The sequence below is a fragment of the Trachinotus anak genome, unplaced genomic scaffold (assembly GCF_046630095.1).
Source record: "Trachinotus anak isolate AG129_WGS33_773 ecotype Australia unplaced genomic scaffold, CSIRO_AGI_Tana_v1 ptg000014l, whole genome shotgun sequence".
Lineage (NCBI taxonomy): Eukaryota > Metazoa > Chordata > Actinopteri > Carangiformes > Carangidae > Trachinotus > Trachinotus anak.
In genome coordinates, this window is record NW_027273865.1 from 17,714,883 (window position 1) to 17,842,299 (window position 127,417).

Genomic DNA, 127,417 nt, shown 5'->3' on the forward strand with positions numbered 1-127,417 from the left:
ATGCACACACACACACACACACATACACACACACAGAATTCAGAGAAAACCAACACATCTCTTAACACCCACACACATAACTTTCTGCCAGCAGCACTGAAGAAAATGGCTGTCAGTCGTTGTTGGGTCTTATTGTTTTTGTTAGGATCCTGCCAGGATGCTTATGGTTTATGATTTCTCTGATAATTTGACATAGGATCATTTGTATTCCTTTGGCCAAATAGAGGTAAGATTTTTTTTTACAGTACTAAATGCAGCATATATGGCTTGTCTGAATTCAGAAGCTGCGAAATGCAAGAATGTACAGGTTGGACATTCTGTATATATATATATATATATATATATATATATAGTTGTTTGTTTGGGTTTTTTTGTTTTTTTATATTGAATCTTAGTATGCATATTAGGCCATATGTATCTTGGTGAGGACACAAACAACGTTTTAACAAAACATATATAAATATATATTTTTTATTGTATGGCAGGGATATTGTATGTTATATTCCTTGCTTACAAAATCTGTATGCTAATAACAATGTGTTGTTTGTACTAAGATATATCTGTCCATAAAGGGAATTTTGTCTCTGAAGTGGTGGTAGAATAAATAAATAAATAAATAAATGAATAAATGAATAGTCAACTGCAATAAGAATTTAATTCCTGTGCCCTATTAAAAGCTAGATTACAAAGAAAAATAAAAAGTAATCATATAGGCCTATCATAGTAATGATTGCATGCATCTCTGTGGGGTTTAAGAACCACCACTCTGTTTTTTTTTTCGTCTTCAACAGTGTAGAATAATGTCTTTCTGAGTTTACAAAACTAAAAAAATAAATATTTGAACAGGTTAACCTGATGACAGCCTTGTTTTGCTCACTGTCCATTGGACCAACACAGTCAAATGGACAGTGAGCCTCAGGCCCAATTGCTCACATGCAGTATACAGGCTACAGCTTGTCAGACAGGCACACACCCCAAGAGGTTTTACACTCACTCAGGTATCTGAGTTAGGCATTCAGCCATGAACAGCACCCAATACACACTGTATCTACTTGACTCATAAGAATGAGGATATATTACGACAGTCAACTAAAAACAGTCTTTGAAAGGCAGTAGCACTCATACAGGGTAAGTAATTTTGATTTCTAGGGGTTTTGTCTTTGTGGATGGGGGCTTTTAGTGTATTTCTTGAGACATGTGAATATTTGTTGAACAAGAAGTAACACCAATTGCATTAATGCTGAAAAGTAAGTAGTGCTCAGTGCGGAATGGTATGCACACAGCAAGTCCAGAGTATTTAGGGGCACTACAAAAGGGGCCACTCTGTCTGAGGTCTGTTATCTGTTAAATTCAACCTGCGGCTGTTTGGAGGGGGAAATAAGGAGAATGCAAAGGGTACAGAGCAAGCAAGAGGCAATGTTTTTGATAGAGATAAAATAACGACAGAGAGGAAAGAAAAAAAGAGAGCGCCGTAGGTTAACTCGTCTGTAAACTGACAAACAAGTAAGTCTGGCATCTACTGTCTTATTTGCATGTGAAGTTGTAAAGGAGCCATTTGTCTGATGTTACATGACAGGTTTGAACATGAGTTTGCAGGTTAACAGATTTAGGAGTGGGATAATGGACTGAGGTTAAGGTAGGGTGTAATGTAGCATGCATGCCAGTGAGTAAAACAGAGAGAAAGGTTTGCACAGGGTCTCAAAACAGAGTCTGGTTTGAGTTAAAAAGTTACTCCTCTGTCTCTCCCTCTTACTGCTGTGAGGTTTTGGAAACTTTGACACGCAGTGCCAGAATGAGTGCTGTTTTTCTGTGTGAGAACACAGCTGCACTAAAAGCTTTGTAAAAGAAAAAAAAATGTTGCCACACAAGTTTGCACAAATCTCTCTGTGACTATTCTGCAGCTCAGATGTGTTAAAGGACTTAGAGAAGAAAAAGATAATAAGGGTAGGCAATATGTATGTCAGAGGTGTCAAGAAGCTGTCATGAGTCGAAAAGTAAACCTGCTGGGCAAGGTGGTGGAACAGTACAACCCGTCATACAACACACAAGTCTGCATAACACCAACATAGAACCCACACCTTGCTTTATTTGCATTTTTACTTACACACTGATTTATGTATTTGGCTGGAAAAGTGATTTAGGATAGCCTATTAAAATCAGATATGATTTAATATGGGCAATATCATTCAAGTATCCTCTTCTCTCAGTCTCTCAATATTATTCTCTCATTTACTCAACCACCCACTCAGAAAGAAAAAGGCGATTAAAGGAAGTCAGCATTAAAAAGATTTGCTCCCCATGAAATGCAAAAGGCTTTAAAATGGGATGACTCAAGCAATAAGTGGGATTGTGTAAATTTGATTGCCAAATCACAATGGGCTTGTCGATTACGCTAGAGCACAGCATGACTTATACAGGATTGTGCTGCTGAGGCATGCCAAAGTGGGCATCCTCAAATGTAATCTAAGTTGATCTCACTTTCTAACCATTTCCTCAGTCTCCACACTCTATTTCTGAATATATGGTAACTTCTTGATAGCTGTGGCCTTTAAATGCATACAGGTTAAAATATTGCATATTAAAACATATGAGGTGATATAGCATTGCATTTAATTTCATAATCTAGTCCTAACCTTTGTTCTTATATTTTCACCAGGTGTTCCCACAATCAAGATGGTTACCTTTGCCAGTGACAAGACCAACCAAACCAATCGCAGTGCCTTCTACTGTGAATTTAATGAAGATTTTAAATATATTCTCCTTCCTGTCAGCTATGCCCTGGTCTTTGTGATCGGCCTGGCACTGAACGCCATAGCTTTGTATGTGATTGTGTTCCGCACAAAGCGCTGGAAGCCATCCACTATCTACATGTTCAACCTGACGATGTGTGACACACTCTACATCTTCACACTGCCCTTCCTCATCTATTACTATGCTGACCAGAACGACTGGCCTTTCAGTGAGCCGTTCTGCAAGCTTATACGGTTCCTGTTTTATGCCAACTTATACGGTACAGTTTTGACATGGTACAGACCCATACAACAACATCTCACAGTTATGGCAGTATGAGATATCCAATATGGTATACAACTCAATACAAAATTATATAATGCATACAGAAATAGTAGGGTTTGATATGATATGACATGCTATGTATATGTCATGTACATGATATGACCTAATGATGATAATATCTAATGATACAATATGATACAATACAAGAAGATACTATGATACAATATGATATGAAGTGATTTGAAGTGACACAATGCAACAGAAGCTGACATGATATGACATAGTAACTAATACAATACGATGCCATACAATGCAATACTAGGCTACAATATGTTACAGTACAGTAAAATGCAGCATGAAGCAGTACAATACAATACAATGCAATACAATACAAATTATATAAAACTGTAAAAGAGTAGTACAACATTATGAAATCCAATATAATACAATAAAAAGGCATTATGATGCAATATAATAGCAATACTATGCAAACTGATACTAAACTACATGATACAATACTATGCAAATTGATACAATATTTACAATATATTATCACTGTATTATAGTGTGACATGATATATAATATGCCATACATTCAATTAGGTGTACATTTATTTGACCTGACAGCACAATGAGACACAAGGTGACACTCCACAACACATTATGTTATAAAACAATAAGATATGATAAAGAGGTGGTAAAATATAACTAATTCAACACAATTTATAATGATAGTTTATCATTACTCTCACTCTGGTAGGTTCAATACTGTTCCTGTGCTGTATCAGTCTGCATCGGTTCGTTGGCATCTGCTATCCAGTCCGCTCCCTCTACTGGGTCAGCGCTCGTCGGGCCAGGCTTGTGTCTCTGGCAGTGTGGGCCATTGTTTTATTCTGCCAGGCACCTGTTCTTTACTTCTCAAGAACTAGGTGATTCAAATTTGTATTATTATTTTTTTCTCTCTCTCTTATTCTCTTCATCTCCCCCTTACTCACTTATTTCCCCGTTCACTCGATTGGAAGTGTCTGTGTTAAACTGTGGACTATTGATTTTTGTGGCACACCAGTTTTGCCAAGTACCTTATCTTAGGGTGCCTTAATGGCACACTTGAACGATCAATCACCCTACTAGCTAATATGTCTACATTTTATCTCCTTTCTTTCAACACTCCTATCTTTTTCTGTGGTTCAGTGCCAAACAAGTTAGCAATTGCATTTAATTATCCTAAACTACTGTAATACATTATCTCCTTTGCCAGGGATGTGGACACTGAGCGGATCTGCTACGACACCACCAGCCCGGAGCTGTTTGATGACTTCCTGGTGTACAGCTCAGTCGTGTCAGTACTCATGTTTGCTCTGCCCTTCATGGTGGTGATGGTGTGCTATGGCCTCATGGTGCGGAAGCTTCTAGAGCCTAGCTTTGGGACTGAAGGGGGAGTTGAAGGTGAGAGGGGAGGCCTGGCAGCCCGACGATCCAAGCAGAAGTCAGTGAAGATGATTATCATCGTGCTGGCAACGTTCATGCTCTGCTTCCTCCCTTTCCACCTCACCAGGAGTCTATACTACTCTTTCAGATACCTGAGGCAGGTCAATCCAGCACAGGTGAGGACAAATGCAATTTTTTTATAATAAAGGTGTTATAATAGCTTTAAAAGTTTAGCATGTCACATTTTTATATGTTCATCAGATCAGCTGTAATTTACTGGAGGCCTCCAGTATTGCCTACAAGGTCACTCGACCTTTTGCCAGTGCCAACAGCTGTGTGGACCCCATCCTTTACTTCCTGGCTGGGCAGGACGTCCGCAGTAACCTCACCAAGAAGAAAAAGTCATCTACATCAAAACCCACAAGTGCAAGCCAGTGCCTGACAACACAACTCTGATCCAATACCTGAAACTATCTTGGTAAAAATAGAAAAAGTTGTGGAGGCTGTACCCGATAACTGCCTCAAGAGGGCACTTTATGAAGGACGGGACTTCTGAGGGTCAGGTCTCTCTATGAAGAAGTGTGTTTCCAAGACATAATTAATCCTTACATATTGTTCTTTAAGGACATACAAGTGGGTTTTTTTCAACAGTTGAATCTATATAGACATAAACAAAACTTTACATGCATAGTATTTATTTATACATTTCACTCCAAGTAATAAAAACAAAACTAGTTTTTTTTTTCTTTTAAATCTTACTTGACTGCTAAAACTAGCACAAGGTACAGTGGAGTGCACTGCATTCAGAGTTCGATTATCAAGCAGTAGAAGTGCATCTGCTTGACAAGATGTAAAACATGGACAACACAGTTATGATGACGAAAGGTTATGAATAAACATCTGAACCCTGCACTGCATTCCTGATTTAAAGCATTCAAAAGATTGAAAGATAGGAGAAGAGTTTCTTTTGTTTTTGTTTTTTTTTTTTTGGTAATGTTTAAAGAGCCATAATGTATTGAGAGAACTAAAGACATGATGCTTCAGAGCTGGGGGTTTGTTAATTATCGGACCGGACAGCTGCTGCACGGGATGTTTGTGTAAGAACAAGTTTTCCTCAGCTCACCTTCCTCTGAGTCACATTTCAGACAAAGTGGGCCGACGTGTCCGTGTTACCCTCTCTGTTTGGTCACTCTAGGCCTTTTAAGACCTGTTTTAAATGTGCTGGAGTTGTGTGTGTGTGTGTGTGAGTGTGTGTATGTGTGTGTGTGTGTGTGTGTGACTTTGTGTCACAAAATGTGAAGGAAGTAAAAATCATGTTATAATAAACGTACAAATTTTGACAATATGTTTGTGGTGATAGTTTTCTCTTATTTGTATTTATAAGCATTTGTGTTAATCTAATTTGTGTGAAGCCAGATAGCCATATGATAGCAATATAGCTATAGCTGAATGTCACTTTCATTCTACAAGACATTTTTAAGGAAGCAGGTGGCTTTTGCTTTCGTTTAATGTCACTTTTTTTATTCTGTCTCTGATGCTTACAACAGCGCAGCTTTTGAAACCAGAGCGGTTAGCTTTCACGTCAGCCTATCGGAAATGAGTGAGAAAAGCAGTAACTATAATTATGGGAGAAGTAACTTTAGGTTCTGTGCAAGTGAACCACTTGCAGATCTCATTGGTACAACACATGATTTCAATTATCAGCATTCACACGACACACGAGACCACCACTAGGGGGAGATACTGCCTAACAATCGAGACAGGTTATTGCTTTTTATGCTTTAGGAGTTTCAACTAAATTTTGAACCAGAACACACACCAGTTATACACACCAATAACTCACACACTCACAACAAAGCTGTGACTCTGTGTCAACAGCAAGAACAACAAACAAGACTGTGTTTAAAATACATCCCTTCTTTATTTCAAGAGTAAAAACATCATACAGAAAAATGTAATATTATAGAAATGCAATCTACAAAGTTGATGAAATTAATGTTTTTCTTTTTATCCTTCCTACCTACCAGCAACACTTCAGCTTGAAAACATCTAATAATAATCCTAATAGTAGCGAGAATAGTAATTAAAAAAAAGCTCAAATAAAAACACGTAACTGTAACTTCAGCCAATAAATATCTAGCCCTCCAGACATGTTGTTATATTGCTCATAACAACATAATGAGAAAATATGAAAATGAGCAGCTAAAAAACCTCTATGATTATAGTACACTCTTAAAAACCCATGAGGATGTAAACTAAAGCCAAGTGAGCTGCATGACTTTGAGGCATCTGAACCACTAAACCTCTGCAGCCACTGGTTGGCTTATTTAATGAAACTATAAAGTGTGTGTATGTGTGTATTTATGTGGGAGTAGGTTCCTGCAGTTAGGAAGACTGCACGACTGAAGTCTGACTAGGTATTTCGCTTGCTTGCGTGTGTGTGTGTGTGTGTGTGCATGTGCTTGTGTGTATGACTTCAGGTTTCAAAAGTTCATGGTTCGAGCAGAAAACTGTGACATTCTCACTAAAATGTTGCTCCCAAATGGCGAAAAATCAAATACGTCATGTTGCTCTCATCCAGCAATTCAGCAAATATGCATGATGGTGCGTGAGGGGTTTGCCCGTGTTTGATTGACGGATTACAAATGTCACTCACTGGTGCAGTGCGGCTGTCTTTACCATTACAGGATATCTAATATATCACCTCATACATACTTGTAATCTAAAATTATAAAATCCAGATATGGTTCGTTTTTCTATGCCCACCCATATTTACATATGTACATTAATTTACATGTTCTATTCTACAAAACTGAGATTTACCTACATGTCTACTTTTTCGCCCCAGGACCCAAACGACAGTTGCCACCTTTAACTGGGTAACTGGGCTGAAGTGTCAGTGAAAATGCAACAATTATATGGAATTTTAGAACATTTTTTTCTTCATAATACTTTCTGTAGTGCTACTGTAGTCTTTAATCAAGTGTCATATGATCCAAAATCATATAGGTCTTAATTTCAAACCAGCCAGATTTGGCTGGTTTGAAATTGTTGGTAATGAAAACCTTCATACTCTTAGTTCATACGGCACTTGGCTGCAGACAGCTTGGCTTGATGTTTCCTTCTTTTTTTCATGACACACATACTGTATGAATGAGAGTTTGCTTTAGTCTCACGGCTGTTTCAGTTTCATGTCTTCTGTCAGGGACGTAATCCACAGTCAGAGTGAGCTCATGTAGACGTGTCTGTCTGCATGTCACATGTGTTTCACCCCGTGTCTATGTTTTTGGGTTTTTTTTTACATGGAAGCGGAAATACAGGGGTTGAGAGTGCATTTGTTTTTCATCCAAACTTCCTCTCTCATCCTTCCTTCTAGTGTCGGTTATTGATAATTGTTCATTTCATAGCTACACAAGAAATGTTTCCACTCTGTCCCTGTGTGTAACACCAACACTGTTTCTCTCCGGATCGGGACAGTGAAGCAGCTCAAGTTGAACCCATATGATGGTACACCTGTTACATCTGTAAAGTACGAAATTTCTTTACATAATAATAAATACAGTTATGTTCCTCTTATTGCATAACTAGACGTGACTTTGTTCAGCAGAAGGTGGTTCTTGTGGTTTCCTGGTGTCAGCTGCGTAAAGACACCCTTTCTGCTCTGAAGTCATCAGCAGATGATGAGGTCATCTTCAGTGAGGTAGCGTTATCGTACAGCGTCTCTGTCTCTTCACCTGAAAGAGAGAGCGAAAATGTCAAGGAGGAGGCACATGGAGGACATGAGGGACAGAACGAGAGGAGGAGTGAAACAGATACACCAGATTTCCAAGTTATCATGATCACTGTAACATTTAAGCCGTTTGTTATCACACTGATCCTGTTAGTCCTAATTTTGGCTGATTTGGAAGCATAATTTCCAACTCAAGAATAGAGCACGGTAAAATGGACAGATAATTTTCACAACAGGCAGGGTTACATTATTAATGTAATAATGCTGACTCAGCTCTGACTAAGCAATGAGAGCGTTGGCACACACTCATGACCAGTCAGCTAGAAACAGAAGCAGCTCATTTCCTAAATCATTTTAGAGACACCCCACAGCCAACGTGATCATACTGCCATCCTAATTTCCTACATAATTCAGTGTTGGCCGGAAAAATGGGAACTGACCTCCAACCACTTCACGGTACTTAAACTGTTATAAAAAAATCAGCAGTGTATAGCAATATAGTGAGAAAGAGAGAGAGTGAGGGGAGAGGTATTCTGTTTATGTTTTTGGAGACTGTACCTCCTGATGCCAGATGATGAGGAGGAGAAGTGTTTCCCACCAAACAGGGAGTTCCTCTGCTCCTGGGATGATGTCTTGGTTTCCATGGAGATGGGCTTCTGCTCAGGAATCTGAGCAACTTGAAATCTGTGAATTGAGCGAAAGCTATAATCATCGTTACGCTCGGATAAAATGGCAATCATGGTCGTGTGGCTGCCAGAGTAACACATGTTGTCACAGAAGTGTGCCGCTGTCTGAGAGAGTGCTTCAGTTTTATTACTCCACTTTCTGTTACTTTTGGAGGGTTATTTGAAATCAGGTAAGTTTTCTGCAGAGCTTTACTCTCTACTCTACAAAAACTGCACAGTTTACATATTGTTGTAGCCTAACTGGACTGTGGTGACAGAGTGGAGACGGTGTTTGGTTTGAAATTGATAGGATTTCATGGAAAATATCAGATCTTAAGATATTTATTTTCTCAGCAACAACTCGGTGTATCAGTGGTGAAAGAAGTATTCAGAAAAGCAAAAGTAGGAATACCACAGTATATAAAATTACAAGTAAATTACATGCAGAAGACCTACATTCAAAAATTTATATTATTATATTTGATCTGATTAATAGAGCAGATGCATATCCTTCTAACCAGCGCTGTATTGTAATTGTTTTGTAATTTTTATAGTGCTGGGTTCTTCAATCTGGAACAATCATCATCAGCATCATATTCATCATATATTTTGTATATAAAATGCAAAACTGCAAAGTTTCAATATTTTGATTGAGCAACTCTTTCCTATGTAAGAGTAGTTTTTGTACCAGTTATTTTACTTTATCTTAAATTAAATTGCGAACAATATATTTTCCATGCATGTGTCATGTCAGTTGTGTGGTGGGTATGAAACTATATGACCGTGTCTCACCTCCCCACAGACAACACTGTCAGCTCTCCCTCCTTCTTCTCCTTCACTTCATTCCCTTCCACTTTTTCCTGAACAGTATTTGGCACAACAGCTTGAGTGCAGTGGGTGTTGACACACACTCCCCCCAGCAAAGGGCTCTTCTGCTGGTCGGTTGATGTGTCCAGGGAGGTGAGGATGAGGGTCTGCGGGGGCTTCAGGGGATCCTTGAGGGAATCCAGAGGGGGTATGAGAACGGGAGGCCATTTTTTCTGGGCGCAACGGGAGCAGCGATAGCCGTGTTTGGGGGCCAGGCCAGAGAGGCCAGAGATGGTGTGGAGGTGGGACTGATGGGGGCAGAGCCTGGGGAGGGAGCGGAACGGCGACAGGGGAGACAGCATTGGGAACCTGGGAGGAGGAGGAGTAGAGGAAGAGGAGGGAGTGAACAAACGATTAGTTATTTATTTATTATTTTAGTTATACATTTTCAGGCATTTTTATATTCACTTCAGCCAAGACAAGTTTCCCCATAAATTCAAACACTGAAAAACCTCAACATAAAAGAAAAAATATGGATTTGTTCAGTGAAATTTAAACCTTGAATTGGTAAAGTTTTTTAATCTACACATAATGTACAGTATAGTATAAATTCAAACTCATCTAAACCTCTCATTTCATCATTTCTGAACACACATATACACCCTGACACACACAATATCCCTCAGTCCAGGACATTTATGCAGATCATTAAAATTGGTGCTGCCCCATTTCCCCCAAATGATGGGCAAATGAAAATTAAACTGAAAACTGAGATGTAAAGTTTTCTCTCTTAGTGTTGCGCTCTGTGCGTGTTCACCGCGGGCTCTTTAGTTTCTATCTTTCCATTGTTCTTTTGTGCAGAGAAAGACAGGGTGAAAGAGATGAATACATCTGTGCATCCCTGTGTTGTTCTAGTGAGTGGGTGACCTTTAGTGACCCCAGAGAACCTCTGTAAAACCTACCATCTCTCTCACACTCTCACTCACACACACACACACACACACACATATATATATATATATATATATGCAAATGATAAGCACACAGTTCTGGAAAGCTTTCAAATCCTGTGTGTGTGTGTGTGTGAGAGAGAGAGAGAGAGAGAATGTTCTCGAATCTAAAGCTCACATGTTTCAGCAGCCCATTGAGCAGCGGCACACTGCCAGAGGCCCCTGAGACCTCTCACTATTGTAGATGTGGCTCACATGCTGCAGTGCATCGGCTCCAGTTACCATCATATAATATTGAGAGATAATGAATCTGTGGGGGAAGCTGGGTCAGCGCGGCAGCACAGAACGGTACCAGTGACTCGTCTACGTCTTCTGTCACAGACAGTCCTCAGCAGAGAACAGTGGTGAAGACTGTGGTATGAAGCAGTATGTTACTGGTCTTGTCAGATTAACTACTGACTACTTGAGCAAATTTAATGACAGCAACTTACAACCAAAGTTCCAGCCGCAACTACACTTGTTCATGCAAACTGTGTGACTGCAAACTATGCGACAGCCAATGAGCTTAGTGACTGATATGACTCAATACACCACTGTGTGACATATGTTGTTCAGACATGAGTCAGGTCCATGGCCTGAAGTGTGCTACCTGGAGCTGACTTTTGAATACATTATTTAACTTAACGTTGATACAAGAGGTGAAAAAAAGATTTTTATATAGTTGAAATGTATGAAGGTGGACAGACATACTGTAGTACAGAATTATAATCCAGTCAGATCTAATCTTGTCATACTACAACAATTACTTGCTATTTTAAGTTACATTTTTTGTATAAAAATGACTTTTCTGCACAATAAATAAAAAAAAACAAAACAACTACTGCTAATTTCACATTATTATTGCGTCTGCAACAACCATATCCCTCATTGTAATGTCTCACAGGTCTAATGTTAACGAACCAGATGTGAGCTTTCTGCTTTCATCTCCGAGCAGCAAACCCTCTGGGCAACAGCCTCCCTCAAAATCTTACACTGCCTTCCTCTCCAGCAAACTTTCCTTGCCTTCTGCTCAAAAGTATATGATGATTTGTGTGTGTGTGTGTGTGTGTGTGTGTGTGTGTTGTCATACTTGATTGAGGAGCTTTTGCTCATGGCCATCTGTTTGCTCTCGTACTCCAGCAGCAGTTCCTCCAGTGCAGCAGCATTTTCTGAAACAGACACACACAAATACACATCAACACTTAATCGGTGATTGATGATTGTTTTTGTTCTAGTCAATACTGTAAATTCCTCTCTGGATGTGAATTCATGTCATGTTAGAAGTCATGTCATCTTTGCGCTTATTGGTAATTGATTGGGTGAAGTTAATTTCTCTGGGAAAAGTTGCGGATACAATGAGACCACTAAAGGATTCACAGTTTGTGCTGCGCTGTCATTTTTCTTATAACTGATGTGGGGAACCTACAGTAAAACCCATCAGGTATATTCCTTACTCTGCGATATAGAAACACAAGTTGGAAACATCTGTCACTAAAACTTGTACTTGCCAATTATTATATCTCCAGTCCAAGAAAAGGAGCTGCTGAGTATGCAGCAAGAGACACGTCTTTGGTTGTGTGTGACGTGCTGTGACAACACTGTGGGCTTGAGCTTCCCTCTAAAGCCACAAAGATGAAATGACTGCGACCACAAGCTTATCAGTAACATCACTGTTGGTATTCACTTGACACATACCTTTCTTTTCAGTGATGAGGCGAACCAGCACACTGATGGTGTCTTCATTCAGGTCGTCAGATATATAGGGACAACTGTTACCTAGAACGAGCAAATGAGACGGAGACAGAGAAAATGACCCTTTTTCAATTACACAGCATGTTGGCATTTTCGGTTCTGGGTTTCTGATCTAGTGTATTACCATTTTTCTCCAGTTAATTACATATAAAATACCAAACCATATCATAGGCACATATATACAAGTTTTGTCACCTTAAACATATATACATTAAAAAAACTTATATAAAAAGAATTAGTTTTTTACAAATAACATGGTGTATCTGAGTGGTAGAAAATGTTATGCTAAGTTATGTACAGGAGGTTTTTAAAGAAATACAACAATATACTGGTAATGTGTCCTCCACCCATGCATTAAAATATTCATTTTACAATACATTTCAATGTAACCAGTTTATTAGGTACACCTAAGTAACACAAATACAGTCTAATACAATAGTAACACAACAGAGAGGTGTTTCTGTCATGTAGCCTTCTGTACCTGATAAAGTGACAACTGAGTGTATATTCATCCTGTTTGGAGAATTTACTGTTTATACTGATAGAATCTTTACATAGAGGTGGATTTGCTTTAAATCACCATTATCATCACCATCAGCTTCACTCCCAGTTGTCAGAAAGAGACTTAATAAGGAAATACAAAGTGCAACTTGCAGAGCCAGCACAGTTCACACTGTGCATTATCACTGCAGGGATACTGTGCCTCGGTACACGATGGGACTGATAGGGATGGATGTGGATGACTGAACAGCAAAGAATAGATGTGCCACCATGGTAACACCCCCCCCCCCCAACTATCCCATAATAGCGCAACACAGAGAGGCAGCTGAGAGGAGAGCGATGAGGACGTGGGGGGTCCAGAATAGCTCAGTCAGCAATCACGCTCCATTCAGCACTGTTGAAGCACACAGAGCTCTATGTGTGTGTGTGTGTGTGTGTGTGTGTGTGTGTGTGTGTGTGTGTGTGTGTGTGTGTGTGTGTGTGTGTGTGGTGTGATGTACCAGACCTCCAATGCCAGGTGACTTTGTGTATCTGTGAATTAAAGAACAAAATGAGACTGTATAGATTGCATTTGTGCCTATGTGTGTGATTGTGTGCGTGTATTTTTGTCTTTTCTTCAGTGTTAGTCTGTTGTTAAGCCAACACAATAGCTCTGTCTCCACAGTGGCTGTTGCTATGTGAGGATAGCGGCATCAGTTTCACAGTGTGGCTGACATTCTATTTATTCCTTCAACAAAGTCAGACCCATGTGTTCAGTGTTACAGTGTCAGCCACATTAAAGCAGCAGTCACTCAATTTGTTTTTCAGATGAGTTTGTTCAGTTTAACAATTGACTTCATAATTAAAAACAAAAAAATCAGTTTATGGTGACCTCCAAGTTTACTGTAAATGCAGCAGCTCCGTGGCTGAATCTGAACACTGCACCATATAAACTCTACATTTCACTCCATTGTTTCCATCGTGTTTTCGCAGACTAAGCTTCATGCACTGTGAACACAAAGTTGCAGATTCAACTCCAGCTCATGATTTTTTTTTTTTTTTTTTTTTTTAACTCAATCCCACGCCTGCCTTCTGTTTCCCCCACCTTCAGTTCCCCCCGAGCCAAACTTTTCTCAGCTCTGCATAGTCAGAGTTATCTCTGCAGAATCTGATTTCAGCCCTGCAGAGCTAAGCCTGGCCTTGCTGTAATTCATCCCTGAGGGTTTTCTCCCTGACTGGAGATGATGAGAAAAGTGCTGGAGTAAGAAGTTTACCTCTAACCTCCACTCCGTTAGGACATCAGACAGGCAGGCAGGCAGACAGACAGACAGGCCATGTTATCATTATATAACAATGTGAGGGGAAAAAGGTGAGAGTAAAGTTTTCTAATGGGACACCTACTGCCCTCTAATAATTTGATGCTTACTTTTTTATTTTCTACCTGCAATCTTCTAACCTCGTCTGACACACTGCGTATGTCTCTGTCTCTTGCCCTTAATCTGTCTTAGTCACACAAACACACTCACATACTTATCTCTGCACCACTGCATCATCTGTCCTCAAAGCTGTGCAGGAGGAAAGAAAGAGGGGAGCTGTGAAGGAGGCGATAAGGTGTTCTAAAATCATCCACTTAAGATCGCCAATGTACAACACTATATTTGTAACATGTTAACATAGATATTATCTTTCTTTTAACTTTACACTGAGGTTGAATTTGTGCCTCAAGATTATAAGTGATCAAAATACACTGTGGTTATTGTACAATATTGTAAAATTGTGGAATACAAATATTCCACTACCAAACTTACACTGAGACCTGCCATGTAACTTTTCATGTCAACTTAAGGGGTTTCATATACAAGACATGTTGTACAGTCAAGGCATTTCTGCCACTTTAAGAATGGGGCAGAGGAAGAAATCAGGAGGGGACAGAGAATAATCTAGAGAGGAATAAAGGAGAGGAGCGTGGAGAAAGACACAGCAAACATAAAACATGAGGTGAGGACCTGATTGAATTATTGATCTGGCTGGGAAAGGAGAGATGGATGGATAGTGTCATGTTTAGATGAGAAACGGTATGGGGTGTTGGAGAGCCAAGAAATCGAATGAATGGAGAGCAGAGGGACAGATAAAGAGAGCAGCAGGGGGATGGGAGTTCAGGGAGTTTCCCTTTAGGTGCAGGGACATCTTAAGTTTCACAACAAAGTTCTCGGAGAGGAGGAGACCAAGGCAACGCTGAAAACAAAAGGCAGAGATCATTGACCTCTGGCTGCCTTTGCAAATGCCTGAAATCCTACATCACATCTTCATACGGGCAGCCTTATTTTGTGCAGATGTGGCTATTTTTGTGCAAGGAGAACTGATGCTTTTGGATGTCACCTGCAAGTTTTTTTTTTTTAAGTAACTGTTGTTTTTAACCACTAAACACAAAGTTTTAATCCTGACAGCTAAAATAGGTTGTCCAGTGCCACAGGTGCTGTGCAAACGTCAACAGTTTCTTGACGTGGGACGCCGCTGTCAGAGGTTCTGATCTGTAGAGGCGGCAGCTGTGCTCCGATGCTCACGATGCCTCGCAGCACGTGTGGCTTTGCGGCTGTCGCACAGTTTTCCTCTGAGCCTCGCACCATCAGGTGAGTGAAAGAAAAGCCAGCTTAGGCCTTAAATCTGCTTATGTACATGCACCAAATGACTAACTGGCAGTCATGTTTGCTGTCTGTCTGCTGCATTGGAGTGAAACTGATACACACACACACAGACAACTTAGATAAACCATGGAGTGGAGGGTAATATCTGGTGAGAACAGTATGTAAGTGGGGGAGAAAAAAGTGGACCGTAGACCAGACAGTATATACACATAGTAATAAGTTATGAAAGGAGTAGTAAAATGGTAGGTAAAATAATAATTTGCAGTAAGTGTGATGTATTAGTTAATTTGATTGTTAGTAACCTATGAAAGTCCTTGAGTGGTTTTTAACGTTTCCCAAAATGTAAAACTATTGATTTAAACTGTCCACTTTTTTGCATGAGGCAGCCAAGTGAACACAATAGCAAGTTTGCAATGTTTGCTAAACTGAATCAACTCTCTCTGACTCACATTTTCATAGTCCAAACACCTCATGGCAGGTATAGTTTATCAAAATGTCATATGTTTTTTACATGGAAATGTACCAGGAAGTCCACACGTCATTCTGGGTCCTGGTCCACAGTTTTAAAAAAGCTGCACTGAGCAATGCTACAGTAGATAATATCACCCCTTTGACTTGAGGGTTTTACCTGATATACAAGCCTGAGAACAAGAAAGGTACACTACATTGAGTACAATAGATGCATAAAGGACATATGGGTGTACTTCTTACATTGTGTGCACAGCAGTGTACTGCACAGAAAGAGAGACATGATCTGTTCAGATCAAACCAGGTGGTAGCACTGCCACAAATGAGTTGACACCTTCTGAGAAAGATCTCTAGCCTCAGAGGGAAAAACTGATTTCTATTTGGGTCAAAGGCTGAAAAAATTGTTTCCAGGTCAATGAAGAGGCGTCCTGGACAATATGACTATGCACTGTTACAAAAGACAGGAATAAAGAGCACTCATATTACTTCCAGACAGTACAAACCACAGGGAACGGGTGTGGTAACTGAACACTTGTTTTACTGCCTGATCCCTCTGTTTCTGTCTTTTTTCTCTCTCTAAACTCTAGTTTTCCATTTACTGATATCTACCTCTATTTTGCTCAATCCCACCCACATCCTTCTGTCTCTCTTTCTTCTTCGGCCCTCCCCACTCTCTTTTCATACTGCTCTCTGTGTTTTTTCAAGTCAGTTTCTCTCTGACGTCAGCCGGACAAGTGAGTCGATGGGAATGCTTTTTTCCCCTTTCCAAATAGGAAAATGACAAGAATAACAGAGCATGCTTGGAACAACACAGCATGTGTGACATGCAATGACCCCTGCAAGGTCAAAGTTCAAAAAGATAAAAAGCCTCGCATGTAGGATTGCGTGCAGTCACATCACAGGCATACATGGACTGTGGCAGCACACAAAGACACTACCCTTGGGGCTTGGCTTTGGCTTTGTCCTGACTCCTGACTACACTTGACCACATCGTGTGCATGCTTGTGTGCTAATTTGGCATTTTAATGCACGAGTGTGTCAATGACCGGAACATGAAATGCTACTTCCAATAATCACTCTTTTTGCTACTTTTTATCTTTTCTCTCTCTTCAACTTTTTCTTCTCTCCTTTCAATGTCTTTCTTTACCCGCTTTCTGCCAACCGATCTCTCTCACCTTCTTTCTGGGGCGTGGCGGTTTCTTCATCCCCTCCCTCCTTCTCAGCCGTGCAGCGGTATCCCTTCTTCTTGAGGATGTTGCAGATGAGGATACCCAACAGGCCCATCACACAGAAGATTGGCACCAAAGCAAAAACGGCATACTCTGCTGTCTTCTCCTCAGCGCTGCGCACCACTGTGCCGTTAACTGGTCCTCCGGCACCGGCGGACGGACCTTTACCCACCGTGCGAACTGTTCTGAAATGCACGGCTGAGAGAAAGAAGAAAAAAGAGATAAGAGAGAGGTAGGCAGTAAGAGCACATATCTCCACAAAGAGCTGATTACAAGACTGTAAAATGAACGATGGATTTGCAGGATGTAAATGTGAAAACATTTTCAAGAAAGACAGATACACACTGCAGGAGCATGCTTACTTTTCACGCAGGGACTCTGAGTGGAAACTTCCCCTGTGGCAGTGGAGTGAAACCTGAAAATGGAAAAATAAAGAGGAGAAAACAGCATAATTACAGAGTTGGATGAGGACGGAAAAAAAGGAGGGATTTTTTTTTTTTTTTTTAACAGAAGAATTAGAATGAATCAGCGGTTTTAGCCTGTGGCATGTTATGTTCAATGGTGCTTGATGTTGCCTGCCCACTGTGTGGAATGACGTACTGTGTGTGTGTGTGTGTGTGTGTGTGTGTGTGTGTGTGTGTGTGTGTGTGTGTGTGTGTGTGTTTGTGTGTGGATGTTTTCTTGTTTTCTCGACCCAGGGAAAATGACAGGACTTAATTTAGAACAAATAAAAGTTTATGAGGTATATGTTGGAGCAAATCCCTTTGAATGTCAGACCTACAGTGGGATTGAACCATTGGTGGATTAGCAATCAAACAGGTGGGCCGCGAAAGAGACAGACGGCCAGTCCTTACCCAGGCAGACAGTCCCCACAGATGGCATCTGAGGTCGCAGTGCCAGGGGTTACAAACTTTCGGCTGAGGATCTTGCAGGAGGCGTGAGGACGGCAAAGTTCAGAGTTGAATGCATCTGAAAAGGTTCCAGTTGGGCACATTCGGCATTGCACTTCCTCTTGTGGACTTTTGATCTGTCCACAATCCTGGAAAGACAGAAACACTTCTAAACTCAAGCAAAAGAAGCTGCAAAAGTACAAAATGAAGCATCTCTCTGGAGTTATAGAAGGGTTTGGGCGATAAACTTAAAGGCAGCTTTTAATTATAAGTCGGCACAACACAGAGACAGTGTTGACTGGAATTAAAACGATAAAATTCTCTTTATACTTTCACATACACAGAGTGCTCAACAAAGGTAACAACAAACACTAAGACATGAATTGCACTTGCATGTAAGTGCATGTTATCTATTACAACTAAAAATAAATACAACCTGCAACAAAAGAGAAACATGACACACCTTGACAAAAATCCCCCTTAGGTTATAAAGCGGTGCCATAAATGTTTGATATAATTAAACAGTGATTTATGGAAGCAAATAACTTGATTCATGTTGGCTGTTAAGTTAAATTATGACGTAAGAGGGAAAATACATTCAATGTGCGATTTATAAATAAACTCTGGATCTATGGCAGGTAGTTGGTTGGAGGATAATTAAGGAACATGGGGTGAAAGTCTGTAGTGTCTGAAGGGACAAAAAAAACAATAATAATAATAATAATAGAAAGAACACAAAAGCACAGATATTGTAATAGCAGAGATATAATGGACTAAAAATGTCCCTAAAAGTGGTTAAACTGTTATTAATCAATTTTATTTCAGTTTATAGACTCACCTTGGAAGGCTCCTCGCCTGCAGGGCACTGCAGACACACACACCCTTCCCCCCACCGACACTGCACTGCTGCAGTCCCACCACAGCCAAACACCTGGAAGACACACACACACACACACACACACACACACACACACACACACACACACACACACACACACAAGCTCATGAGTCAGTGGTTTGCAGTAAAATTGAGTACACACACATTGTAAATCATGATGTTCTGGTCTATGAGGAACCAAACTGAATCTTAAAGTAACACAGTAACCACTCACACACACCAAAATACACAACACACACATTCACAAATTTACCGTGAGAAGGACAAGAGCTGAGCAGCAAAGGTGGTTCCTCATCTTCTTCAATGTATTCTTCTATGTTCATATGATCTGCAGCAGACAGGAGACACAAACACCAGACAAGAGTTTAGTCACATGTATATATATTTATATATAGTCCACATATACAACACAGTATATGGGTATGCTATAGACATAAATATTCAAGGCTGTCACTTCAACCATAGCAATTCCTGTCTGAACATGATCTGTTGACCAAGTGCCATGAAATAGACGGCCGTGACATATCACAGCATATCATAACTGAATATAACTGGTAACATCACAACTCTGTCACACACACAAACACACACATACAGTCCATAAGCATGCACACTCACACAAAAATGCTCACATGGCAAAAAAACACCTGAGTCATTTTTGTGACTTATCCTGAGCGCAGTGGCTCTCGTGACAGGGAGGTAAGGAGCAGTTGTAAATGCCGTAAATAACATTTAGCGTCAGTCAGGACCTTTTTATAGACAGGAGTGAATGGGCCAGGGCTTGTCTGTGGCTATTTCTGGCCTGTAGGTACTTGCATGCACATTTAAAGAAATTATTATGCTGCAACATATTCATTTTGCAAACATGTGCTGACTTTCTCAACACTTGACATTAGCTGCCTCTGGGAGTATTTTCTTAACTTTAGGTGAGTCACAAAAATAAAGTCTTTTTACGGACTGATATAAAGCTCAACCAGGACAGTCTTTGAGTCCACACTCATGGGTCAGATTTGTATACCACAGGCTAGGATACTGTGTTACAGCAAAACAATGCTGTCCTGTCTAAAGTTAGGTATTAGCAGTTGGAAAATATTTGACAGCTTATTTAAAATAACCCTGAACATATAAGTATGAGCACACTTATATATTCACATGCACATAGGGGTGGCTGGCAAGGTATTTATTACTGCTACGACTGATGCTTCTATTTCATTTCATTGACTGAGATAAAATCAAACCTGAGGTCGCTTATCAATTTAAAAAAATCTTGTTTTCCTCATCATCTTTATTTATAGCATCCTGACACTCTCACCAGCTCACCTTCAGATTTGAGCTTTCACTGCTTAGTGTGACATGCCAAAACTGTGTTGTATAAACATGATGCCTGTGATATTTTGTCATATCAAAAAGGCAGCCAAATGAGCGGAGCACAGCAGTCAGCATGGTGGCCACTGAAACATGGATTAAGGGGCAAATTCCTTAAGAAATAACACAAAATTTAGGTCGTCAAACTCGAGAACTCCAGACTAACTAACTCCAATGAACACGTGATAACCGGTCTAGAGTGTGACACAACAACTAAAAGAGAAATAAACGCATTTTCAAGACCGTGCCCCTGTGCACACTACAACACTCTATTAACTGACAACATTAAACTAGAAAGTGTGTTGCTCCCAATTGTGGCCACAATTACAGGGCCGGACAATTTGTGGTGGAGATTTTACTTTCAAAGTATAGACATGACAGATTCACACAACACAAAAATCATTAGCACTTATCACACCACGTCCAGCACAACTTCAGCTTTTATATATATATAGAGAGAATATGAATATTTGAATTTGCAAAAGATTGAGAGCACAATGTTAAGAATGTTTTTCTTCTACTTTTCTCCCATGAGGAGACAATTTAACTGACAGACTGGTTGGTCCTAAATAGGTTTGTAAAACAGCCACTGACTAAAGCAAAAACACAAGCGGTATTTGGCACATGTCAAACAAAAAACGAAGAGAATGAACAGAGTGACAGATTAGGGGTGACAAGAAGGACAGAAGAAAAGATGAGAAACTGAGGGAATGCACTGGAGTATTCAGTCAGAGCAGACCAAAAGCAGAAAGCAGAGAAGTCAGAAAAAAGCAAGAGATGAGGAGAAGGATGGAGAAAGACAAAGAGAGAATATGCGACAGAATAAGAAAATGGGAGAGAGTGGAGAAATAGAGCAGCATACTTACCCCAGACTTGCAGCTGAATGACACCGTTGCCGTGGCAACTCAGCGAGGATGCTGTGTGTATCGCTACAAATGCTGAGTCAGGACCAAAGTCAAACTATATACTCTAACTTTCTTCGAGCTGCTCAAAAACAACACAAACACCTGATCAAAGTTGTACTTGGCCCAACTGTGACAAGCAACCGATGGCTACAGGACTTTACAACGAGAGAATTAAGACTGAAAATCTCTGCAAAGATTGGAGTTAAGACTAAAATGCAACTAGAAAAGTTACACAAAAGTGACACAAAAGTCAGACACACACAAATCTGTGTAGCTGAATGGAGAATTCGGTGTACCTGCCTGTGTCTTATACTGTCACTCTGACCACAGACACACCCCTGACGTCCTTAGGACATGCCCCTTCTATCACAGCTAAAACACAGAGTGTGTGTGTGTGTGCATGCGTGTTGTGCATGTGCGTGAGGGGTGAGGCTGCTTTAATGCAGCACTTCACCTTTGACCACACAGCAAAACATAATGTTTTAAACATTAGTTAGCAAGCAAATCTGCCCCTCTCCCCTCAAACCCATTCATTCTGTCACTATGTGTGGTCAGCACACACACACACACACACACACACACAAACACAAACCCATAGCACATCTAAACAGTGTATCCCTTAATGTATGTGTGATATTAGTGTGTGGTGATGGTCTCGCGCACATTATCTGTGCATTAATTTATAAAGGTACTTGTTTGTGCTGAAGACACACACACACACACACACACACACACACGAACATGTACACACACATCTGGAATACCATTACAACCAGCCAACACTAAGCTGTGCCTTATACAAACAAGAAAATAAAAAATGTAACGAGTTTATGATTTTGGTCCGGCAAGGCCCTCATGCCAATGACAGGCTTCTGAAGCATAATTTCAGGGAGGAAGTGAAAGATACAGCAAGGATAGAAAAACCACCAGTTTGAAAAAACAACACAAGGCTGAAGGGCAAAGGCTGATCAAGCTCTAGAAGAAAAGAAGAGAGAACGAGGGGGAGAGATGGAAAGAGGAGAAAGTGGCAGAGAGATTGCTAGAACTTCAGCCTGATAGCATGATATATATAGAAGCATTTGTTAAAATACCATACAGACCAGAGCAAGAGGCTAATTACAAGTCACACATGCGCACATAGATATACACTTATACACACATGCAAACATGCACCCGCACACACACACAACACACAGTCACATAGCTGGAAAAAAAAAGGAAAAAAAAAAACAAAAAAAAAACACCCGATCAATAAAACGACAATGATAGAGAGAGCAAGACAAAAATGGGACCTACAATTAAGTACCTCTTTTTTTGGAAAGTGTCAAGTAACAAATTGGATCGGGTTAGAGGAGTTGAAGAATGTTTGCTTTCCACAGAAAACCTCGCTTGACCTCCAGAAGTGCAGTCACTGAAACAAATGCACTCAAACTCCAGCAGAGCCACAGCAAGGTGAAAGTGACTTATGGTGCGATGACCGCATATAATCCAACATCATCGTCATACAGCAACACAATGTTATTTCAAAGGCTAGTTTAAGAATCTTTTATGAGTTAAAGGAGCTGTTTGTAAGTTTTGCTAATGCTATATAGCCAAGGTTAGCATTAACAGCTGTTTATGTACCAGTCTTGCCACGTTCTTCAGGGCAGACTGGATGCTACGGTGAGTTGGTATCGGAAAGTGACGAGACGGCCCAGGTGTGCCAGAGCCAGCTGGTTCGCATGCTGACTTCAGTAGAAGAAAGGAAGTGATAGAAATACAAGCAAAAGAAGATGGCTGCTTCCCACCTCTGGAGACAGCTCTTGATGAGTAAAGGAATGAAGTCTGAAGCTGCTCGCAACGCTTCTTCTAAACTGGTAAGCAGACAGCTGTTGATGCCAATGTTCGCTATGTAGCAATAGCAAAACTTAGAAAAAGCTGGATTGCATTGCGACACCAAAACTACTGTTGATGCAAAGGTATTTGGTCAAAGCAAATTCATTCTGGAAATGTAGAACAGCAGACCGTCAGCTATTTCACCTGCTGGCTATCTTCAGGTGAAGAACAGTAAATGTATGCTACAGCAACACATGGAGTGAAAATGTGCCTCAAGTACAAAGTGCCTGAGAGCATGTCCAAAAAGGATGTTCAAAATGCGCCCACTGCCAAACCACTGCTCTCGGAAGTCAGCCATTCACAGCCAGGCAGTCCAAGCCAGCACTGTCTGCATGTGATGCATTTGCATTTAAATCCAGTTAGTCTGAGGTTTTCCCCACAAACCCACTACAGAGGTGACCACCACACGTGGGACTTCCACTGGACCAACAGGCACATGACCGCCCTTGTGTCCATGCTAGGGCCTCGTCCGCCTCAAATACCCATCCTTCTCTTGTTTTCCTGTATCCATCGCAAAATGTTACTCACAGCAATGCAGAATCCGTCATGATCCTTCGTCATGAACATTACATTTCCCCAAGGTCATTGGCGTTTGTGGTAGATAACTGCATTGTGTCCAACACTGCCCACATACTGACAGTTGTTGTATTAAGTGTAAATAAAGGGGGAAAAGTTGAACTGGCCAAATATGTGAGCTCTATTGAGGGACGATTAAGTAGACGTTGTTACATTGTAAGAGGTCACAAATGAGAAAATGAGGGAACAACTGCCTTAAAACATATTTCAATACAGTCTTTACATAATCCCAGTCAAGGAAATTAAAGTTCTTTTCTCTGTTTGATGGAACTTTTATCTCTCTGTTCCTTGAACTCTCGTACTTTTCTTCCATGTGCCCTTTCTATCCTCGCTCGCCTGTCTGAGCTGTCACATTTTATTGCATTTGATTGGTTGCATGTTTCCTTTTTCATAACCCAGCTTGCTTCATGCCTGCTGCACTTTGGCTTGGAAGCTGCAGTCAGATAGATGTGTGGGCTGAAGGAGCAAAGACAGAAAGAAAGAAAGAAAGAAAGAAAGAAAAAGAGGGAGGGAAGATGAGAGTGGAGGATATAGCAGGACATTAACACCTCTCAGAATACCCCTGTGTACACAACCATTTTATGTGAATGGAGGAAAACAACAAAACATGTTAAAAATTCAAAAACACCTCAAAGGAAAGGAAGAGGAGCGTGACGACTTTTCCTAAACTCTGTAAAACAGTAATTACCCAAAACCCTCACTGCTGTTGTTTGACACATTCAAATAACAAGTCGTGACAACGTCAGATGACCAGTCACATTTTCTGTGTTGTTCAGGGGACCTAAAAATAGCAATAATAAAGAAGTAATGGTGAAGCCATGACAAAAACATGGACATTATTCTATTCTGTGGTGGTTTTTGGGGCGAGGACCGGAGTCACAGCTCATGTGTGTGAGAGCTTTTTTCTGGCTCCTTTATGTCATGCAGCAGCTTGAGCTGAGAAGTCCTGCTGGACGAAGCTTTGAAGGAACCACAAAAGAGGAAACACAAGGCTGAGTGGAACTCCTCGCCTTTCAGTTTGAGGTGACTGAGCAGCAGGAGAGATCAAGGGCAAAGCAGGGTCAAGCCGCCACCTTGTTGGCTTCCAAATGATGAGTTGTGTTTGTCAAGCACAAAGTTTCTGGTTAGACATGAGACTCCATTTTATTTTAAGGCCACAGTGTATTTTAGTGTCAAAATGCATTTTAGTCATGCTTACATATCTTCCTTATTTAAGTTGGAGGACTTATAGCTAAACCTCGGCAAACAATTTCTAACAATGAGCCATGTACTGACTCAATGGCTGTATTGATGGGCTGTGACTTGAAACAGGATTCTTGCATGAACCTGTGTAATTGAGACGTCTGGTTTGTTTTTCTGTCTGCGAAGAACGAAATGCTAAAATGAAAGGTAAACTCCTTGGCTTAGTTAATCGAGCCACATAAAAAATTCACAGAGGTTTGCACAGTGTTAATGCCTTTCTTTCCAGTTCTCTGGCAACTCAAATAAGCCTATAGCCTATGGTCTTTATTTATCATTCAAATAAAGGCTTTAAAAAGTGGTCAAAAAAAAAAAAATGCGGTATTTTTTCTTTATCAAGCATTTGATAGCAGACAGCCAGAGGAAACCTGGGAAAGAAAATAGGAGATAAAATGCAACAAAAAAATTTAAGTCACCAGGAAGCCCAACACTAGACTAGATTTGATGAAGTAATAGTTATAATAAGTATTGGTTCCCACCTGGTGGATTACAGTCCAATAGTATTTTTCCACTGGCACTAACTCAACTCACTTTTGTCTGATGGAGACTGGAGTGAAGTTGAGCTGGTATTATGCAGTAGAAAAGGTTTTGGTAGTCTAAATAAACCTGAATTAGCTCTAACAGCAGTTAGAATTCATTTTATCCTGTCAATCCTGTGATTGGATTTTAAGCAAATGTCCTTTCTTATTGCAGTTCCACCCTTCTTCTTAATTTCCTTGGGTTTTCAGGCATTTTACCTTACGAGGGAAAAAACAGTGAGTCGGTGTTAAGTTAGCCTACGAATTGACAGTGACTTAATGACTACACAGAAACATGGATCCTGAGGTAAGACGAATTCGACACAACAGCTTTAAAGCTTCTCTATTCAAAGACTCCACTGAACAACAGGGAAGTTCAGTCATGTAAATACATATATGTAGCAACTAGCTTTTCATCCCGTCAGTAACTGCAAGTTTACACTGAGCGGGGAGTGACAAGAATAAACCTGGAATCTGAGGATACAGGTGAATGCTGGAGCTGCTACAATGCTACCTGTAGCAGCAGCAGCAGCAGTATTTGCAAACGTAAGAGTGAAGCAGCAACACAGGCCATATGCAGTGCTTTGACAGCTTCAGTGTGCTGCAATGGTCTGCTGCGAAGGGAAGAAACACCCAGACGAACTCATCAAAGCACATGACCTTTCCTGAAGCCTGAGTAGTTTTATTAACCCTAACCAAAATGCATGTGAGGAAGTATTTGGCCATGTGGTTCAATGAGATTTGTGGTGATAGAAATCTATTCGCTACTTCATAACATATTATTGTACTTAGTGGAGTACAGTAAGCAGATTAGGAGCAGTTGTGTACCTGATTGTATAATTACCAAAGCTTTACTTAAACTTTATGAAGACTAATAATAATCTATTATAGTTTCATTTAAACAGGTTTTGGCCTGACAGTAGACCAGGTCAGGTTTACAGTTTTTTGCTTCTTTGTTGTTTAAAAGGCCACACAGAACTAAACAATATTGTCTTGCTGTGTCCTGAAAATATTTTATTACACGAATAATGACGACAGCAAACAGAGTCATCACCCTTTTCTAAACCTCTACTTCATTTAAATATCTTCAGAGTTCTGTTCTTCACTCTGTAGGTGTAGTGGTGCATCATCAGTGAAAGACAGGTAAGTTCAAAGGATTACTTGCTGCTCTTCAGGTTGAGAAATCCTCCTTAGTCTTCAGCTCCTAAAACCCTTTAAACATCCATTAGATTATCTCAGAAATGCAATGTCACCAAGTTTGAAACAGGTTGTTTTTCTCAATTTATGAAGTGTTGTGAGATACTGTCCATGGTCTTCAATGAGCAGTGACATTATTCTCAACTGAACGAATATGTTTTGTCCATAGTGCTGAGATTGAACCTTCCTCTAGCCTTGATTCAGGTTAAAACTAAGGGTTGCTCTGTAATAAATGGTAGGAAACTAAAGGACATTGAATTGTTGAATGCTCCTTTGCTGATGAAACTCCTGAGCTTTTTGAAAAAAAAAAAAAAAAAAAAAAGTAAACCGCCAAGTTCCCGTGCCGATAATGGATACCTATTAAGCAAACTAGGTCACATAGGGTGTCCAGCCTTGGGAAAGACCTCTTTGTGATGCACATGAGAATTATCTTCCGGCCGGAGGAGTCAAGTGAAATACAATAGAAAAGAACTGAGCCGGCGAAAAAAAAGGTTTAAGGTAATTATACTCCATTATCCATCAGACATTTCGTGGACCAAGAGATAATGTGCACATGTATGACAACGACGTGATCGGGACAACCATACCCTCTGTTTGAGTTAATGGAGGTGCCCATTATCGGCGAATGAAAGGCTGATTTACGCCAACACTTTCTACGTTAGCGCTCAGACAATGTCTCATTATGGGGAGCACTTCTGATAATTGTGCAGGTGTTGCCTCTACACACACGTCTGCGGATGCGTGTCTCTCACTGCTTCTCTGTGTCTGTCATTCCTCCTCTATGTCCTTGGGTTGACGTGATGCTGGCTGTCGTGTTTTTTTCCAGTGGAACTGCACACCGGCAGAAACTTCATGGGCCTCTCCTGTGTCTCTGCTGCACACTGTCTGTCAGACACCACGGTGTTGGAACAAGAGAGGTTGGGAGCGCAGAGAGAGGGTGAGAGGAAGAACATGCAGTAAGGTGCTCAGTTTGTTTACAGCTCTGTGACACCGCCAGAGTGATAGCACTGCTGCAACCGGAGATCCCACAATACAACAGGGCGACTCTTTACTGTCCTGATTTCCCACAGCCACCACAAATACATACGGATACAAAGAAAACTCAAGAAAAATGTTTCCTTTCCCTTTGTTCATGAGAAACAGAAGCCACATCTTAGGGGAAGTCATAAATTCAAATGCTTTAGGCACAATCCCCACCACAGTTGTTTCCTAACCATTTGCTCAGTTGCTTAAGTGGTGGCGTGAGAGTTTTGTAGATGTCATTTTGGACTGATTTTTAAAGTTATGTTGAAAATTTGAGGACCATTTTGTTTTCCGTTAATTTAAATTTTAATGTCTGCCTCAATACAAACAAGCCTAATTAAAAAAAAAAAAAAAAAAAAAAAGAAAAGAACCCAGCAGCAGCCACCCACAAACCAATTCTGGCTTCTAGACAGTCCTAAAAGAATCAAAGGTCTGCTTTAATTCTTTACTTTCAGGGTTTTAAGTTGACAAAAGCAGAACATGGGAGAATCAGAGTTGCGAAAATATGTGTAAGGCTAGGTGTTTTTCATTTTCTCTTACATCACCACCATCATGAACAGTGGATGTAAATCAACTCCTTATGTTCCAACACCTTCAATTATGATTCACAACCCATACACACACAGCAGGTCTATATTAAAGTCAGCAGCATGCATGCACACTATAATTAAACAATTTCCATTTTCACACACGCAAAACACGTGTACACAGTGTTAAAAACAACACTTTCAACATGTCATCCCTATTTGTTGAACAAATACAGAGGATTTAGTTAATGACTGTTTTAGTCACTGGAAAAATCTACTCTACCGTGTCTCAGAAGTTCAGCTCAGATGAAGAAAACATAATTTTCAACCCGGGTCTGAGCAGATTGCATGTATTTATATAAACTTTCTCCAGTTTTTCTTATTTCTCACATTAATGGCCGTCTGCTGTAGGTCAGTGAGTCCAAAGACAGACATTCCCTCTTTGGCTCTTTGGAGAAGTGGATGCCAGAAAGACAAACACTGCGAATTTTAACCAGGCCTCTGGGAATGTTAAATATGTTAAACAACTCCTTATGTGTACCGAATGTGCTGTAATCATCTGTATATATGCGAAAGCAGTTCCTCATAAATTGCTATGGATGAAGGTGGAAAAAAATATCAGCAGATAAGCAAGAAACCATGATTTTGCAACCCTGCAGTTTGCCCCCAACATGCAAACCCAACCACAGACACGCACAATCACATCCACATATATTTATGGAACTAAATATGCTGTGTTTTGAGTTGTATTCAATATCGCTATAAAAGTGCTGCTACAGACGAGAGGTTCAATTTCCTGCTTTGTTGGCTACATTGTCATTACTCAGCGGTTGTTTTGAAACGGGGCATGTCTGTAGCACTCCTCACATGAGGGATTGTGTGGATCCTCTCCAAAACATGACACACACACACACACACACACACTCAACCCACACGCACAGTCACTCACTTGTGCCTCGTCACAAAGAGATCGAGCCGGACATGCTGGTGTGTGATTTGCTCTGGCAACTGAAAGCCAGCGATTGGTTACTGGCGCGTTCAGATAGCAGATTGTGGTCGCTTTCACATTTCCCTGTGGGGGTGGCGAACGTCTGCAGTCTCTTTCCTCTTTTCTTAAAACTTATTTTTAATACCGTGTCATTAAGCAGCATACAGTAGGGAGTGACAGACCAGATGGAGGAGACGAAGGGGAAAGGTCATGAACTTAGGCCAGGCAGGGCGAGATTACAGCCGTCTGCTTTTGTTCTGACTAAACCAAAAATCATGAAATGTGGCCAAGCAACCATTCAAGGTGCAAACGAAACGAACATTACAAACACAGCGTGTCAATATAGCGTATGAAGCAGTGGTGGAAGAATTCACTTAAACTTGCTCATTATTTTAACTGCTTCATATACTGTGGTGTAGTTTAATCAATAGAAGATTACACTGATCATATATGTATATGTAAAATCTTGATCTTCAAAGTGACTAATAACTACATCAAACGGAGTAAAAAGTATAATATTTCCATCTGTGTTGTCAAGTAGAAGCATAATGAGGCATAAAATGGAAACACTCGAGTAGGGATGCAACAATGAATCAATAAACCATCAAAAGGTCAAAAGGAAAATCAACAACTATTTTGATAATGGATTAATCATTTTAGTCATTAAAACAAAACTGCTTCCAACTTTTCAAATGTGAGGATTTTCTGTTTTTATTTGTTTTATATGAAAATAAATTGAGCAGCTTTGGATTGTGGACTATGGTTGGACGAAACAAGAAAATTGAAGGCATCGCTGTGGGCATTTATCTATTGTTTACGGCATTTTTTCACTATTTTAATAGAGTGAACTGACAAATAATTGACTTCATCAACAATGAAAATAACTGTTAGTTGCAGCCCACTCTGGTAAAGTACAAGAACCTCAAAACGGCATTTGTGTAAATCTACATTCCACCGCTGTGTAACTGCCTAATTTCTTAATCCATAATTTCTTTTAATGGAATTTGGTCCCAGGCCGAAAACACAAATTCACAGAAAAAAAAATAGGGAGGGATAAAATATGGCACCACAGCATGCACATCTGTGTAAACTTCAAATACAAAAGAACTGAGACATCCGGGAAGTGACGCCCTGGGTTTGAAAAAGAATTAGCTTCACTGGCGGAAACCCTCTGCAGCATGACTTGCAGTTTGCTGACTTACTGTACAATGATAGTGCAGCAGGAGCATAAGCAGACAAATACAGAAACAACACAGTGATCTCCCGAGGAAAGCATACAGAAACAGAGAAAATGGTGAACAGGATTCTGCTGTCCACCAAATTCTGCCTTCCCATTAAGAAATAACTTATAATTAAACTTGGGTGTTTATGTGCATGTATACTATAAGTGTATGTCAGTATCAGGGGAGCGTGTGTTTGCGTGCTCGTGCCAGCAAGCAGGTTTTTGTGTCTAGGTCCCCCTGTAATTATCCCATCCTCCACCAATCTGCGTGTGCGTCTGCTGAGCCAGCTTGGACCAGGATCTGCGGTCAGTGCAGTGGGAATTTCTTTGGCACAAACTTTCCTGGCTGACATTGGGCACGGGGACGGAAGAGCGTTGGGCGGCATTCCCAACTACTCTGGTTTAACGGATGGACAGACAGACGACAGGACTGATGGGCTAATTAAAGCTTAGCCGAGTCTTTGACTTCCACATACACACGTGCTCCAACAGAGCTGAGGCAGTGCATCAGTCTTTGTCAAGTTCCCCTGATAATCTTGTTTTCAGCTCCAAACCACAACATACACACTTCAGTCTTTCTTCCTCACTCCGTCTTCCTCGTGGTTTTGTCTTTTCTTCCTCTTTCTCTCCCCCTTCTCATCCTATCAGCATTCTTCTTCCCAAAACCTTAAATACATACAGTAAATGCTGGGTGGGGTGGAGCATAAAATGGGGGTTATATTTGGCTCAGGATAAGTCCAAATACACACTCTTGTTGCTGTTGCTGTGTGTGTGTGTGTGTGTAATTACAGGTGTTAGTCTTGCTGCAGGTAATTGTAACATCAGTTATATGTGATAGGTAAAACAAAATATGACTTTCTGCCAAAAAGTTGCACAAAAGTTGCACATCTAGCACACTAGACACTAGACTTGTATGTCCCTCTAAATGATAAGTCTTCTGTGTTTCTTTTAGGAACTAGAACACAAAATCCTGTTGGGAAATATCTCAACCATCAAACACATAAAACCATCAAAAACTCAAAACTGTACGATAGTCAGAATCTATTTAATTCTTGAAAAGGCTTCTAGCACATTATTGCCTTTCACAAATCTGTGGAATCATGCAAACTGACCTATGCAGTTATTTTCAACTAAGACCAATATACTTTTGTGACTATAATGATACCATTGTGCTGTTTTACTGATGTCTGGAGAAAAATAAACTATAATCTTTGGAAAACATATTTTCTGGCTGAAACTTGGTCCAACAGATGGCCGCCATAAACAGCTCTGTGCTTTTCAGACAAGTTAAAGAATAGTTGTTCACTGGCTGGTTTTATGTGAGTTTCTGAACTTTGGCATCAAGCCCTCTCCTCTCTGTTCCCCTTAACAGCAAATTCATTAAAAACATGCCAAAACAAAAGAGGCCCTGGGATATCTTACAGCATCTCCCCACCCACACCAAACACATATACAGACACACATACACTGAGCATTTCCCACAAGAAAGAGTGAAAGTATTTCACAGGAAACAGGAAGTTTGTCTGATATTGCCTATTTTAGTCTGTCTGAATAGGTCATATAATCATATATTTCAAACTCTTTGTATGTTGTACATTGAACTCCCTGTTCACTTGTGCTGTGACAGGACAGTAGTGGTGAATAAACTATGCAAATCCTGTTAAATCCTTCCTTAAAATGACAGTATCATAACTGTAAAGGGACGCGCCAGTGAAGCAGTACACGGCCCTCTTCTGGTGGAAGCGTGTGTGCATGTGTGTGTGTGTAAAGTTGTGTGTGAGAGAAGTCCAAAGCCTCTTATTGTTACAAGCATGCAGGAATTTGGACTCAGACAATGAGAGCCCTCTGCCAAAAATGACAGTCTCATCTTGGTGCTTGTGTAAGTGCTTGTGCTCATTATGCAGCAGCACATCCTGCCAAAACCTCAGCAGTATGGTGTAGTATGTGATGGGCAATGATATAAATGGAGCTGACTGTAACGAAAAGTGTGTGAGGGACACATGTCCATATATATATATATATATATATATATATATATATATATATATATATATATATATATATATATATATATATATATATATATATATATATACACACACACGCACACACATTTTCCACATTTTCTTCATCTCCATGCAACATGCGGTTACGACGAGTGTGGCTTTTGTTGAGCATAATATAAGTTGTTTTGAACTGAACTGGTTTTGATGTGTATCGCGTAATAAAATATACAGTACGAAAATAAAGCAGAGCCAGTCCTCACCTCATTAAAAAGAGAGGAGGAGGATCATACTACCAGTGAGGTCATCACGTACCCTTGACAGTGCGTCAAGCATGCGCTCACTCTGTCATTAGACACACACACACACACACAGTGGTTCCCATGGTTATTATTATGTCTATTAAATGAATAGAATTGCAGATGTTCGGTTGGTTATGGCAGAAAAAGCCGGAACAAATCATTATATTACCAAAACCAGAGGCCGGTAAATCATCCACAGGCTAAATGCTATCGTAAACTTTTAGTCACTGTACCAACATCACAGCGCAGTGCTGCGTGTGCTCTTTGAAAGCCACAGCAGACACATGAAATCAACAGCCACATCGCTCGCACATGACACAGACAACCAACTCACTTTGGTCATCTAAAATCTTGAGCCACAAAGATCCGTTGAAACAAACAGCTGGAACTCCGTCCAAAAGTAACTATAGGTAAGCTATCAGTAAGCTATGTGCCATACCCGACCCCATAGACCACACCGACTCACGGGAACACATCACCGCGGCGCGTAAAAGTGGTCACGACGGTGGGACAGTCAGAAAAGCTCCATGCGCGTCTGCGGTGACAGACATGACTTAACTACCGGCTTCAGCAGCCATTCAGACCGTTACTACAAGGTGGGGGAAAGAAACAGAAAAGTTATGTTATGAGACTTACCGGTTTGGTGAATAGATTCGGTTGAAATCAGTGTTCAGAAGCGAGCATCATCCGCTGTAGTGGACTATTGATAAGGAGAATTAAAAAACGCGTGAGGATGGATGAAAACCACAAAGCCGGTTCACGATGTTCCCCCTCCCTCTCTCTCCCTCCCTCTCCCTCTCCCTCTCTCTCTCTCTCTCTCTCTCTCTCTCTCTCTCTCTCTCTCTCTCTCTCTCTCTCTCTCTCTCCGGCTCCTCTCGGTGTCTGTATGTCTGTATGTCTGTATGTGTGTGTGTGTGTGTGTGTGTGTGTGTGTGGAAAAAGAAAAAAAGAAGACATAAACACTGAAGTGGCCCTGTGAGCTCACAGTGCGTCACCGCTGCAAGCTGAAACCCCCGTCAGTGTGTGTTTTGCGTGTGTGTGTGTGTGTGTGTGTGTAAACCCCCTCTATCGGTCACTATCTTTCCCCAGCAGGTGACTTCAGTTCAGAGGCTAGGGCTCAGAGCTCATAAGCCAGGTGCTCTTGCACAGAGAGCCAATATACAGGGGCCCAGAGAGTCAAATAAATAACTTATAGCTGATCTTGTGAAAAAAAAATAGTCAATATAATATAAAATAGTTGGCTGTTTCTTTGGTCTGGATGAGCTGACAGTCAATCACACACTGTATTTGCTTCTTTTTGGATTCATGAAGGAAAAGCACAGGTGTTACTTCCATGTAAGTCTCACAGTAAGACATGACAGGGTGACAGTGAGCCTGCATGCACAACACCAGGACCCTGAGAGTGAAGCAGCTGAAAGGGACTTCGGCCATCATTCATTTTAGTATTTAGGCCTGTAATTTTCCTACTGCGACATGTCAGAATGTCGTCAGTGAAAAAAGGCCCGTTGTGATGTAAAGCTGATGACCTACATACAGTTCATCAGTTGTACACAATAACAGGCTTTCGCAGGTTGCCTCTTCATGACTCGCAAGCCTCACAGGTGAGTCATTAAACTCTGAGATACTGAGACTCCCCTCTCGTTACCTGAACAGAAGAAACCTCTTTGGTTTAGCGATACAACTCCAGTCAAATGGATATTTCATTTAGTCTGTTGATACATACATTTCACCAGTATTATAAAATTCATTTGCTGAAATTTAACTCTCAACTATTCCTAGAATAATACACTCCTATACAAGGGAATGAGCCAAGTATGTGTTTGAATCTTAGATAATCCGAACAGTCACAGTGTTACTACACTGGGAGGTTTGTTGTAACTTTTTTCATATTCCAATCATTGTTCTGTCATGGCTCTGTGATAAAATAAAACAAAAAAGCCCCTCACAATATTCACTGTATATACAGTTTCTGAGGAACACTTGAATTCTTATTATCGGGGACCTTTAAAGGTCACTTGACACTTACAGTACTACGCAAGATTTAAAAAAAGATGTGGCTTCTCCAAATACAAATAACGTTGTAAAATCTGATACCAGTGAATGAAAGAGATTTCCATTGGCCCATGCTCTTCCTGTGGGATGAACCAGTGAGTCAGTGTCAGTCAGTGACTCACAAAATCAACCAGTCACTCTGCTGAGACACAGATGAATCTCTGTGCTGCTGTCTTTACGGACTCTCTCATTCATCACAGATCCTCACTGTTTGGTACATGTCAATACTGTGCGTGGATGTCAGTGGGTTGTGACTGTTGTGTGTGTTCAGGAGAAGGGAGGGGATAGCGTTTGTGTGTGTGTGTGTGTCTTGAATAGCCTGCATTCATACAGTTTTCCTCTATACACTGCAGGCCTATTATATCATAGTACACTTCACTGTGGGTCAGTGGGTTAAAGTAAAATGAATAGCGTAACGACACTGAAGCGTGCTGGTAAAACCCAGAGTAGGCAAAGATGGCTTCATAAGACAGAGTCAATTTTTAAAGGACAGAGAGGGGGACCATCAGTCAGAAATTAACAGGCAACAAAGCCGATTCAAGCTACAAATCTTCAGATGTCTTACTACTTGAAAGAAAAATGATCTTATTAGCTGGGCTGCAAAACAAATTAACGACAATCCTGGGCTTTAGCAGAATGCCTTGGCCTTCTTTTAGGATCTTTGACTTCTGTGATCCATCTTTTGTAGCACTGCATAATAGAGCCAAGGTTTTTAGGAATGTGTAAATGACTGACTACATAAGGCTGTGTCTCACTTTGAGTTCTCGCTATCAGCAGCGACACCAGTTTAATTAAAGCGCTGGCAAAGGTAGGACTGCAACAAATGATTACCTCTATTATCTGAAGATTCATTTTTTTACACTTTGTCTTTTCAGAAAAAAGTGGAAAAATATGCATCATAATTTCACAGAGCCAAGGCGAAGTCCTGAAGAGGGAGAAAGCAGTACATTTCTGACACTTCTCTGCTCAAGAATATTTTTTTAAATTGATAAATAAAAAACAATGAAATAGCAAAAATGGTTCCAGGCCATTTCTTTTGGAGTTGAAGGATAAACACAGTTTAAGCTCTAGGTAAAGATGAGCATTAAAGGTACATGAGGTAATTCTTTACTTTTGATTATAAACATGTTCTTGGGTATCCCGGTTATACATTAATTTGTGCATGTGAATCATACCCCTGGTTTCAGACCCTGGCTCCATGAAAGTACCAGTCAGAACCATTATGGATTTTATTATTAGCCGATTCATGTAACAAAATGACACCGTAAATCACGAGATGTATTGTGACACCAAACTTACAAACGTTTAATAGACCCACACCTCACCAGCTGAAGAAAGAAGGACAGGCACAAAATGGCACCAGTGAACTGATTTAATTACAAAGAGGAACCCACAGTGACATAACAAGAACAGCTACTTACAGGGGGAAACGTTGATAGACTGTGACCATGGCAACTGCAAGACGTCAACCAGAGCCAGAGATAAACAGCTATGACCAGGTGGTCGTTTTCTTTCGTGAGACGCCTGCAACAAGGCAAGCATCAACATCACCACGCTCTTATCTTTCAGTCGGCCTGGTCACAACAGAGGCCATCTTGTCTTCTTCTGGAAAGATCTACGACAGTTATAATTTAAACATGACCGACAGCGCATGCCAGGGGCAAGGGGAAAAAATACAAACAAAAACAAACCTTACACAAATATATAAAAATATGCCATTAGATTCATATGAACAATTGAGGACCGTGGGTGCACTATTTACAGAAAAAAAGGCAATATATACCAATATTTACAACAATAAAGACTTTGTTCACATATGGGCACCAGGAGGTTGCTGGAAGTGATGATAGGATGAGTTTGCTGCGATGGCGAAAATTAAGAGTGAATCTTCTGTTTCCTGGCGAACAACATGCTTCATTCTCTCAATCCTGTTCAAATTAGCATTGAGTTTTACTTCATATCGTATACGCAGTGTGTTTGCAGTGTGCGCGCCAGCTCGTGGGAAGAGAGTTGAAGTTGACACATTGGAGTCAAAACCCTACAGTGCAGCTGCTGAAAATATGATTACTCAGTCATTTTTACTTAAGCGGCTGCTGAGGAAATATAAACGTATCTTCTTAAGGCAGATTTTTAAGAAAATCTTTCTGAAACAGCTGAATGCCAAGTTACTGATTCCAACTATAGCAGCGCTCACATCAGAAATCAGAAATACAGCCATGAAACTAAACGGTTTTCAGCCTGGGTCCAGGACTGTGCAAGTAGCTACGACCCTTTTCTGCTGCTCAACTCCATTTCAGAAGCGCGCTTGTACCAGCAGAAATAACTCACAGATGTTTCACTCTTCACAGAAAATATTCTATCTCCATTCTGCGGAGAGCTCTCCATTGCTCTACGGCCAGCATAGATATACAGCATTTTCATAGGTAACTTGGCAGCTCTTGGCACTGAGAACACAAACATGAACTTTGCTGTGAATCACACAGCACATTAAAAACACTTGCATTTGCTACCTTAACATTACAGAACATAGTTTGACATTTTGGGTCATAATCTTATTCGCCTTCTTGCCAAGAGTAAGGTAAGATGCTGCTTTCATGTCTGTAGGGTAAATAAAAACCTACCACCGGGAGACTGTTAGCTTAGCTTAGCATAAAGATTGGAAAAAGGGGGGGCAGCTAGCATTGCTCTGGCCAAAGGTTAAACACACTCCAGGAAGTCATTGGAGTCTGTCAGGAAACAGGAACAGCACAACCTCCCGGAAAGCTACAATGTTTACACTTTGGGTTTTGTACACTTTAAAGAAACTATATATATAACGTGATGATTAGTTAGAAGTGTTGGTAGGTGGTTTTCACCTTGCTAGCATTCTCTCTGTTTTCAGTAGTTATATTGAGCTAAGCTAACCAAATCCTGGCTGTAGCTTAATGTTTATCAAACAGACATGAGAGTGGTATCAATCTTCTCAACTAACTCTTGACAAGAAACCAAATGTGTATTTCCCAAGCTCTTCCTTAAAGTTTGCTAAAATTTCCTCTGCTGTATTCTTCATATGCTACCGCAGGCTAACTGGAATTTTGCCTCCGTTGTGGGCAGAAAATCACTAACAAGCTCCTTTATTTATTTTTTTTTTTACACTTTTCAACTCAACAACAGAGCACTTGTGGAGCATCCACAGATACAGGTTGTTCCACTTTTACACTTACAGAGGCACAGACAGAGCTCGCTAGATAGTTAGCAGCTATCACAATGGCCAGCTAATCCTCTTAACTTTTAGCCCTGCTCACAGTGGGAGAGTTAATCCTATGTGGATGTGTTTGGAAGTGGGAAAGCTGAGGTGAAGTGCCCAGATGGCTGGTTAAGGTGCAATGAGGTTTTCTAGGCTTGGAGGGATCAAAGACAATCACTGCTTAGCCCCACAGCCTGAGGCTAACATGTGTGTGTGTGTGTGTGTGCAAGGACAAGTCAGAGTCATCCTTCACTTCCACAGACATCTGCTGTAAATCGAAGGAGAGCTGACTTTTCTGTGTGTGCGTGTGTTAGTGTGTAAAATGGCTTAACTTTTGGCCTTCTGAAGGCACGTGCTGGTGCTCAGCATTTGTCCTTCTGACCTACTCTATCTTACAAGCACTCTCAACAATCAATACTGAAATCTGTGTTCGTGTGGGTCTATGCATTAGGGGTGTAACAAAAATGACACTATATGCATCACCGAGCTGAAAAACTACTGAAATATTAAACAGATCTTGGCATTTGGCACCCAAACAGGCAACAGAGTGACTGCATTGCATGTTGTCCAGTGCAACAGCTCAGTTCAGAAAATATGTTTAGTGAATTTCGGAATTGATCTGACGGCTGGATTGATTTGCAGTCTGGTATGTTTTGTCGTGATGAAAATATTTCCTCCAGACCCTCACTTTTCTGGTCCCATCGCTCTACACTTATGGCATCATACCACTACAAAACAAGTATTGTGTACCGTACCAAACCATGAGTGGACTGTATCATTACACCCCTTGTTGTGTGCATTTCTTTCTGCCAAGGCCAAACTATCCTGGTTTATTTCTGGTAATATATCGGGTAATAATTATATTCGGTAATCAAGCCAGGACCTCCTTGTTCTTCAACACCAACAAGAAAAAGTGAAAGCTGCATCTTCTATAAATTAAGTGCTGTAAAAGAGGGCGCTAAAATCAAAACCATAAATACTGTACATAACTATCTTTATCTGCTACCACAGCCTAGCGTCATTTCCGCTATAGAAATCAGCAACGGTCCCGATTTCCCTCCGGACAGAAAGCTTAATAAATTGAAATTTCACGGCAAAAGAAATCTTTTCAGATCTCTTGATGTCAAAACTTTAACACATACAAGGCCTCACATAGTCATCTTAAGGAGGAATGTGTCCAATGCCCCTTTTTCTACCAGTAGTGGGACACTGCTTCATTTATGTTCATATCATCTTAAACTGGCAGCAAATATTAAATAATAAAAATAGATAGAAAGTGATTATCTGTGGAAAACACACATTTATGTTTTTCACAATGTCTTCTGATTCAGCGAGTGAAGGCTGTGCATTAATGTATGTGACTGGGTGCATGTGATTATAGTCTTGTTAGATACCCTTGCCATATATTGCACTTAAATGATGCTCTTGTTCACTCTCCCTTCTACAGGAGAAAAGATGATTTAGGCAGTCTCATATCTATAAGCAATGATCATGGAGTAGATATTATTACATCCCTACTGCGGCCAGAAAGATCTCATCTCAGATCTGCCATCAGGGGTTGTTGTTCAGCCCTGGCCAGTCAGGTTTAAAGAGCAAAATATATCGACCTTTACTCCTTTAGAAGCTCACAGACGTCATCTGAACCTCTCTGCTTAGCTTGAACTAACCCATCAAACTACAGTCTGTGTTGGTATGTTTCATTCATAGATATTCATAAACTTAATCATGACATTTTTGTATCATCAGGAGGCTTTTTGTCTGAAGATGAAGTGATGATGGAGTGAAGGGCAGATGTCCAGGTTCAAAAACATCAGAGAAAATGTCAAAGGACAATTACATGCTTCACTCATGTTTAAGTTCACTTAAATGTCCTCCTGTGCAATGGCATCCTGGAGAGTCCAAGTCCTCGTCTGTCTCTTTCCTTCACTTGTTCCCAGTCTAATCATGCAACCATCTGTGAAAGCTTTGAAATCTCATTGTCTTCTCTTCTGTCTTCTGTTTCTAGATGATATTCGCAGATGCCGAAAAACGAAATACACACGTACAGACGCCACTCAGTGAGGAACAACGCACACCATCAGAAACATTAACACAAGAAAACTGGGTTTGAAGTGATCATATTCATTTGTAAGTTCAGGAGGGAGTTGACAGCCATATTATGCACATAGAGACTGGCGGACTGAGCAGAAGACCAAAACAACAACACCAAAAAGTGAGAAGTCCGATGAGGGAAAAGGACAGGAGCTTGTGAACCGTGCTCAGCTAGAGGGAGGTTGGGGAGGGTTGTAAAAAACCGGGCTCAATTGTCTTAGACCCTCCAAAGCAAAAGATGGTTGGTACTGTCGTCCCGTCCGACTGTTTCACTGCTATTGGTCAGTCTGAAATCCTCATAGCCGTCGCCGCCGGAAATAACTAGATGGTTTGTTTTTGGAGGGATGTGGGCAGAGGCCCTGCGACGTGTGGAGTCACGCCTTTGGAGGTTCCCATCAACTGTGCTGCCACTCTGGTTGCCTAAGACAGAGAGGAAGGGTTAAAGGTCGAGAAAGGTATGTTTCAGTTCAGCTTTCGACAGCAAATGCAGAAAAGGGTGCAAATTAATAAAGTTTTTAAACACCAAGAGACACAGAAAATGTTTAGGTCAGTGATCTACCTCAAAACAAATTGCTAATTGCTAACAGAATGTCTAAAAAAGCAGTAAAAACCTGTGGAGTCAGTTGTTGGAGGAGGGAAGTTCATGTCAAATCCTTCCGGTAGTTCGATTGATGTTAGGAACCGAACATGGCCTGTGTGTCCGTGAGCCGAGCCCATTGGCACCAGGGGAGATTTCAGTGTCCCAGCTCCAGTTCCTGAGCTCACCGCTGGGATCACCAATGTAAGAACCACCCCTGTGGAGGAACACCATCTTGAATTATGCTTTGTTTTTGAATCCAAGGAGTAATTTAAAACATATTCTTGTAACCACTTGATACTGACATCACGGGCAAAATGCACTTTTGCTACTATTAAGACAATATTTAATATTATTTTTTGTTTTTAATCAATTTAAACAAGAACATCAACAACATCAATGCACACAAAATTACTATTCATCCATTCAACATTTTCCTGAGCATAAAGTAACACTAAATATTTTTGAATGTGTATAGCATATGACTTTTGTAATACTGCTTGTATGTGTACTTCTGGATTATTTCCAGACTTTCAAATTTCTGCCCACATCTGCTTTAATAATGAAATAAAACAAAATGGCAATTTTGGATTTATTAGACTAAAAAGTGTTTTACCTGCACTTGTGCCAATCCACAGCAGATCCTTACAGGCCAGCAATGCTGTGATTCTCAGACAGGCGGCTTTGTGCTGTCTGATGATCGCATCTGCACCTGAATATAGAAGCAGGAGGAAAAAGGTGAAGTTTAAAATGTAAGGAGCGCTAGGAGGAAATGGACATACAGTTAATGAGTTATTGAGAAATCTAAAGAAGTGTTGAGGTAAAAGCTCTTGCATATGAGCTGCTGCCGACATCTGGAATGTAAATAATATCCAGGGTTTTTCTTTAACAATTCATGGTCATATAGCATGTACGCTCATATACATTACATATACTCATGTGCATTTACCTGCAAGCATCTTGTGCACAGCAGGCGCCACATCCACCTCTGTCAGGCTCTCCCAGGTCTGAGCGTGGTACAGTTTGACCTGTGCACTGCCCTGCAACGCCAGCCACACACCCTGACCGTACGCCACCATGCAGGTCACACACCGACTGCTGTCAGCACCCACCTGGAAACAGTGCTGGGAGGACGGAAGAGAGAGAGAGAGATGGAGGGAAGAAGCGTTACATATACACACTCATTGGTCTGTGAGTGTGTAAATCTTATTCCACCATACCTTTAACTTCAAACTGTGAGATCCACATCTTCATACCACTTATCTACCCGTTCTTACCTCTTGTACCAGTGTAGCTGTGTTGATGATAAGGACTCTGTTCTGTGAGCCACACCAAAGCTTCCCTCCAACAGGAACCATTTTGGTGACAGGACTACTGGGTGTGCCCAAAACTAATGTCTGAGAAGACTGAGGGTCCCAGAAACTACCTGTAGATTGAGATGGACATAAATGGGAATTAAAAAGAGAAAAAGTATAGAGAAAATACAAACATTAATATTGCTTTTCAAGTTATGAACTATAATTCACATTAAAAATGTACAGTTTCTGACTCTTAACACAGCATGCTGCATTCTTATTAATTTTTTAATTATTTTATTTTCACTAAAAGCACCAGCAGTACTAAAACAAGTTATGATAATGTCATTATTTTTGAACTCCTCGACTCTAGTGTACAGACTAGAGAGGAAAATTTAACAAAATGTTGTGAAAAAAGAAAACTAGACGCACTAGTATGTCAAACACAACTTTAGCTGAGTGTTTTTCCAACCCTTCCTAATCCCAATCATGTCCAAACTGCAGTTTACCTGCTTCTCTCTGATAGACAATCACCTCTCCATTGGCCAAGGACACAAACACTTTGTTGTCCAAATACCTGTAGGAGGAAAAAAGAAGGAATGAAGGAGGACAGTAAAAATATAATTTGAAATAGAACACATTTGAACCCAGCTGCATCAAATGCCTTCTCATCCATGTTTCCTCTCAACTTACCTCATTCTGAATTTTTATCTCTAATACAACTTAAATTCCAGCGGCATTTATGTGTTTTAAGCAACAATAGTGGCAAAAAAGGCAGACTCACAGTATACAGAGGATGGAAGCTGAGTGTTGCATCTTCATGCTGTTTTTACGGTTGCGGATGTTGTCCGAGGACTGGTACACATGGATGCTAAGAGAAACAGAACCACGAGGGGATTAGTTTTAACTCCGGTGATGAACCTGCAACAACCAAGGAAGCTATTTCCACACAGAGACATGTTAATTTGTGAGAGCATATCTGTCGGTTTGATGATATGTTTCCACTAGAAACATTTGGTGATTTGGGCTGAGGGTTTACAAGACTTTTGACTGAGCAAACTTTCAAAATCAAATGACTTGTGTGTGCATGCATTGCTGCACCACACACCATCCATCCTCTGTGCCCAGCCACACTGAGCTCTGATAGGCCTCGGGGTCGATGCTGAGCAGATCCTCTAGACTCGCCCTGGTGAAAGAGCCCCGGGAGGAACGGCGCATGGCCCGGCCATCCATGGGGCTCTCTGTCTGGGCTCGACTTCCTCCGCCAACCCCCAACATCCCCGGAGCTCCATAAGAGCTTGCTACTGGGAACTCCTGCTCCTCCTCACTGCTGGTAGTCTCTGTAGCCATGTCCTTGGAGCCTGGACCCTCATCATCTTCAAGAGAGATAAAAACAGAGTGTGAGGGCCTCAGAGAGGCAGTGAGGGTGGTGTGTGTGTGTGTGTGTATAATGTGTTTTTACTCACTGCCATAGCTGGATGAGATGGTGGAGTGACTGGCCTGACTCTGTAGAGTAGAAGAGGGACTGGGCGAATCCTCATCATCTGTGTCATCGCTGTCAAACGGAACAAGCTCTGCCCCTGGTCCTGGAAACAATCAATCAGCTGATCAGTTGACATATGAACTCTTGCTGTCTCTCATGTTGTAAAAACCTTTATGGACGAACCTGTAGGTTGCTCTGTCAGCTCAAGAGATGAATGAGAGATAGATATATGGAGCTGCTGACCAGGTGCTCTGGAAGTAGGGGCGGGGGCGGGCTCCGATCCGCGCTCCCTGAGCGTGAAGAGTGATTGGTTAATGGAACAATTCATACTGTAGATGAAGTTATGAAGAATAGTCATTATTTTCTGTATCTGACACTGAGCATAGAGTTAAAGTACAGATCTTTCACTCCAACTCCTGTTTTAAATAACCACGCACTATCTGCTCATCTCTTAGTGATTCAAATAATAAAAAATACAGATCAATGCTAAAAAACAACTGATAGAAGTGGGCATTTGTTATGCTTACAGTAATAACTGAATTGAATTATTGGCAAAATAATTAACCTTACAATTTTGCAGATAAATGGTCACGAGTGAAAATAGTTTTTAACCTGTTGTGTACTGCCTTGGATATTTTTTCCCTCAGATGAAGCTAATGCGATAGCCACTTGTAGTCTTGAGAATCATTAACATAACTGTGATCACCAGCCGTTTGACATCATATAACCTTTCTGAGACTTTGAGACAGACTTTTGAAACATTGTGCAGCACATGGGAGGAAATATGAGAAACAGGGGTCTAACTTAGATCCGCATTCGAGGCTTCACAAATAACTCAGACCTTTGCTAATTAAAAGTCTGTGAATCTGTGTTGTTACAAGTGGGTGTGTCAACTGACCTTCCCTTGAGTCCTGGTACGGCAGCAATGCAGATGATCCTCGCCGAGCAGACAGCGATACAGGCCTCCACTGTGGGCTCATCTTTGATGTTCAGCAGACACACCTGCAGAGGAAGCATCATCATCATCACATCAGTAAAACTGTTTCCAAAATTCACATTATGTGCTCTCTCAACCAGAAAACTTGTGGAATGATCAGCCTTACAAACTGTGGCCCCTGCTGCTATTTTTGGTCAATTGTCACCAAATGTCCTGAATAATTAGTTAATTCTGGCACATTGACAGTGTTTTCCTCACCTGTCCCACGTATCCATCACTGTTACACACCCACACTTCACAGCCACTGTCGGGACAGCTGTGGCTGGGAGAGGCACATGAAAACTGAGAAAAAGAGAGAAGAGACAAAGAGACAAAATATGAGTGTATGTAATATGAATATGTAAGGGTGGCTTTGTCTACATTAGTGAATTTACATGATTTAAATGACAGACATAAATCATGACTTTCACCTTCACATATAGACAGATTGTACAATAGATGTTCCCTTTTGCTCTCACCTGCATTCCACTGCGTGTCTTCATTATAGGAATTGCCTTCAGAAACTCTGGGTCCCACTGGTCTTTATTCATAGCTAAATAAAACCCCCAAAACAAGATATGTGGCTTAAATAAAGTAGCTTGTCAGAATCATTAACAGTAAAATAATAATTATAGCATCAAAAATGTAATTAATGCAACACATTTTTGTCTAAGGAAATTACTACTCTCTCCTTCTGGTGTCTTATTTGCAGGCTACAGAATAGTCTGTAATATTTTGTCTTATAATGAAGCTTTTTCACTGACCTAGTTTCTTCTTGGCTTCCTCAAACGCCTGTTCGAAGTTGGAGCGAGTGTCGGGCGAGGTAAACTCAAAGACAAAGCTGCTCTCAGCGGAAGCTGTGGTGAACTCCAGCTTTGTGGGCAGGAAGGTCATACTGAAGGCCAAAGACTGTTTCTCTGAGAGCTCCCTGTGCACTGATGCCATCAGATCCTTTATCACCTCATCTAGGGACTGAGGGAGATGGAAATGAATAAGAACAGACAACAAAATCATTCAAAAATCAGTTTGTCCTTGCACTTCTGCTGTGAATGTCCAGCACTGCACATTTAGATGTACTGATGTTCACAAGGAAGGAGGAGCGGTTAAAAAATTACAATAAACACAGAAAAGAAGATGAGAGGTTGATACAGTGCTGGATGTCTTCATGGTGGCCAGGAACACTGTTTGATAGAACAGAAAAAACCAAGAAAGAGCTAACTCAACTATTTCTTCTTGTGCACTAACTAGGTGACAGGTGGTTTGCACCAGAGAAAGATTTAAGACAAAAACAGTGATGCTAAAACATGTAGCTGCTGTTTGCATGAATGTGGTGGTCCACAGTACCTGGTGCGGGAAGCTGAGGGTCTCAGACAGTTTGCTGATCTGACCCAGCGTGCTCAGATCCTCATCTAATCGACTTATCATCTTCTGGATGCTCTCCTTGTTTGTTGCCTGAGTGGAGCCTGGTGCAGGGAAGAACAAACAGAAAAACATACAACAGTTACCTGAAATCCTTTTTTTCAGATTTTAGCAGTTAAAAATCTTATGGTGAGACTGAGCCTTTATACATTTTATTTTTGTACTGATAAATGAACGGACAGTGAGGTCAAACTGATAAACCAAATTTGATTAGATAAATTCCTACTTGTCCTAATGATTCATAGATTAATCAAATTTTGACAGAAATTTGAAAGAGGAGACCTAGAAAAAATATATCCGTAGCTAATAAGTGAGTCTGCAACAAGAGCACATCTAACAAATATTGTGTTAAATGCTACTTGAAATCAACGCTGTTATTTAACACATGCAGTAAAGGGCCACGTCCAGAAAACTATTACTTCACTTAAGGAAATATAAATGACAATATTGCAATTTCCTGAGTTTTCCACGCCATCAGCAGCATGTGATCTCAACACAGACTCTTACTTTTCACCACCTCCACGTCTTCTAGAGGGAGTTTCCACAGGAACTTGTATTTACTGGAAGTATCAATCACACTTGCAGCAGAATATCTGAGAGGGAGAGAGAGAGCAGCAGAGGAAGAGACAGAAAGAAAGAGGCAAAACAAAAGAATGATGGAGAAAAACAATGGTAAACATTATAGCAAATTTTGTCAAACATTGGAAGAAAATATTGTCTGTGTGTCTGTTGAACACCAGGGGGCACAGCGGGGTTTGAAAACTGTATTACAGCAGTCTGTGTGTGTGTATGTGTGTGTGTGTGTTTATGTGTTTGTCGTCAGTGTGTTTAAGGCTGTGTCTGAAACCACTCACTACTCCCTATGTAATTTAGTGAGTTCACCATTTTGTGTTCAAAAGTATAGAGAGAATTATTATACTCTATATTGTGGTCTCATAGTATCTCACAATGCATCGTGAAAAGTAGTGAACCGATGGTCACTAACCGAGCAATGACAACCCAGCAAAAGTGAATGAGTGAGTGATGTCGGACACAATCTGTGTGTGTGTGTGTGTGTGTGTGTGTGTGTGTGTGTATGTGTGTGTGTGTTACATACAGGCTCATGGAGCTGCGCCTTAATGAGCCAGACTTCCTCTTGAGAGTGGTGCAGATGATCAGATCACTGAAGAGGAAGAGGGAACGGTCCTTCTTCCCACCCACTGTCTTCTACAGAGAGAAAGGAAAGAGGAGGAGCTCAGACTATCTTAACACATTATCCATTAAAAATAAAAATAAGATAAAATTACATAATTACATTTACTACTAAATTTGTAGTAAATATGTAAAAGGACAGTTTATAATGCTGTTTGCTCAAATCATTTGTATTATTTTGACCTACTTAAATTGATGTCATCACTTCAGGTTACTTAACTACAAACATTTGCCAGATCAGAAAGTATTTCTTACCGCTTCCATGACCATTTCCTGTCTCAAGAACTTCCTCTGGGGGTTCAGAATCTGATGCAAACACACAGAAAGAAAGATAATCATCACTTTCATACATTCATAAAAAAATACAAACTGTTGCTGCCTAATTCTTTTAAGATGTAGTCAAACGGTTGTGTAAAACCTGTGACCACAGGCAAACACTGAAAAAACTGATTCTTTGTTCTTGATTGTTTCTCTTGGGACACATGTCTTCAATGAGACCCACAGAACAAAACAGAGGTTAGAGCTGAAACAAAGAGTGGGCCAGTTAGCAATCCTCTGGTTGCAGCTTACTATTTCTAGATTTAAAGTGGACAAAACATGCTATTTCATCATAATCTATGATGTCTGGAAGTTGTGATGGGCAATTTCATTTAATCAAAATGAAAGTGACTGTTGCAGCCTTACAGTTAACAGTTAAAAAGGCAAATATCGGCTACAAACAGAGGTTAATCTTCCTAATATACACTATACGATAAAAATCTCACATGTTCGACTCCCTCTATGTGCGCCTCGATCTCCTGAATGACCCTGGCCTCCCTCTCTGCCTCCTCAGCGGAGCGACGTCCCTTATTTATCTTCTCGGCCAAGCGCTTGATGTCCCTCTGGGCATCCAGTAGGAGCGGGTGGTCTGGGTGATCCTCCGGGGTGTGCTTGAGCAGGTCCTGCATGAAAAACTGTGTATTAATCTAACTCCTAAACACAACATAAAGTTACTTATAGTATATAGAAAGTAGGTAGTTATACTTTGTGATATGTTACCTTAACCAGCAGCTCATATCGAGGAATCCTCTGCACTGGCTTTATCATCAGATCACCCAGAGCCTGTTTCTCCTTGTTCTCACGCATGTTTTGCTGTTGGAGTGGAGGAAAGAAGAAGGACGGTGGAGACAGAGCGTGGATATGAGAGAGTGTGAGAAAATATCTGAGATTCATCGAACAAGACGATTGACTGTACAATCAGATCAGTGTTGCACTTCACGTCTCCACCACCAGATGGAGAAGTGGTTCCACAGTGAAAACCCTACTGGGCATGAAGCTCTGTGGTTGTAAACTGACAACAGGATGGGGACATGACAGGTTTTTGTGGTGCCTGATTGCATTTCTGTATCTGAGCTCGTGTCAGTGCGGCCACATTTATGTCTAATGGCACACCTCAGTATCAAACTACAGTACTACAGTGGTCCACCAAATCTAACTGGACATACTGCTAAAATATCCACAGGTTTCAAATTAAATTATCTGGTTCAGTTGGTCTAAAGAGATGGTTTGTAGAATGTTTCATGGACAATTATTTGTCCAGAATTATTTGTTCAGAAAATGGAGTGACCCCTAAAGATAAACAAAAAAGAAACAACTATAGACTAGGACACATGTTTCTCAGATTAAATTTGCTGCACACACAAACCTAAGATCAACAAATATAGAGACACCAAAGCACTTTTAAATAAAGCAATGATGAAAAACAACAAATAGTGGCAAACTCTTCTATGGAAATTTCACTTTTATTTGTTTTGGTGGAGAATTTGAGGTTCTAAAACGGTCTTCCCACTAGACAAGAAAACATTTCTACGCTCGTCTCTAGTTTTCCAAACAAACATATAAGAGCAGGAGCTCAGACAACACCAGACGACCTGTGTTTCAGTCCAACACTCACCTCCAGAAACTTGTGAAACGCTGGCTTGGCCTCCTTGGCAATCCTCACAGCATCTTTGGCATTGAGAAAGTTGTCTATGTACGCTGAATACATATTAGCTAGAGTCTCTTTGGAAAACTGGAGAGAGGGGAGAGAAAGGGACATTTCAGTTGAGTTGTGTTTAATTTTATGTGATGACAGTAATGTCAAAATGAGTCTAACAGTAGATAATCCTGGAGTAGGTATGTGCTATCTGTTGCTGATATCTTAACCTTAATTGTAAAACCATTGTGTGATGATTACTTTTCTATGCTAGAAATGCCAAGTAAAAAATATCGTTCTTTATTAGTGATGCGTAAAAGCGATTATTACAATTATATGGCTACTGGTGGAAGTGGAAACATTTAGTTGACTGACAGAAAACGATTTGCAAGCATGACAAACCTTCTCCCTCATTTAATATCTTTTTAAATTGAATTCTGGTTTTGGACTATTAGTTGGGAAAAACAGAAATGAACACATCACCCTTTTCATAAACAAACCAATGAATCAATTAATCAAACAAATCTAATATTCAATTTTCTAATAGCTGTGTGGCAGTACATTTATTTACATTCTACTGCCACTTTTTGTTTTCTTTCCAAATTATTTTTGTCTGGCTTTTATTTACAGGTACAGTGAGAGAGAGACAGGAAAGTTGGGGAGAGAGGGGGGGGGGGTAACATGCAAAGGGCCGCGGGTCAGATTCGAACCCCAGGCCGCTGCGGTTAGGACTAAGCCTTAATGGTTCGTGCTCTACCAGGTGAGCCACCGATCCCTACTTTTTGTATACTTTCCATTCCACACATTTCCACTTAATATTTTTACTCTTCTTTAAGAGTAAGTCAACACTAAATCCACTTTGTGAGTTAGTAAATTATAGGTGCAATCACTTTATTACACTATCTATTGATCCCATTATTGGTTGTGTGTTATTTTGCTTTTTCCAGAAAAAAATTCAGTAATTCTGTCCACTTGACCCCCAAAAAAATGCGTGTCACATCTATACCTTAACCTGTAACTCCCTACCCCCCAAAATATCTTCACATTGACAATGCTAACATGCTTTAGGTTGGCAGATAAAATACTTACCAATGCTTACTGCCTTAGTTTAGCATGTTAGCATGCTCACCTTTGCTAATTAGCAGTAAACACAAATGACAGTGATTAATTATAATAGCTGTAAGCTATTCCAAACTTGGTGTAAATAATATTCTCATTTCAAAAGATGTCACAAGCTAATTTACTTTCTACCAGCACAGCAAAATAACCTGCTTCAGGATGAAGATTTCCCAAGTAGATTGTTGCTTTTGCTTTAACAACCAAGTAAAGCAAAAACAAACTAACTGTCGTCTCACAGATAAGATAAAGGTATCGCTATGTTGCTATTTTGATATATTTTAAGCCAACTTTATGTGCTCAACAGTTGACATGTAGCAGCCTTCATACTGCACTTGTTACTGTATAATCATAATAACAACAAATGTGAGCTGTGACTGGAGAGATTACCAAAGAAACCTTGGTGTAAGTGCTTTTCAATGTGTTTTGGTTGGCATTAGAAAAGAGGTCTTTCAGCCCATCTGTCTTTTTTCTGTTGCTCTCTAAAACACACATATCAACAGAAACACACACATAAACACACATGGATGAATCACCCTGACCTGGTTTCTTTTCACAAATAGAGGGCAGAGGGGGATACTGACAGAGACGGAAAAAAGACGGTAGAGACACGGATAGAGAGAGAGAGAGAGAGAGTGTTAACAAACATATGGCACAGTGTGGCGCCTTACTTGACGTCACAGAGTAACTGGCTTTCTACCCTTTCATGAAATAACATGACCCTCCTCTGTTCCTCATTGCCTTTCTCTTTCACCTATCTCCCCGTCCCCTCTCCTCTCTCCAGCCTTCTCACTCTTTGAGGAAGAGAAAAGAGGATGGAGAAATAAGATCTGTGGAGAATGTGAGGATTAGTCACAGCAGAGGACAGAAATGGCAGAAATGTACCCCCGTTATAAAAGCTGACCTTTAATGTTCTGCTCTGTTTAAGATTTTTTGCTAAATATATTACTCACTGGCGTACTCTTCAATTAACAAGGTGTCAAACCCTCTAACCTTAAAGGCGAAGATTATAAAAAGGCTGCTCAAAAGTAATCCCAAAATAATGTACATAACTTAATGCATTGTTTTATGTTTCACTTCTGAACCCACTGATGTGGGTTCAACTCTTAAGAATGTCTCATAAATATTGTCTCTCATGATGCAATACAGTTGGCCTAAGTTACCCTCTACTTAATCTGCTTCTTAAAAAAATGTCTACTGATGTTCTGCTTTTATATTAAGCAGTCACACGTGATAAATGCTTCACTGCCTTGGGGAACATTTCCAACTCTATTCAAACTGGCTCAGGTAACTCCTCTGCTCAAAAAACCCTCACTTGATCCTGCTCAAGTGGCCTGTCTCACTACTTCTATTCTTTTCTAAGTGCAAAAAAAGGGCAGAGGTTTTTAAGCAGGCCTCAGAATTGTCATCACAGAACAATCTCCTTGATCCAAATCAGACAGGCTTTAAGAGTGCCACTCCACAGAAACTGCCTTTTTTTCTGTAACAGAAGCCCTAAGGGCAGCCAGAGCTGCAGGTAAGTCCTCAGTCCTTATTTTGCTAGACCACCGCATCCTGTTATGTGTACTCTCTGACATGGGCACCCCTCCTCTTTGCAACATACACCGCCTCCTTGGCTCCACCTCGCACCTTCTCATATCACTGCTATGCTGACGACACCCAACTTTACCTGTCGATCCCCCCAGATGACCTCACTGTCTTTGCGAGGATCTCGGCCTGTCTCTCTGACATATCTGCATGGATTAAAGAACGCCACCTTCAACTAAGCCTCCCTATGACCGAACCCCTAGTCATCCCAGCCAATCAGTGTCTTCATCATGACAACGGTATCAAAACCTCATCCCTTATCCAAACCAAGGTTGCAAGAAAACTGGGTGTCATGTTTGGTGACCAATTATCCTTCTCTAACCATGTTGTATGTGTCTCCCTGTTGTGCTGCTTTGCTCTATACAATGTCAGAAAAATCAGGCCTTACTTGACTCAGTATGTCACCCAGCTCTTGGTCCAGGCCATGGTTATCTCTCACCTCAAATACTGCAATGCTCTTCTGGCAGGCCTTCCTTCTTGCACAGTGAAACCCTTGCAGATGGTCCAGAATGCAGCAGCCAATTTGGTCTTCGATCAGCCCAAAAAGGGTATGTCACTCTGCTACTCATCAACCTACACTGGCTATTCATGGCCGCCCAAATTATATTCAAGTGACTAATGCTTGCCTTCAGAGTGACTTCTGGGTCTGCACCATTATACTTGAACTCAATCAAACAGCCTTATGCTGCTTCTCAGCCACTGCGTTCCTCCAAGGAATGTCGTATGGCATTGCAACCCCTGCACAAATCAATTGTAGTCCGGGCTGTTCTCATCTGTGGTACCCCATGGTGGAACAAGCTAAACAATTCTATCAGAGCAGGAACATGCCTCTCTATCTTCAAGTGGAAAGCTCATCTCTTCTGAGAGCAGCTCCTCTTGTAAACACCCTGAGTAAGTAGACTATGCTTAAGTAGCACTTACTATGTACTTTTGGTGCACTTCTTTATTGATATCTTTGCACTTATTAAATAGATGTAGTACTTACTAATACTTATGCAAAGGTTTCCCACTGCACTGAAGCTTTACTAATGTCCCTCACTTGTAAGTCACATTACATAAAAGCATCCGTTTAATGAGTAAATGTAATGTAATGTCGTTAAATTTTACGGTTCTTGAAACAGCTCTTACTTTAATGCGATTTGATTTTGATTTAGTTTTTATTAAATTGTTTGAATGATTGTTTGGTTCTTTTACTCCTACCCCACCCGTTTTTTAAAGTTTTGGTTATAAGATACAATTTACTTGTTCATGATGTTTTCATCCACAATTTTTTGGTTTTATTTATTTTCTATGTTCTGTAAGCATTGGTTCATCAGGACTTGAGCACTGTACAGTAAGTTTAGTATTTCATGGATAACTAAAATGAACCTTGAACCTTCAGTTCCTTTCTTTATCATGATAAATGTTGTAAATGTTGCTGGACTGTGCTTCACACAACACCACACACAATACTGCAAATGAGTTTAGTTTCTAAGTCTGAATTTATAAATATATTATTAAATAAGAAATATATGTATTATATGTTAATACATATAATCAAGAAACCAAATCAAATCAATTATTTCAATTATTACTAATTATTATTTTAATTATTTACATAAAGTATTTTTTAATTACTGGAACAATTTACAGTGTACATCTGAGTATCAAAATCACTGAAATATTTTTTTCATAGTCTGGGAAAGAGACGTAGTGAATCATATCAGTTGAGTCTAATAAAAAATGAAATATGTTAAAACAGCCCTGCTACATGTTTTAAATTTTATGTAATATGTAAAAATAAAATACAGTCGGTTTATTCCAGAATACTTAAGGCGCTGATAGTAGATTATATATGTTTTAGGTAGGGAGGGAGGTCATGAAACAATTTATCATAACATAGCACTGACTGGGTAGAAAGATAGCATAGCATTATGATTTTCTATGCCTAAGTCTAAATCACTAGCACAGAGCCACAGAGACAGGGTTATGAAATATATATATTATAAAATTTTCCACAAATGTAGAGAGATTTATTGCTTCTTCAGACAAATCTGCTACAAATGCCAGCACAGAGACATTTCCCACAAACCATAACAGCAAATGTGCAAAACCATGTGCCACTATAAACAGTGAAGACCTGAACAAAACACTGCCCCGTGTGAGGCTCGAACTCACGACCTTCAGATTATGAGACTGACGCGCTGCCTACTGCGCCAACGAGGCCTGAAATACACATCCCCTACTGCAGCTTTAAGAGCTGCTGCAGCAGAAAGAGAGGGGGGGGGGGGGGGGGGGGGGGGGGGGGGGGGGCTGAGAGGGAGAGGAGTGGGGGAGGGAGGCTTAAGCTGAGCTGTGCAAAGGATCTTCAGCTGCCTCAACTGAACAAGAAAAAACCCACTGTTCTCACTTTTCTACTTGCACCTATCTGCCATTATATTCTTCTGTATACTATTTTTCTTATTTTCTTCTCTTTAAAGCAAACCCTCTCACAGAAACATATATCATACAAGAGTTAATTTAATATGAATCTATGAATAGCCTATATCTCAGGACGTATGAAGTTAAAAAATTTGGTTGTTTAAATTTGTAATTCTTTACCTCAGCCTGCTTCATCTACTTCTAATTCAGTTTCTTTAATTTTCCACACTGTCTTTGTGAGGGTTTGTGAAACTGTTTCATTCAAGCTCAGAGTTTCTGAGAGTGATAACAATAGCATTAGCATAGCAAGAGAGTGAAGTCTTTCCCGGTCAAAAAAAAGAAAAACCTGTGGGCACGCTGCATTTTGGTCAACTGAGGAAACTGAAGAATATTGGCATCTGAGGTTTTTTATAATAACCTCCTGCCTGTGTGTATGTTCAAAGTCTGTCAGCTTGGACAGAAACTCTTCTCTCGTTCATTCTCAAGGACCGAAATCTGACATTTAGCTTGACGCTGATGCTTTAGAGCAATGTTTTTCAAAGTCTACGTAGAGAGCCAACCTTAGGTCATGGGAAATTTTAAATGGGTCGCAGAGAGGTCAGTGGGAAAACAAAATATTAAACTAGTGTTGCCAACTATAGACCATCTCTTAATAAAACAGCTTCCCTTCAGTCTGCCCTGCTGTTGGTAATGCTTTTAAAGACTGTTTATTCATTCAAGCTCTAGTCTACAGTAAAATAGATTTTATGTCCTGTCGGGAGTACTTTGCCACAGCACCACAATAGTTCATAAAAGTTCAAGACAAATTTATAGGAAAGGTTTTGGAATTAAACATCAAAATAAGCATATGAACATGTTTTTTTTCTTTTACAATATAATTGCCACTACATTAGAATAAGAATAACCCCTTTAACTTCACTTTCCAAGAATAAAGCAGTTTGAAAACCACAGTTTTAGATGGCTGGCTGAACAAGTGTCTGCTATGAAATCGTTATATCCCATAGTTGCAGGAAAAATAAAAACAAATACACCATGAAAAAATGTTTTAATTGTCCCAGTGAAGCAAAGTACACTGCGTCTTTTGAACAGTGTTCCAGGTTTTTATGGTTTGCTGCTGTTTGAAGAAGAGGTGTACTTTTCGGTGGACTGAATATGTCTGATTATGAGTTACTGGTTTTTTGCTGACTGATTCTTGCTAGTACTAATTCATACTCTCACATTGTAACATAAATTTTAGGATTTCCCAGGTCTCTCTCAAACATTGTTCTCAAGACAGAGGCTGTTCAGAGAAGTTCAGGGGATCACTGCTCGCTGGCAGAGGTTAACTATCTCACACTGTCAGTCTACATTCTGCGTATAGGAGCTAACAATGCGAACATGCTGTATACACTCCCACAGCATAAAGAGGATATCACTGCTAGAGCCTGACAGGTACTGGATTTTTGAGGCTGATATTTGAGATGACACAATATATACTGAAGATTTCTTTTTTTCATATACATTATTTTTTCAGCCTTTTGCCTTAATTAACTAGCAGCAGTGTTAACAAGAATCCCAGAGTGGAATTAAACCTTGAATACTGCAGCTTTAGGGCACGCATCCCAACAACCAGGGATATATACCAATATTAATTTTTTCACATAAACAAATAACAAACTGTTATTTTTTTAATACAGTCCTTTAATTTGGTTATGGAGGATTTAAAAGCAAGATATGTACTAAGTGGAACATTTTACAGTGGACAAACTGTGTGATGGAAACCATGTTTATTAATTACTTTGGGATTTCTCTTATCTCTGATAACCAACAATAAAGTGATACAGGTTCAGCTGTAACTATTGTATTGGTCTGGCGCTAATCAGCAAGTTAACTTTTAGGTCATAGTGTGACTTACTTAAGAGTCTCATCTACAGTACTCAGTGACTTCTGAGCAATCATGAAGAAGCAGAGTGATGCCACTCCAATTTATTGTAATGTCTACTCACTGATTGGATGAGGAGGTGTCCAACGGTCTGTCTGTCATGCCATTGGCCGACACAGCCGGCGACCTGCTCCAGGAAGTGCTCGTGATGCTCCAGGATCTCTGGGATCTGGTAAAACATCTCGTCCACCAGCAGAGGGTCCACTATGGAGCCACTGTCTGGCTGTTTGAGAGGACGCATGTAGCCCTGAGGGGACAGAAGCACAAGTTAATGAATGACCATTTCAAAACATTTAAATTTGCATGAGATTAGCTGAAAAATGTTGTCCAGCTGCGATGACCCAGAATCTTGTATGACTGTAAGAGGCAATTTGAATGACAAATTCTGATCATTTATGGAATCAGGCGAAATAGCACTAATATAAACTGAACAAAATACTATACTGGTGATGTATGCATTTTATTCATGTAAAGTGACCAAAAACTTGTCATTTCAAAGTCAAATATGCAACATGGAACAAACATACTGAACATACAGGATAAAATGCAGAAAAACTGTGGTTTTTTTTGTTTGTTTGTTTGTTTTTTAACTACATCATCTTTATATATTCAAGTAGTCAGGTCTTCAAACAGCTTCTGTTCATTTTATTTGTATCATTTAACAGATTAGCACAATAACTGGAAACAGTAGGACTGGCTTTGTTCAAAGTTCAAGAATTCACCTACTTTTACCTTGTTCACTAAATCCGTACACAAACATCGCACAAATCTAATGTAAGTCTTAGATATTTGCATAATTCTCAAAATATTGAACTATTCCTTTAGGATTTTTTTTTTGTGGTCAAACTACTGTTTCCAAGGTTGAAAATGAACTTTCAAGCTGAAATCTGTCCCCTTTATTGAATATTTTCTGGAAACTCTGTTTATATAGTCTCTCATTGATAGAAACTCAAAACACTGTATATTATTTCCAAACTGTAACACTGTACTTAGGAGAGCAGAATTAGCATAAGTTTTTCACTTCATGTTGACATTATTCCACAAATAATCAGATTTTGGTTTATGATCTTAGGGTTGAGCGATATGATGATATAAACTGTGAAATAATATACCTTCTGTGCTGGGTCATCAAAACAAAGGTCAGAATCAAATAAAACACCCAAATGTCTTGCAGCTGGCTTATTATGTTATTGGATAGGCCTCTCAGATTGCAGACTATCTGACTAAAGGAGTTGGGTGAGGCAAACAAGAGAACTGCCGTTTTGTCATCACTAAGTTTGGGGAAGTTTTGAGATGTCCAGCAGTATAAATCAGAAAGGCAGTTGGTATGTTGGGTACATTTGGCAAGTTTTAAGTTTTCAGGGCTAGTATTGGGGTGGTGGGAGCCAGATAGGCAAGCACTGCCTTCCCTGCTTGCCCTGATGGCATGGCACTGCTGCTCACAACAGAGTCAATAACCTTAAATATTTTGAGTAGTGGGCAGCTTGCAACAGGCTTACCTCTGAAATTGCAGTCTGATAGCGGACCACGTGAGTTTTCAGGACGTCAAGGGAGACCTGTAACCTAGCCTTTCATTTATATTCAGCTTTTCTGTAATCTCTCTTGACAGCAAGAGTTTTGTCATTGAGCCATGGAAAAGGCAAGTTTTTCTTTCGTAGTTTAAGAAGAGCCCAGATAAAGAATTAACCAAGGAATCAGGGCACTGTCGCTGCAAAAAAGAGCTTGAGGTTAAGGAGTTGGAGAAAGCATGACAGAATTTACTGGCAGAATAAGCAGTAAAGACACGTGACAGGACAGTTGCACAAGGCTTATCAGTGAGTGGAGATAAAGGAACATTAAAAACAATATGATTCACATGTATGGGGAGGACCAGGTCTGAAGTATGGCATCTAGAACACCCGGCACCTTTAACAATCTGATTTGAACTGAAAGGCTTTATAAGATCCAGGAAATCAAAGGAGAACTCTTTTTTATTTGGGTATAACAAGAGAGGAGCTCAGAAATTCATGAATAAAACCATTTAGCTTAGGAGGTCTGTGTAAAAGTATTCAAAGCAGTGGAACTGGCAGTTACCGTGACGGGATTGTTTGGAGCGAGCCAAGTATCAGTAGCCATAAAAACGTCAAGGCAATTAGAAGTTATAAAATCATAGCAAATGAGGGTCTGATTGGAAAGGTATCACACATCTAACAGACCAAATTTAGAGAAGAACAAGGAGTTGGGGAGGGGGGAAACAGTTAATATAGTGCAGTGAGCTCTCATTGTGACCATCCTTGGCCTGGAGAATTGAAGCATAATGCCTGAATCTTAACTAGCCAGATAACAGGGATATGATAACCTGGAAGCTGGAATATGGGAGCTATCATATGAGACAGTGGGTGAAACAACCTGGATTCTAGCATGAGTATGAACTGTATTTACTGTGGAAGTGGACTGATGGGGGGAGCTAAAGTATGGAACAGGTCCAGTGAGGTGAAGAATATTGGCAGACAACATGCGAGAACTCAGACGATTTGGATGTAAACCGTCACTATCAAAAAGTGAGTCTAGCTCCCAGGGAACAGATTAAAAATGTGAATAAAGCCGGTGTTCTGTCCCCTGTAGTGCAGCTGGAGCCAGACATGGAGCTGATGGAGTCTGGTGAAACCCCCCCACTCCCACGTCTTTCCCACTAAGTTCAGGGAGCTAAGAAAGTCAGACGAAATCTTGCTTGATCACTTCAGATTGCTGCCGTGGAATGTCATTAGTGCTGATGTATGTGTATGACAATCCTTTTTAACATCTGAGTGTTGGCAGGAGGTTCAACAATAAATCCGAGGCTGTAGCACCCACAAAAGAAAAAATCTTTGCCGACTTGATTTTGATGTCTCTGATAATGGAGTCCGCGTCTTACATGGAGAGTGTTGTGCTCCCCAATTCTGTGATGGAACAGTCAGGGAGCAACATTATAATCTATTTGGATTCATGTTTCTGTCCATCTGATGAACATAGGTCTTAAATTCACTCTCTTTTTACCTCTATTTGGATCCACATAAATATCAGATTTTTTAGCTGCTATATCTTACATTATGTTCAGCAGCTAAGTGCCAACTTGGTTGTGGGCTGGACAGTTGAACAATGAGCTACAAGATGCTAAAACGTAGTTCCGAGGGGAACTGCTGAGCCAGGTGTTAATTCTGTGTGGGTTGACCACTATGAGTGAGCACTATCACATTACACTTTGTTATATGATCCATTAAAAATATTGATTAAAACAGGTCATTTTAATTCTTTATGTCCACACCAGGTATCTGGTTCCTCAGCTGACCAAAAAAATTATTTCGTTTTTTTTTTTTTTTTTTAATGTAGGTATTAATAATTAATTATATAGAAACCTTCCATCTGACACTCTCCTTCAGGGATCTGCACTTTCATTGCAGTCACCGTGGTAACACTTATTTTTCCCGTGTCGCCATGGGAACACAGCCCAGGATTATTCACTTTGTGGCCACACACACATACAGAGAAACACATGCATAGGCAGACACTCAGCAAAGTCAGTGTGCATGTGGGATGTGCACGCGCAAACGCACACAAATGTGCACACACACAGACACACAGACACAGACACACACACACACACCCACAATTGTCAGCATTTAAATTAAGCTTTCTTACACGCTCACATATTTTATACTGTGGTTCATTATATATCTTAAACCCTCACACAAATAAAGTCCACCCACACATAGCAATTTGTAACAGGTTCTACAACAATGAAGGGTGATCACAGGTAGGGAAGGTGTGTGTGTATGAGTGTGTGTCCGTGTGTGTGTCAGAATGAGAGAGAAAGAAATGTGGCTAAGATTTGGGCTAAAGGTTATTTAGCTGTTGGAACAGAGATGGGTGAAGGATATAGAAGAGAGAGAGAGTGTGTGTGTGTGTGTGGGTGTGTGTGTGTGTGTGTGTGTGGGCAGATAATGCTGATGACAGTGAGATGCGGTGGGGTTAGCAGATTAGCTTGACAGGATGAATGATAATAAGTGGATTACATAACACCTTTGTTACCTACATTTGTTATTCATGTCCTCAGCAATCTGTGAATCCAAAATGTTGTGTTTGTTTTTGTGTGTGTTTACTTTTGACTGTACATGTGTGTATTTGTGTTGGGCTCACGACTCAATGAGAAAGACTCTGTCTGCCAGTGAACACTACTCATTAAGACCAGAGATCTAAGAAGCAGAAGTATTTGTAATGCGTCTGCTTACCTGTATGAGTGTGTGTAATTGTGTCTGTGTGTATGTTACCTGAATGAGAGTGCGGAGTGACTCCACGTATGACTGCTCTGTGTCCAGGAGGGTCATCATCACATGTTTCCTCATGTCCTGTGAAGACAGAGGAGGAAGGAGGTCAGTCATCAGCATTTAGACTGATCCTTCTCACACACTCACATATTAGTTAAACTTCATGGAATGCATTGCAGATACCAATGAAAAATTATAATGAGTCTCACTATGGACCCATAATCAGGATTTATTTCTTTTTTAGTGGTGAATTATATTAATGCCTTTTGTAAAAAGATGCACAGGATTAAGACCCAGTGGTTAAGATGTGTATCACAACGGCAATGTTTTCTGGCCAGAGACCTTTGTTACATGTTATCACACCCATCTCTCACACTTTCTATGATTCCTGTCTGTAGCTTCACTATAATGAGGATCCAATAAAGGTGAAAAAAAAGACAAGTGCAAGACCATATTTATTTAGTGCTCCCATATGTATCTCATTGCAAAAAACCTTCCCCACTGAAAAAGTGTAGAAACTCTTCAGATGCAAACACAGAAATGGTACAAAAACTTCATCTGAGGAAAGAGCTTCAAATCTGCACCCGCACCCTTCAGAAAACACATCTGTTTATCAAGCATACATATTTACACACCTGTGTGCACAATGAGAAAGAAAGATATACCGTAATAATTAATAATCAATAGTCACAACGCTGACTTTAGTTTTGTTTAGTTTAGTAACTTTAGTTTTTGGAGGTTTAATATTAAACTAGCTGCGGCCTGGATTCTCTTAATAACTCTGCTGTGTCTCAACAATGCTGTAGAGTGTTTCCGATATCAGGCTGTATGACAGTAAAATGTAAAATATCTAAAATAGAGTAGATAAAAAGCATCATCAACATACAGAAACATTTACAGCCTTCTTCAGCTGCAGGAACTTTTCTAGGAACTCTGGTCGCAGTTTTAGTCCCCGTTCCCAAGCCAGTGCTCTCCGATGGCCTATGAACTATCAGGGCCGTGTGGTGCTCTGGACATTTGTGACTCATCAAACAAACTCCTCAAAACTGCAACAACATGCATACAAATTCATTCAGACTGCAAGCGTGCAATGGTTGGTCACAGTTTTCCCAGTCTATATAGGTGAAATCATGAGACAGTGGGAAGACGTATGAGCAAGTAGGAGAAACATTACTAAAACTTAACATATGTAAATTGTTTTCATTTTTGATGTGAACTTAAGTGAAAAATAACTCAGTACTTTCTTTGTACTATGGAGATGGACCTCTTGCCTTTCTAACAATTTAAATCCTCTCTGTCTACCTCTGCATGTCTGCTTTCCAACATCAGTCACGCAACACTGAAACATTAAGAACATCTTGATCACTGCTGTTGTGTTGTATGTGAGACTTGCTTACTTCTCAAACCACATGGTTGTTTTCTCATCAGTTATTGGTCTAATTTGCCTAATCATGGTCCTGGAGAAACAAAAGACAACACTGACTTTTTAGTTCCTACGGCTTTAGGTTCCTGGAACTGTTTGATTGAAATATTAGATCTTAAAGGTCAGTGTGCTACGTCATGAATATTATTATAGGGCAGGCAAACACAGATAAGACTGCAAAGATGTCACAGTGGTCACAGATCACACACTCAAACACACAGGGACCGGATTAGAGGTCACTGAGGCCAGGAAGTCCACAGAAGCAAAGCATGACTCAGCAGTTCACCCTAACAATGACTCAGGACCCGTGGATGCAAGTGAATGAGCTGCCCCAGCACAGAGTGGAAACAAATCCAACACATCAAGGCCAAGACGGAAACTGACACGATGAAAGAGAAAGAGACAAAGGCATACAGATGAAGGGAAGAAAAGCAGAACGAAGGAAATCACACATAAAAGAGTAAGTTGATTTTTTTCTAAATCTGCACATAAAGACTTATTAATTTATGTTATATTTTACGACATAAAACCTAAAATACAGTTTTCCAAAAGCTTTCTCTTACAAGATTTAGTGGCAACTATGTTTGTGCTACAAAGGTGCAATCAATCACTCCTTCTCCTGGTTATAAAGTGAAGAAGAAGAAGTCTATTACTTGTGACAGACAAAGAAAGGTGGGAGAATAACAAGGAAAGTATAAGCATCATGGAGCAAGTCAGACATATTATCTCCTAAAATATTCTGGTGCCAAACATGACTTATAAATATCAGACGGAGCCACAGGCAAAACCCTTTGGTGCACATATAACCACAATGTCTCTCCCTCTCCCTCTCTCTCTCTCTCTGTCTCACACACACACACACACACACACACACACACACACACACACACACACACACACACACACACACACAGAAAGGCCACACAGAGGAGAGTTTTTTTCCCTTTTCCCTTGCTCCCCTCTGCCAGCACCACTGTGCCCTATAAATAACTGTAACAATAACTTCCCAGAAAGGCCATGTTTAGCGTGTGGCATCTGAAGGGATCCCAGGGGCTCTGCGGGCTACCACCGCAGGGTGAGAGGTGGTGTGCGGATGGAGGAGTATGTGTGTGCATGACAGCCATTGAAAGAGGAACAATGGGAAACAGTGTGTGCATATTATTTTTAGGTGGTGGTTGTTTTTTTAATAGTTATTCTTATATCAATTTTTTACATGCCATCTGCTTTGTCAAATATTTTCATCTTAAAATCATCATCATCAGTTGTTCCTTCAATGAGTGAGGGATTTAGTCCAAGTATATTCTGTCCTGACATACAAACACAAACACAATGGAGTGGATGGTATAAACACAGGGCTAAAGAGGGAAACACAATAACAGAGTAATCATCCATTTATACCTAATTACCCTTCAAGTAGGAATCCAATCAAAATAGTTTGTGGTTCAGTCCCCTGTTGTCTTGCTCAGTGGCACTTCAGTGCGGTTACTGAAGCGCCACTGAGCAAGACAATGAATCGCAATCACAGTTACCTTAGTTACAGTGTCTTTGGATTAATCACTTATCTCTTTGTTGACTCATGCACAACTGACACATACGAAAATGAGATTATATTAAAAAAAAAAAAAAAAGTTGCATACCTGCACAAGGACCTTCTTCAGGCATCACATTCACAATATGAAACAATAACATCCCTTTACTGGAGCCACCGGCTGCAAAAACCAATCAAAAGGGAAGTAAAATCAAATTGCTTTCGTATTTCTTCATTTAAGGATATGCTTTAAGCAATTATTGTCTCAGACGTTTGAAATTCAATTCCCCTTTTGATTGGTTGTTGCTGTTTCATATTGTGATTTTGCTGCTTGATTAACTGGTTATAAAGTGTTACAAAACAATGAACCGCGCCCATCACAGTTTATCAGAGCGCAGTGGTGACATCTTCCAACTGCTAGTTTTGTCTGAACAACAGTCCAAAACACAAACATATTTTATTTTTACAATGTATTGTTCAAGAAAAGCAGCAAATGGTGACATTTGAGAAGCTGGAATCAGAAAAAAAACCCATTTTTGCTTACTAAATCACTTAAATTGATTATTATAATTGTCGTCAGTTAATTTTCAGTCAGTCAGATACTTGATCAGGCTAATCATTTTAGCACTCACAATTAATTAAACTGCCACTGGAGACAGAAAATACAGAAAACAGACCATATGACTCTATCAAGGTCAAATGAAGAGTTATACTGCTGCTTACTACTTACCAACCAACACTAAAAGTAAGAGCTGAGGCCTGCATCTCAAATGAGAACTGGCAGATTATTCTTGTGCTCTCTGATGGTTCAGAACCACTGTGTCTTTTGGTCCAGCTGCAGAAATTATGTAGTACACAGTACATTTAGTAAAAGCTGGGTTCCCCCGGCAGCTACTGCTGCAGTGATAGATGCTGTTTCTGTCAACACAGCACAGCACAACACACACACACACACACACTACACTCAACACAAGAACACCACAATTGCCTCTGCACCCATGTCTTATACAAATTAAACCTCATTTACGATGATCGAATCAACAAATGCTGATCCACTTTTTTTTTCACGTGTCTGCTTAATTGGAGTCACTGTTTGATGTCAACTTGACAAAAACAAACGTCTGAAATCAACACGGGTAAATAAAAGTGCACACACATGTGCATACACAGTGCACAGCTCAGGAATGATTGTAGTCTCACAAGAGGTATTCAGCTGATAACGATGCCGACCATGTGACCTGACAACGAGAGGACAGAGAGTAGTGTGTGTTTGTGTGTGACAATGATGTAAAACTAGAGGGGAACTTCTCTGAAGACAGGAATGTCCTCAGTTCTGTACTGGTTGTTTTTATTAGATCAGACACACACACACACACAAACACACGCATACACATCAGAACATGGTGAAATAATGCGAGGAATGCTAGTTTCATTTTGCAAGTGGAGTTACCATAGTAACCCCAGCTGAGAAGATGAATGGTCACAGGACAGGCTGGTCTCACACAGCAAGGCCTACAGTACTGAGACCAGAGAGCAGACACTCTCAGTCCAGTCTGAGCCAACCATCAGAGCAGGAAGTTCAGCTGAACCCACTGTATTAAAACAGCAGTCATACACTGTAACTATGGGACCATGACAACACTGTTTGCCGTTTAATTTTTCTCCCCTCATCCTCATCAGGACTGGGGTGGGGAGTGCAAAATTGTTAAGTTTATCTTAACGCAGACAGGATGTGTTTAGTATGACTGCAACAGGAATACACCCTCAAACATTTCCATGTCCTCCCAAGACAACTCTGATTTATTACAACTTAAGGTTACATCACTAAAATTCAGCCAATTAGGGCTAGAAATAAGATGTCAGATGAGCAGAAGAGGTTGTAGTCTGGTTTGAGTGTTGGATGTTATAAAAATAACAGTTATCGAAACCACTTCATTCAGAGGTAAAATTTTAGATGCAAAACTGAGCACACTCAAAATGTCATTGATAATCCCTCACTGCACAGCAAAACTGGGTGCGAGAACAACTACAGTAAGTACATTACATCTGAGTTACACCAGGGAACTGGTCAGTTAACTGTGATGGATGATTACAATGTGCAGCTGAGTAATAATTTTACCTTTTCAGATTAGCTGGACTAACCTGGAGCTTTGTTAACAACTTCTATGATCATTTGCTGCTTGTGTTTTTCCGCCTGTCAGGCAGAAAACTGAGGAAAACAAACCACTAACAAACTGGAATTATCTTGAAAATGTTACGAGAGGTGGTTGTCAAGCTGCCAATGAGACAACGAGAGCTATGCTTGTGTCCCAGTTAGCCATGAAACTTAAAAAGTTAGATGAAATGCAGCAATCCTCGCTGTCAGAAATGACACCTTTTCTCTAAGTTTATCATCCTGATTTCCCATCTTGTGATTTTGCTATTTTGGTCTACTCTTCAGACACAACATCTATTGCACGTCTGTCCATCTGGAAGAGGGATCCCTCCTCTGTTTCTAGGTTTCATCCATTTTTTTTTTTTTTTTTGTCATTGTCAACATGAATTTCCAATAGAAAAAAAGAGTGCCAGCCCAGACACCTGACTCTGAAACACCTGAAAATTCATCAAATATAAGGACAACAAATACCGGCTGCATAAATATGGCCTTGGCAGGAAGAGGGCTTTCAACAGAAGCTTGTTGTTTAAACATCTTTGTAATCAAGTTTGATTAAACAATATTTTTAAGTTTAAGGGGGAAAAAAGATACTTATCTCCTAAACTAAATATCCTTCATAAACCGAAGGCGTCGCCTTGAGATCTGAGTTTTGAATTATTTGTAACCAGATAACTTTGATCTTTTTAATGACCTGCGTCTTAGGAATGATGTGGCCTCAACAGCGAGTCTGTGTTTGTGTAATTCAATCAGCCCAAAACAGCCGAGCTAAGATCTGTTTAGAGAGACAAGTCCGTACATCACAGTCACTTCATTTGAGATGGAATTCACACAGGGCATGAAAGTGCGCCATAGTATGTTAAGTGCCTGTTTAAATGCATTGGTATTCTTTTCTCTCAGTCACCTGGTGGTCAGGGTCGTAGCCTGTGTTGCAGAGATAAATCTGACACCATGGATGGCTCATAGGATTCAGCCATTCATTTATTAACACTGGAGGGGACCTGAGAGGGAACCTTCAAGTGTGTGTGAGTGAGAAATGTCTGAACAAGTGTGTAAATATGAGCGTGTGACTAGTACAGCGTGTTCTCATGTGTCCCTCTGCGAGCTCTGGTGTCTTAATAATGTTGTGGACACAGGGGGTCCATAAAGTAAGTTATTCCTCACAACTGCAGCCAAACATTGCGGCATAACCGTAAAGACAACACACCCCAGAGTCAGAGCGCAGGCGGCTTCATCTCGTGCCGTTCTGCTTGACCTGACATTATTTCGCTTGTGGTTTCATGTAGCAAGGGTCACAATGTTTATCGACTATGTATGCGCTGTGTCTTTGTTGGCACTGTTATGAGGGTATGTTGTCCTGTTCACTGTCACATTGCACTGCTGCTGTTACCACAACATTCAACAGCTAGTCTAGACCTCACAAAAGCTGAAGAGATCAGTGTTGTTTTTCTTTCCTTTTTTTCTGTATTATTCATTCCCCAGAGATTTAGTGTTGTTGCTAACATTTTATTTGTACTAAACAGTGCAAAACTGTTCCTGTAATTTTGTTCTGGGTCATCTGAATGGTACATTTTGGTGTTTGAGTGCCAACAGAAACTTAATGCTATACAGGATGTTCAATTGTAGGGTTTTGTGTATTCCCTTTTGGATAGAAAATAACTTCCTTTTTCCATCCAGTCCCTCTTTTATTCAGACAATTTAGTAACTAAAGGTGGTATTTTGCCAATTGATGGAGTGAAGTCCCACAGCTGACTTCAATTTTGAGCTATCAAATATTTTGTAAGGTCAATGTCTTTCTTTTTGTGACCTTAACCACCAACAAAAAGACTTGTTCTAATCGGACACAGCTGTAAACACTGCAGCTGCATCACTTGGAGTTTGGAAGAATACAATTTCTCACAAATCAAAAATGCTATGTTTCTACACTTTTTCCTGATATTAAAATGATGAATACCAAGGAATGTGTAGTTGGTATGTACTTAATAACCCTTTCTATATTGTTGCATAGAATTATGTTTGGAAACTTAACTGATACTGGCAGGTTCTTTAAAAGAATAGTGAGACATTTTGGGAAACCATGCTTATTTGCTTATTTAGATGTGAAGATCTCATGTCTGTATGGTAAATAATAAGCTGAACAGGGGGACACAATGAGCCTGGTTCCGTCTAAAGGCAACAAAATCTGCCAACACACCCTATTAACAACAAGTGACAGCTCATTTGCTTGATTCCTGGAGACACCAATGTGTAAAAACAACAATTTGACCTTTTATATGCTGAACTACATATTGGCTGGGACCAGTAACTACCTGGAGTCTCCACTGGCAGAAAGCAAATATATTTCCAACAATTCAAGCCATAAAACCTGGAAGTTTTTGTTTTATTTTTCCTCAAGGAGTTTATGAACACACACACGAAAAAATAAAAAATAAAATAAAAAATGCCAAGAAAGAAAACTAAGGATGAAATACAAAATCTGTGTGGCCAAATTACTGATGTACATGCATCGTGTATGTGTGTAACGTGTATCTCAACATCAGCACAGCATACGGGCATTTATCTTGTTTGAGGTCTGAGCAGAAGTTTTTTCAATCAACGCATCAGCCACACAAACACAGCTCTTTCCTTTCCTCTCATTGCTGTCGTCATACTTCTCCGCCCCTGCCGCCTTCACCTCCCCCTCCCCTCCCCACCCCGACGACTGTATCCCCTGGCAACAGCCTGGCGAAAGCAGCAACAGGCAACCTCTTAGCCCAAAGAGAAAGCATCCTCAGCACCTATCTCTTCCTCTATTCATGCACACATCTCTGTAAAACCCTCAGATTGACTTGGTTGCAGCTCTGAAAGTGACGGAGTCTCTTCCCTCACTGCTTCTTCTTCAGCTCCTGCCTGTCAGCAGCCAAACATAATTCTGGCATGCAGAATAAGCAAGAGCATAGGTGTGCGTGTCTCTAGGCACTCCCTAATTGTCATTTACAGGCCACAGACTGCTCTGACCTACTCTATCGTGATCAATAGTCTCTTTCAGACATGCACGCACACACTATTGATCCACCTCCCAACTCCTCTGTCATCATCACCTCGTCCATTCCTTTCCTCTCCGAACCCTCATCATCCTCTTTCCTCTCTGCAGCTCCTTACGCTCACACATCAGTTCATAAAATAATCACTGATAAAGTGTATACTCATCTTCTGGTATCAAAAACACAGACAGTATTTTGGACTTGCTATAGGACACTTGGTTGATTAATTGTTTATTTGATTGGCATAGATTGAATTGGCAATTATGAGTTAATCTTTTAAGTAATTTGTTTACGCAAAAAATAAAGTTTGCCAAAAAAAAAAAGTGAAAATTTGCTGGTTTTCTAAATGTGTTGGTTGACTGTTGGTTGCACAAAACTAGATATATGTCATCTTGGGCTGAGGAAAATTGTGACTGTAATTTCTTACTATTTTCTGACATTTTATGGACCAAAAGATTATTCGACTTATCAGGAAGCTATTCATGTTTGCTCTCCAGCAAGCAATTACTTTGATGATTTTTACAAAAACTTATTGACAGACTTTAAAAAGCCTCATATTGTAAGACTTACAGTCAGAAAGATTTGTGTTTTTTACTGTGGTTTTAACTGAAATTAAGTGAAATTACACTGATTTGTGTTTATTTTATCCACTTCTTTAATTTTCAAAAGTTGTTTGTTGCAGGAGAACTGATCCTTAAACCAATACTTTATCATAAAAAAAAGAGTTTAACGGACTTTAATATAGTTACAAGCAGGTATAGGTCTTTTTAAGTGTTTATTGACAAATATGTCAACTAGGCTTAGGCTGTCAATGATAACTGTGATATTCAAATAAATAAATTTAAAAAAATGTGTTAATAATACATTTATGATAATTTGGTGATGGCAGATGTTAGGCCCTGTGGATCTTTTTTTTTCATTCATCTGGTTGCCTTTTCACTATCCAGTAAGTGTCGCTTTTGCATATTTATGGTTACACACTCTCTCTCCACCTCCATCACTCATATCTGAGTCTAATTCATTTGACAAAAGAGAGAAAAAACACACAAAAATGGTTGATTGATAGCATTTTTTTTCTATAGATATCACCATAATATTGGCATCGCGAATTCTTTTGGCCACGATAATTGTACAATGACAATCTGAAAATCTGTAAAAGCTAATGTCAACAACTTTACCTCTTCCTGTGAAGCATTCGTAACTGAATGCTGATGTATAAAGTGTATAAACATCACTATAATGTGTTATAAGTAATCTATTTTATGTTTGTATGTAGCTAAATAAATAATGTAGATAAATAGTGATTTCAGTAAAGTGTCACCAAAAAATGAACAGAAATGTTTTGTTGTACAGAAAAGTAAATGTAGCCCTGCTCTTACTTAGATTTACTACATAAGAAATCCTCTCCAATTTGTGGATTATTAGGCTGGGTGTTAAGATTAGCAGAACTACGGTGGTCGTGTTACATCAACTTTATGTGCGAGTTTGTGTGTGACTGCAAACATGTGTGGATGTAGTCCAAATCGTGTTTGTTGGTTCCGCTCCCACTCAAGCACAAAGAAACTGGAGCAGGAGGTACACAACTCACACGCAAGGTGGAAGTGCAACAACAGGCACCTTAGAACTAAACTTACCAAGATACTGACCATCAAAACACACTGATTGTGCAGATTCATGAAGGAGTGCAGATGGACAGAGCTCAGAGAGAACTGTGTTTGTTTGTGACAGTAGGTGTTGGAGCTAATCGTGTGATTCACTCAGCTCTAATTCTATTAGAGACAGGCATGAGAGACAGAGACAGAAAGGAGGATCTGAAGACAGAGACACTGTTTAAGAGGGACAGACATTAAAACAAGGAATGAGACACAATAATGGAAGAAATAAACAGAAACGAGTAAAAGAGAAAAAAGAGAAAAAGGAGAAGTAGGATTTCAAGTCAAAAGCGAGAGAAGAAGAGTGAGAAGGAGAGAAGACGAAAAGTGGATTTAATCAGAGAAAGAGGGCTGATGGGGTGACATCTTAACCGACTTGGACAGGCAGTCCTGGGCACGCATCAAAGGTGTAAGACAGGGGTGACACACACGCACACACACGCACCTTAACTGAAAACAATAAACACATAAAAACTTGAGTCTACCTCTCCGTTGGGGCTTCCAGCACAAAGCCCATTCCCATTCAAATTCCCATTGTTCCCATTCCCGTTGTTGTTTCTGAACTTATCCACAGCATCTCTGACCACTTCTTCTCCTCCTCCTCCTCCTCCTCCACCCCCTACGCCACCATCACCACCACCACCTCCTCCTTCATCTCCTGTATTCTCCCCACTCTCGTTCATTTCCTCCAGAGCGATGCTGAACTGGGCTAGGGTTCGAACCATCTGCAGCATACGGTGCGGTCCTTGTGCCCGGACGCACGCTCAGTTTGGCACATAGACACACAACCCGTGACGGTTTTTATCGGCTCGATTACTCACACAAACTCGGTCTTCATATCAGCAGAACAGCGTCACATAAAAAGAAAAACAGACACACCTGAAGTTGGAAGGAATCACCACCTTTTCCTCTTATTCACAACATTAAATAAACATGTTTCCTTCCAGCTGTTTTTTTTTCTCTCTCTCTTCTCCTCTTCTGGCAACAAATGCTTTTAAATAATTCAGTCCCTTAGAAAGCAACCTCTCTGCAAATTGTCTTCTCTTTTCAAATTCAGCCTTCAGTGCGTGTCAGAGTGTGTGTCAGTTCTGTAGCAGGTATACGGCTCGGTTGCGTGCGTGTCATGCAGCACACACACCCCGCATGTGAAAGGCAGAGGAGCGCTCTTCAGCATGTATGCACGAGTGTCTGATCTGTTTCTACTGCAAGGATGATGTAAGCAAGATCCCAGCGCATGTCGAGGTGTGTGTGGACCAGGGGAGAGAGAGAAAGTGTGTGTGTGTGTGTGTGTGTGTGTGGGTGGGTGTGAGTGTGTCATGGCCCTCCCCCTGGGTGTGTATAATGAGAGACAGCAGGCAGGGCAGACGCTCACAGTGCTCAGCTCCGCTCTGCTCAGCCAGACCCGACCAATCCCCCCATAAATAATCGATGGAGGCATGTGAGGGATGAGAACGGGGGAGGATGACAGAACTTCAAAGAGAGGTCCATCCATCCAACTCCTTATAGCTATGCATCTATCAAACAATCTGCCACAATAACATCTTCATAATGCCACGCACAGTGCCAAACATTTGATGACAACACTGTCTAAAGTTCCCTTCCCTTCCTCCCACTACTGAGAAATGCACATTTGAATAGGAAAGCCCTTTCTGTCCACAAAGCAGAGCACTCAGTGGCAGCAGTCCACAGATAACCATGACAACAGTGAGCAAGGATGTCATTTTAAAGGACCATACCTGTGTTTTGCATGTTTTATCCCATCAACTACAAATTATGTAAATTTGTGGCAGCCTGGACTTCTAATCTTGTCAATGCCAGTGCTGAAAACGGAGTGAGAATGCCCATTACATTTTCTCATGGTTATGTCTTGAAATTGCTAGTTTGGTCCAGAAAACAGTTCAAAGCCCAAAACAAAAACCAATAAATCCCTTTTCTTGATAAATAATTAAAGTGATTAATCAATTATCAAAACTGTTGTCAAGTAGCCTATCAGCTGTCAGGTTTAAGCACTATTTCAGTTATTTTCAAACACTATCACTCGCAGAGATGGCAATTTAACTAGAGACACGTAATCCATTCAAAATCGAAGACCATAAATTCTGAAATAGTTACCAGGACCTTTATTTGAGACAAGATGTTTACTAAACACATCATTATTTCAAATTTATAAATGGGTTATAATTTCAATTTAGAACAAAGCATTCTTTTTTTCTGTTGCCATAATCTCAAAACCTTCACAATAAAACTCTTTTTGAGTCATTGGAAGGTTTTTATTTTAGAGAACACAAAGCATCAGTTTACCACTGAGAAAGCAGAGAGAGCAGGTAAAATCAATCAGAACCTGGTGATTGAAAACATTAGTAAAAAAAGAGAAATGCAAAGCAACAGAATGATGAATGGTTATAACGTTGAACTAATGGACTTAAGACTTTGGAAATATTCTCATTTCATTACTGGCCAAGATTTGACTGCTGGCTTGTTTTTTTGTGACAATTCATGGTTTTGTGCTTTCATTTATTTTTGATCTCCATTTTCCATTTTATATTTTCCATCTGAAGGGCAGCTGTCCAGAGAGTTCCTGTTCACAGCTGCATTACTCCATAAAGTTAATGGTCTAAAACACAGTCCTTTAATAATTCATAAAACATGTGCAACAACATTAACACACAGCAAGCAAGAATGCACACCTTTGTGACACACACACACACTAAAAAAATAAAACAAGAAAAACTAAAATCAAAACATCTGACCAGAGAATAATGACAGGAAAACTTTAACTTTGAAAGAGAAAAGAAAGGGATCGTGTGCATGCACGTGTGCACATCAGCCTAATGGCAAGCACTGCCTGTGGATTTCTGTGAGCGCAGAAACCTAAAATGCAAATGCAAATAATGAAAAAGTTGCAGAAGTAAGAGCATGTCGGCCTGAACTGCTCGCCAGCAAACTGAGAGAAGCAACAGAAGCTTTGAAAGTACCCTGCACCACGCAATATTAACACATATAACAGGCCTCAAGTGATTTGATGTCAGCCAGCTCAATACAGTGCACTTTTGATTCACCGCAGTCACTAAAAAATGTTGAGCTTCACATTCAAGTTCAGCATATGGTGCGAGGCAGCTTTTGTCTTCTTTTCCAGCCAGCAAGCAATAAACCCAAACAGACTTTAGGCTCTTTCTCTCCAACAGAGATCAGATGGTCACAACAGAGAAAGGTCACAAAAGGACATTTAAAGGTCAAGCTCGTGGCAGGAAATTGGCCTTTAATCCCTGTTGCCATAGAAACAATAAGATGGTTTTGAAGGTCTGGTGACAGAGATCAGAGATGACAATCTCTCAGGCATGTTTGGAGTTGGAGCGCAGACATTTTTAATACATATGCTAGGGTCTCTGGGCCACACATCTGTTTTCTTTAGCAACAAACCAACTTTAACACCAAATAAAGGCAATTTAGAGCTATGATAAGCACCATCACCATCATGTCTGCATTGAAGGCTTGAATTATTCAGATTTCTTCTTGCTGTCAAGAAAAATCTATAAAAAGACCACCTCTCAATAGTTTCTACTGAAGGCTCAAATCTGTTAAAATGACTCAAAAACTAATTTTCTAAACAGCCGTAGTTCTTAGGAAACCTTAGTCAAACAGGAGTAAACTGTGTATTTGTTGTGGACTATGGACAAGTGAGTGTTTACAGCAGCAGGATGGTGCATGTGGGATCAACTAAAACCAACTACACTGCAACAGTGTGACTCACTGATGTGTTTTTATCAGTTTTTAAACAACCATAGAGCTCAAAGGCACAGAGGAATAAGCTATGGCTTTGTCTACACAGACAGTTCTTGTGAATCATTCACTTCATTATTGGCTCCATTCCTTTCATGGGATTTTTTGACAATAAGAACGATATAACATATCACCAGACTTGTCCTTTGAGCTACATGAGACTCTCATGATGAGAGCACACAAGTCACAATTATCACCCGACTAGTTACATCAGCATCCATAGCATCTTGTTTCCATAGCAACTCCAAAGCGCTCATATCCTCAGCATTTCCTGTTTAGTTTTGGACTAACACAGTTGCTAGGTAGTGAAGAAAAAAAAACAGCCATAAAGCGTGTGTGTGTTTCTTCATCTGTGTACATGCGCACATGCAGAAAAAGGGGGTGGCCTGGGGATTTGCTTCACACAAGCTCTAACTACATGGTCAGCTGAAAATCCCTTCCTCCTTTTCTAGGAATTATTACAGCATTTTGATTATTTTCAGATTGCAGATTGGCAGAAATGATGAATTATGACGAAACAGGGAGTGAATCGAACACAACAGTGATCATGAGCCAGGCTCTATTTCACAACCTCACTTTTCAGTCTACACATTCACCAGAAAAATAAAACCTGTGACCTGATAAACACCCTCAGTGTTCTGAGTCAACTGGTTCTTTATTCATGCATCAACACAGTCATAAAAATAAAAACACGAGAACACCACGCCACGCATACGTTGCTGATCGTGAGTGGGCTGAATTTGCAGCCATGGTTCAACTTCCTATTTCCTCCCCAGCCTGCAAAGAAATGTGTGCGTGGTTTAAATCTTGTTCGTCTGTGTCACTGAGGGTTACCAAAGTGCTGCTAAATGCGATATCTGTATCACTGCCCCCGAGTCAATATTGCCCCCACAAAAAATGAATCGGTTTGGAGTCAGTCTACAGATAAACATGTATGAGGACTGATGACACCTGTCAACATACCCACTGGGCCACAGGTGTGTGTGCGTGTGTGTGTGTGTGTGTGAGGGAGAGAGAGAAAAGGCGAGTAACCCTAGGAGAGGTGGACGCATGACTGCCCAAATAGATCAAAACAGATTTCACATCACACACCTGCACATGCATACAGCTTGTACAATCTGAGCCCCTGTGTGTGTGTGTGTGTGTGTGTGTGTGTGTGTGTGTGTGTGTGTGTGTGTGTGTGTGTGTGTGTGTGTGTGTGTGTGTGTGTGTGTGTGTGTGTGTGTGTGTGTGTGTATTTGCCCAGTTGTCCATCTGGCATTTCTCACAACAACCCTCATACAGTTACAGATACACTCACACACACGGCACTAAAAGACAGAATAAATGAGGTACAACAAAATAGAAATTGTTTTATGCACTAAAATCACAAGTCATTCAGGTGTGTAGGTGTGTGTGTGTGTGTGTGTGTGTGTACACATCAGGTGTGTGGAGCTCTGTTTGCTCCACATGTCAGTGCTGGGTAACAGGATAATGACAGACGATTCCAGGAAGAAGATGATTCCCACTGCTAGCAACAACATGGGAGGTCAGGATAAAAGCTCTGTCTGTCCATATTCACTCCATTTTATCGATTTATCTCCACCATCCACTTCTCTTTGTATCTCTGTCTCTGGGTAAATCCTAACCTGACTCACCCTCTCTCCATCTGTCTGGCTCTTCTTTGCAATCTAGTATGAATAGACATGAACTTGACGTAGAGGCACACATTAGTGCATGTTATGCTGTACACAGATATATAAACAGTACCCACAAGGGGGCAGTAGTCATGATGAAAAAAATCATTAGGGTGTGTGTTTTTTTTCTTCTTCCTGCCTCAGGGGTCAAGGTAAAATCTTTAAGTTAAGATTTCTAGAAAGGGAATTCCCAAAATCAGCCGGAAACCACGCACACCATGTCAAATATAAACCACCTGTTTACTGGGATGAGTTCAGAAGATATCCCAATTGGCAATAAAATGATATATTATTACAGAAACATAATAAAAATAATGGTTTCCTTAGTTTCAGGTCAGAAATTAGAGCAAACTGAACAACAGCTTGTATCAAACTGAGCTGTGTTGAAACTGTAGCATGTGTGTTTGTGTGAGAAAGTGAGAGAGAGCAATGGTAACCAGATCTAGGCTCTCCAAATACGCCCTTATGGGATGATGTGTGAGAGAGAGAGAGAGAGAGAGAGAGAGAGAGAGAGAGAGAGAGAGAGAGAGAGAGAGAGAGAGAGAGAGAGAGAGAGAGAGAGAGAGAGAGAGAGAGAGAGAGATACACATGTGATGTGAAAAGACCCTTTGTCCCCAAGAGGTGAGGCTGAGGCAAGGACACGATTGGCGCTTGGGCTAATATACTGTACACGTGCACCACAAACACACACATAATGGAGGTACCCAAGAAGAATATTCCTCCACTCTCTGACTCATACAAGGATACACACACACACGAGAAAGAAGAAACCTGAGATGATCTGATGTATCGACACTATGTTTTAAGAGGCAACAAACGAAACTGATGGGAAGACACCTGAGACAAACACTGGATGATTCCAGCTCCCAAATATGATAATTTTTTTCTTTTCTTGTCTTTCATTAAATTGTTTCTTGTCTTTCATTAAATTGAATATATTTGGGTTTTAGACTGTAGACAGTTGTGGTGGGTATTTTTTTGTGCTTTCTGATGTTGTGTTCACCAAAAGATTAGTCGATAAATAATCTGCAGATTAATCAATAATGAAAATAATTGTTTCAGTCCTAGATATGAGCTCTAAAAACAAACCTGCAATGTTTAAATGAATGCAAGTTTGATTTCCAGTGTAGAACTTTAAATGCACTGGAGAGTTCCTGCATATACATGGCACTTTGGCGATCTCTCATCTCATCTCCCATTTAGGAGGGAGGGTTCAATTATTTTCATCAATTCAACACAACAAGTATGAAACGTGAAACAAAGAGAAGTCCAGAAAGCTAAAGTATACTGAAGACTAGAAGCTACAAGATAACGCTATCGTGGCTGTTCTGTACTCGTCACTTTCACAGGAACTTGAGCAGCATCTTTGAGCAGACACCAAAACCAGACAGCATCACGGTGACACACCAGGAGGAGCCTTTGATTCACCCCACATCCATGTCCAGTCCATTTCCAGTCCTACCGCAGTCTGTAATCTGACATCCCATCCACTTCCTGTCCAGCAACCTATCCCACAACACACTGGACTCCAGAGATAGCCATCAGCCACAGAGACTAGTCTTAACCCCAACACCACTCCGGAAATACCTCTGTGTCTCTGCCTCTCCCACCCAGTTTGTCCTTTCTGCCGCCCTTTGCCATCTCTTTTTCCTCTCTCAGTTAATTTCGAGCAATCCTCTAAGGTCTCTCACTCCACTGCCCTCACAAAATCTGAACAATAAAATCCACATTCAAGCTGTTATTTTCAGTAATATACCATGTACCAGTAATACAGGGAACTTGTCAACTGGATTTCCCAGGAAGACTGCGCCTCACAAAAGATGCACACAGTGCTAATGTTGGCTCATCTTCAGCTCTCGGACATGCTCTCATGCACTCGCCCCCAAGTGCAGCGATAGCAGTTTGAGACAGAGTGGGAAAAGGGGAGGAAGGGTCAACAGAGAAGCAGGGATGGAGAAAAAGCAATGGGAAAAAAACAGAGGGGGGGAGAGAGCGAGAGAGAGAGAGAGAGATCCAGACTGAGAGGTTTGTGAAGTTTCAAAGTCAGTCACCATTGCTTCCAGCAGACTGTACTGTTATAATACTTCAGTTTAGCCGAGACTAAACACTCTACTGCAGATTAAGCCAATCTCTCTCTTTTCTACCTCATGCTTCACTTTTAGCTTTCGTACTCCCCCTCTCTAGTCCCTCTTCCTCCCCCTTATCCCTCTTTCTCTCCATTTCCCCTCTTTATCCTTCTTTCTTCGACATTCCTGACCCCTCATGGCCTAAAATCCTCATATGCGTATGTTTTTTTGTGTGTGTGTGTGTGTGTGTGTGTGTGTGTGTGTGTGTGGGTGTGTTTGGGTTTGTTGGCTAGTAAAGCTACAATAAATGAAGTGTCTTATTACAGCTTTGGGCAATCAAAACATGTGGCGGGCTCTTGAAAGGGTTGAGTGGAGCTAAAACCTTTCCAGGAAAATGGTGTCAGAGAATATAGAGCAGCTTTGAGTAGCTTTACAATAATTAAAATGCTCAAATGCCTCAAACACTGGGACAAAGAAGAATTTCTGTACCATATTTGTGCACCACGGGCAGCCAAAGAGCTAATCTGAAGTCAAACGATGAGGTCAGAGATGAAAATGCACACACACACACACACAAACAGGGGAGTGACATAACAAAGCACCATGACAAAGGCAGATCTCAGAAGAGGGTGGAAAAAGGTGGATATAGGGTATTGGAACACAGATGTGGAAAAAAAAAAGGAGTGTCATTTAATCCAGAAAGGTTTTGCTGAACATTTAGTCCCTGTTCACAGAGCGTCATGTCACTCTCAGAAGATTAAATCCTTTTGAACACCATGTGCTTCGATGAGAGAATGAAACTGCACGGGGCAAACTACGCCAGAAGCATCTCTTGAGCAGATCATCAGAACATCATCAGAACAGATACACGTCGATTTTGATCAAATGTAACAATCCGCACAGTGAGACACATATTTGACAATCATGTTTGACAATCAAGTCTTGTTTTTTTTTTTTGTTTTTTTTTAATGGAAGGTGCATAGGCAGCCAAATCCTCTGGAGGAGCTGATCCATCGTGATAGATGTAGTTAACTGCCGCCACTTTCACTGACAAGCTTTCTATTTTCTGTGCGCGCGTATAAAGCTGTGCTTGGAGGGATAACAACCTCAGGAGCTGTGCCGAGGTCAGTGACGCCACCACAGGGTCGGAGCTAGTGCAGATTAAATGCATGAACGCCTGTAAAGTCTTAGTGAGCATTGGAGCCGAGAGGGAGGCTTGAAGTTGAAATAAGTGTAGTGAAAAACAAATGAATAATTGCATTTTTGCTTAAAAAATGATTTGAACTATTATTCAATCATCAAAATAGTTTCTGGTTAGTTTTAATTTATTAATCAACTAATAACTGCAGCTCTGCTCAAGAGTCTCACCTCCTATTTCTTTTCACAGCTAACCTCTGTCTCACCCTCTCTCGCTCCTCGTGTTATCAGTGGGTCTTATTCTCTGTCTGAACGGAGCCTCGTGCAGCAAATCTCTGATGCACACTCACACAGTTGCACACTTGCACACCTGGAAACGGTGCAGTCCCGCTGCTGCCTGCTGAGCAGATTCACTCGCTCTGTGTGAAAGTGAATGTCGAGTGCAGCGATTGAAGGAGCTCACGCACATTTTCTAGGATAGTCCAGGGAGTCAGTCCTTTCATAAAACTGCTCCTCTTAAGTGCCAGCAGAAGAAATGCTCAGCGATGAACGGTTTGACTTCAGTAGCAGTACACGAAAAGGCCTGTGCAGATCAGAAAGATGCCAGTTGATGCCTCTATTCAGTTCAGTCAAAGCCTTTACCACACAACCCGCAGGCAGTGGCAACAGTGAGGGGCGCCGTCACTGCCCGCCCACATCAATGAGCAGATTTGAACTCATCTGTCGATGCTGAAGTTTGACCGTGTGAAACGTTTGCTGCTTGTTGCTGCTGTGCAGTATCAGCAGCTGTAGTTGTCACTTTCCCCTGGAGAAGGGCTTTAAGGATCAGTGTCAGCTGACAGTCTAATGACAGGGCTGCAGTGCAACACTTGTGAGACTTTTTCAGTTTGGACAGGAGGGCAGGTGAGCTGGGGAGAGAAAAAGATGGAGCAAGATCAAGTAAGGCAGTGAGATCAAGCTCCGTTATTGGCCGGTTAGTTGCTATGTAACGCTGGTTGCCACAGAAACATCTGAATGGAGGAGAAAGCATGAATGAGAAAGAAAAACCAAGCTGGACAGAGAACCTCATGATTAGCACCTACACACACAAACATTTAGCCCACAGTGTTACATTACAGAGGCTTTACAGTTGCGTCACAAGTCTCCTAGCAACAACATCTGGCACCATCGTGGAGGTCCAACTGGAACAGGCAGGCCAGAAATAGATTTGTTTTTTTTTTTTCCAAATGGTGAGGATGTAGGTCAACTAAATTTTGCAGCAGGAAAAGGTGCCAAGTAAGGTAGAAAGGTTTCCAAATTTGGGTCAGTTTGATACAGGCACCTGCCTCGTCTTAGTCACAGTCTGTTCTCAGAGAAATCTGAGATGTGGCTTATAAAGAACCAGCAAAGACTGAGAGTCTACAGCAATGCTAATTCAACAGCGACAATGCTCACATGCTGATGTCTAACAGGCATAATGTTTAGCATGTTCTCTGTCTTAAGCTTATCATGTTGATAATTAGCACAAAGTGCAGCTGAGTCTTGCTGGGAATGCTTGCAGCAATTTGGTGATAAACCAAAGAGCGGGACAAATTAAACCATCCCGTGGGGAACATGAATACCTGTGCCAAATCTGATGGCAATCCATTCAAAAGCTGTCAAGATATTTCACTGAAAACAACAAATGTCATCCTCAAGGTGGCGCTTGACGAGAAGTCATAATGATTCATCCTCTGGGGACCACGAACGTTTGTATGAAATTTCACGGCAATCTATCCAATAGTTGTTGAGATATTCTGGACCAAAGACAAGAGAAGCTGCTAAATGTCATTCAGACAATTTTAGTATCTACACCTGTGCTTTTCCTCCTGTGACATATGTCAAATATGTTCTGTGACAAAAAACCTGCTACTGGTGCATGAATCGCATGCATGTGTCACTCAGCGAGAGGGTAACAGTTAGCTGACCAAACACAACGGTCCGTTAGTTGATGAGTCGATTTTAGGTAAACAGAAGTAGCCAAGAAATAAATGTCAAAATAATCTGTTTTCTTCTTGCTAGTTTTTTTCACTGCAACAATGACAACATGTCACATGTTAAACCAACATGAGCTTAAATAAACCTGAAATGTGCTGAAAGAGGGATGTCAAACACAAGAGCTCCTTTGTGCTCATCATCCATGTGAACAGAAGAGGACCTGATTGAGGACTACCCTTCCATGAGTCGTGCTCCCAGTGGGACAGAACTAAAAAAGGGAAAAATTTTCTTTCTCTCTATCACACACACACACACACACACACACACACACACACGCCGGATACTCCCAGGAAACTGGATCCGTTTATAACTGCTCACATGAAACAGTCGCATTCCACTAGAGTACATAATCACACACACACACACACACACAAACACACACACACACACACACACACACAGACAAGACAGAAGCCACAGGGGGTGCTCTCTGTCATCTTTACTGTACACATTAACCAATACTCTGTCCAAATATTCACCTACAGTGTCAAAATGAACTTTCTGACTCCTCGTAAACACACTCTACGTCCAAGAGGCTCGACTTGACTTCAGGGAACTAGTAATGATCTGGGATAAAGACCAAGGTTAGACCAACAAACCATCCAAGGATCAAAACTGCAAACAAAAACAGGCTTTTTGGAGGTAATTTTTACAGTAAAAGACGACACTTATTCAACTATTCAGCCCAAGTGCTGTTGGTTTCCCACAAGAACCTCATATTACCAAATATTGATATCAGCTGCTAAAATGCACAAAGTGGTTTACAACTCTCTGGTCAAGCCAAACCACCGAAAAACACATCATGAAATCAGCTGCAGGGTTGCCTGCAGGGCTCAGTCTCTGAAAAACATTTTGCCTACAGAAAACAGTCAATAACAATGAAGCGCGAACAAATAGCCACTCAGTGAATAACTGCCGTGGTGGCATTGTATCAGTGGTAGTGGAAGTGTTCCCTTGTTTGCTTATACTCTAGATTAAAACTGACTTATTTCCTAATGGCCTTACACTCCTTTGCACCATGTGTTTGGACTGGGTTAAAATCAATGGTGTGTTTGAACAGGGCCTGGTGAGCAGTGGGACATTTAGTTAATGTGTACTCATGAGCAAAGTCAGGGAGGAAAGGAAAGGTTTAAATGGCATAGAGCTTTAGCTTTCCTAAAACTGGGTGTGTGCCGTCTTCTGAGAGAAGGAGAGAGAGAGACGGGGGGGCAAAGTATAAAAGTGCAAGGAGCAGGATGAGAGAGCAAAATAAAACAGAAGATGATAGCATGAGTAAAGAAAGAGAGCGGGAGCTGCCAGTGAACTTCAGGATAGCGAGAGAAAATGGAAAAAAAAGGGAGAGAAGAAAAGAGACCCCCTGTTTCAACCCTGCCCAATTCCCTCTCGCTCTCTCCTTATATGGCAGTCTTGTGTGTGTGTGTCTGTATGTGTGTGTGTGTGTGTGTGTGTGTGAGATACGGGCTCAATCCCAGAGTTGCTCTCAGTGGGAGCGATTAGATCAGCAAACGCACGCTGACTAAACTCAAACTAAAAGATTCCTTTTGCCATTTTACTGCTTTCCAAAAGTCTTCACCCCATCATCCGCTGTAAGGCACTGTCACGGTGGCTATGTTTTTCAGTGCACACTTACTTCATGTAAACATTACTGCAACCTGCCAGGAACAAATTAATGTGGTATATATTCAAGGGAATTTTTCAACAAAAGCTCTAAAGAAATCTGAAATCGTTTTTCAATGTGGTAGAAACATTTTGTTTTTATTCTCTGTTTTTATTAAAACAAGTCATAATTTAAGAAGATTTAAGAAAAATGAAATTGTAATACTTGAGTGGCAGTGACAAGGGAGGGAAGAAGGAAGAGAGGGGAGAAAAAAAGAGGACTAGAGATTACATCACAATTTATGGCTACGGCTCCTCAGAAGGGACAAAAATAACCCCTGGGATCTGTGCCTCAGAATGGAATGAAACATAAGAAGCCAGAATCCTCTCATTCTTTCTTTTCATCTGTTTTTTTTGGGGTTTTTTTTATTATTTCATCTTTCCCTCCCCCCTTGTTGCACCAGTCTGCTCCCTAGAATGTTCTGGCCCAAGCCCAAATCACTGGAATGCATGAATCCAGGTAGCATGTCTGCATGAACACACACACACACACACACACACACACACACACACACACACACACACACACACACACACACACACCCCCACACACACACACAATGCATCCATCCACACATACTGCAGAAGGAGGAATGAACTGTAGGCAACATGTAAATATATACATCAGTGCAGACATAAACCTTCAGTGAAATGTGACCTGTTTGACTTTTAGGTCATGTAAAGCCGGGGAGACACTGTACTTATAGTAATCTTGTTCGTTGTCCTTTCAGCACAACTAAAAATGTATGGCTCCTGAATTAACATGGCTTCAAAGCTTCCACCACTGGACATTACATGTAAACGAAATCCAATATTAGCATGAATAAAATTAATTCCCTGAGCCCCAGGGACCCTAAAAAGCAAGCTTCACTACATAAAATTTGGATATACATGATCTGGACAGGTCTTTAGACTGCAGCCCATGGGATCATCACATCTGGAACGCATCTCATCCTCTGACAGGCAGATTGTCGGCCATTTGCAAAATGTATCAGGTATTGCAATCCCCATAAAAACATCATATCAAACAACTGAAATTCAGACTCATTCTCAAATTACTCTAGGGCACCTGATTCAGGGGTTAAAATCTTACTTAGTGTGTAAAGTCTGTGTATCTATTACAAAGTCCTCTTTCTGTAATGCCTAACACTCCAAGCAAAGGAAAGGACAATATGATTTCTGATGCTGTCATCAAGTAAACCACTAAATCATTTAAAAAATGCAGCTATGTGTATTTTTAGAACATTTTTTGCAAAGTGTCCTGTTATGAAGACTGCCCTTGCATGGATGAGGTATTTACACCATAACATGGCAAAAACTTTAAGACTGAACATACGAGGGGAGAGTAGGGGCAAAAAAGAAAGAAGAATCAAGGTAGGCAACAAAAATGGTGGCAGCAGAGTTCAGAAACGAAAATTCCCTTTTTCTGCTTGAAGGCAAAGACCAAACTCCTCCCTTCCCTCATCTCCTCTCATGCCATCTTCCTCCCTCTCTCCCTTATCTTGTCATTTTTCTTTCCCGCCCCGTCATGTCATTCCCATCTCACATGGAGAGGCAGAGAAAGAGAAAGGGGGGAGAGGGAGGTAGAGGGAGGAGGAAGAAAAGTTTGTTTTTCCGGAGAGGACAACATTCCCAGGCCTGTACCATTCCTCTCCCTATTAATAGAGCACACACACACACACAAACACACACACATCCAACCCAAACATGAGCTCCTTAGTCACTATAGTTACTGTGAATAACACAAGGCAAGTCCCGTATCATGTTGTAGACATGTAAATACAACTCAATCTTATAAACCACAACCGGCACAGTGCTGAAACGGAGACAAAGAGTTGAACATGATTCACACTGAGCCTCGTCCGTGCTCTTGTCATTCATTTCCCATCATCACCATCACTCATTATCAGCGTTAACTTCTGCATCAAGCCTGATTTGTTTCCGGCAGTTTTCTTCCCCCTGTCGGGCCTTTCAAGCTCACCAGTGCACTGTTGAAGAATCAGTGTGACACCCAGCAGTCAGTTGTTTGTCTTTTTTTGGTACTGGGACTGCAGCCTGTCATTAGGAAGATAACAGGCTGTTACCTTTCAGTCGGGTTAATGCATGTAGTGTTTAGCTGCCACAGAGGTGAGACAGAGGTGAGAGCAGAGTTTTTCAGACCTCAGCACCTGAGGCAGTCGTCAGATTTATGGTGTACTCCGAGTCTCTACATGACAGGAGTCATGTTTAATGAGCCAAAGTCCGAAAGTAGAACTCGTTTCACAGACTACTGACAAAAAAAAGTTGAGCAATCTATAATAAGTACAGAACTTTGTGAATGAAATCTACAGGTGGCTTCCTAAATGACATGTAGCTTGAATTTATTGTTATCTGGCATAAACACTTGAGATTGACTAGGCAGATGTAAATACAATCAATGGCATTGTCTCTACACAGTAAGTCTGCAGGACTGTGACTGTGACTTTCAGTGCACAACTCACTCAACAGTGGCTCTAGATAAAAAAAACTAATTATATACTTGTTACAGTGCAGCATCCTCAGCGTCATTCCCCCACGATACACAAGATCATTATTCAGAAGTAACCTGACTTATCTTCTTATCTTTATGTGTAACTACTGTTATCCAACTCACACTGAATAGTTTATGTTAGGAGCACAAATACAAATATAAATACAGGTCTGCTCCAAGCATCAAACACAAAGCCTGTGTATTCATTCATCAGTATGAGCACTCCTTAAGAAGTGTTTGCAAGTTTGAGAGAAATCTATTTATTACAACAACAAACCGAGGAGAATCCCTTTCATAGAAATACAATCCGCCCTAAAATGTAATGTTGAGACACACTGTAGCAACAGCTGGAAAGTTTAGCTTTTCAACATGCCCCTCTTAAATGACTGGAAACTTCCAGATGATGGAAGAAAAATCCCATGATTTCTCTATATTGCAGCATTACATTACAATGGGTGAAACTTGTAGCTGTTGACAATATTAATCAATTACATTGATTGATAACTATTTGATTACATTTTCAACCCGTTCAGAGGACATTTTACTACAAGCTGAAAATCTAAATTTAGTTTGTTAGTCACAGCTTCCTGGTGAAAGCCTTTGAATTCCTGTAAAATAAAAAACAATCTGCAGACATTTCTCAACGAATCACAGCAGTGTTGTGGTTGCTGTGGAACACTCATACACTATGTGTGAATGCATGTGTGTTTTGGTGAAATGTCCTGTTAATCAAGACGTGTTTATATCTAGATCTGCCATGCTTTGCCAGGCACACACCAGCACACTCAGTACACACACGCCCACACTCCAAAAGTCCAGAGAGTCTTTTATGGCTGAAGGGGCTGTTCGCTCTGTCAATAAGATCCAGATGTGAGCTCAGTGGGAGAGGGGGATAAAAATAGAGCAAGAGAGGTGAAGGAGACAGAAAGAGAAAGACGGAGACAGGGTCAGAAGGAAAGCAAGAGAGACAGGCGTAGAAACAATGATCTCAGTGGGGAAAAGGTGGGAGATAAACATATGAGCGGGGAATAGATTGATGGGTTGAGCAGAAAGAGATCTGAGTTTGTTTTATGGTCCCAAACTTCTTACTTCCCTCCTCCTCCTCCTTCTTTTTCTTCTTCTCTTCTCTCAAACAGAAACACTCGGCCCTCTGATGTCACCACATTCCTACAGTAACATACACACACACACCCGTCCAACACACACGGTTGCCATGGACAACAATGAGTACACATAGGGGTGATCATCATCTTTCTCAAGCCCAAAAAAAGGTCCATCACTGTCTATCCTAAATACAATTGCTTAAAAAGTACTCCCACTTTTTGCTCCGACAAACACATTAAGACAGCTGCAGGACGGTAGTGTGAGCATGAGTGTGAGAGAGAGAGTGTGTGTGTGTGTGTGTGTGTGTGTGTGTGTGTGTGTGTGTGTGTGTGTGTGATGGTCAAAAAATGCCTCCCCCAAACCCACTTCCTGCCCTGCCCTCTGAATGAAGACAATTATGGTTCCTGCGAGAAGGATAACACAGAAGAAATAGCTCCTTAAAAGGCAGGATCCATACTGTTTTCACCTCTGCACACATTTACCGAGTTAAAAGCCAAAACCACATTTTCAAATATAAAGAATATGTTTTTCAAGTCTATGTGAAAGAGTGCAGATATAAAGCCATTTATTATCTTTATGGCAGTTTTGCATTATTAGAAAGTGGACAGTGACAGGCTGCCACATAGATCGCAGGCTGGATTTCAAAGGCTATTAGTAGAGTATTCTGCTACAATAGCCTTTACGTTCACATTAACCTGAATGGTATGCCTGAAGATGTCAAGTCACATCTTTGCTTGTGTGAGTGTGTAATGAAAAATGTTAAGTTCAGTGTTCCATTTGTATTTCTGCTTCTTTTATACTTGTACAGTGTAATTATGTTTTTTTGTCTTCTTTGTTTCGAACCTTACTTCTAACAGGAGTTGGATGAACCAATCAGCATGTTGTTGAGCTTTGGGACTATGAGACCTATGGTCACCCATAAAAAAATTCTTTGGGTAAGTTTGCAGAAATGCTCACATCTGCCTTTATGGACGCTTAATTCAAGCTTGACACGAGCACAGTGTCAGACAGAGAAATGAAGTGAAACCAAATGACCAAATCAGCCTTATTATCAAGCTAAAAAGAGGCCTGTTCGAAAAAGTAAACAACGGTTTTAAATAATGATCTAATGATAAGAAAATAATGAAAAAAAGAAAAAGTTGGAGAAAGATGATGTCAGAACAAAGGGAAGTGCAAATAAATGGTTTGCTTCAAAAAAAAAACAACTGATGGCTACAAGATGCACAACTCCCTTCAAACCTCAACAGATGGTTCCTCACTTCAAGGTCAGATTGGGAGCTAATTTTAGGAATTGGCATCTTCTAATCATGCGTGTTTTGTCTGCTCAGCCTTCATTCACAACCTTGTAACTTTTCACTGATAGTTGTCGCTGCACTGAAATGACGAAAACACACTAGATAACAAGATGACACAATGGACATGTGACCAAGATGACCTGAGAATAGTGCAATATAATGGCAACAGATGGTATAATGAGTGTGTAAAATGTGTCAGACCCACTGGTTTTTCTTCCCATTTCACCTGTAATTGCTCAACAATTGGTTTTTGTACCCTGAAATGTTACCACAGGAATGTTTTTAGGGCCCTAAATGGCCAAAACCCTGCAGTTTTCATTACACTGAAGACCAGTAACCATGATTTAGTCCCAGCCTGACATTTTTCAGGAAAATATGCGCTCCAGTTATGTGAATGGCATCTCTTTGTGAACCTTAAATAATTTCTGTCTTCCTTTCACAATAACATTTCAGAACCACACAATTGAAATGCCAACTGGTGAATAAAATGTTTGAAGGGGGAAAAGTCAAGGCCTGGTTGGAAATAAGAAGCCTATTGAGGAGTGAAGAAGGACTACATTGTTTCGGGAAAAACTGACCCGATTACCCACAACCCCCTGGCTGTCAATGGGTGATGGGACCTTTGTGTGAGCCCTTCAAACATACCTTTGGATGCGCGCACACACACACACACACACACACACACACACACACACACACACACACACACACACACACACACACACACACACACACACACACACTTCCAGTCTGCAGATAAATGGCAATCATCATTAACCATCATCATTGCCATAGTGATTACTGCTGTTATATTTGGCAAAATGTCCACTCTGCTGAACACATGAGAGAACAACCAAGGGACATAAGGTCAGCACTTGCATACACTAAAACTTCATAATTCAATGAGCTTGCTAGCAGGGCATGGCAAGACGAAGTCCTGGAAAGATCTGCTAGTTTCAGTTTGAAACGTTAATTCTCTGACCTGGATGAGTGACTGGTATCACTGGAAATGTTTTTTTAAGGTTGGTTCTGGTTCAAGTATTTCAAATCAACATCAGTATTCAAGCCAAAATTAGGTCCTGATTCACATTGGTATCTACAACTCTATTTCTGCCAAGGTGACTCTGACTGTTAAACCTGAAGATTAATTTTGTATCTAACGCCAGATAGGGTACTAGTGCATCCAAAATCTCTTGCAATTAGCCGGGGCGATCACTTCATATCGCAGCTGTCGCCTGACTCCCTGTCGGCTCATTACAGATTGCATATGTCTACAGGTTGTGAAAAGTTCAAGCAAAATACTAATATTAATATACTACTATATTTTAGAGGCATGAGGAGGTGAAACTATCCAAGTAAAGATTGGCACATTGCTTTCACCATTTTGGGAGACACACATATTTGCTTTCTTGTGGAGAGTTAGATAAGAAGATCGATACCACTCTCATGTCTGTGTGGTAAGTCTGAAGCAACATAGCTCAGCATAAAGACTAGAAATAAGGGGTGGTCTCTAGAATGGCTCTGTCCGAAGTTAACAAAATCCCCTGCCAGCACAGCTAAAGCTCACTGATTAACATGCATTTTCTCCCCATTCTGACGCTTGATGTGAACATTGACTGAAACCTATATGTGCAGGATTTTATGCATTGCACCACTGCCACACAATTGGCTGATTAGATGAATGCATCACTGTGACACTTTTTTACTCTTTGCCACATGCAAACAGACAATATACAACAGCAGCAGAGAAACACGGGGAACTGATATGTGTGACATTGTGTTTTAAGTCAAATTGAATTGCTTCTTATCACTTAAAACAAATTTTCTCACAGTCACTGAAACCCACAGTTGAGTTCACACACATACTGATTAAACACTGCAACATATTTCTATTACACGAATGTTTGTTGCCTGACTTTTCTCTAATTGTTGCTTTTAAAAAGGTAAAATACAGAAACATATGAAATAATCCAAGGAGGAAAATTCACAGATTCAAAGGCTCAAAAGCCAAACTGGTTGGGAACCACTGACTTTGATTTTGATAGTTTTGTGTTTGAATGAGCTTGTTAAAAAACCTGCCACAGACTCAGATCCCTGCTGTTTAGCAGCCACAACAAGGGAGACAGAAAAAGACAGACAGAGGGAAGGACGGGACAGGAGCATCTTTTTAAAAATATTATTTGGCATTAAAGTTGTTGAAACACAGTTGCACGCACACACGCACTCACACGCACTCTCCCCTATGCCTGTCTCCTTCACTCTCTGTCTCATTCAAACTCTGACTGACACACACACACACACACACACACACACGTCCAAGTGTTCTCGGTTGAGGTAAGGTCAACATATTTTAAGGCTGACTCAGAGTTTTGTGAAAACTCATCTTGGGACAAAACGTTTTACTTAAGTACAAAGGTTGGCAACGGCCAGAAAGATCAAGCCTCTGAACGCTCACCTGTGAGGGGGCAGGGGAGAGGAATGAATCGCTCTTTTGGGCTTTTTGGAATTTAAAAACACAAATCAATTGGATTAGAAATGATTTATAGTCTGAGCCTTCATTGGTGATTGGTATAATACATAATCTTAACAACTAAGGAAACTACGGACTTGCAACTTAACTATTATATTCTCTGAGTTAATTACAAATATTAAATATTTCAATCCATTAAAGCATCTTCGTTAAGTCACTGATATGTATATTGGTAAATATACTTGTCCCATGAGCAAAAGAGTAAAGTTAATGATTATCAATGATGAATTTTATGGACTATTAAAAGCTCTAACATTCACACACAGACACTGTCAATGCCAATATAGGAGAATATGGAGACATTGCACACATGAGTGTCATACAGTTTACAATTACATTTTCTAAATTTGAACTGTTGTTGAACTCGGCACTGCAAGCAATGTGAGGTCTGCTTGGTTAATGAAACGCCACCCCCCCAGTGTCCCCTTACCCTGGATCTAGTAAACCATGGAGGTGATCTCAGCTTGTGCAGACAATTAAGAAAACACAACATTATTCAGTTAGTCCAGACTCAAACAGAAAAGAAAAGCACTTGTTAACAAAGGAGTAAAGCAGAAAGCCACAGCAAGAAGAACACACACACTGACTAAACTGCAGGTAATGGTGCACTCAAAATATTCTGACAAGGCTGGCCAAATCTATTCTGCCTGCATTAACAAACCTGTTTTGATTTTCCCATAAATATTCTGCATTTCTTTTATACCAATGTCTCCAAATTTACTGTTGATGGAAATATACAATGTACCACTTTCTGTTGACAGACAATGTCAACAGCAACCGACCAAACACACGATGTTTACAAGAGCAAGAGACTAGATAGGTAGAGACTTGATGAAATTGATGAATGGATATGTGTCTATGTCAATAACCATTACACAAACTGACAAAACAGAGAATAAAATCAATTTGTGGATTATATTAAGTCCACACTGCACACACAAATGGTTCAAGTCACGAAAATGTTGAAGTCATGTATGAATATTCTACTTTTGACAAATTTGTTGTAGCCCATAACAATTTTTCCCCTGCTCATCCTGTGAATAGTTTGAAGAACTGGAAACTTCAGTAAAACACGGGTCTGAACCATGAGTGGTACATAAACAGCCAGTGATCTACAGTGATGTCATCCACGTGCTGTGGATGATGTAATGACATGATGGGGGTGCGCGATGATGAAATCCACATGATAGGGCTGATGTCACTGACAAGCTATTATGATGACAGCAGTGAAGAGCTAAACATTAAAAGACTTCTCTAACCTCTGATTCAGCAGCCAACTATGCACACACACAGGCACACACACACACACACACATACTCATAACAAAGCATATTTTACCTAATAATTCCCATCTTTGGTTAAATTTAAAAGACATAATTAAAAATAAGACAACCCACCCTTTGATGAATTAAATTATTTGCCACATAATACTGCACTACTTTACTGAATCCAACCTAGCCTCAGGAAAAGTATCAAGAAAAGATCAATGTGGCTCCTCAGCGAACATGTAGTCTTAAACTGCACACAAACACACAGAGGACTAACTCCACCTGCCTGCGAGGCTGCTTTGGCCTCCGCTGCTCCTGTCTCTCTTTTCCGGTCATCTTCCTCCTCTCCCTGTGCCTTAATCCGAGATCCCAGCAGCCACTCAGGAACAGCACTCCGACACTTCCAGCGTCTCCCATTCCCATTTTGGCGCGAGTTTCTCAACTGGCAGCTAGAGCATGATCCAAACCGGCGGACTGATGCCATAAGATGGACGACGGAGCGGGTGAGAGGAAGACGAGGACAGAAACAGAGAAGGGAGGAAGAAGCAGAGTATTTCTACTGTCATGTTTCTCTGGATGACAAAAGACAAGTAAGAGAAGACGACTGACAACCCACAGTTAGACCAAGGCCTAGACCCTGTATAAGAGTGTGAATGCGTGTGTGTGTGTGTGTGTCCGACCACGCTGTAAACTATGCTAAGCTACACAGTGCACAGATGACACAGTTGTACCATTGTGTGAGCGACTGTGGTAGGCGAGGGCAACACGTTCATGACAATCAGTCTAAGTTCACGAAGTAGGGAGATTATGTGCCCAGCATGTGCATGCATAATACTATAACTTGACTCTTCATTTTCTCTGCTTTTTGAGCACATGTCCGCCAGTGTTACAGCCTTCAATTGATACTATTTGACAAACTATTCTTCTTTTGTTCGCAAAAACCCTGTGCTACAGTAGGCCCTGTGAGTTGTCATCCCTTGATTTCTTCTGTGTATCTGAGATGGATTTTAGTATTTGGTGTCATTTTCACAGTAGATTTTTTTTTTTTTTCCATTTTCTTTTTTTTTTTTTCAATTAGCACCAACCGTAATGGTAAACTTCACAATTCCACGTAGGACAGCAGAGCAGCCCTGCATGAAGCGAATCATCAAAAAACTAAAAAACTGAAATTTTCACATCAGACATCTTTGTGGCCACATGGACTGCAGATGTGTGACTCTGACAGAAAACGACAGGGGAGGCCAACATGACTGGGAGAAACCCTGCCAAAGCTAGACCTCACTGTATATCCGTGCGCACACACACACACACAAACAATCCTTAACAGATGACCCTGTTTTCAAAGTAGCGTAAGATCCAGGTGAAACTGCAACCTATTATTTCTGTCACACACACAAAACAGGTTCACTTGTACACACACACTGTAGTATGTAGAAATCTGCCTGTGCACACAAAAGAGCTGAAATAGCGGCTCTGCTAGAAAGTGCTGTTTCAGAGGAGGCTTTCCTTACATAAGCAAACTGCTCTGTAATTACACTGGGTGGATCCACACCGACTGAAAGAGGAGAGAGCTAGAAAGGGACAGTCGGGAGGAGAGCAACTGGGACAAGAAATGAGGATAACAAAGAGGAAAAGAAGACAGAAGAAGAACCTATACAACCACTGTTCACAGGTTTAAACTGTCTGGACTTTCCACTGCCCGGCTACAGTGAATTATAAAAATAAAAAAAAATACAGGGTTTATCCTTAAAAGGAAAAGTTAAAGATTTCAAAGCATATTGCAACTGTCACCAACCGAGGGCAAGAACATCCAGAGCTGTTTTCCCACAGAGGTTTTTTTCCACTGTGAGAAACCAGATTGAGCCTCATGTTACATGTCAGAAATTTACATGTATGTTTTTTTTTTTTGTCAATGTTCAAAAGCCTCTTCAAAAAAACCTGGATTATTCACACGCTTGCTAGGCCTAGGGTCTTAGCCTAGCATTAAAACCTTCATGAGTATTGGAGGCACAAGCTAAATATTACTTTATCAGGATTAAAGTCAAGTGTAGGCTCTTTAAAACAGGACTGAGGAAAGTTAAAGGAATAGTTTGCCATTTTGGGAAAACACTTATTTGTTTTCTTGAGACTAAGAGGACCGCAGTCAGCAGTTAGCTTATTAGCACAAAGAGTGGAAACAGCAGCAAACAGCTAACCTCGCTCTGGCCAAATCCGTCTACCAGCATCTCTAAATCTCAAGAATTCACACATTGGATCTCCTTTGTTTAAGATTTACCATAACCAATGTGGAAAAATGTCAATTTTATGTTAAACAGGGAGTTTGTAGTTGCTCGGGAGTTGCTAGACTATTTCTTTGTCTGGAGTTGGAAGTTACTGCACATAACCCCCTGTAAAACCGCAACATGCTGTTTTTACACGGTTTTTTTATGGATTACACAAACTAGAGCAAAAAACACAGAGCAAGGCCAGCTGTGTCGTCCTGTTTCCAGTCTTTATGCTAAGCTAAGATAACTGGCTGCTGCCTCCAGCTATGTACAGTACAGACACTGCTTGAGAGTAGTAACTCGACAAGAGGTAAAATTGTGGGTGGGTGGATGGATGGATGGATGGACTCTTCTTCAGCAAGGGGCTTTATATTTTCACAATTTTGACAAATACACACAGTTATCTATCGTTATCTATCAAAATTACTTCGGCATCTCTATCGGCCACTCTGTCAAACAGAATAGGTCCATCATTAAACCACCCCGTCCCCCACATCCACACACACAAACACACACTCTTACTCAGAGGAACACAAAACATTTTTGTTGTGCCTGTCCCAAAAGCAATACACCATGCAGTGTGTGTGTGTGTGTCTGTGTATGAGAGAGAGAGAGAGAGAGGGGCAGGCAAAATATATTGAGTGTGTGAATGTGAGAGGAAGACAAGATGGCTGGAGGCCGGGGATGTTTTCTCTACATACGAGCAGAAACCATAGCGAAAGACACACAGCACCAGGCTGAATCCCTCTTCGGTACAGTTTCCTACCTCCACCAACACACGGTAAAGTCAACATGTCTATCATCAGAGGCTGTCTATGTGCCACAAACACCACAGATGTGTCTGCAACACAGCTTTTTTTATCTTCTGATTCATCCCACCTTTTCCTTCTCGACTGCTGAGTCATGGAGACATCCAACCAAAACAAAACACATCCTCGTCCTTTTATCTCTCCTTTACATTTGACCTCTCTCAGCATCCCTCCCTTTCTGGACTTCACTTAATCTCTGTTGACCTTTGCATGTTAAAAAAAAAAAAAAACCTTTGCCCCCACACACATCCTGTGTGTGGTGTGTCCTTTCACTTTACTTTTAAGTCTGCTTTCAAAGGGGGAAGTTGCTTCCTCTCCACTGATTTGATGACTTTTTTTTTTTTTTTTTTAAACAGAATGGAGGTCTATTAGCAGGAACTCCGATAGTTCTTTCAGACCCTCACAATTTCTGGGGCATTTTTCCTAATTTATTTAGAATAATTGCCCAATCAGGCGGTAAATGCCTCATGCAAATACCATGATCAAGGTAAAATGGCCTATTTTTTCAGCACATGCCCACCCTGGTACCCATTACCCAAGTGTTTTACCATCAGTGATATTTAATCATGTAAGAAAATAACCAATTCATGCAATCACTGTTACTTATGAGATTTGGACAGACTATGATTGATCATTTTAATTCACAAAGAGCAGTAGAGCAGCAGTTTTGGCTACTTCAGTGCATTTGTGATTCTGTGCTGACTGACCACTGAAAACATGTATTCACAAATGCCACATCATTTGTGTTAGCATGGAGGTACCAATCCCTTCTTTCCCTATCATGTGTTTCAGACATACCTTTAGACAACAGTCAAAACTAAAAGTTGCCTTTGTTGTGGTTTTCTTTGTTATAAAGGCCAAAGAATACCACAGTCTGCTTCTCAACATCCCTTAAAGGGAAACCTATAACCAAACAGCAATCCAGCTCACTGCTGCAATATCTACACATCTCTACCTTTACTTTTCCTCCACAGCATGACCACATCTGGGGAGGAGTGGGGCTTGCTACAAGGGAGTGAAAGAAAAAGACAGAGGCAAAGGGAAAGAATTTGATTCCATGTGGGTGGCCTGATAAAACAATGTCAGTCATAAATCTGAAGCTATAAACACTGTGCTTTTAGACCTAATCCATTTAGAGCGGAACACAAACCAACCTTTTTGTCTCTTTCCTTCTCTCTGGCTTTCTCCCTTCCTCTCTCTGTCTCCCGTTAGCAGTCCTACTTGCATCCTCACGAAACCTGTTCTCGCCTCATCAATAGGATCAAAGCCAATATATGGACAATGGACTTGATTGAGAAATGATTTCATGTGACTCTGAATTACTTTGTAAGTCAGAAGAAAGAGTGTGGCACATAGACACCTGTCCTTTGTTCATGTCTACGGTGTGCAAGAAGTACATAAAGCCACAATAATATAGCTGGGTATTCTTTTGAGTGCAGACTCAAATGTCTCTGCAGCACTGTTTGCAAGTACCAGAAACTGGTAGTAAATGTCTGAACAAACAGTCTTGCTTAATTTTAATCATATATATCCTGATTTAAATAGAAACATCGTTCATTTTGACTGTTTCATTTAATCAAAGTTCTCGTGCTGCTTGTATTAAGACAAGACATTAAGACTTTAACACTGGTGTATTTGAGAAGTTTGTCTTATTTTGTTGAATCAAAGAGTGGGGTTTTATATTACTACAAGTAAAATGCCTATAAAGTATTGCTTTAGTACGAGTACAGAAACTCAAATGATGCTATATCAAAGTATGGCCCCTAATGCATGACACACAGGAGAGTCTTCAGCTCTTTTGGGGAGTTGAAGACTGTTATGCAACAAGAGGAGAAGGAAAGACGGGCCGCATTCCTGCTGCCTGCTAAAGTGAAAACGATTCAAACAGCGGGGGCAGCTCATGCACACACAGACACACACACACACACAGACACTCATTCAGAAAGGATTATAAACCATCAAATAGAGGAAAAAACAATGCGTGTATCTTATCTGCCTTTTTCAACAAACAACAGACACTGCTGTTCAGTAATACATTACAGCACTATTTGTTTGAACCTGTCTGTTCTGCTGCTGGGAAGGAAAAGCTGTTCTGTACCTCAAGGGTGTTTGCTCTGACTGCACAAACTGGGCTAGTTAACACATTTAGTACTCCTTTTATCATCATGTTAGGGTGACAACACTGTATTATCAATAACTGTCACTCCATATAATAGAGGATTCTCATAATTCTCACATAAAGATGTTTTACATCATACGAGAAGCGCTGTTCCCAATCTGTTGCAGTTTGTGAACTTTTAGAGTTACAGGATTTTGATTTGGTTAACCCAAAAAAGTAAACATGAGTCAAAATTTAAGTCAGGGCATACAAATCTAACCATTTTCTAGCATCTTCTCCCATTATGTCTCACTCCCTCGCTCCCCCATCACTGTTTCATTCTTCAGTTCTCTCTTGGTTCTATTTTGATCCTCTAACTTTTTTTTTAGCCAGCAAGTGTTTCCTTCCAACTCCCTCCAACTTTTTTTTGTCCCTGTCTTTCTTTCTCTCTCTACCTGACATTTGGCTCGGCAGTCTGCCTTACACCAAGACAAATGTTATGACCTCACTTCGCTGCAATGTTCCAGAGACAAGGAGAGAGACAGTAAAAAGAAGAATAAGATAACATGAAGAGGAATGCTGGAGAATTTGTATTAAAAAAAAGATAATTGGAAATGGGGTGAAAGTATGTAGTGAAATGCAACATACTGACAGTGTTCAGACTTGCAAACTAGAGACTATGACTGACAAAACATCTGGACAAGGATGGGAGACAAGTAAGAAAAATAAGTCTGAACAAAGTAGACGGTGAAACTAATAAGAAGTTTTGATGTCAAAAAGCAGGAACTGCAATGTGGGTAAGATGAGCCAAACTCTTGTCTCCAGAAAAGGAAAAAGTTCCTTCCTCCTCTCACCTTCTTTCTTCATTTCTTTCTCCCTTTCTCACTTTCTCAGAGCTGTTCCGTGCTCTATTTTAGCTTGGCACAGTTGCTATTACATTCAGTCCAAATCACACACGCAGTCACAGTGCACCAGAGCTGCAAGGCTGCTGCTCCAAATACAGTGTGTTGGCAAAACTCTGGGCTCCAAACGTTTCAACAGGGCACTGATATATTCCAGACAAACAATATGCACATGCACACACACGCACACACACACACATTCAGAGAGAAAAAAGAAAGAGGAAACCAGTTTATAATACAGACACATGCAGGCAAGACACAAATTTGAACACACCCAACACAATGCAGTGCACGGACACACACGCCAGCCGGTAGTGCTGGACATCATCAAACACTTCAGTAACCACAACAACTTCCCATTTCCCTAAACTCATTTCCTGCCTGGTGAGGTCAATCACCAGCTGCCACTACAGTCACTACGGCAACAAGTAAGGACAACGGGCAAGGGAGTGAAAAAGAAAAATCATGTGCTAATGAAGATTAATAGACCTAAATAATAGATGTAAAGATATCAATCAGTGCAGCTTAGTGAGACAATGTCAAAGTCAAGGAGTGACAGGCAAAAAAAGGAAAAACACATGCACCATTTGGCCTCCATACCAGACCTGAATGATTCCAGGGCAGCAAAATGGTCACTGCCATACAAAGGAAAACAGTCATGATGTACTGAAGCCCTGGATGTTGTGTCTGCTATCTTCTGTCCTGAGGAGGGTAATCCCTGTGTTGATTTTACTTTCTCCACACCCATTCAGAATCACATCCACTGTATAACAACGTTGATTTCAGACAAAGACCTCCAGGGGAGGGAGTGTGTGTATGTGTGCTGGGGGGTGTCTTGTTATTAAGGTTAGGTGCAATAAATGGCATAGTCTTTAGAGAGAAACTTTTGAGTATACATAAAAACATGCATGGTTTACGGGCCTAACAGGCACAGGCCCACGGGTTAAAGGGGTCATTGGACCCTGGTCATCAACTGCAAAATATCTCAGAAGAGACACAATACGACCAAAATGAGACACAACACAGCCACAGTGTCATGCACGACCACAAGAGATGCAACATTTTGTATCTTTCAGTCTGAGTGTCTTGGGGAAGGGGGTTTCATGTCTGTGCTCAGGTGCCCATTATGTCATAACTCATCCACTCATAGAAACACACATGGCCAGAGACATTTAATTCCCACTGCTCTGCAATATATTACACAAGTCAAACTTCATGACTGCTGTTAACAAATATTTCAAAATAGAGTGCGTATTTCTCTGTATGAAGTTTTTCACTTAGGTTTAACTGTATCATACAATGCTAAGTTAACTTTCCAATATACTGTAAGTTATAAGTTGTAAGTTTATTCTAACTGTTTTGTATAAGTATCATGATATTGATTGTTGCTTACTGCCCTATGAGTTAACTGTTACTATATAACAAGCCAGAAAAAGCGCCCCAATGTTTAGATATTACTGAGTAAGTGCAGCATCACACACACACACACACACACACACACACACACACACACACACACACACACACACACACACACACACACACATCTGGCACAAAGACAATTGATATTGAATGAAACAAATAAATGAAAAGACACACATGCACAGCAGGTCTTGGTCCACTCCTTAATGCTCTTTGTCTGAGATTTGTTTAATCAAACTAATAACATCCTCTGATGTTTGTTTAACACTGCTCAGCCTATAATGGCTTCTGTATTGTAGTACTGCTCCCAAATGCACTCTGAAAGTAACCATACGAGTCCTGATTCACTGCACTTAATAAAAGCACAGACATGCATTGTAAAACCGTAAGAGAAAGAAAGCCAGATGTATAGGACAACACTATTTTAAGACAACTAGTATTGCCTCATCTTTCCATCATGACACTAAAAATCCAGTTTCACCATAATTGATACATCTAAAAAAAAAAAGCAAGCCAAATTACAAGTTACTCACCCCCGTTTCTTTTGCATTCAAATAAAAACCTATATTATGTACAATTACATAAATGTATATGCAATTCACTTTCTGTATCTTCCACTAAGAAAAGGGGAACCTTTGACAGCTGCATTAGTTCTCTGACTTCAACAACATCCAAATTTAAAATGTGTGTACTACTGTAGTAGGTTTCAATGACATAGTAACATATAAGAGTTTAGAGAAGCAGATTATCATTTGATGCTGAATCATCAGAACTCAAATGACGCCATCCAACAAGAGAGCACTGAACATTCCAACTTTGCACTAAAAGGACAAAAAAAAAAAATTGAACTCACCACTCTGGGCTTGGTCCTCTGTGGGGTAGGTGCGGATGCAGTGTCCTCTGTGCCCTTCTTCTGTGCTCCTGTTTCTGTAATTCCACTGGTGCTGGTCTCGCCGGGCCCCTCTGAAGCCGACCCTGAACCTCCAGCTCCATCCCTGGGTGCTGGAGGAGGCCCTGGGCCCTCAGTGTCTCTCTCAGCGGTACTCAGTTCAAGAATATATTTCTGGGTCACATCCTCCAGAGACGGGGCCTCGTCTCCTGGAGGCTTACTTAAGGTTTGAGGCTTTGCAGTGGCTCCGACAGCAAGGCAGTCTACTTCCTTCAGTGGCTGGAGTTGTGGAGGCGGGGAAATGGGGATAAAGGTGGCAGGTTCGCTGGCATGGCGGACATGCTTGGTTCTGGTTTTGGGTTTGGATTGCAGTGTGGGAGGGGGAAGAGGAGGGGTGAGGTCACTGTCATCCTCCTGAGCCTCTAAACCCCGTTCTGGAGGCTCAAATGGGTCCTCATGAGGGAAAAAGTGAGCCAGCCTGTTTGGACGCTTTCTGGAGGGCCGACGAATCATTCTAGGGGACAGAACCCCAGCAAGCTTGAGGTCAAAGTTAAACTTTCTCAACTCTTCATCTTTATCCTCTCCACCTTGTTCTATAACATCGTTATCTTCATCATCATGGTTATCAGAGTGGGGGTTGCACTCCGAATGGGATCGAACCTTCTTGACTTTATTACTGCTGTTTGCATGGTGATTCGGCTCTGTTGGCAATGCGTGTATAGGCTTAGCTACGGGGTCCCACAGTTCCTCTCTCTGCTCACTCAGGATTGGCTCACTGCTGGAAGGCGGGATGTAGCCAGGCTGATCCAGCTCACTGATTGGCTGAGTGCTGCTGGGCTGACCTTTAAACTGGGGGTCAATCTGGGAAACTAAAGGGGTATCACTACGGCGACTCGGGTCGCTGAATGACTTCTTCTTGGGAGCTTTGCCATTGCCATGATCATCTGTCATCAGTCTGTCCATTGCACCTGGCTCAGCTACAATGCTCCTGATCACCCCACTGTAGTCACGAACAGCATCATCCCGGAGCCCGCCATCACTGTAAACTGACAAGTCACTGGCCACACTGCCCTTGTACTCTGACAAAGTGGCCACAGCAGAGGCATCTGAAGCCCCTCCTCCTTTGACAGATAGGGATCCTAACAGGTTGCTGTCTACAGAAGAAAATTTGTTATTCCCTTCCTCTGCCACAGAACAGCATCGCTGGGGCATGGGGTCACTGAGAGAGCGGTAAACTGTGGACTCCCCGTTTCCAACAGTTGCTATTGCTGATTCTGCATTACTGCTATTACTGGAATCAGAGCCTGTGGTGTTATTACCAGAAGGGGAGAACTTGCGCCTTCGACGAATAGCACTTGGTGTTGCAGGAGCTTCAAGTCCGGCTCCTCCGCCTCCTATGGTGGCTGCTGACCCCTGCGACACTGCGCTGCTGGTGTTGATCTCGTCACTGGTAGAGCTGACATTGTTGATACCAGCAGTAATGCCCATGTCCATGATAATGCTGTCACTCTCAGCCATACGGGCAGGAAGAGGCAAGGAGGGAGGTATGCTGACTTCATTCAGACGATTTGTACAACTCAAGCTGTTGCCTGTCATCTCTTCTCTCTCCTGCTTAAACCCTTCCACCTCATGGAGAGCAGATTGTTTCCATACGGTGACGGGCTGCCCAAGCACATCCCTGGGTATTCGAGACCCCAAATTAACCCCTGCTGACCCCATGAATGACCTCTCGGAGGGGTCACCGGGGCCTGTCTCTGGCTCTGTCACAATCCCTTCGTCTGTTAAACTAGACTCATGGCCTGAAAGTTCATCCACAGAGCGGTCGTAGAACATGCTTTCCTCTGAGTCACCCTTCAGTAAGGCTCTCTCCGTCTCTCTGCTCTGTCTCTTTGCTTTCTCCCTGTACTCTGTGCCCCTGCTGTTTAGCTTCTCCAACTGCATACTTTGTCCATCCCTCTCACTCCTCTCCCTCTCCCTGTTCTCTCTCTCCCTCTCATGTTTATCCCTGTCTTTTGTGTTCTTAAACTCAGCCTCTTGATCTGTCCTTGCCTCATCCTTAACACTGACTCCTGCTTTATCCATCACCTCATTTGTTTTCTTGACCTGGAAACATCCATTCTCTACATCATCATCATCTTCTTCTCTTGTACTCATCTGGCAGATATCACGGATAACCTGCCTGGCTTCTTGCACATACCTCTCCTGCAGTGGAGTTGGCATCACTTCCTCATCATCATCATCAAATCCATAATCCCCCATTCTTTGTCCCCTCCCAACCCTAAAATCCCCCCCATCACTTTCTACTTCCCTGTCTGACACCGACACCCTCCCTCCATCCCTCTCTCCATCCAAGTCAAGCTGCTGTTCAGATGAGCTCCTCTTTGAGGTGCCACCTGCCAAGTAACACCTAACAGCTGTTGTGGGTTTGTCTGAATAAGTGAAAGATTTTGCACGCCGTAGAGTAGCAGTCAGGTCTTTCAGTGATGGGCGACGACCCGAAGATAAAAGGGTCCCGCCCTGAGTCCGTGACCCCATCCTGTACACTGATGACCCCTCCACAGCCCCAGATCTGTCCCCTCCACTTGTTTTCCGCACCTTGAGCTCTGACAGATCAGATTTCAGAAAGCTTAAGAGTGTCATAGTTTCTGAGGTGATATCAGGGTTGGATGTGGATATTCGGTTTTTATCCTCATCATCTACCCCATCCCCACTTGTTGTCCTCCTTATTGCCTTGGTCTCGCCCCTAACCCCTGTAGAGATTCCACCTTCTCTAGAAAGTGCACTCGGTGAGGGGGTCACCATGGGTACAATCTTGGGGCGCACCCGCACAGGGGTACGGGAGAAGTTATCTCCATGGCCGAAGCTTGGGGAGCGGTACATGGTAAAATTCCCGTGGTAAGTTTTACTCAGCATGGATGAGGATGCAGTTCTGCTGGTGCTGCCCCCTGCTTCACCCGTGTTAAAGATCGCATTTGCTCCACGGTTGGCACAGCTAGCCTGGCCCTCCTCCTTCAATGTCTCTGTGCTGGAGTACCGGCTGCTGCAATGTGAACCCCCAGGACTGGACACAAATGGGGGGATATTGACTTTTGACACTCGTGATACTCCAGGAAGTGTCGCAGATGTCACAGGTGAGGAGATGCGCTCCCATTGCTGCACCCTGGCTCTGTTACTATGACTGCTGGGCTCTCTTGCTGAGTGGCTCCGAGATACTGTTCCTGCAAATTCTCCTCCTGTGTTTTGCTGGTGATGCCTCTCTAAGTGCTCCATTGTCAAGGCCATGTCACTGTCGCTGTCTTCTGATTCGCCATCATGATCATCATAATCATCACGGCCTGTTGCTAGAGCAGCTCCAGTGACCTTCTTCTTCTTTCTTAGCGAGCGGCGGCGCACTGCCTCTCGACTGTGGGGGCCTAAAGAACCAGGGCTGTCCTCCTCACTGCCTGAAGACCTGCCAATGCCCTTAGCACCCCACCAGCCATTTTTACTGCGGGATAAATAGCTGCCTCCTCGCTCTGTGGCACCCCTTTCTCCTCCTCTGTAAGAGAGGGAAGGAGCAGGGCCAGAGGGAACACCCCAACTGCCTCCTCCACCTCCTTTTCTTCTCCTGGTGTGCTCCTCCTCTTCGTCTCCAGAACTAAACCTCCAGCGGGAGCTGAGGGGAGAGGCAACTCTTGCTGGGGCTCTTAGCTGAGTGGAGGGAGCTACAGTAGAGGAGGAGGAGGTAATGGCTTTATCTGGAGCTGGAGCAGAGGAGGGGGAGGAGGAGGTGGGGGCTGGCGCTCTAGAGGAGCTATGTGCGGAATGTAAACTATCCCTGGGCAGCCCGACCCCCTGTCTATCCCTTCTCTCCCTCGCTGTCGGCTGCTGAAGAGAGGAGGAGAAGGAGGGAGTGTCTAAGCTCAATGATCGACTCCAAGACGAAGTAGCAGGGGGTTGAAGGTCAGGGTTGGGGTCAGATGTCAACCCTTGTGTCCCATGGGTCTTACGGACTGCCTCTGCCTCAGTGCTGGGACTATGAGATCTGAATGGAGATGGGTTAATCCTACGGTAGTGACTACCCTCTGTGCAACTACGACTGCTACTACTGGTCCTTTGTAAAGTATTTCTGCTAGAAACTTTGTTGTAATTAGAATTTTGTGTCTCTATGTCTGCCTCCTCATCGTTTGAGTAGTGACGATGGTCATTAAAGTCCATACCAAAACAAAATGTCTCTTTAGAAGTACTATTTTCACTGCTTTGTGCTCCAACTAGGCATTTGTTATGCAAAGACAAGCTACTGGAATCATTAGCAGAGCTGCAAGGTGAGAGCTTGTCACTTCTTTCTGACAGAGGAGCGCTCTCACTGGGGCTGAGCTCCTGCAGTTGCCCTGCTGCTTTTATGTTCTCATAAGTGTCAGTCTTGTGCTGCTCTGGAGCTTTGCTTTGTCTCTCATCAAAAAGTTGTCTAATTTTGGTGACACTGGGCCACTTGTCAGAGTGCAGAGGAATAAAGTCACTGTGGTGTGTAGAAAGATAACTTCTGTGAGATTTACAAGGTGGAGGAACGCCTCTACTAGTAACATTATCTTCCTCATCTGTTGTCAAAGTCTTTTTGTTATCAGAGGGCCATACATTGATGTGTGAATAATCTCTCTTACCAGAGCTGCCGCTGCTGTCGGTTGATAAACGTGTAAAAATCCGCTTCTCGCTTCTCTTTTCTGAGTCAGAGCCTGACACAGAGTCGGTGCCGGAGTGAAACTTTTGCACTTTGTTGTCTGTGAGGGACTCTGCAGTAGTAGTATCACTATCTTGGAAATATCCACCACCGCTGTCCTCGTGAAAAGACTTACGAGACCCAGACCCGTCTCTCCTTGAGCCTCTGGTCCGGGGAAGAGTGCTGCGCCCCCGCGTCACTGCTGCACCGTCTCCCGGTGAGGCTCTGCGCGTCCTGGCGGAGCCACCGCCGCCGCCGCCGCTGCTGCTGCTGCTGAACTTCTCAGTGAGCTGGCGGATGGATGGAGAAATAGAGGAGAGAGGAGTGGAGGAGCCTCTCTTTGGATCTGCGGTTGGGAGGCCGGCAGCGGTGGCAGAGATTTTGGAAACTTTTCTTGACACACTGACATTAGTCGTCGCCAAGTGCTGTCCTGGTTTGCTGGGCTCCGGGGGAAGGGCGACGCCAGCTGCCTCCAAACCCTCTGATTTGTGCTGCTGGTCGTCGCTACTGTTGGCGCTCCAGGACCCCAACTTTCTGAAAGAGACGCTGCGAAACACGGCCGCATTCTTCCTCTCTCTTCCTGCCATTGTTCATGTCTTTCTCTGTTAGATTTTTACGCACACATTTTAACTCCACGGGTATTACAGATCCAAGCACCCATTTGAGCTATGGTCCATCCCCCCCCCCCCCCACCCATCCACCCCCCCGTAGCCTAACAGCATGAAACCCCAACAACAATCACTCTTGAGAAAAGAGTTAAAAAAAAAAAAAAACCTTAATTGTTGGCAAAGCTTCAAACTGCACCAAAACGAGGTTAGTTGAGTGATAAACTCTTCACATACAAGGCGAGTGCGGCTGTTATCAAAACTTACATGTTGTCGATTCCCGAAACCGCATTCGTGCAAGGAGGAAATTTTTTTTTTTTTTTTTTTTTTTGTGGCTAAAACTTTCCCAACCTGTTCACAAACACAACTTTTCCACCGCTGTCCCCTGCTCTTTCTAAGCCTCTGCCCAGGGTAGCACGCCTGCATGGGCCCGACGCATCATTCACTGTTCATTCCCAAACTGTTTGTGGATTCCTTATTTTGACATGATTTGGTTTTTCCGTGACTTATGTTGTTTTTTTTGCATGTTAATGCCTGAGATAGGGCAGAGGGGGGTGGGCGGGACTTGGGGTATAGGGGCTGTCATAGCCCCCTCGGGGATTGAGAGGAAAAGCTTTTTCTGTTTTTTGATAGGAGAAGGCAGATACTGTGGACAAGCTACATGCAATTATGGCCCGTTCCCTTGCGAAAAAGACAGTAGCTCTGTTTTACACTTAAAAAAAACAAAAAAAGAAAACTACACATTTTGGAACTAAATTTTGGACATGCAGCATTTCTGAAACACTTAGAAACATCTCTAGGAAGATGTCACCACAAAACAATGTTGATTTTACAGATAGAGCATTACATTTTTTTTTTTTTTTTACTGTATTTCTGTCTTTAGAGGTAAAGACTCACAGAATGGCACACACTGATTTGATCTACATGCCTGACACACTGCATTGGTAACTGCATATTCAGCAATAGCTCTTTACCACAGTGTGTTATGATGGTGTTGGTGAATTAGTGTGTCAGCATTCGAGGGAGGGAGGGAGGGAGGGGGAGAAAAAAGTTTTCACTCATGCACAATAACTCCTCTGTGGTGCTTCCCATGTGGCCGTCTGCTTAACAGGTCCTTTTGTTCCAAGGGGGAATTCTGTGTTTCAGTCACTCAGAGGAGTGTAGCTGAATGCAGCAGCGCCCTCCACAGGCTGAAGATGCTGCATGTAATGAGCTCAGCAGCATCTGCCTCCAGTTCTGTATCAATGAAGCAGAATCCAGCTGCTTTTTGTGGTTTGACAGGATTTTTGCTAAATTTCCTGCGCGGTTTTAACTGATTAACCTCATAGAACTTTTCTAGTATTTCAAGCAGGCATCTTCTCCCTATACATTCACCATCTGTTGGTTATTTTAAAGTTCATCTTTCATCAGCTTGAAAGCTTACGCTCAAGTTTTGGGTATGATATGAATTTTGGCTGATAAAAAAGGAAATCTGTACCAGACACTACCATGCCGCTGGGTGAAATTGTATGTATTAACCTTTCAGTTGTATCAGGAAGTTGCAGTCCATCAAGAAACACAATCCTCCATCATCATTTAACTCTAAGATATATATTTATACAGCAAAAAGTTGATTATAGAAAATGGCCTTGCTTTGCTTTTGAGGCCCCTCAGAATCAGCTGTTACAGATGTTAGTTACCTTGCCAAATGCATCAACCTGAGAGGGTAGGGGGAGTAAAAGTTCATGTTGAAAAAAAGAATAAAGAAAAGGCATTCGTGATTGTTCACTTGACTCTTTTAATGGCTGCTTTCAGTTTATTTTACATAATGATAACAACCAAAACATTTCCACAAGCAACTCAAGGGGGCTGCATGTTAAGAAAAAAAAAAACATGTTCCTTTTCATCAACATCACTATCTCTACATAACAAAAATTATTTCTATTTCTGTGTTACAGTATTTTACAAAAATAAGAATTCTTCTAAATAATACTGACTGACACAAATATGTTGGCACAGTACACAGGCATCTGGCTCTCTCTAGAGTGACCACACAATATTGGAAATATTTGACCAAACAGACACAAAAATACTACTTTTGCTGAAGCCAGGAGCAAAATATACTATTTACAACATCAATGGACATGCACGTTGTACATATATACACCCATTAAGAAGCACATGACCTCATGTTGGGGTCGAAATGAAAAATTACACGTTCACATTTAACCAATATACACAAGAGTTCTTCAGTCATTGCTGAAAAACTCAAACTACGGTCACAAGTTCAAAATACTTAGGTAGTAAAGTTGCCTACATTTATTTTAAATAATTAAATCCAGATTGAGGATTACTCTCGTAATTTCAGTTCAATTTGGAACTTCAAATTGTCAAATCAGAGAGGCCCACATGACATCCCGATGTTGAGGTTGGGAGAGCCTGGTATAAATTATGAATTTAGATACAGTGAATTACTTCAGTTAACATTCAGCATCACACCATTCACCTCTGGCACATTTTGGAAGCAGGTTTCATTTAGATTGATAGTAAATGTATAAGCTGAATTCAACAATTTGTCATTAGTGCAATGCAAAAATCAGGTCAAATTCATACAAGATTTACTGATCCTTGTAGGAAAAAGACCTCTGCAGTGTCCTGGCACAGATTCACAGGCAGCAATAAAAAATAAATCCCATTTTTCTATGGTATCTTTCGGTTACAGTGTGTAACTGGTAAAATAAGTACTAAGGTGGAGTTAAACATTAACTCCACCTTAGTAACCTTAACATTAAGATACAGCAAAATGCAACAACTACAACAACAACAACAAACAACACCAGTATGCCCATTTACATGCATTTATGTTTCATGAACATTACAGATTACCAAACCATAAACCCTGTAACCCAGTTACTTGGTATAACTCCATAAGAAACAGCAGAGGGATATTTCAGAGGAAAGTTTCCTCCATTGTATCGACTGTACACATTTAGACTGCACTGTATGTTGTTAGAGATGTCAAAACAGTACAACACAATTCACATGCACTCTAGAGCACCTCTTTAAGGGTACGGAGCTTCTTTTCATAAATGTCTCCAGTCCCTATTATTTTTGGATTATTCTATCATCTCTCTAACACCTGCATCCATCGACAGAGGTGATTTCTTGGAATAGAAATCCTAATTTCCTGAGAAGGATTCACACATTGTAATTTAGATCCTGCTCTGAGGTCCACAAATTGCAGTTTCCCTTCCTTCTAAGCACCAAATGCAATTGATAATTATTTAAAAATGTATTAATGATAAACACCTCAGTGTTTTAATGCATTTAAATTGATTTCCATTGCTTACTTAAGAATTCAGAGAATATGTGGGGGGAGAAATCATGCATTGACATGCCTATTTCATGTGCACTGAGCTGGATATTTACTTAACAGTTTTGTTGGCATTCGTTTGCCCTTAACTGCTGTAAATTAAGATCCCATCCTTACTGCATATAATGTAAGTTAAAACTCTTTTTAGAAAAGACTGTGCCAACAGTTCAGTGCACTGCTGTTACAGTAGTGGGGTGCACACACCATCCAGTGGTGAAAACATGCAAAAACAAGCTTTACAGCTTGAATAATGTTGAAACATAATTTGTAGGGAAAAATAGTGGAAACCTTCATCTGAAAATATAACTCTACTTTGAATAAAAATGTACATACACTTTTCATTTTCAATCATGCTCTCACTATTTAAACTGCTGTTTTTTTGCAATTCTGTTTGTCAGACATGTTTCTCCGCAGTCCTGTTTTATTTTCCCACACAAGTACTTCATGCAGTTCCAACACGCAGCCATAAACATTTACAGCCACTTTAAGCATTTTAAATGGCTTCATGCCATTGATTTTATCTTAAAAAAATTAAATAATTGTTCTGTCCTTCTCTCTTTCACCATGTATAGCTCCACATCACATGTATCTAAAAATCATCTTCCATGCAAAATCCTATATAACCTGTGGGGACCTGCTGGAGTTACTATTTCAGAGTATTTCTTTTTTTACTGTACACTTCACAGTGTGAAACAAAAATGAAAGAAAATCTCATTTACAAAAAAATTAAAATTAAATAAAAAGTTTGTCCTTAACTACCCAGTGCACAGCAGAGACTGAAAGCAAACATTTCTGTCAGATAACGGTTAACAATGCACAGTGTAAATGCCTCAATCGGCTGATGATACAATCAATGCATGTATTTCTAAGCCAAAAAAAAACCTAACAAAAAAAACCCCAACAAAACACAAATAAATAAACATAACACAGAATCAAAAATCCAAAAGTCCAAAATGCATGAACCCCCCCCCAAAAAAAAATACACTCATAGTCTGTGATGGGTAATGCCAATTAAAGATAATGTAAGTAATAGGAAGATATAATTAAAAAAAACTGCCCCTTATTTTTTTGAATCTGTTTACCTTCCACATTATAAGATCACAACTTCCGTGTTGTTATTTAGGAGGCTTCTTGATATGCCAGTGCCTCAAATCCTTGTTAGATTATCCTAGAAGGGTGCAGTTCTTTGTTACAGTGAGTTGTAGTTCAAAGCCTGAAGAGCAACTTGCAATAGAAGTACAATAACATGAAGAAAAGTGTTTGAAGAACTCAGCAACCAATACAAGTACTACTTTGCAGTGGGATCCACCACTGGTGTCCCAGCAAGACTCTTAAGAAACACTGTTGTAGAGTATGATTTCTTGTTCTCTCACACACTGGTGCCCTTGTCCCTGAGAGTAGTGACTCTAAGCACAAACCTTCTGGTGCTCTGGCGGTATCGTGGTTGGGTGAAGTAAAACAGAATAGGGTCCAGAAGGCTGTTCATGCTGGCAAATGGCCTGGTGCTCTTATAGATGATTGAAAACAAGTTTTTCGTCTCACAGGGCAAATTAGGCAGAGTACGTATCACCAGGTACATAGTCTTGGTGAGATGAAATGGCAGGAAGCTTATGCAGAACACTGCCGCCACCACAATGATCATCCTCACCGCCTTGTCCCGTTTCTCCCCAGTCGCCATGGAGACACCCTGGTAGGACACTGGACGACAGAGGATCTGGGCCATCCGGCAGTAGCACATCATCACACCCATAAAAGGCAACAAGAAGCCAAGGCAGGTCAGGGTCATGCCGTAAGGATAGTAGTCTACGGAAAACCGTGGCTTACTTAAATCATAACACACTGTACGGTTGCGCTGGATTCCTGTCGCGGCAAAGTGAAACGTTGGCGCACACAGGATGGCGACCACCAGCCACACCCCTCCGCAGATACACCACGTCATCTTGCGACCACCCTGCTTGTGCCATATTGCGAAAGGATGGCAAATGCCCACATAGCGCTGCACACTGATGCAGGTGAGGAAGAGGATGCTGCCATGCAGATTACTAAAACAGGAAAAGAAAAAACTGTTAAGATAAAACTGAATAAGCTGGATTCTTTTGTACTGTATCTATTATCTGTATGTGGTGGTGTCACCTTGTGTCAAACATACTTGACAAACTCAAGCTTAATGTAATAAAATGTTGGTTATTCTTTACATTTAATACATGGTTTAAATGCATTATAATGTAGTTGTAAGCCATTTTAGTGTTGTTTTAAGTATAACTTCTCCAAAACATATATATTCTATATATTACATAAGCAAATTTGAGGCACAACTATTAAATTATTATATTATTATTATTTTACAAATACATAAATTAACACTTCAATCAGCTTACAACTGCATTTATGTGTATTTACTGCTTATAAATGCTAGGAGGAGACTTAAAATTGTTGCCAACTCTCTCCTTTCACTGAAATATCACTACACATGAATGCAAAAGGAGTATGGAGCATATTTGAAGATAACAGATGAGGGAAGAAGTTAAAAACTTTTAATAAAAAACAAATTTTTGTTTAGCTTCATACGTCAGTTTGTAAAGCTTTCACCCTGCTATTTGTGGAGATCTTCCAAGGCTGGCATTGCACTGCTATGAGCCTCAGTACAGAGATCATCTTTCAGCATCTGAAACCCCCTCCATTACACCTTACCCACAGCAGAATCAGGGGGTGTTTTTTTTGTCAAGTTTGTAGCTTTCCAAACAAACAATCTGACAAGCCTGCTCCTTACACACAGTGGCTGTGTTCAAGGGGCAGGCTTGCTGATATATGAAAGTAGGCAGGGTTTGAACTTCTGAAGACATGTGCACAACCATGTGAAACACCATGTGAGGAAGAGATTGTCCAAAGGTTGGCGCTTGCCCCTCTCCGTGCCGGCAGGCTTTTTACACCACTTTCAAATGTGTGCCTTTCAAAACCAGTATAAACACTTTCACCTTTAAATGTGGTCGGAGAACTTGGGAGCTTTTAAGGATATTGAGAACTTGAGAAGACCAAGTATTCTCACTCAACTGGAAAGTTCAATAATGATGGAACACTTTCAACACACAGCCATACACAGAGATAATTAGACAACATTGAGTCAAGTATCTCACCTGTAGAACTGAAACCTGACCAGCTTACAGGCAAACTCCCCAAAGGGCCAGTAGTCATGACTGCCATAGTTGTAGATGAGCAAGGGAAGTGACATCACATACAGAAAGTCAGCTATGGCCAAGTTGAGCATATAGATGTTGTTTTTGGACAGATTGGGCCTTGTCCTCCATATCTTCAGTATGACAGCAGCATTGAGAGGAAGGCCGAGCAGGAAGACAAAAGTGTACACAGCAGGCAGTAAAATACGTTTGAAGTCTTCCTTATATGTGCAGCCAATGATGCCTGTCCCGTTGATGTTACCAGTGCTGGCAATGAAGCTGTTTTCTGTGTAGGGCTCTGTAGGGTGTACGCTGGTGGAAAAGAAGTCCAGGGAGAAGGTTCTAGAGATGAGAGTTTCTGTGGGGACGGAAAGTGGCATCTTCACATTCTGGAGGAGAGATGGGGAGAGAGAGACGAGGGAGTTGTTATGGTGACAATAATATTTTAATATTTTAACTGAAACAAACCAAAAAAAAAAAAGAAAAACAAGAGCAGTGACATGAATATACACAATTGTATTCATTTTCTTTCCAAGTTGATTTGTGAATGCATTTCAACTGTAAGATATTCCCATTAAAAAGGATAGAAAAAGAAACGAGCCTCTCCACAAGAGGGTGCAAAAGATCAGTATTTGTTCGATTCTTACTGTCAATATCTCAAAAATCACAATGAAGCAGTTGCCTTGAGCCCTGCAAACAGTGGAATTAATCTGGGATCAACTGGGCTAAGTCCACATTTTATCCACTAGGCTAGACAGTTCAGTTAGTTACTATTTGATACCAGTGAAGCCTAAATGCTTTGGAGTGGGAATATCCCAGTTTAGCCAAAATGCAATTCGTGACCCTGAAGAACCATCTAGAAAGAGCAGCAAAAAGAATCCAGAAAGCAGGAGAAAGCAGCTGATATAACAAGTCAACATGCATTTTGTTTAGCAAATGGTGTAAAAGACCTCATATACATGTCAGTGTCACCTTCAGACAGGTAAAACCCTGTCATGATGGAAACAAATGAAATGGAGCACATAAGTACAATATTTAGTGTTTCTGACATGTTGTGGAAAAGAAGAATTAAGTGACACAAGATAAAGATACTCAAGCATTTTAACAGTACCTCATAACTCTACTTAATAGTACTTAATAACTCTCCAGCTGCAGCACTGTGTATTTAGTAATTGTTTAGTAGCTTCTAGGAAAACTGCACCAAAATAGATAATGGCAATAAAATAGAGAGCCAACCAATTAGATTATGATAAAATAATTCTTCCATCATTTGCTATCAAGTGGAAGCTGGACAGATGTGAGTTTTGAAATGAAAACCACAGCAGACTGTCTGGTCTCCCACTCACAACTCACACTGTCTGGAACAGGCTTTTACAAACAGGGATTAATCAACAATCTTAATTATTGCTCCCACCACCAACAGCAATCATATCTATTTCCTTCATCATAGTACGTGGGTGAATGATTGACTTAGGTCACTTCCCCCATATCCTTGTCAGACTGTGACTCATTGTATTTCACAACTAGCACTCCATCAGCCGAAAAGCCTGTGTGTGTACCAGTAGGAGTGCATGCCATATAGGTTGCTGCCAACAACAGTGACACATGATTTCATAATGCCTGTAGAGTAATTGAAGGAGAGGAGGGGGTTGTGGGAGCAGAGTGCCAGAAGACCATAAAACCAAAAGGCAAGGGCAGAGGAATAACAAAGGTTTTGGAAACGTGCACTGCAGTCGACTTTATTTGCTGATGACTCACTAAACTTAACAGTTCAGAGTTTTGATTTATTTACTTTCTTAAGAAAAGGCATGAGACCAACTTTCTGGGCAGTCTTAAGCCCAATGAGGTCATGACACTCATTCAAAAAATTATTTTTCATTTAAGAAAGTGATGTCAGATTAATTCCATAAATTGCAGTCTTTGTCAAAAATGCTTATTTTTTATGACAGCAAAGGAAGCGGGGCTCTTGTTTTTGCTCTTTATGGGCAGGTGCATGTTTAAGCCTGACTTTAGGAGACTTACCAATCCCAACTTCCAGGTATGTGGTTTGATGAACACCACTTTTTTTGGTCTGACTTTAATATTAAACCTCCAATCACTACAGTTGGTTTCTACATGCTCAAACTCCAGTTGAACCTGGTGCCTCCCATTTGTGAAGTCTAGTCACTTTGTGCTTGTTGGTATTAATAATGTTAGCATACGCACACAGTGAAAAGAGAAAAGAGCGAGTAGTGACATGAAACCAAACGCATCATTTACTTAACCCTAGAACACTAACATCGGGTGATTTTCACCCACACGATTCTTGTCATGTAATTTTCATTGTGTTGCTGCTGTCTGAGTTGCATGGGTCCTTGGGTAGCTTCATTGATGGCATTAATGGTATGTTTGTTTCCCTCCTCCCATCTATGGTTTTTTCAAGAGGCATGCGTTCAGGTGATTTTCACCCGACGTTAGTGATGGTGTTACTAATTTTAACGTTAGTGTTCTAGAGTTAAGAACTTAAAAGGAAAAAACAGAAAATACACACATTCTGGATCCTACCTGCTGGAACAAGCAAATCATCAGTTTACAAAGCAAAGCAGGAAGAACTGAGATCTGCCCACAGATCTGATTCCCATATTGAATATCTACATCTCATTAGGACTGGCACTGTGGTGGAAATAATCACATATCAATGAAAAAAGTTTCTTTTTAAAATCAATTAGCGAGCAGGGAAATATAAAACCACTCTCTGGTATATTTGATTCTATGTGGTAATGTTATCTAGAGATTTGCACCAATCATCTTGTCTTTTTTAATTTACTACATGTTTAAGGCAGCTTTCAACAACTGTCACAAAGCTGATTGAATTAGGTAGGTTTGGCAACATCACAAACATGAACATGTTTCTGTTAAACCCAAACATGCCTCATTAGTTTAAACATGATTATGACAATGTTAGTAACACAGTGCACAATATAATTTGAAAACTCAGTAAAAACAAGATTCAAATGAGCTTGTGAATCAGCCATACTGTGGATGACTATGGTTAACCCTTAATGGATTCAAATATTTACTGGAGGAAAACATACACACCTCAATCTTCCATTTCACTTGCAGTAACAGAGATATGTTATATTTGTGCGGCTTTCATAATGACAGAGTTTATTTTTCTGCTATTACAGCGTCCAATCAAACGTGCGTGTGCGTGTGTGTGTTTGTGTGTGAGTGTGAAATGGTCATGTTTCCAATTTTCAAACACTCTGGAGAGCAGACAGTAATCACAGGGCTCTATGTAATCATATCTTCACTCTATGTGTGTTTGTGTCTGAGTGGGAGCCTCTGATGGCTTCTGGTTTAAGTGTTTGCTCACAGAGGCTCCCTCCAGGCTATATCAATTTCCTAATCAGTATTGATCTTAGTTTAATTGCAATATAATTGAAATCCAGACAGATCCACACCACACCACAAGCCACAGAAAAAAAACCGATTCTTTTGTAAAGCAAAACTTTTCATTTCACATGATTTATATCACCAGAATTGATCCAAGACTCCATATTTGCCAGCATATCTGAGGTGTAATTGTTTTGTTTTTTTTTGGTTGTTTTTTTTACAGTGCTGAAGCAAGTAAAATGAGCTTGTCTTCATTTTTAAAAAGTGCACACAACAGGGATTCATTCTGTGTGTTTACAGAGACACCTCAGATACCTGTGGTGTTTCTGAAATGACACATTAATACATAATTATAAATAAAATATTGCTTTTCCAAAAATAAAGCATAGCCTGTTAAACAGAGAATGCCAGAAATTAACAACACAACAGCTTGCAATTGTGGTTATTAGTTTGACTAATGACTATATGAGGTCATTTCAAGCCACTTAATGACGCCAAGACTGATACTAACAGCAAACACTAAATAAAACATTGCTCACTGACCTTTCCAGCAACTGAATTGAACATTTCATTATGGGTGTGAAGAAATCAAGTTTAACCTTTGGTGTATGACTCAGTGCACCTTTTTAAGCCCACATAGTTGTAATGTTTGGCAGGTGTCCTGAAACATGTCCGCACATCTTCTCTTTCTCATTTCTTCTGTGGGAAAACAGACACTGATTCCACTTCCATTTGAAAGTTGTTATACACTCAAGAATATTTACCCTACTGTTTAAGATTCATGTATATTCAATTTAAACCATTGCTTGGGCTTGATACAGTTAGTACTGAATCGCTTCTTGCCATTTGTCTGAGAAAGAAGAGAGCTGTAAACAGTTCTACATACATTTGATAGTGATAATGTAAATGAGCAGGACGAGCAGAGGTGACAGGTTATCTTCAGTCTGGAAAGGAAGACAGCCTTTTATTCAGTAATGTGCTCAGAGACAACACTGCTCTTTCATGCTTTTATGTTTTTACTGGTACATCTGACAGTCTGAAGAAATCCTCCTCCCTTACAAGCATTGTACCGTCTGTGCCCACAGTCAAAAAGCCTATTGGAGAATGCGGGCATCGATCCCGCTACCTCTCGCATGCTAAGCGAGCGCTCTACCATTTGAGCTAATTCCCCTGCCTGACCTCAGTTCCACAAAAACCACTTAATGATAGCATGAGTATGAACCCACTGTCCTGTAACAGGAGTAATGTTACCAGCCACTGACACGGTCACTCTGCACTCTATCTATCTCTCTCACACCATCTCTCCCACATGCTCTGACGAGACACACTGCTGCATACTATCTGCCCTCAAGCCTGCCAGAAGGCTCAGCTGAAGGTGACGCAAGATTATTTACAAACCATGATTGAATGTGACTGCAGCTCAGGACAAATATAGGACAACTGTGCATACCCCAGCAGGGTTATAAATCACACACCACGCATTAGGTTTTAATGATTACTCAGCATGTGACCATCAGAACTTTTGAACCCACAATTTTACAGTTTTGTCCGGCTCATATTACTTCACTATACGCTATTTTACCAGCACCAAATGAGCCTACTGAGGAGTCATTAGAAGCAGATATTTCCCCCAGGAGTTGGTGGAGACCAAAACAGACTTAAAAAGAGAGAATACTGGACTTACAGTCATCAGATGGACAGAAATACAGCTCCAACTGAATGCTTATGTTGCTCTGTGAGTTCTGAGTTCTTCCCCTGCAGGTAATCCGATCTAAAAGAGCAGGTGACTGGCAGATCAGGGCACATAAAGACATATACTTAAAGACATATACTGTATTCTGTCTGTAAAATACACAGAGCAGGAGATGTAAAAGAACAGAGAGATGTTGTGTTGAGGAGAGACAGCAGGGAACAATTCAACTCTAATTACTTTCTCATCTCTGATCTCTATTGTCTCTGGCCACGCTAATCAATGATTCATGCCCGCTGTTCCTCACTCTGGCCCTCTGCTGAAATACAACACATGCTCGTTCACTGATACACACACACGCACACACGCACACACAGGGACAGGCTACCACACATGCTCTGGCTATAATTTATTTGAAAAATGGCACACAAAATGTCCAGGAAGGAAGCTTAAATCAGTGTCACACAATCACATGTTTGCCAACACACATATACATTCATCTGCCATACAGACAAATACACAGACATACACTTAAATGTACAAAACATGCACATGTATACACATCAGCAACACAACCATAAACATCCTGTTTGCTGTGATAAACATTATCTCATTTTCCCAGCAAAGGCAGATGCAGCTGCAGTGGCAGAACACACACAAATGTATCCTACAGATGTGAAAGCTCTTTGTCTTAATTAAAAAAAAAACACTTTACTAATTATCTTAGCTAGTATGGTGCCGGCTAATATGAGTCTATCAATCCTGAGGACAGGCACCATGGCCATTACACAGGAGAGATTTTAAACCAATCAGCTGCACCATGGATAGATACAAGGGTGATGACGAAGGCTGGTGTTTCAACACAAGCGCACTGCTTGCCATATGCTCAAGAAGAGAGTAAAACAATTGCTCGTTGCAACACCTTACTGCAATCAGTCAGTGGTCCCAAAAAACAACTTGGAGTGTGGCAAGCAACACACATATTTGAACTAAAAAAAAGGTCTGTCTGCACTCACTCAATGATTTCCACAGGACATGTGTAAAATCTTTACAAATATAGGCATTACTCATCTGCCATAACAACCCACTTCTGCTAGAACCAAACCCAAAGTTAAACCATTTACTTCTAGTTCACTGAAAAAGTATAGATGGACGGGAATACCTTCAAAAGTCATGTAGATCACACTCAAGGCTGCAGGTGACAATACACAATGCTCTGTTCATAATAATTTGCCTTGTAGACAAAAACCTGTTGATGCATGTTGCTGTGAGGATTTGGACTGAGGACTACATTTGGTGTGTTAAGACTGACAGACAGCAGTTCAGGCTTTGGTCTTGTTGGTTGCCAAACACAGGGGAAGTGAATGTAGATGAAAGAAGGAAAATACAGAGACAGGACAGTGGGACATCGGTCACTGAAACACCACAAGTTTCCTTCCAGCATGATCATCAAACTGAACTGTTAATCTGTTTTATGTAATTCATTCAGCCTGGCATCATGTTCATGTTAACTAATTTCTGTTTAAGGTGGAGGGCAGTGTTTTGTTTCACAATAATGTCTCAGTAGATAGAGATGTATCCATCCTGCCAAGGACAGAATAATAGCGATGAGTTCAACGCAGCTGTGGAAATTTAAGTTGACTTACAGGTTAGGAACAACCTCCTCTCCCAAAAACACATCAACTAGTATGAACTCAAAATCTGGATTATTGAATGAAGAAAAAGATGAAATGACATTTCAGTCTGATTATTAAGATAAAATATTATGCCTTTATTAGACAGTAAACGGTAGAAAACCAACTAGAGTTGAGGGGGGAAGGAGAGGAGACTCAAACGAGGGACTCTGCAATTACAGGACCAGCGTCTTAAACTCATAGGCTACAAAGATGGTCCACGAGTTGTTATTTCTGTTGATTTAAAACAACATGGTTCATACACACAACACACAAACACAAACAAGCATGACTACAGATGCAAGAACAAACACAAACATGACAGGTCATGTTGATTTGTTTCTCTCTCATTTCTGCTCTACATGTCTATCATTAGAATAATACAGGCTTGTTAATAATGCATAAATATCCCAGGGATACACAAATGTTTTCAACTTTTGCTGCTGTTTCTCCTCTTGAATGATCAAATGCTACTAAAAGAAAAACATGTTTTTGCAAACATGAGCATAACAGTTTGAAATACACCTTTTGTCAGGCAAAGAGAACCAAACAAAAGCTTAACAGAGTAGTAAGTAGCAGTTCGTATGTGCTCTGTGGTGGCTGTTGTCATGGGTTTGTGGTGCAGAGGGGATGTGAATGCGGCTCTGGTGAAAGCAGAGTCCATAAAGCACAAAGACAGAACAAAATTAAAAGAAATGGCTTTACCGTCTTCCCTGACTGATTCCTTAGAGCATCTCTGGCAATCTTGGAGAATTATACAGTAGCTTTTTTTAGCATCAGCTCTAGTCACTATGGTTCCCAATTAACACGAACTATTGTTATTGTCCCTCTAAATCCTACTCAGTTTGGGGAAGGCAGGTTTATCTTAGGACATTCACATTAAATTACCAACTTTAAGAGGACGTGTGGCTGGTATGTTTGGGATGGCTGCCAGTGAGCTGCCACTGTAAGATAATGCTGTGCACTTAACTTTGTCCTGTAAACAACTTTGCTGTCAACCCTACTATCATCCCTCTGTCTCTGCTTGCATGTCTGTAAACCACAATTGGATTAGTCCGTTCCCGTCAGCCAGACCTACAGAAGCCTGACCTCTGCCAGGCAGAAAGGAATCTCCTCTGAAAACACTGTAACTATGTCCAAAGTCCGATGGCCAGTGTGCCAGGTCTTTACACATGATAGCCTATCTGGGTTATTAGGTCTGCAATGTGACAACTTGTTTTTACTGGACTTAGCTACTTTCTATTTGCTGCTATAAAAGTAATGAAAACCACATGATGATGATGTATGAATTTGTGCAATAGGAGCTTATTGCGAAAATCTCACATCAGTATTTTTCCACTAGTGTAAGGGCAGGAGTGATATTGCCAAATAGTCTACTAATTGATGTTGTTAATCAATAGTTACAGTGATTTTGTGGCTTTGCTATTTTTCTTTGTCTCACGTGACAGTAAACTGAAATTTTTGAGGTTTTAGACTTTTGTAGAGTTTAGACAAGTCAAGACATTTGAACATGTCACTTTCACTTCAGGAAACTGTGATGGCTATTTTTCACTATTAAGACTGAACAATTAATTGATAAATTACAAAAACAAATAGCAGATTATTCAATAATGAAAAGAAAAAATATATATATATATATAAATATATATATATAAAAAAAATAGCTGTCTGTACTTTTTAGATCTTGTACTTTCTCCTAATTCTGAATTGAAGGTCTTGTTGGCTTTTCGTGTATGTGTGTGGGCGCTCTATCTTTTTGTCACCTGCACTACCTGTTTTGATGGTGTCCCCCTGTCACTGTGTTTTCAGTAAAGTATAAACTTTATCTCCTTTTATGAAACATTGCACTCAGTACTCACAGATGGTTGATACAGATATAGAGACGGATGGTTGTTCTGTGGACACACTGCTAGTTGTCATATATCTAAGACCATTTTGAAGATGTTGTATTGGGGGAAAATAAAAGCCATTTCTCAAATGTGCAATATTCTTAACAGTGTTCATGAATGAGAAACACACTTACAACATAATGTCTATCCTGTTGTTCTTAATACGTCTAACTCTGATTCTGCTGTAAAATACATATCTAGTTGTCCACTTCAAGGTATTTTAGAAAGTCTGACAAACATTTCTCAAGTCAAGAAAGCTAAAGCGAATAAAAGCAAGCTAAAAAACTGTACACCAACTGCATGACTACAGTGGCAGTTACACAGGATAATTTTATGGTCTCAGTTTTTAAGTTTGAGATGTTCAGCACAACAACTACCCTAAGTTATTTGCCATAATTTTCATTATACTTTTCTGCAAAAGCTTACGCCAATAGCTTCACACAGATGCTGTCACAAGCATTCACACATGCACTATAAAACCCCAAAGCAGTCATGCTGCAGCTCATTTGCATCAGGTTAATGCCTTGCCTGAGGTCACTTGGCTGTGGTTGTTAATCCTCCCAAATTTAAGGTGAGGTTTCTGTGAAAGCTAAATGCCACGGATGCTTCCACAACCTGAACAAGTGCAATAACTTATTTTCATCTGCACACATGATGCAAACCTTCCTCTGCTATTACTGAAACCAGGCTTTGGCAGAAGCGTCCTGCTGTTTTGTGCATATGGTTTGTCTCGTTCAGTGTCCAATTTCTGGCTGTAATAATAATAATAATAATAATAAAAAACACACACACATACAATAAAGCTGTGAAGGGAATATCAAAATGACACCACAGGAGCCAAAATGCCATGCACTGTACAGCCTATTTGATACGACTGGCATTGAGTACCAGAGCCACGCTGGACCCGGTGAGAATAATGTGTTGGTATTAGTTTGATTCAAATGCCTTAGTTTCCCATTCAGGGCTTAGTGAGAAAAGAGGCAACAAAACTGTTGAAAATAAATAAAGAAATCAAACTTACCCTGTATGACTTCAGTAATATTAAGTGGCAATATCAACAAGTTGGAGATTTAGCCATTGCGAAAGTGTCTGCCTCTTCTCTTCTTCTCTGCAACAACAAAGAGCAGCTCGGCGAGGAGGGAAAAACCCGCTGAGGGGCAACAAACAGTCGTGTGTAGTAACAGCAGTATGTAGAAATGAAACTCAACTCGGTCTAAACTCAGCTAACATCGAGTACAAGTGTGGTTTAAAGTGTCCCGGACCTACCTGCTGTGAAGCGGCTCCGGTAGCTGCACCACCACCACCACCCCCCTACACACACACACACACACACTCACACACACACACACACACACACACACACGCCGCGCCGGAGCGAACCACGCAAGCGCAATGAGTCCTCCAACCCACGACCGGGATAAAGGCGACGACTCTAAACGCAACACGGGCGAAGTGATAAAAGTGATAAAACGCCTGAGCGCTTATCACGAGTATTTGGTTTTATGAATGGCAGGTGTTTCTATAGAAATCACCTCAAACTATGGACAGATTATGAGACAATGAGCCGCAGCTCAATGATTGATTGATTGATTGATTGATAGACTGGCAACCTGACTTGTGGTTGTTTTGCATCTCTTAATGGTTGTTTGTGGCCATTAGGTGTCTCTTTCTTGTAGTTCTGCATCTCTCCATGGTGCACCGCTCTCATCTCTTTTGGTCATTTTGCATCTCTTGTGTGCATTTCATGTTGCTTGTGGTCATTTGCATCTCTTTGCAGTTGCCTTGTGTCTCTTTGTAGTCAGTTTGTGTCTATTTGTAGTCATTTGGTCTATCTTTATTGTAGTTTTGCGTCTTCTTGTGGTCATTTTGTGTCTCTCAGTGGTAGTTTTTTTTATGTTCATGGGCCTGTTAGCAGTTTTGTCTGTGTGTCTCAACAGAAACAACAGGAACCTGGCAGAGGAGCCTGTCAAGCTTCTATGCATTCACCCTGTGTAGTGGGTTGTAAGCTTGCTGCGGTCGTCCTGGGCCCAGAGTGTCCCAATACAGACTCCATGTGCTGATCATGAGGCCGTGAGTGGCTATAAGTATGACTGCTATGGTCATCACTCCAATTATAAAGCACACCACCTGCCATGTTCCAGCATCTCTGAGTCTGATGAAAACCTGTTGGCAGCTTATTGACATAAAACACTGGCAAATTTTGCAAACGTTACTGAGAGCGACAGAACTGGACTTAATGTATCACAATGTCTCTTTTTGTGGGACTTTTATTGCACTCTTATTTGATTTGTCAGTATGTGTTGATTCCGGCTCCCGTCAGAATACATCTGATAAGATGTGGCCACAACACAGTTTCACAGTTTCACTACTATGTAATGTGTGCAAATGGCAGTAAATATATGTTTCTGCCTGTCCTACATCCCTTCAGCCCATCATTGCCCTCATTGGGTAATTGGGTGTCATTTTAAAGGATAGACTGAGCTGAAGGCCAATGAGTGTATTTATAAAGCACATCATTAATAATGACACCATGTTCTTACATCATGCTGTTTATAGATTCTAATCTGTGTCATCATCAGGACATGAACTATTGCTTACATACTGGACTTACTGATGTGCTATTCTTGCTTTTGGATGCACTGGTTCAGATGATTGAAGAAGAAATGCGGAAAACATGTCAACATACATGGAAACAGAAGCAGTAGTCGTGTTTTGGATCCTGATCTGGGGGTTAAAAGACTGAAGGAAAGGACTCTGATTTTCAAACAGCACCAAACATTGCACATGTTACGTTTTCTTGCTTTTGTCTTTAGTGTTATCGCCAGTGAGCACTGACTGCATGAACTCCCTCTGCACAGAGATCTTATCGACTTTTTCAGTTTGTCACATGACCATCAATTTGTGCTGGCCTCGTCCCTCACAATGACGCCATCCATCATAGTATAATCATTTCATGTCTATAAATGTATCAATATCAGATGGGAGAAGAACATCTGTTCTTGAGTCACTCCCCTCTCTGCATTCCACTAATGACTGAGTATGAATGATTTAGACAGATGTCACTCCTTGCAGCTGTCCAGTGCTACGCCTAAAAACATTAGGGTACAAGCTGTAACGCTGTGGTTAAGGGCCTCATCAACAGTGGGAAAAATGACAGAAAACAAAACTCTCATGTGGATTGAAACAGTGGTTTTTGGTCTTCTGTTGAAAAGAAAATAACAATAATAATAAAAAAAAGTAATGCTAGTCTTCAAATATTATTGTGTTGAACTTCTGTTAAATATTGTGTTGTTGCTATTAATGCTTCAGATGGAGTTGCCAGTGTTTCGCTGACTGATTGAGTGTGTGTGGAGAGAGTTCGAGAAGCCAGATTTCAGCATTTATGCTAACAAATCCTAAGAGGCTACCAGCTGACAAGCCCCTTTTTAAGTGTGTGTGTGTGTGTGTGTGTGTGTGTGTGTGGAAGAGATGAAAATAATAACTAGTAGTGTTTATGGCTTTCAATTCAGGCAGACCGTAGTGTTTGCAGGAATTAGCTTCTGCTTAGAAAAGAAATACTAACAACATGATTGATTATCTGGGCTTGCGTGGATTCAGTAAACACTAGACGAGAAAATTGGCTGCCATTACTCCTGACCACACACAATTTGATGTGGCACAAAATCTTTCACAAGAAAGCGAAAATAATTTACAAACAGAATAAACAGAAACATAATCAGCAGGTTTGAAATATAAATATAGAAAGGTTTGAAAGGATAAACAAGACAAGATGCCGACTGAAACAAAATGTAGAGTGTAAGACCAGTGAGAGCAGATAAAGGGGAAAAAATCTATGAATCGATCTAATTTCTGCAACTGATAGAAGAAATTCATATATAAAAGAGGGTATAGTCACTTAGATGATTGCATTTCTAGTTGACCAACATCCAGCAGACCTCTTTTTCCAAATTAGCTCATTTGTCATGTTGAAACAGAGACGTGTGCAGACAGGGAAGTAGAGTCGATTTCCCTTCAGAAACAAGTTGCTCAGAGCTTAATCAGCATATTTCATAATGGCTGTGGAGGATTGTAGGAGCCTGATCCAAAAACAGTAATTTACGGCCTACACCCATCTTTCCTCCTCTTCTGCAATAGCTTTACAAAGACGTCCTAATGTAGGGGTAGTTGCAACAAGTCAAACTTAAAGGGCCCTCTTCAGTGGCAGTCACGTGCATGCGAAGTGTCAAGTTGCAATGGAAAAGTACATCTGAAGTATTGTGGTGCATTTTAGGAATGCAAGTTGCATAATCATGCGGCTTATCTGAATTCTGTCTAAGAAGCATCCCTGCATACCTGGTTCAGCCATCTCACGCTGTTAATGATTAGATCGCACCACAGACAAATTGACTTGTCTCACCGGCGACGGAGCGACAGCTTCAGCTGTTTAATTTATTCCAGCGATCCCAAAGCTGAACCAAACAGTCGTCATGTGTGGTTTCCCACGTACTGACCCTAAGGTCCGCCTGTAGCACTTGAGCCGAAGCTTGTCTTTTAAGTTTTCGTCATTGCTGGCTTTGTAGTCTTTGACTGACATGAACACCTCAGGATTCAGTTCAGTGAGCATTTGAGAATGTTTTAACAACCTGCATCTGGTTTTTCCGGATTGAGCACTTCAGTTTAAAGTCCAACAAATTTAAATCTAATTATGAGTGTGTTTACAGCTTGCCCACCACTTAATGTGTGAATGTTTGAGAGTCTTTTGCAGCAGGATGTTATGATTTACCAATTGTTTGCTTAGAGAGTAGTGTGTATTTTGTTCATGTTCATGGCTTGAACACATATGACAGACAGATTAAGCATGTGCAATCTGTCCAGCACAAAGTCTTTAAATAATGAAAAAAAAAAAAAAAAAAAAAAAAGGTTTTCAGTTCTTTTAAGTATCAGCTGTAAATCTGCAGGATGTTGCTGAAAAAGACTATACTTTGATCAGAATACTTAAAAAAAAAAAATCATTTTCAGAAAGCAAGAAGTGTCCCTTTTAGATGTATGCACTGGACAAGTGTTTTATCTCGTGCTGAGAGGCCATGTGTTGCTGTGTGATCTGTCCTTCAAGATCCCAGCAGAGGGCAAAGGAAACAAGATGCCAAATTAGGTCGTTAGCTAGTCAGTAATAGACTTCTGTGGTCATTATTATGAACGCTCATTAATTATACTACATTTTAACACTTGTCTCCTTTTCCACTGCCTTGAGTTTGTGCTCTTGACACCGTTATAAACTACTTTTGTACGTTTTTAATTTGTATTAGCCTTTTGGTTTTTATGCTTTTACACATGCATGTGTTTGATTATTGTCTTTTGACTCCAGAGAGATTCAGACTAAAGAGAAATAGAGAAGATGATGAAAATAAAACAAGATAAGATTTGAATTTATCTTTTTTTTTTTTTGCAAGTACTTAAGGTGTGATTGAAGCCTCTGAAACACTAACTTGCTTTCCTTTCAGAATGAAAACTGCTTGCACAACCACAGAAAGAAGAAGTCAGTCAAGACATAACCTTAAATTGCTAAAAACAGTTTAGTTGTTTGGTTTTATACAAACATTTCTGAAATCCCATATCCAAATGTAATTGTTAATAGCACCAAAACTGCATAATACTGGGAAGTGGCTAACTAGGAAACACTGCTTGACATATCCACAAAGACTATGTGACAAATGAATCTGTGTTGCTGCGACGCATTGAGACACATCATTACCACTGCACTTAAGACTAAAGATACGAGGCTGTGTGTGTGTTTGGTGGGGCATTGTGCATTTAAGAGGTGTGTGTCAGTGTTTGCTCAGTTGCATGCCAATCTGTACGACTGGTGGTTGGTTATTGCTCAACCCAGTCGGATGTCTGGTGATGGATCCAGAGAGAAGTGAAAGAGTGAGTGTGAGTGTTTTGCTGTCAGCCACAGGGGAAATAATCCATCGTCCGTTTGCAGATTTTACTTCTGAGAAACTACCGTAAACCTTGTCACTGTACATTACATTAACCGGTTCTTGAAGGAACGACTGCAATACAGATGTGTCACTGGATGAAAATTTGACTCTGCAGTAGAATTCACAATACACTGTTGAAATGATTTTGGAGCATGAAGCCAGTATTGTGATTGGACTCTGTCGTGCTCAGGTGTAACTGGCCGCTTGTTTTTGCTCTTGCAGGTTAACGATTGGTGGATACTGGATAACTGGTCTCAACACCTCCAGCTGCATGTAAACGCTGCCAGCTTAGTCCCTGCTGAGACTCGACATGCGGTGTGTTTATTTTTTTCCCACCAACATCCAATCACTTGCAGTCTCTTATGCAGTTTTTATGATTCATTTCTCTACACCCACAACAACACCGTCAGTTTCAAAATGAGTTTATAAGATCAACGCAGCAGGACTAGAGATAGTCTTTTTGATTCCGCACGTTCCTCCTTGTAAATGTGATGCCTCCATTACCCACAATGCAACTCAACAGTTGCAGTGGAATCATTCTTATTTGTGTTTTACACAAATATGATAAAGGTTTCACAAGCTTCAAGCTGTTAATCTCCTCCAGATCTGACAAATCAAGGTAAAATGGGTTTTGATCTGGTCCTGGTCTAATGTGGTGTAGATGGGAAAAATTGTGGTTTCACTATTAGAATAAAGATTTTACAAAGCTCAAACTGTGTTTTTATGGTAACACTTTATTTAGTCTGCCTATAGAATAGTTTAGAGATTATTTGTAACATTTCAACAGGTTATTAGTTGAGACAGTTTAAGTGTTTTTGCTTTTTTCACTTTGAGGAGTTGCACAGCTTCAATTCAAATTAAAAATGACAAGTAAGCAGTAAAACTGGAGCAGAATTCCTGTGTAATGTAATAAATCTGGTGAGATTTGTGACTCATGCAGGTGAACGTCATGTCCCTTTCCTCGGGAAGGACTTCTGTTTCAACTTGTGAGGCTGTGATTTATCTGCATTTTCCGTTTCCAGAGAATAATAAACAGGCATAAGAGTCACCTTACAGAGATGTAAATACAGAGTAGTTTTCCACATCAGTCTGTATGGAGCTTTACTGTACATGCAGAAAAATATTGGTTTTGAACCCCAGTGGGCATGAGGACATTTATTCGTTTTTTTATCAAATTTACTGCACAATGAAATTCATTCTGAAATGAAGATGACACAAGACAATTTTCCTTTTATAGGAAAATTTTAATAGTTATTCAATGTTCTACATTTTACAGTAAATATACAATTACAAACTTGGCTTAGTTATAGTACTAAGATCACTAACTGATCTTAAAAAAAAAACCCTCAACAACAAAAAAAACAAAAACAAAAAAAAATAAAACAAAAAATAAAACAAAACAAAAACATAAAAAAAAAAATTTAAAATAAAATAAAATAAAAAAAAATTAAAAACAGATTTACACTTCATATCACAAGCCTGACGCAGGTCCTTCACT

General features: G+C 40.8%; 4 protein-coding genes and 2 non-coding genes across 9 annotated transcripts; 1 reads left to right on the top strand and 5 right to left on the bottom strand.

Annotated features, from left to right (window-relative positions):
• The first annotated feature begins 967 nt into the window (after window positions 1-967).
• p2ry2.1 (purinergic receptor P2Y2, tandem duplicate 1) lies at window positions 968-5,788 on the top strand. The gene is made up of 5 exons (XM_071495954.1): window positions 968-1,128; window positions 2,657-3,010; window positions 3,776-3,944; window positions 4,274-4,619; window positions 4,705-5,788. Exons 2-5 carry the CDS (start codon window positions 2,674-2,676, stop codon window positions 4,897-4,899), a joined length of 1,047 nt encoding a protein of 348 aa, XP_071352055.1. The 5' UTR covers window positions 968-1,128; window positions 2,657-2,673; the 3' UTR covers window positions 4,900-5,788.
• Window positions 5,789-6,344: 556 nt separating this feature from the next.
• On the bottom strand, window positions 6,345-33,512 carry relt (RELT TNF receptor). The gene is made up of 11 exons (XM_071497041.1): window positions 33,373-33,512; window positions 19,250-19,324; window positions 18,937-19,029; window positions 18,063-18,247; window positions 17,571-17,623; window positions 17,155-17,406; window positions 12,330-12,410; window positions 11,725-11,803; window positions 9,631-10,014; window positions 8,732-8,857; window positions 6,345-8,177 (listed from the first exon to the last, which is right to left on the bottom strand). The coding sequence occupies exons 2-11, from the start codon at window positions 19,289-19,291 to the stop codon at window positions 8,174-8,176; spliced, it is 1,299 nt and encodes a 432-aa protein (XP_071353142.1). The 5' UTR covers window positions 19,292-19,324; window positions 33,373-33,512; the 3' UTR covers window positions 6,345-8,173.
• Window positions 33,513-36,145: 2,633 nt separating this feature from the next.
• Window positions 36,146-105,337, bottom strand: LOC139632384 (rho guanine nucleotide exchange factor 17-like). The gene is made up of 24 exons (XM_071497305.1): window positions 99,471-105,337; window positions 60,311-60,388; window positions 56,089-56,271; window positions 48,980-49,096; window positions 48,085-48,177; window positions 47,811-47,987; window positions 47,302-47,352; window positions 46,952-47,061; window positions 46,363-46,448; window positions 45,781-45,899; window positions 45,201-45,408; window positions 44,916-44,989; window positions 44,656-44,739; window positions 44,359-44,462; window positions 43,644-43,750; window positions 43,444-43,563; window positions 43,086-43,353; window positions 42,762-42,848; window positions 42,487-42,554; window positions 41,960-42,108; window positions 41,632-41,806; window positions 41,299-41,394; window positions 40,717-40,899; window positions 36,146-40,525 (listed from the first exon to the last, which is right to left on the bottom strand). Exons 1-24 carry the CDS (start codon window positions 104,787-104,789, stop codon window positions 40,323-40,325), a joined length of 8,259 nt encoding a protein of 2,752 aa, XP_071353406.1. The 5' UTR covers window positions 104,790-105,337; the 3' UTR covers window positions 36,146-40,322.
• Window positions 53,836-53,908, bottom strand: trnam-cau (transfer RNA methionine (anticodon CAU)). The gene has a single exon. It is a non-coding gene; the product is annotated as a tRNA-Met (tRNA).
• Window positions 105,338-106,564: 1,227 nt separating the features above from the next.
• On the bottom strand, window positions 106,565-121,350 carry LOC139632385 (P2Y purinoceptor 3). 4 transcript variants are annotated; one of them, XM_071497309.1, is made up of 4 exons: window positions 121,226-121,350; window positions 120,981-121,067; window positions 111,294-111,721; window positions 106,565-110,201 (listed from the first exon to the last, which is right to left on the bottom strand). In XM_071497309.1, the coding sequence occupies exons 3-4, from the start codon at window positions 111,710-111,712 to the stop codon at window positions 109,529-109,531; spliced, it is 1,092 nt and encodes a 363-aa protein (XP_071353410.1). In that variant the 5' UTR covers window positions 111,713-111,721; window positions 120,981-121,067; window positions 121,226-121,350; the 3' UTR covers window positions 106,565-109,528. The 4 variants fall into 4 exon arrangements, with proteins under 4 accessions (XP_071353410.1, XP_071353409.1, XP_071353408.1 ...); XM_071497308.1 differs by having other exon boundaries at window positions 120,981-121,109; window positions 121,226-121,320; XM_071497307.1 differs by lacking the exon at window positions 121,226-121,350 and having other exon boundaries at window positions 120,981-121,215.
• On the bottom strand, window positions 115,806-115,878 carry trnaa-agc (transfer RNA alanine (anticodon AGC)). Its single transcript has one exon. It is a non-coding gene; the product is annotated as a tRNA-Ala (tRNA).
• Window positions 121,351-127,417: the final 6,067 nt, after the last annotated feature.

Bases quoted from the DNA above. Each gene is read 5' to 3' on its own strand.
- LOC139632385 (XM_071497306.1), bottom strand. The intron at 110,202-111,293 runs GTGAGATACTTG...TTCCTGTTTTAG, and splicing joins GTCAGGTTTCAGTTCTACAG to TAATCTGCATGGCAGCATCC.
- relt (XM_071497041.1), bottom strand. From the start codon at position 19,291: ATGAGGAACCACCTTTGCTGCTCAGCTCTTGTCCTTCTCACG. The intron at 17,624-18,062 runs GTAAGGACTGGC...TTCCATTTTCAG, and splicing joins TGTGGGGACTGTCTGCCTGG to GTTTCACTCCACTGCCACAG. The intron at 11,804-12,329 runs GTATGTGTCAAG...TGTCTGTTTCAG, and splicing joins CCTCATCACTGAAAAGAAAG to AAAATGCTGCTGCACTGGAG.
- LOC139632384 (XM_071497305.1), bottom strand. From the start codon at position 104,789: ATGGCAGGAAGAGAGAGGAAGAATGCGGCCGTGTTTCGCAGCGTCTCT. The intron at 47,353-47,810 runs GTGAGATTTTTA...TGTTTGCATCAG, and splicing joins ACATAGAGGGAGTCGAACAT to ATTCTGAACCCCCAGAGGAA. The intron at 47,062-47,301 runs GTAAGAAATACT...TTCTCTCTGTAG, and splicing joins AGGAAATGGTCATGGAAGCG to AAGACAGTGGGTGGGAAGAA.
- p2ry2.1 (XM_071495954.1), top strand. From the start codon at position 2,674: ATGGTTACCTTTGCCAGTGACAAGACCAACCAAACCAATCGCAGTGCC. The intron at 3,011-3,775 runs GTACAGTTTTGA...TCACTCTGGTAG, and splicing joins GTTTTATGCCAACTTATACG to GTTCAATACTGTTCCTGTGC. The intron at 4,620-4,704 runs GTGAGGACAAAT...TATGTTCATCAG, and splicing joins GGCAGGTCAATCCAGCACAG to ATCAGCTGTAATTTACTGGA.